Below are 123,904 nucleotides of genomic sequence, written 5' to 3' on the forward strand. Positions count from 1 at the left end.
TCAATTTACCTTTTCCGCACTGTTTGTCTCTTACTTAAACTGTAAGGTCTGAAACAAAGACTCTCACTAGGTGCGTGTGCAGTGCCTAGGGGCCCTGAACTCAACTTTAGGGGCTACTGCAACATAAAGAATGTGTTTACTACTCTGTTCTCTGCACAGGTGTGGAGAAGCAAACATTAAGGTGCTTATTGTTGCTAGATTAAGTAATGTTCACCATGCCATGTGTAGACTCTAGAGGGTGCATATATTTCTTAGTAAAGTCTGAATTTCCTGCACCATCCCTGCTCCTCTTAAAGCTTAGCTCAATTTGCATTGATTGAATGTGTTCATGCCTCCATTTTATGTGGAGAATTATATCCCGGCATGTACTTTAAGGAACGTCATATATGCTGTTCATGCTTAACCTGCAGTTTTTTCAAGTGTTCCTAACTTTATTTCAAAACCAACAAGGCAAATCATGCATGTGCATTGTTCAGGATGATGCTAATAACATCACTTCTCTAGCACATGTTATCCTCCACCTTCACTCTGCAAATTACACAGACAGAAAGGGCTTCAAAGCAAGCAGGGCTAGGCTCCGTTCCCTCTTTGAATGGAAACTCCCTGAGGGGAAAACCTAAAGTGAGGCTGGAACTGGTGACTCAGGAGGTGACACCCTTCCTTCAAACATGGTACTCTCCCAGTGCCACAGCATGGAGGCAGGGAGCCCTGTGTTGCAAGAGGTGCCATATTTAAGATGAGACCTAACAGAGAACCTGGACACTTGTGTACCATTTCAGTTTTCACAATAGACCTACCAGACTAGACCGGTGAAAAAAACCTGTAAGTATGCTCTGGCTCTGCTGACCTAAACCACCTTCCTTTGGTTTCAGCTGGGTTCATTCTTCTCTTCCTCTTTTAGTATTGTTGACCTAAACATATAAACTACCCCTCCCTGGGCTTCACTTCAGGAGTAGGCATTTGAACAACACAAACACCAATTACCATATCTGGGGGGAGGGATGGCTCAGTGGGTTGAGCATTGGCCTGCTAAACCCAGGGTTGTGAGTTCAATCCTTAAGAGGGCCATTTAGGGATCTTGGGCAAAAATAAGGGATGGTACTTGGTCCTCCTATGAAGGTAGGGGTCTGGGCGTAATGACCTTTCAAGGTCCCTTCTAGCTCTATGGGATAGGTATATCTCCACAGTATTGTAAGACCAGTACAAAGGCATATAACGAGGATGCTAAAATATTCTGGTTTTGTGGTGCTGTGGCCTGTTGATTAAAACAAGAAGTAAACCTCCACGGGCATAAATGGGTTCCACTGACTTCCCATAGAGCTACTCTGACTTGCACAAACTGAGGATCTCTCCTCCACACTCAAATGTAATTTAGCCTGCTGCCCAATGAACTTCTGTCCAGGTGCTTGCTTCCATAGCTTTTTCCTTCGGAACTTCCAGGATGAGTTTTCTGTCTGCTTCTCCATCTTCACATCATCCTCCCCCTTAATCCTGTTGTGGACAGTTCCCTTCAAGGCACCTTGTGAGGGGTGATGCCATGTGCACAAATGACAATTAAATACACTCATAGAAAACCTCAAGTATTGTAAGTAACAAGGGAAGAGCGAACTACCTTTCCCAGGGAGAGGCTGGAAATGTGACACGAGAGTTTTAAAAATTGGACAGTGCAAAAAGCTCATTGTCCCTTTAAGAAAGGGAGCAGCAGGGAAAGTGCAGGGAGCCTGCAGCCATGCGGAAATGTGCCCTGGCTTTATAGGAGTGCACACACTGATAGTGTCTGCTGGCCTGCAGAAGAGTAAAGAAATCCCTGACGTTATCCATGCCCGTGCCTTCTCCATTCTACACAGTAACACTTACAGATGTTTCCAGGCCCTCAGGGAGGGAATAAGAAGGGTGGTACTGTTTATCAGAAAAACTACTATTCAAACTAAGAAACAGACAAGTGTGAACATTAACTCAGCACAGTCCAGAGCTAAGTTTGCTGGGTTTCTATGTTTAGAAGGTGGCTTGTGCCTGAGGGCTGCTGTATAATTACTATAATCATATATTAATCCACATCTATGGTTTCTGCTTGTCAGCAGCTGTATGAAAATTACCTAGTTCAACCTAGCAGCATTCAGGACTTCTTCAAGCACTAGCAAAAGTCATTTTTAAATGACGCTAGAGCATCTACAACATTTGCAGGCTTCGTTAGCCAAGATAAAAATAGATGAGTAAGATTTTCCAATGTGGGACACAGACTTCTACATTCTAGTCTTGTAGAAAATGAATCCACAAGGCAGCCATTCACAGAATCTGAATGTTTCACTTTACTAAGTGCTTGTGTGATGTTCAATAGATATTCAAACTGAGGCTAAGTAGTGACCTTTTATGCATTTCTCTTAACACTGGCTTTATCACAAATTTCCAGCAAATCCAGTTGCCACAGTCCTGCTGTTTTGTTGTATAGCAGAAACAGCTCTTGCTAATCTGTGAGCATTAAGTATGGCAGAACTGTTTGATTAAGATGTTTATGTGTATTGCAGGGATGTGTGAGGATGTTATAAGATTATAAGATTGTTCCACGCAGAAAGAAAATCCAAGTTTGTGACTGGTTGAAAAATCAAGCGCCATGTCAATGTTTCTTCCACCTCCTTTGGACTTCATGAGTGCAGTTTGGTAAAAGCCCATCAGTTTGTCTTTGAACACCTCTTCTTCCAAGTATTCAACAACACATTCCAAATCTCCCCTCTAATCTCCTCAGTGGAATGTTTTGTTAAATAAAAATTGCATTTAAATTCAAGGCCATGTGAGGGTGTGAAGTATTTCTGATGAAGACATCATAACGTACGGTACTTATATGGTCCCCGTCACCACAGTGTCTGAGCACCTCACAAGCTTCAATGTATTTGCCCTCAACACCCCTACGAGGGAGGGTAGTGCTGTTATTGTCATTGTACGGATGAGGAACTGAGGCACAAAGATACTTGTCCAAATTGCATCAACCAGGGAATCGATGCTGGGTCACCTGCGTCCTAAACTACTGTTCTAGCACTGGACAGTCCTTCCTTCCATTCCACAAATATGTATCCTGAGATACGGAGGCTTCATGCTTCAGTGAAGATCAGGAATGACCTGAGATCAAACATCACATTTATTTATGTTCACTTCAACAAAAGGGGCAATATCACTTTAGGGCAAGATTGATGCTCACCCAACATGCCTGTGCAGGGGACTAAGAGGGTATAAATTAGCACCTTAATCCCCTGTGTGGGCTACCCAGATTGCCAGCGTCAGCGAGAAGGGAAGAGCAGGCATTGCAAGGCTCCTATGCCCTCCCTCCTCTATGTGGGCAGGAGTGGGAGTGGATGGGACCTTGACTCTGTCCTTCAGTGGCACTGGCTAGCAGATGTAGGAGGAAGTAATTTGCCATTGGCCAAAGGCAGCAGCGGGTTGTTTCCCCGCATCAGAGCAAGGGAGGGACCAGGGAACAAACCATGAATCTTGGAGTCCCCCAACTCATTACTTGGTCTGCTCATGGGGTACACAGGGTGGATTGTAAATTTACATTCCAGCTCTTCACATTCAACATGTGCCTATGTTCAACAGATGATATCACATTAGCTTCTGCATCCACAGAGTTAAATAACTCAGCATGATTCTGACTGACCTTATCAGTAAAGCAGCCAGAAACTTCTTCAGTGGGGGAAAATGTCTAATCTTCTTTCAGGCTGAGTCAAGCACATAAGCCAAGCCATTGCCCCACCCTTAAAAATTCCTCTGTCTTCATGGATGCTGTAGTGCAGAGCACACCTTCCTCAACAGCCTCAGACAGTTAGATAAACACCTCTACCATGTGAGGATGTGCATTTGTAACTAGAAAAAGAGCCATTACGATTAGCTGTTAAATATTCAGAGAATTTTAAACTAAGGTGGTTCGATTTTTCAGTGGTGCTGAAAGTCCATCACTTCATTGATCCAGTTTCGAGTTTCACTGTAACTTCACGGGGAACTGGAGAGTGTGTGTTACAGGTCCCCTCTGTGCTAACACACAGACAATAGGCACCTGTCACAGCTCCAGCTAGAAAGATAGCAGCTCCTGCTTTTAGTTCTGGAGGTCCCTGGTTTAATCCCCACAGTCTCAGCCAAGATGGCCTCTATCCCACAAGAACTCAGCATTTCTTAAGTCAGGTCACTTTGATTTACATACCTAACGTTAAGCATCCCTGTTTGAATATTTGCATCAGTGGCTTGAAGTAAGTTCCCCTCAAAGGTGTGGGTTATTTTTGTTTGGTTGGTTTTGTTTTGGAGTTTTGTTTTGTTTGTTTTTTTGAGGGGGGGGGGAAGGGAATTGTTCGTTTTTCATGAAAACTCTCCCAGGCAGGGACTACATTGTCCCACTGTATCTTCTTTTGTGGACCTAACTGCCATAAGGCTTTACTGAGGCCAATAGCTTAGCAGGATTAAAAACAAAAAAGTTAGACGTGCATATGAATATTTAAAACACTCACAGTTACATTATGACAGGTTTCAGAGTAACAGCCGTGTTAGTCTGTATTCGCAAAAAGAAAAGGAGGACTTGTGGCACCTTAGAGACTAACCAATTTATTTGAGCATGAGCTTTCGTGAGCTACAGCTCACTTCGTCGGATGCATACTGTGGAAACTGCAGAAGACATTATATACACAGAGACCATGAAACAATACCTCCTCCCACCCCACTCTCCTGCTGGTAATAGCTTATCTAAAGTGATCACTCTTCTTACAATGTGTATGATAATCAAGTTGGGCCATTTCCAGCACAAATCCAGGTTTTCTCACCTTCGCCCCCCCCCCCCCCCACACACACACACACAAACTCACTCTCCTGCTGGTAATAGCCCATCCAAAGTGACCACTCTCTTTACAATGTGTAAGATAATCAAGGTGGGCCATTTCCTGCACAAATCCAGGTTTTCTCACCCCCCCCTCCAAAAACCACACACACAAACTCACTCTCCTGCTGGTAATAGCTTATCCAAAGTGACCACTCTCCTTACAATGTGTATGAAAGTCAAGGTGGGCCATTTCCAGCACAAATCCAGGTTTTCTCACCCCCCCCCCCCCCAAAACACACACACACAAACTCACTCTCCTGTTGGTAATAGCTCATCCAAACTGACCACTCTCCTTACAATGTGTATGATAATCAAGGTGGGCCGTTTCCAGCATAAATCCAAGTTTAACCAGAATGTCTGGGGGGGGGGTAGGAAAAAACAAGGGGAAATACGCTACCTTGCATAATGACTTAGCCACTCCCAGTCTCTATTTAAGCCTATTTGTGCTGGAAATGGCCCACCTTGATTATCATACACATTGTAAAGAGAGTGGTCACTTTGGATGGGCTATTACCAGCAGGAGAGTGAGTTTGTGGGGGTGGGGGGAGGGTGAGAAAACCTGGATTTGTGCTGGAAATGGCCCAACTTGATTATCATACACATTGTAAGGAGAGTGATCACTTACACTTACAGAGTGGGGTGGGAGGAGGTATTGTTTCATGGTCTCTGTGTATATAATGTCTTCTGCAGTTTCCACAGTATGCGTCTGATGAAGTGAGCTGTAGCTCACGAAAGCTTATGCTCAAATAAATTGGTTAGTCTCTAAGGTGCCACAAGTACTCCTTTTCTTTTTACAGTTACATTAGGATACCTTTGTAAGCAGGGCATAAGGCATCCAGTAACTCTGGTTAGGGAATAACTGCCTGTGAAGCAACTGATACTGCTGAACATTTACAACAGGATACAGTGCCAGCTCTCAGTGTTTTATCACCCAGGGCAGGAAATGTTTTTGCCACCTCCCATTCCCCCATCCTAAAGTCAAAAAAAATGTCCAAGAGCAACCGAGTGGTGTAGTGCTCCGTACCTCTGGATGTTGATCTAGCACCCCTAGAAGTTTGCAGCCAGGATGACTGCCCAGATCACCCGCCCCTAAGGCTGGCCCTGACAGAATACTAAACAGACTTTGGTCTGATCTTGCACAGCAGTTGCTATGTTCCTGTCCTGTCCAAGGCTGAGCACTCTTTGGTACTAAACAACAGTTTTCTTTTACAGACCTCCCTCTTTTTTTCACACTAGTAGTGGGCAACTGTACAAATATCTTGCTCACAGAGTGAGCTGAATGAACAATGCTTTTCATTCCCCTTCTTAAATCAAACCCCGTGTAAGTAAGTGAGCAGATTCACCAGCCAGGGTAGTCAAAATAAATTCTAAACTCCCATGCTCAGTTCCACAATCCTTTCCTCAGGGTTGGTTTTATTAACACACAAGAGATGCAAAAAGGCTTAAATTAACAAAAATACACCAGGTAACAGAGGCCTGTCTCATTTTTCCACCTGCTAGGAAGGGAACATAAGAACGGCCATACTGGGTCAGACCAAAGTTCCATTTAACCCAGTATCCTGTCTTCTGAGAGTGGCCAAACCCAGATGCTTTGAGAATCACTGCCTTATAGTGATAGAATCAAAGAGCCTAATCTCTTTAGTTTATCAACATAAGAATTGCCATACTGGGTCAGAACAAAGGTCCATCTAGCCCAGTATCCTGTCTTCCGACAGCGGCCAAAGCCAGATGCTTCAGAGGCAATGAACAGAAACAAATAATAATAAAGTGATCCATCCCCTGTTGCCCATTCCCAGCTTCAAGCAAACAGATGCTAGGGACACCATTCCTGCCCATCCTGGCTAATAGCCACTGATGGGCCTATCCTCCATGAACTTATCTAGTTTTTGTTTAACCCTGTTATAGTCTTAGCCTTCACAACATCCTCTGGCAAAGAGTTCTACAGGTTGACTGTCCGTTGTGTGAAGAAATACTTCCTTTTGTTTGTTTTAAACCTGCTGCCTATTAATTTCATTTGGTGACCCGTAGATCTTGTATTATGAGAATGAGTAAATAACACTTCCTTATTTATTTTCTCCACACCAGTCATGATTTATAGACCTCTATCATATCCCCTCTTAGTCATCTCTTTTCCAAGCTGAAAAGTCCCAATCTTATTAATCTCTCCTCGTACGGAAGCCATTCCATACCCCTAATCATTTTTGTTGCCCTCTTCTGAACCTTTTCCAATTCTAATATATCTTTTTTGAGATGGGGGTGACCATATCTGCACACAGTGTTCAAGATGTGGGCATACCATGGATTTATATAGAGGCAATATGATATTTTCTGTCTTATTATCTATTCCTTTCTTAATGCTTCCCAACATTCTGTTTGCTTTTTTGGCTGCCACTTCACATTGCATGGATGTTTTCAGAGAACTATCCACAATGGTGCCAAAATCTCTTTCTTGAGTGGTAACAGCTAATTTAGACCCCATCATTGTATATATATAGTTGGGATTATGTTTTCCAATGTACATTACTTTGCATTTATCAACATTGAATTTCATCTGCCATTTTGTTGCCCAATCACCCTGTTTGGTGAGATCCCTTTGTAACTCTTCACAGTCTGCTTTGGACTTAACTATCTTGTAACATCTTGAGTAGTTTTGACTCACTCTTCCCCCCCTAGACAGCTCTTCACAGCTATCTCCTACACCTTCTGCCAGGTCCTTTAGAGCAGTAGTCCCAAACTGTGGGGCATGTCCCCCTAGGGAAGTGCAGAGGAATGTTCAGGGGGTACACGGCATGGGCTGGGCCAGGCCCCACAGGGGGTGGTGGGAGAACAGCTCCACCCTCAGCTGGAGATCCTCCACCCCTTGATCCACCCCCCAGCCCAGCTCTGCCCTCGTTCCCTCTGCACACACCCCGGCCAGCTCAGCCTCCAACCCCAACTTCCCCTCCCGCCATCCCCAGTTCAGCTCCAGCTCTGCCTTCAGCCCAAGCTCCTCCGTTGAGCGAACTATGCAGTAATGGGCAGGGGGCGGGGGAGGAAAGGGAACAGACAGATTCCATTACTGGTAAGAGGGCTCATGACAAGAAAAGTTTGGGCACCACTGCTTTAGGGACAGCTCATAAAGTCCTACCAGCCCCCTTCCTTTCCTTAGATCCCAAAAGTGCTTAATTTGTAAGGAAAGAGCTGTCAGGGCTACAACTATTTTGTTACATTCATCACTGATGCAGCAAGCCCAGAAGTGCTGGGGCGATGAACTGCCAAGCCTAGAGGTGCCGGGGCTCAGTCCTGGAAAGCCCTGGCACAAATTAAGCACTGGTTGCCAGCAGTCACATGATGTTTGGTCAGCTGAGTTCTTGCCATCACATGTCATGTCTGGAGACTACAACTCCTGGCAACCCCAGAAAGGCTGTGCCCTGTAACATGTGCTGGTTGTGATTTATGGGCCAGCACTCTGTTACACCCCAATATTACTGTGATGCTCTGTACCTTGGGGAAACACCCTGCATCCCCATGTTCATCCTTGTAATACGATTGTGTGGTATCCAATGCAAAGTTTGTCATGTTGGGTGTCTTTGGAAGGCTCATGATGCACTGAGCATTGTTTTTATAGTAATGTTATAGGTTGTAATTTCATGTATATAGTTATGAGGCTGAAAATGTGTCTTCATGGCTTAAAGCAAGCCCAGGCAAAACTCTCCAGGAGCAGAGGCCTAGGCAAACTCTCAAAGAGCAGAGGGGCAGTTCACACCTCATCAGGGCATGTATGGGAAAAACCCAGCCCAACCTCACAAGAACAAAGGACACTGGCCTAGGCAGCAACAAAGGATCTGTTGGTCTCTCAAGTGAGTCACCCCACACCTTCCCTTGGTCAGTCTGGGACTACAATGAGGTAATGCTCACCTGACTCTGAAGCGGAGGAGGGGTAAAGCCAAGAGGGACGAAAGGACATGATAAAAGGGAGAGACATTTGCCATGCTGTCTCTTCCACCTCCTCTACAGACACCACCACCAAGTGACTGAATCGCTGATCAAAGGGGAGAGCCTGGCTGAAGGGCAACCAGCCAGCCTGTGGTGAGAAGCATCTAAGTTTGTAAGGGCACTGAAAGTGTTAAGATCAACTTAGAATGTGTTTTGCTTTTATTTAATTTGACCAAATCTGTCTTGTTGTGCTTTGACTTATAATCACTTAAAATCTATCTTTTGTATTTAATAAATGTGTTTGTTTATTCTACCTGAAGCAGTGCATTTGGTTTGAAGCGTGTCAGAGACTCCCCTGGGGATAACAAGTCTGGTACATAGCAATTTCTCTGTTAAATTGATGAACTCATATAAGCGTGCAGCATCCAGCGGGCATAACTGGACACTGCAAGACAGAGGCTCCTAGGGTTGTGTCTGGGACTGGAGATATTGGCTAGAGTCATTCAGTTGCACAATCCAAGCAGCGGCTGGCTAAAAGTGCTCACTCACGTAGCTAGAAGCAGCTTACATGCCAGAGGCTGTGCGTGAACAGCCTGGGAGTGGGGGTTCTCACAGCAGAGCAGGTTAAGTCTGCCTCCCAGAGTCAAGGATTGGAGTGACCTAGCAGATCACCGGTCCAGATAACACCAGGGGAATGTCACAATTACCATCTAACTAGCAGGATTAAAGTGTGCTATTATTTTAATTACCCATGTGCCACAAGATTCAGCCTTCTTTGTGGTGCATGAAGAATTTTTTCCCCCAGCAGTTACCTCACTCAGCCACAGTTGTAGTTCTTGGTTACGCCTTCCATATGCAGCTGGGAATTTTGTTTGGAAGCATAAAAGTAAAAGTTTGGTGAAAAGAAGTCAACCTGGCACGGCCAGCCTTGGATGCTAAAGATAACTCTGAGCCAAATCCCACTCTCTGTGGTCACATGCATACTTTAGTGGGGCTAGTCACCCGTGTGAGGTGAGCAGACCCTGGCCCTGAGGCAGCAGCCCGGAGTGAAAACCAGCATACTATTTGTCATGCCAGCAGCTGAAGGTGAAAATGTAATGTTATGGCTCTGCTTAAATATAAAAGGGAGGAATTAAAAACTTCAGCCCTGAGCTTCAGTTCCACTTGGGCCCCTTTCCACCATGCTGACTGAGTAAAGGAAGCTCATAGGAGTGGAAATGATTCCTGGATTGCCAACCCCAAAAGTTCACAACTCATGAGTCAGACCCCAAAAGTTATGAGTCTGGCCCTAAAAAGCACTAGACTTAAAAATAAATTACACAGTGTTTTTTGATCTGCATTTCTATTGTTGAACTCCCCCGCCATTCCCCGTGCATGGGTTGCCAACGCTTCCAGATTTATAGACCAAGGTGATTCCAGCTCCTGCTGTCACTGGAAGACCCAATTAAAATCAAATTACACCAGTTTCTATAAAATGTTACCTCAGCCTCCAGAGCTTCCAGCTTTTTCCCAAACCAAACCATTCTAATTAGTTAACGCTGTGTGTTCCCTCTCAGCCCCACATCTGCCCATCCCCCCACCTATCACTTAACTGTGCACCCCTCACACTCAACAACTTTGCCCCCCACCCCAAGTTGTCCTAACCACACATCAGTTCTGCCCCCACCAGGCCTGCATGGGCCTTTCAACCGGCACAGCAATTAATCAGGAGTCCTCCCTGACTGGCATGGAGCCACCATAAGAGCTGTAAACTGTCCCTGCTCCTAGCCCCCAGCATAACGCAGGCAGGAAGTGGGTGTAGCCAAAGTGCATTGGACTAAAGTTGTTCTCTGCTTCCTGGGGGACATGGGAAGCAGTGCATAAGTTGGAGCAGTTCTAAGGCTTCTCTAATTTACACAAGGGACTGAGCAGAGCACCAGTTTCTCCAGAATACAGAGAGTGCAAAGGTAGATTAAAATGACTTTCCCTTTTCCCCCCATCTTGAATTTTGCCCCAAGCACTGGAATGGACTGACTGAAACATGGGATAATGGGTATTGCTGACAGAAGCAAATAATTTAAATGGCGGCCAGGTCTACCCTACAGGTCTACCCTACATTGGCCAGCCTAGCTATGTTGGGCAGGGGTGTAAAGCTGTGTGATCGCTGAGTGCCATAGCTGTGCCATCAGAAGCTCCTAGTGTATAGTCAGTTATGTTGGCAAAACTATCCTTTTATTAGTACAGCTTGTTTTGCTCAGGGATGTGGTGGAATAAGCTACGCCAGCAAAGTGCAGCTTTCCCAGTATAGCTGCATCCACACGAGAGCATAGTATACCAGGGTAGCTATGCCGGCAAAGAGCTCCTAATGTAAACATGGCCTTGGTGAAAAAAATCCACTCCCCATCCCCCACTGCACTCCCCTTTCCACCAGACACCTTATTGCCTCCTTTTGTGGTTTATCTCTGATGACCAGGAAAATTCATGGACATGGCTGTTACTATGCAACTGCTTTTTAAGGAGAGAGGCTACTGGCTGTAATCAAGGCCCTGTCTACACTGGCAAGTTTCTGCGCAGTAAAGCAGCTTTCTGCGGTGTAACTCCCAAGGTGCACACACTGCCAAGCCACTTCGTGCGCAGAAACTGCACAGTGTGGTGCTTTAAAAAAACCCGCCCCGACGAGAGGCGTAGAGCTTTCTGCGCCTGGGGTACAGCGCTGCAATGCCAGTGTAGACACCCTGGTCGATTACAACGCTGTGATTGGCCTCCGGGAGGTGTCCCACAATGCCTGTTCTCACCTCTCTGGTCATCAGTTTGAACTCTACTGCCCTGCCGTCAGGTGACCAACCGTCAGCCCCACCCCGTACGTTCCTTGGGAATTTTGAAAGTCCCCTTCCTGTTTGCTCGGCGATGCGTGCAGTGATCTCAGCACATCTCTCCAGGTGGCCATGCCTGCTCCACGCACCAGGCGATCCCGGCTTGGAGCAATGCCGAGCTGCTGGACCTCATCAGCATTTGGGGAGAGGAGGCTGTCCAGTCCCAGCTGCGCTCCAGCTGTAGGAATCATGATACCTACGGACAGATTTCACAATGCATGACAGAAAGGGGCAATGCCCAGGACACACTGCAGTGCAGGGTCAAAGTGAAGGAGCTGCGGAATGCCTACTACAAGGCACGGGAGGCAAACCACCGCTCCGGTGCTGCGCCCATGAGCTGCCAGTCCTACAAAGAGCTGGACGCAATACTTGGTGGTGGCCCCACTTCCACTGCGAAGGCCTCTGTGGATACTTCAGTGGCTTGTATGCCAGTCGAAAGTGAACCTAGGCAGGATGAGGAAATCTTGGATGAGGATGTGGAGTGGGACCCAGAGGCAGAGGATGACTTGGAGGTCAGAGATGCATGTAGCCAGGAGCGCTTTTCTATCCCGGAGGCACCTAGCCAGTCACAGCAGTCAGACGTTGGTGAAGCGCAAACAGGAGAGGAGGCCCCTGGTAAGTGGATTTGATTTTGGGAATCGCTGAAGCGAGTTCTTGGGGGCAGGAGGGTTGCAGAAAGCAGGCTTGTGTCTGTACGATGTGTGTACTACCACATGCCCAGTCTGAGGGGCAGAACAGGCTGTTGATTGACTCCCTCACTGCACGGGAATCTCCCTCAGAAATCTCCAGGAAACTCTCGTGGAGATCCTGGGCAATCCGCTGCTGCAGGTTCTTCAGCAGAACTGCTTTGTTTCTTGCCCCATTAACGGTAATTTTCCCGTGCCACTGTGCCGTCACCGGGCTGGGGTGGGGGAACCATTGCTGCATACAGGTGAGCTGCATAGGGGCCAGGGCAGAAGCCACAGTCTTGGAGAAGCCCTTCCCTTGATTCCCTGTTCACGCTCGGCAGCGAGATATCTTCCATAATGATCATATCCTGTGGAAAGTGTATGGAGAGGAATGATAATTAGGCCCCCCCTACGGTGCTGGCTCTCCCCAAGAGTCACATGCCCAGTGTACAGCAGGGTCCAGGAAGAGTAATTTACCCTGCCCCTCCGGCTACTCACCATTTTGGGGGTCTTGTGGCTCATGTGTGCAACTCTCATTCTAGTGCCCTTGTGCCACAGGGCTGGGGTGACTCATCACACAGTCCCATGAATGTGGCTTTCCTCATCTGAAAGTTCTGCAGCCACTGGGCTAGTCATCCCAGACATGCATCATGATGTGATCCCACCACTCAGTGCTTGTTTCCCAAGCCCAAAAACAGCGTGCCACTGTGGTCAGCACCTCTGTGAATGCCACAAGCAATCTCATGTCATAGCTACTACGCATGGTGAGATCAATGTCACACTCCTCTTGTCTTTGTAGTTTAAGGAATAACTCCACTGCCACTCGTGACATGTTGGTCAGAACCAGCAGCATACTGGTCAACACTTCGGGATCCATTCCTGCAGCCCGAAGAGGCAGGGCGTGCAGTATACAAACTGTTGAAAGATGGCACCAAATGCAGATGGAAGCAGGGCGATTGCTGGGATGAGAAGCAATGCATCATGGGGCATTGGGACAGGACCCAGGATGCCCCATGACCCCCTCCGCCTTCCCACAACTCTTAGCGGCAGAAGACAAAGAGGTTCTCTGTGGGATAACTGCCCAGAGTGTACCGCTCTGAATACCACTGCAAGTGCCGCAAGTGTGAACACGCTATTGTGCAGGCAGCTGACAGTGTGAGCACACAATAGTGGTTTCCCTTCAGCGCTCTCTGAGCGGCGCTGTAACTCCTTGCACTGTAACTTTGCCAGTGTAGACACGCCCCAAGTCTCTATTCTTCTCTTCCTTGCAACTCCTATGATCTGTTATGGTTATTCCAACCTTAGCTCCTATTTGCCAAAGCAATTAAGTAGCTTTTCTGCAGTTAATGGGATCATAAAGGATGCAGTGTCTATTCTGAAATACTTTACAGTTGTATGGGGAGATATGGCCAATGATAAAAGAATAAAATTGATGCTAGAAAGAGGGTGGCGGCAGAGGGGGAAATGTATCTATCAGAAAATAATGTACCATTTCCCTTGTTCTCCAAGATCTCAACACTAGTGTTCACATACAGGTCTCTTCCTCCCTATCAAGATTGCCATCTACACACACCAGACCCAACCCAGAGATTCAGCTCTTCCCTGCCCCAGGGACAGCTCAGATTTGTCCTTCACTTCATGTCACAATTGAAAAAGGCTCCTGCTGCTGGCATTAATCCCACTCTCCAGCCCTTCCTAGGCATGGGTTTCCCTTTCCCATACTCTCATGTGTGGCCATCCCACCCATCCTGTAGTCTTATGGTGAGCTGTCTGGCCCTGACCCTATTCAGCGATTTCCTGTTCCTCATCACCGCATAAATTCATCCACAAGGTTTTGAGTGATAAGAACCAGCCATTTCTATCAAATTTTTATTACTCTTTTCATGGAGCATCGTCTCCCCAGGGCTTCTGATAAATGGCCTGTTTGGCTCAAAGGAGAATTTATATTGTACAACGATATGTCTAAAAATCTTTCCTGGTAAGTGACTTGTTTTACAATGGACATGTGAATTTTGTGGAGAAATGTAACAATATTAAAGGCCGCATAGACAGGGACACCTATTCATAAGGTTGCCCAACATTTTCCAGTATAAGACTCTGTTTTCAGTTGCTTATAACTTTGCCACATTTTAAGTGTTTGGGCTGAAATTTTCCATGCTGGGTGTCTGCCTCAGGCTGTTCTTTGTTTGTTTTTGAAAGTTTCAGAAAAAATGGTTCAGCCATTTCCAAAAATGAGATTGGGAAAAATATGGTGCTTTCCCCATGTTAAAAAAAAATCTTACAGCTGTTTCATTGAGAAGCTCTAGCATTTCCACGCTTTGGCACAGGGGATTGATATATGGCAAGGGTGGGGGGTGCTGTGGTTACAGGGCGGTGTCCTGATGTTTCTGAGAAAAAAATGCCCAAGTTTGGCCAAATTTTAAGCCTTTCTTTGAGAAATCTCTTTGTGCATTCTCAGCAGAGACTTGTTCAAGTTTGGCACCTAAGTTCTCCAAAGATTCCTTGCAGGACTTTCCCTGCAATTGCTACTTCTAGCTGTTATAATGCCAGGCATCAGAAATGAAAGCATCCGACAAGGGAGGGACAGAAGCTGGAAGGGTGGGGAAGCAGATGAAGGCATGAGCTGGTGGAGTGGGGAGAGGGAGGAGCCAGGATATGGGGGTGGATAGGCATAGGGTAATATAGGCAGGAGTTGGAGTGGGAGAATGGCTAGGAGCAGAGAAGGAGAGGGGCATGGGGGAGTGGATAGGAGAAAAGCGGGGTGGGATGGGAGCCCTGGTCAGGCAGACACAATAAGAGACAACTGAAGGGTCTATAACTACTAGACACTCCCCTCCAGAACCTGGAACTGAACCAAGGAATCCAGAGTCTCTCCATTCCTGTGCTGGCAGCAAATAGCTGTGAACCCCCCTGGTGAAGTGTGTGTGTCTCATCCCCCTGTAGTGCCATGTCGACACAGAGGATAACAGCCTTCTACAAACTGGAACTGGGGAAACAATAACATGCCAAAAAATGCTGCTGCTGGGGCCAGAAGGGAATCCCAGTGGCAGAGAAGGAACCCAGCTGCTGCAGCAGCAGCCACAGCAAACCCCACCAGCAGCTGCAGAGCAGACACACACCCTCTTTCAGGTCCAGCAGCAGAAACAGCAATGGGGCCAGCTGGACACTCTGCCCACAAAGGAAGTGCACAGGATTGACTTTGTATGACACCCTGTACCTCAAAGTAGCACCCCGGAAGCTCCATATTCACGACTGTCATGTGGTTATGATATGTTTTGTACAATGCATGTTTGTGAGGTATCATTTTAAAAGTCTTAATCTGTTCAGCCTTAATATCCTGTTGGATTGTATGTACTAGCGCTGTATGTGAAGTTATGAATGTGTGTTACTGAAATATGTTGTGAAGTGGGGAACGCCCACAGCTGGCCTTTCATTAGCAACAAAGGAGCAGCTATCACTGGCCAACCAGGCCATGATGGCCCATCAAGAAGAATCAGCTCTCCCAAAGATTTCTCAGAGAGGGCATGTACACAGTGAGGGCTGCCTAACCAGCATGTCACAGCCAATGTTCCTTCTAATTTTTAACAGGCTGTGTGCGCAAAAAATTTCTTCTGTGCCGCCGCTGAAGGAAAAAAAAAAAAGCCACCGCCAAAGCCGGAGTGCGCGCAGTGTTTCGCTGTGTGCACGGGGTTTAAGATCTGTGCGCACAGCTTAGAGGGAACAGTGGTCACAGCGAGGCTCTTTCTGGAAGCTGTAAGAAAGCATAAAAGAAGGACACTGACATCATCACTTCGCCTCTCTCCTCCCCCATCTCAACACGTGGAAGATCGTCTAGAAGACAAAAACTTTGAACTGGGGAGATTGGTGCCAGGCTGGGAAGGGAAACCAACCTGTGTATTCGGAACTGTAAACTGCCTGGAACATCTAGTGGAGTGAGAAACTGCTTGATTCAAATCCTTCTTAGCTTATAGAATTTAGACTGAGAATTTATTTTTATTTCTTATGTATCCAACTCTGAGCTCTATGCCTGCTACTTATAATCACTTAAAATCTATGTTTCTGTAGTTAATAAATCTGTTTTATATATTATTTAAAATCTCAGCTCAGATTACAAAGGCTAGTGCATGTCTACTTTCCTTTAAAGAAGTGGTGAGCTAATTAAGGAGCTAGCACTATCCAAGGGAATCTTGAGCAGTGTAAGATGGTATATTTCTGGGGTGCAAGGCTGATGGCTGGGGGTGATTGGCTGGTGCCTCTCTCCGTATGACTCATGAGTGGCTCAGGGAGCATTCACGCAATTTTGCTGGATTTGAGTCTCCACATGCTGATGGCTGAGTGATCAAAGCACCTGGAGGGGTTTGCTGCTTGTTACTGGCATAGCATTGTGAGAGACATCCTAGGCTGGAGAGTTAAGGGGGCACAGCAGTCCCACAGTTCCAGGTTGTAACCCGGGGATCCTGTCACACTTTTCTCTGGGTTGTTTACTATTTGCAGGTCTGGGACAGGCAGGTCTAGGCTCACCCAAAAACTAAAAGGTCTTCCCCCAAGGTAAAGGGGGGGAGGAACCTTTAAGGTCAAGCCACAATTGCGTACTTGGGACAATGAAGAAGAAAACAGGAATGGGAGCAAAGTCAAAGGTTAAAAATCAAGGATCTGGAGGGGGACACCAAGCAGAAAACCCCAGATAGTGTCCATTGCTCCTCAGGGTGTCTAGGGAGTCAGTGGACATTGTCCAGAAGAACTCTGCCCAGAGACATGAACATACAAGGGACAGGAAACAGGCCTCACAGTCGCAGAGTACCCCCATCCAGCTTCCTTCTCCAGGGGTGATGTATGGTCATCTTGGCCAGCATCAGGAGGAGGTTGATGAGGAGGTCCCCTGACTTTGTGGGGCCATGGATGGGGTGTGCGTAGATCAGAAGATGCAGGGAGAATTGCAGCTAGAACCTCAGTAAGAGATTCTGAAGGAGCCAGAAGAGGGGCTGCAACCTGACACACCCTACATAGATATGCCTCACCGTCTCCCTCTGTGACTAAGTGGGAATGTTCTTAAGGTTTTCTCCAAATACTGTGTGGGTTCCTCAGTTTCCCCATATGCCTTTCTTAAGTATCTCAGTGGTGGGATAGGGATGTGCGATTAGAAAAGGAGTACTTGTGGCACCTTAGAGACTAACCAATTTATTTGAGCATGAGCTTTTGTGAGCTACAGCTCACTTCATCGGATGCAACGAAAGCTCATGCTCAAATAAATTGGTTAGTCTCTAAGGTGCCACAAGTACTCCTTTTCTTTTTGCGAATACAGACTAACACGGCTGTTACTCTGAAACCTGTCATCGTGGATGTGTGATTGTTGCAGAGCCCTAGAGGGCCAGTGTGATGCTGTCTGCACAGAGAATGGACAACACCCTGTCTCCTAGCAACTGATGGCCTGGGCCCCTCCTCCTCTGCAAGGTGCCAACTGAAGGTGTTGGAGAACAAAGAGATCTTTGTTTTCCTTCTGGCCCGGGAAAGAGGAGGGGCTGGAGAGTTTGTTTGGAGCTGGCTGGGGAAATGGAAGGAGGCCAGAACCGGGACTGGCTCCTTACCCCCAAGATGGACCTGACCGAGGGGTCCTGTTGTCTGTACCTACATGCTCTATTTTGGACTGTGTTCCTGTCATCTAATAAACCTTCTGTTTTACTGGCTGGCTGAGAGTCATGGTGAATCACAGGAAGTGGGGGGTGCCTGACCCTGTCTCCCCTAAACTTCGTGACATCCTCTCACCCCAAAAGGGCCAGGTATCAGTGTCAATTGAGGAAATTTTGGAACACATTGGTATTTTAAATAGTAATAAGTACCCAGGAGCTGATGGGATTCACCCACGTTCTGAAGGAACTCAAATATGAAATTGCAGAACTCCTTACTGTGGTTTGTAACATATCATTTAAATCAGCTTCCATACCAGATGACTGGAGGATGGCTAATGTGATGCCAATTTTTAAAAAAGACTGCAGGGGTGATCTTGGCAATTACAGGCTGGTAAACCTGACTTCAATACCAGACAAACTGGTTGAAATTAAAGAAAAGAACAGAATTGTCAGACATACAGATGAACATGATATGCTTGGGAAGAGTCAACACAGCTTTTGTAAAGGAAAATCATGCCTCACCGATGTGCTAGAATTCTTTCAAGGAATAAACAAACATATGGACAAGGGTGATCCAGTGGATGTAATGTACTTGGACTTTCAGAAAACCTTTGACAAGGTTCCCCACCAAAGGCTTTTAAACAAATTAAGTAGTCATGAAGTTCCTCTCATGGATCAGTAATTGGTTAAAAGACAGGAAACAAAGAGTAGGAATAAATGGTCAGTTTTCAAAATGGAGAGAGGTAAATAGTGGTGTCCCCTGGTGCTGTTATGCATATTAATAAATTATCTGGAAAAAAGGGATAAACGGTGAGATGGGAAAGTTTGCAGATGATACAAAATTATTCCACATAGTTAAATCCAAAGCAAACTGCAAAGAGTTACAAAGAGATCTCACAAAAGTGGGTGAGTGGGCAACAAAATGGCAGATGAAATTCAGTGTTGATAAATACAAAGTAATGCACATTGGAAATCAGAATCCCAACTATACATACAAAATGGTGGGGTCTAAATTAGCTGATACCACTCAAGAAAGAAATCTTGGAGACACTGTAAATAGTTCTCTGAAAACATCCACTCTGTATGCAGTGGCAGTAAAAAAGCTAACAGAATGTTAGGAACCATTAGGAAAGGAATGGATATTAGGACAGTAAATATCACAATGCCACTATATAAATCCATGGTATGCCCACACCTTGAATACTGTGTGTGCCATTCTGGTCTCCCCATCATTGATGGGGTATACAAACCCCACACAAGGATGGAAGGGGTTAAAGGACAATACTGAGCCCAGCTAATCTTGCCCCTCCAACCCAGTGGAGCATGCTCCAACTGGAGACAGGGTTGAAAAGGAAGCAACCCAGCTCAGAAGAGGGAGGCTAGGGAAGAATGCAGATCTACCCTGAAGTCTCCTGCCAAAAAGGACTGGAGAAGCCTCCCTGAAGGAAGAGGACTGTGTGTGGAGCCTTGCTGGGGCTGGCTGTTTGGTTTCCTTTTTCTTTTTTCTTTGTCTGGGACCAGAAGCTGAGGGAAAGAAGCAGTGGTAGGAAGCGACCCAGGGAAGGTAGCTCAGAGGGCCCCGCCCGGAGGCCAAACATTGCTGACCTTCCTAGGGCCCTGGGTCAGAACCTGCTGGAGTGGGCAGGTCTAGGCTCCCCTACCACTGCCCCACAACCAAGTGGATGCTAATTACTAGGCCCATTGACCCACCAACAACCCCATTACACCCTCTCAAAAAAACAGATATATTAGGGCATGTCTACACTTACCTCCGGAGCAATTGATACAGCAGGCGTCGATTTATCGCGTCCAGTGAAGACACGATAAATCGACCGCTGAGCACTCTCCTGTCGACTCTGGTACTCCACTGTAGTGATAGGTGCAGGCGGAGTGGATGGGGGGGACAGGAGGGGCACCAGCAGATGAATTACCGCAGTGAAGACACCGCGGGTAAGTTGATCTAAGTACGTCGACTTTAACTATGTTATTCCTGTAGCTGAAGTTGTGTAACTTAGATTGATCCCCCCCAACCTCCCCGCAGTATAGACCAGGCCTTACAAAAGGAAAAGGCACAGCGAAGGGCAACAAAAATACCTAGGGGTATGGAACAGGTTCCTTATGAGGAGAGATTAAAAAGACTGGGACTGTTCAGCTTGGAAAAGCGCTAAGAGGGAATATGACAGAGGTCTATAAAATCATGACTGGTGTGGAGAGAGTGAATAGGGAAGTGTTATTTACCCCTTCACATAACACAAGAACCAGAGGTCACCCAATGAAATCAATAGGCAGCAGATTTAAAACAAACAAAAGGAAGTACTTCCCACAACACAGTCAGTCTGTGGAACTCATTGCCAGGAGGTGTTGTGAAGGCCAAAACTATAACTGGGTTCAAAAAAGAATGAGATAAGTTCATGGAGGATAGGTCCATCAATGGCTTTTAGCCAAGATGGTCAGGGATGCAACCCCATGCTCTGGGTGTCCCTAATCCTCTGACTGCGAGACGCTGGGAGGACAACAGAGGATGGATCACTTGATAATTCATAAAATCATAGACGAATCATAGAAGATTAGGGTTGGAAGAGAGCTGAGGAGGTCATCCAGTCCAACGCGCTGCTCAAAGCAGGACCAACACCAACTAAATCATCCCAGCCAGGGCTTTGTCAAGCTGGGCCTTAAAAAACTCTAAGGATGGAGATGCCCTAATCAGTTATCATACTTAGTCTTGCCTAGAGTGCAGGGGACTGGACTAGATGATCTCTCGAGGTCCCTTCCAGTTCTATGATTCAGTTCATTCCCTTGGAAGTACCTGGCATTGGCCACTGTCAGAAGACAGGGTACTTGGCTAGATGAACCCCTGACCCACTATGACTGTTCTTATGGGACCCTGCCCCTGCTGCATGACCATATATGCTTGAGGTACATTTGAAGTCATGCCCAAGGAGGCAGAGGGGTATGCTCTTAAAAATGGCATCTCCTGTCCGATACCTGATAAAAGCACAGCTGGTTTTGTCCCAGTGCTGGACAGGGGACAAACCACCCCAAAAGAGGACTGTCAGGCTCAAAACCAGAGAGGTGGCCTCCCTAGGCACACACCCACGATTGCAGCTCCATGAAGGAAGCTGCCAGCTAATATCCCCAGCTGCCTATGGAACCAAAGAGGAGTACATACTGACCCACCAGGGTTCCTTGTCCTCCTGACATGGCAACAGATCCTGCCACTTGGTGTGAGGCAGGGGACTGCAGGAAGAGAAAGGAGGGTCTCATGGAGAAGGTAGTTGAATGCTGCCCTGGAGAACTGGATTCTATCTTCACCTCTGCCACAGAGTTCCGATGTGATGCTGGGCAAGGCACTTAAATTACACTTTTCAGAGGTGGTCACTAATTGTGTGTGCCTCCTTTTTTGGGTGCCTGACTTGAGACTCTCGGGACTGATTTGCAGAAGTGCTGAGCACTCACAGCTGCAACTGAAGTCAATGAGAGCTGTGCTTTGAACATAGAAAGTGCTGTGTAATGCTAAGTACTTGGAAAAATCAGGCCTTAGGTGTCTCAAATTGGCCCCCCAAAATTAGTGCACGCTTTTGACTTTATGTTCCCTGTGCCTCATTCCCCACCTGTAAAATGGGGATAATGATAATGATGCCACTTAACCGTACAGGGGTGTTGTGAAGACAAATTCATTAATGTTTGTGAAGCACTCAGGTACTGTAATGATGAGCATCATTGAAACATCCACAAAGAAATTAAGAATTGTGTATTCAGAGCAGGGTTTGGATTATGTGCAATAAATAAAGGCATAGGCCACACACTGCATGAGAAAGATTAAAAAAAAATATTGACTAGCTAAATGAAGGAGGGTCCTCTGGGAAAGAAAGAGTATGTGATCATGTAATTAAAGACTGTTTTGTAATGCATACACACAAAGGGGCTGAATTAGGTTGACCACGTAAATCCTGTTCACATTACAGCTCAGAAAGAGGGAGCTGGTTTCTATTCTTTCTTGTCTACCATCAACAGAACTGTTTAGTGAGTTTCCAACAGTTGCACACAAGTAAAACTCTGTAACAAGAATTTGCAGGTGTCACTGAGAGCCTGATGGAGCCTACAGACCCTTTACTACTGGTCCCAATGACAAAAGAATCCAGCTTGACTCATTACTCCAAAGCAACATTCACAGGCAACTAGAAAAGACGTAGTTTGCTTGTAAACCAAACACATTTGCTATGGAAATGATTAAGAGACCATAAACATGGTGCCTCTGTGACGTTCACTTTTCAGAGCAGAACCACATTTTAAATTGGCCATGCAGACATTAGTGGATATCTGGCTTTATGACAAGTTTTCCCCAGATTGACACAAGCAGAAAAAATTCTATCTATTTCCCTGACTCACCTGCTTCTAACTGCTGTTAATCACTCAAAGGACACTTCAAACAAATGAAATGACTTCCTAAGAACTCACAAGGGCATGGAGCCTAGTGAAAAAGCAGTCAGTTAGATTTTTGCTTGATGACTATGTTGGCTGGTGTTCAGCCATCTGTGTACAAAGAGCTTTTTCTTTGTAAATCATTAACTAAATGAATCATCCTAGAGAACATGCCTGCAGATGCATTGTATAGCCTTGCTCCAGAGCCCAGTCACAAGACTGTATCTTCCATTTACTCAGAGGATGCAAAGGGTCTGTACTCTTCTGTTGCTGGGAAATGTTACAAAACAGGAAGGTGCCTTTCAAAATGTGAGAAGGCAGAGCTTCCTGATGTGCCAGCTCAGTTCTGGGGAGGAGGTGTGGCCGCTGCTGCTAGATGCCAGCTTTCACTACACTCCAGAGCCAAAATCCTTCCTGTCAGCTCTGCCGGGTGGCTGCAGCTCAGAGATGTCTCTTATGCTGATATCCCAGGATCCCTATGGAAATTTGCTCTGGGCACCACAACACTTCCACTTTGGGGTATGGGACTTTGCATAGGGCTGTGCTCTGGCCAGGCCTGGGTTTTTGTAGCCCTACAGTTCTTTACTTTGGCTTCTTCTTTTCTACGATGGCTGAAATTAAAACTAATTTACAGGTCCAAATGCTACTCCATCCATCCATGCAGGCTCCCAGTGACTTCAGTGGGCTTTACATCAGGCCCTAAGCAGCCAGTGGTGTACAGCACTGGCTACTAATGAGCAATTAAGCAGAGAAAAGGGTATATAAAGCTTAGTACCTAAATCACATACTGTAGAGAGACTAGTAGTGGCTAGAGTGGTGGACTTGGAGTCAGGAGATCTGGGTTCTCTTCTCAGCTTTGCTGCTGGATGACCTTGGGCAAGTCACTTCCACTCTCTTTGCCTCAGTTTCCCCATCTGTAAAATCCTAGTGACCTTCATTGTAAAGTGCTTTCAGATCTACCTGCGCAAAGCACCATATAAGAGCTAGGTGTTATTATTAACAAGAGATTTGAAACAGTTAATCAACGTGAACTGTCAAAGTCAAGTGCTTTGTCACATATTCACCTTCCTTAGTGTGGGCAGCTGCTGCTGTTGCGGCACTGGGGGAGACATTCTCAGAATGTACACAAGAAAACACATGCAGAGTGCTATTCTCAGTGAAGATGCACAGACACAGTTGTGATGGCAGAAAAGCTGCGGTGTAGACACAAAACAAGCTGTGATCAGTTGTGGTGAACATGCTCCCGAAGTCAGGAATCTAGTTATAGTGCAATGGGGTCATAGAATGCACCTGTTCATGCCTGTCTCATCCCATACCCATTCCTGTTCTTCTGTCTCCCCTGAACCACTTCCCTTCCCTATTTCCCCCCCCCCAACACACACACACCTTTTCCTGTAGGGGTTAAAGCAAATCAAAACAGTTGGGGCATCTCCCCTGTTCTAGTGGTTGTATGCCACCATGTGTGTTGATATCATGCAGTGATGTGACATTGACATTACCTCATCTTTTGGGATGGGACATGGTATCAGGAAGAGAATGGGGACAAGAGAATAAATGTATCTAAAAGGAGCCTGTGACCCCAAGAGGAGCTGACAAGGTCATTGTTTCCCCCGAATTCTGGTGGGGCGCAGGATCTCCCTTTGACCCTGGAAGAGTGGGAGGGCTGGAAGCAGCAAGCTCTGCCCCTTTCATTCTCTCCCCAACAGGGAGGGAGATGGGATGCAGCAGGGGCAGGGCCGGCTCTAAGTATTTTGCTGCCCCAAGCAACTGCCCAAGCAGAACGCCGCCCCTAGAATTGTGCTGCCCCAAGCACCTGCTGGCTTTGCTGGTGCCTAGAGCCGGGTCCTGAGCAGGGGGAAAGAGCTTCCTGCAGAAGAGAGGAGGCCGATAGGGGACTCCTCACTGGATAATTCTTCTTCTCTCTTCCTGGGAGGAAAGTCTGCAACCACATTAACTCCCCAGATAGACAACAGCACCCCTGGCTACTCCTCCCACAGATCCTCAGTTTCAGGGTCTCACCAGTCAATGAAGAGGCAGGAAGAAGGGGAGTTGTAGGGGAGCTGAGCTCCCCCTGAGCCCAGGACTGGAAAAGGGCGGGGACGGGACTTTCCTACTGCACTGAGCAGAAAAAGGGTGCAGCTCTCCAACACACGCACACATGAATTATTATAGAAGCACCTGTACCAGGCTGTAAAAGCATGCAGTAAAGAGAAAGTCTTTACTGTGTGCTCAGCGTGATGGCTGTGCAGACCTCAAGGCACAAGCCTTTGTGAGGTTACTGGCTACCTGCCTATGTCTTGCTGTGATAATGCACAGATACAGGCCTCTCTGAATCTCCCTGGTCAGCGCCCATAGCTTCCCAGGCTGATGTCAAGGTCCGGGCCTTTGTGAGGTTACTGGCTTAACACCCTAGATTGCTCCTCTCATGTCAAGATAAAGTCCTTGCGAACTCACTAGCTCAGCATCTTTAGCCTGCTGAGAGCAAGAATGAATGTACATTGTGACACTCTGAGACCTCAAAGTAGCACCCTGGAACCCCCACATTCATCACTGATATGATTAGGATATGTTTTGTACAAAGTATTCCCTGTGAGGTATCATTTTAAAAGTCTTGATCTGCTGAACATTAATATCCTGTTGAATAGTATGTACTATAATTGTATGTGATGCTATGAAATATTGCTATATGTGTAACTGAAATATGTTGTGAGTAGGGTGACAAGACAGCAAATGTGAAAAATCAGGACGGGGGTGGGGGGTAATAGGAGCCTATATAAGAAAAAGACCCCAAAATCAGGACTGTCCCTATAAAATTGGGACATCTGGTCACCCTAGTTGTGAGGTTGGGAACAACCACAACCAGCCTTTCAATTACAACAAAGGAGTAGCCATCAATAGCCAGATGGTCATTAATGGCTCATCAACACACAATCCACTATCCCAGAGACATCTCAAAAAAGGCACGGACACAATGGAGACTGCTTGACCAATGGGCGCTGCCTGACCTCCACATCAGAGTAAGGATCTTTCTAGCAGCTGGAAGAAGATATAAAAGGCGATACAGTGACATCATCACTTGGCCTCTCTCCTCCTCCCTCCCTTCTCAACACCTGGAAGCACATCTGGAAGACAAAGGCTTTGAACTGGGGAAGTTTGGTCCCAAGCTGGAAGGTAGTCCCAGCCTGTGTATTGAGAATCTGTAACCTGCTTGTAACATCTGTTAGAGTGAGAAAAGCCGTTTGATTCAATTCTTGCTTAGACTTAAATTTTCAGATTTAGAATGTGTTTATTTTTTATGTTTTTAAGATAACTCTCTCTGACCTTTATGCCTACCACTTATAATCACTTAAAGTCTATCTTTCTGCAGTTAATAAATCTGTTTTATATTTTATCTAAAACAGTGTGTTTTGGTTGAAGTGCATGGGGAATCATCTTAAATTACAAAGACTGGTGCATGTCTACTTTCCTCTGAAGAAGTGGCAAACTAAGCAATGAACTTACACTGGCCAAGCTTCTGACCAGTGCAAGATGGTACAGTTCTGGGGTGCAAGGCTGAGAAACTGGGGGCAATTGGCTAGAGCCCCTCTACTAATGGTTCATGAGTGGCTGGAAGATCATGCATGTAACACAGTTGGGTATGCCCCTGCCTGTGGACGTCTGTGTAAGTGCATTGCCTATCAGAGGTTTGTAGCTTGACATCAGCATCACAGCGTGAGAGGCAGCCCAGGTTGGTGGGTTTGGAGGGCTCAACAGCCCCACAGTCCAGGATGTACCACGGGGACCCTGTCACATACATTCCGGGAGACTAAATGATGAATCAGGGTTCTTCTTAATTTCACCATGTGCCAGGCCATATCCACAGAGCAATCTCTGTACGTTTATAAATGATTCTGGAGAGACAATCATCATTGATCTAAGTGATGTATCATCCAGCAATAGCTGAGTTTCCCATGCTATTTGTGGTACTCCTTATACTTAGAATGAGAGACGCAGCAGATACCATGGGAAATTGAACTACTATGGAGGGTAAATGTTGATCCTTTCTAATGCTACTTACTTTACTAGAAACTTAAAGAAGCCTGGAAAAGCAGTATTGTCTTCTCAACTAAGCCAAAAGTGTTAACTCTCGGAAGTTTAGCTGCTCTGTTGTTTCTATGATGAAGGCATATGAAGGAAGGTGCAGGCCTTGAGGAGAGCTACTCTGCATAACATTTCCCTACAAACCATAGGAATTTCCCTGTGCTTATTCACACTCCAGCTCTGCGCATGAAAACCTCCCCTGAGGTGCAGTGTCTGTGGGAACTTAAGCACTAGGACTCTGCACAATGTTCTGTCCCTATGCACATGTGCAGAGATCTGTGCTATTTCCCCACTGACCATGGCACATCTGCAGGTAGGGAGGCCACTTCCCTCCCCTGCTGGCTCTGGTGGGAGTAGAGTGGAGCAAAGCCTGCACAGCTGGTAGAAGCATAAGTGGGAAACTCCACTTCAGGAGTGCCAGAAAACTGAATTTCAACTCATAGTGAGGTCTTCTCTCTCTGTAGAAGAAAATGATTTTACCTTCATTTCTTTTCTTACTGATGGCTCCAACTGAGGATGGAGTGGAGGTTAAGGATAATCTAGGCATGGCCCAATATCTAAACAAATACTTTGCCTCAGTCTTTAATAAGGCTAATGAGGATCTTAGGGATAATGGTAGCATGACAAATGGGAATGAGGATATGGAGGTAGATATTACCATATCTGAGGTAGAAGCAAAACTCGAACAGCTTAATGGGACTAAATCGGGAGGCCCAGATAATCCCCATCCAAGAATATTCAAGGAATTGGCACATGAAATTGCAAGCGCATTAGCAAGAATTTTTAATCAATCTGTAAACTCAGGGGTTGTACCGTATGACTGGAGAATTGCTAACATAGTTCCTGTTTTTAAGAAAGGAAAAAAAAGTGATCTGGGTAACTACAGGCCTGTTAGTTTGACATCTGTAGTATGCAAGGTCTTGGAAAAAATTTTGAAGGAGCAAGTAGTTAAGGACATTGAGGTCAATGGTAAATGGGACAAAATACAACATGGTTTTACAAAAGGTAGATTGTGCCAAACCAACCTGATCTCCTTCTTTGAGAAAGTAACAGACTTTTTAGACAAAAAAAAAAATCACAGTGGATCTAATTTACCTAGATTTTAGTAAGGCGTTTGATATGGTGCCACATGGGGAATTATTTGTTAAATTGGAAAAGATGGGGATCAATATGAAAACTGAAAGGTGGATAAGGAATTGGTTAAAAGGGAGACTACAGCGGGTCATACTGAAAGGTGAACTGTCAGACTGGAGGGAGGTTACCAGTGGAGTTCCTCAGGGATCAGTTTTGGGACCAATCTTATTTAATCTTTTTATTACTGACCTCGGCACAAAAAGTGGGAGTGTGCTAATAAAGTTTGTGGATGATACGAAGCTGGGAGGTATTGCCAATATAGAAAAAGACCAGGATATAATACAGGAGGATCTGAATGACCTTGTAAACTGGAGTAATAGTAATAGGATGAAATTTAATAATGAGAAGTGTAAGGTCATGCATTTAGGGATTAATAACAAGAATTTTAGTTATAAGATGGGGACACATCAATTAGAAGTAATGGAGGAGGAGAAGGACCTTGGAGTATTGGTTGACCACAGGATGACTATGAGCCGCCAATGTGATATAGCCGTGAAAAAAGCTAATGCGGTCTTGGAATGCATCAGGCGAGGTATTTGCAGTAGAGATGAGGAGGTTTTAGTTACACAAGGCACTGGTGAGACCTCATCTGGAATACTGAGTACAGTTCTGGTCTCCCATGTTTAAGAAGGATGAATTCATACTTGAACAGGTACAGAGAAGGATGGTCCAAGGAATGGAAAACATGTCTTATGAAAGGAGATTCAAGGAGCTTGGCTTGTTTAGCCTAACTAAAAGAAGGTTGAGAGGAGATATGATTGCTCTCTATAAATATATCAGAGGGATAAATACCGGAGAGGGAGAGGAATTATTTAAGCTCAGTACCAATGTGGACACAAGAACAAATGGATATAAACTGGCCATCAGGAAGTTTAGACTTGAAATTAGATGAAGGTTTCTAACCATCAGAGGAGTGAAGCTCTGGAACAGCCTTCCAAGGGAAGCAGTGGGGGCAAAAGACCTATCTGGCTTCAAGATTAAACTCGATAAGTTTATGGAGGAGATGGTATGATGGGATAACATGATTTTGGCAATTAATTGATCTTTAACTATTCATGGTAAATAGGCCCAATGGCCTGTGATGGGATGTTAGATGGGGTGGGATCTGAGTTACTACAGAGAATTCTTTCCTGGGTATCTGGCTGGTGAATCTTGCCCACATGCTCAGGGTTCAGGTAATCGCCATATTTGGGGTGGGGAAGGAATTTTCCTCCAGGGCAGATTGGAAGAGGCCCTGGGGGTTTTTCGCCTTCCTCTGTAGCATGGGTCACTTGCTGGAGGATTCTCTGCACCTTGAAGTCGTTAAACCATGATTTGAGGACTTCAATAGCTCAGACATAGGTGAGAGGTTTATTGCAGGAGTGGGTGGGTGAAATTCTGTGGCCTGCATTGTCCAGGAGGTCAGACTAGATGATCATAATGGTCCCTTCTGACCTTAATATCTATGAATCTATGATGTGTGTGGAGGGAATAATATGCACTTGCTGACTAAGCTGTTGGATGTGCACAAAGAAGATTAATAGACAGCAGAACCTCAATTTTATGAACACCAATCTTACGAACAACCACTTGTATGAACCACTTTCCCCAACAGAAAAAAATAATCACATAATCAAAGTGACAGCAATGAAGAACGAGTCGCCATCCCGTCATGTTCCAATGCAGTGGAAATGGCTTTGCAGCAGTTTGAAGGACAAGAAGAAAGCGACGGAGTGCACCAGACTGCAGCTTATGCCCTGTACCCACTGTAATTTTGAGATGTTCAATTTTATGACGTTCTGAACTTCTCCATCCCCAATTAATTCATAAACTAAGGGTTCTACTGTATGTCATGGAAGCATATTTGAATGTCTGTGCCTACAATTTAAAAGCATAAGCACAATTTTAGAGATTTAATGATTAAATATACATCCTAAGGTGGGTCACCCTAAGGACTACTACCTAAGTGTAATATTTAATTGAACAGTCCATTGCTATGGGGAACTTGACAAACAAAATTCTCTAATTTATATTATGCCAGCGGGGAGGGTAGTGGATATTCATACTGGGCCAACTTCTGCTCTCATTTACAATAGCACACAAGTCCTGAACAAATACATAAGCCCAGAATTTGGCTTTCCATCTATTGAATCACTCTATTAATTAGAGGGAAAAAATTGCTCCTGATTTGTAAATGAAAATGTTTCCATTTTGCTCCATTTCTAAATAGCAAGCAGCTCATGACTCATTTGGAAAGTTGTTTATTAACACATTATATTTAACATGCTTAGTACAGGATATGTTAATCAAACAGAAGCAGGCCAATTCCTGTCTATGTCTAATACCGGCTGAGGAAACACAGGCCTTCAATAAGATAAGGGATTCTGACTATGGCCCTGTCATCTTAAACAGAAGTGAACAAATCTGAGCATTCAGCTTGACTTTCTGTATCCTAGATGAAAGTCTGTAAGCAGAACACAGGGAGTTTAAACCAATAACATTTGCCATTAAATAAATCCAGGCTGGTAAAACCATTTTCTTTGAAAATGACCTCAGTACTATGCTGTTAACCCCACATTTTATGTACTGAATTCTAGTCTAGTGACTTCTTAGAACAAATCTTGGAGAAGGTAGATATATGGAATTACAGTGGAAAGTGATGGGATTTTAAGATCTCAGTGAAGTTATATTGTACACATAGTAGGCTAGACCACCCTGGGTTTAACTCAAAGAAAGTCAGTGGAGCTGCACTAGGGAGGAATTGAGCCCTCTACATACTGTTTAGGGTACACACTCACCTCCAGATGCACGAACATCACACCTATTTGTGATTAGGTATGTGGAAATTTTTTTATCTGAAAATGTGCAACCAAGTGAAACTTGGCTAATTTAGGATATGAACATAAAAGTAAATGCAATAGACTTTCATCCAAATCATTCTGAGGATTGCCAAATTTCGGTCAAAATTTTGAAGAAATGCCCTTTTTTGTTCTAGAAACTGACTTGCATAATTTAATGACAAATCTTTGTGAGAAAGGTCACATATTAAGTCTTCTGAGTCTAACTCCCTAAATCACGGTTTCACTAGGAATGTCACAGTGACAGGGTATGTGTGCAAGGACTTTGTAATACCAGAAATATAACATCCAAAACACAACAAATAAAATGTTTACCATACAAAAATAACTAAATTTCTTTAGAGTAGAGGCAGATAGGACACGGTTTTCTGTTGTTGGTTCTGTTTGGCTTTCTGGCAGGCCTTAGTCCTACAACTCTGTCCATCAGTCCAACCGGGATCCAAAAACAGCACCGGTCTAAAAAGATTACTTCTGTCATTGTCAGCACAAGGCTTCAGAGCTAACATTTACATGGTGAAAAGCTATCATTCACAATCTCCCAGAGTTATTGATTTAGGCTGTCTGCTGACCACTGAATTAGTTTACACTTGGTTCTCTTTTTCTTCATACTCAGAGAGGCTAGACATTTTTGCTCTTTAGAATGAATACGTAAGAGTCTGCTGTAGAACACTGGTAAATTCTGTTGCTCGAGATTCATGAAATACGTAGGATCCCTGATTACATGGCTTGATCTTCCAGCAGCTTTCAGTACCGTCAGCCATAAACAGATAATGAATGATATATAGGAGACAGAAGAAGGGCCAAACATTCCTTTCAGAGAGTCCACAGAGTTCTAACCAAGAACTGTAACAATGTGAAATCCCACAAGGTTCAATATAGTAATCCAGCCTCTTCAGCATATGTATTAGGCCACTTTACAAAACATGGGCCTCACCCTTGATTGAGACCATCAGTCTAATATAAAGCCTCAGGGTCAAACTCCTTGTTGCTCCTGGACACACACATTGTACCAGTGGGAAAGAACATTCCTCTGCCATCTTCAGCTTGTTAGGACAACACACTCCTTTTTCACAAGGACCTTAGCACTGTGATACACACCTTTGTCACCTCCAGGCTAGACTACAGCACACATCTGCAGCTGAAGATAAAACTTCACATAGAAACCGCAACTCATATAGCATACAGCTGCCCATTCGTTACTGAGCATAACTTAACCCATTGTATCAGTCCTCCATGACCTCCAATGTCTCCTTATCCATTTTAGGACTGAATTCAAGGCCCTAGTCTGAATTTGCACAGTGCTTTGCCCCACCCTAGCCAGGTATCTCAGAAGATAATAACCTGCAACTCACTAAAACCACTATATTCCATAGGGATGATGCAGGTAGACATTTCCAGAACAAGATTCACAGGTTCTAGGGGAAAAGCAAGGACAGCAATAGGACCCTGGCTATGGAATATTTTACTAGAGATTAAACTGAGACAGAGCCTGACAGCATATAGATGTAAATGCAAGACATACCAGTTTAGACTTTCCCCATCATCTTCCACTATCCCCTTTTATCAAAGTTATTCTTCCTCAAAAACTGATGGGTCACAGTCAGGGATTGTGTGCAGGCAGAGACGGGCATATTTAAATCCCCCCATCCTTCATTGCTAACCCTGATTAGTTTGGTTTAGTAACAGACATTCAAAGCCACATCAAACTAAGTCCGTGGGAATGTTAAATGAATTATGAATGGAGGGGCATCAGGTTACAACAATAATTTATTTTCTAAAAATTCTAAATGTTGCTATAAACAAACACCATAAGGATAGCACTGGGCTCCCCATTCTCCCTCCTGCTCTGTTGACCCTGTGAAATTGGGTTAAACCCATGGAGTTCCTCTATCTGCACTGTTTATACTAGCTTCTCCCTGGGGCTCCCTTTCTGTGTGGTCTGCAACCCACCTTACCCCATCTGTATCCCCAGAATCTTACCCACTCTGGAGTCATCTTCCAGTATCTTCTGAATTCTGGGTACCCAATGGAGCCCTCTCCTCACGTTCTACAGCTCCCTAAGCTTTAGTTACTCCAGCCAAAGGACTCTCCTTTCTGCGCCATCTGTAACCAATGGATCCTGGTTTCCAGTCACCCCTGTCTACTGAGTCCTTGTTACCTTCTTTAGGATAACCAAGATCATCTTTCTTAGTAAAACTCAAAAGTCAGGAGATTTGCAAAAAGCAGAGACCAGAAGCTTTTATTGATTGAAACTTCACTGCTTCTTTCCTCAGCAGGAGAACAATCATGGCAACAATAAAAAAAACAAAAAAGTACTTCCATTGCAAATAATATTAATTCTTCTTTCCTCTGTTTCTCTCATAGTGCAGTGTTTATTAATAAATAATAATAATAACAACAACATCCTTTCCTGCTTGTTTATTTCAAAGTGCAAAGTCAATTCGTATTCTCTTCTTTGTCATCTGAAAGAAGAAATATATAAGAAAGACCGATCTCAGAACACCCTGTGGAAAAGTGAACCAGAGACACAGTTGGTTCAAACTTTTTAAAATTTCAAAAATTTGTCATTTCAAAATTAGAAATTAACCCACCTGAAAAATAAAACAAAACAAAAAAAAAACCCAAGAAAATGTTTGATGAGATTTTCCCCTAGATTTTTGACCAATTATAAAGTCAGTCCGCTTTTTTAAAATTTAAAAATGTTTGAAAAGTAAAATTTAAAAAATAATAGTGTTGCAAACTTGTTCTCTTAATGAGCTCTCCCCAGAGGAAGGCTTCTTTGAAGTAATCAGCCAGGCGTGGCTGCCCAGATCACCCCCATAGAATAGATGTCATATAGAGGATTCCCCCTTGCACTCTCTCAAACTGACCTTCCTCTGAAGCCCATCTGGACTATCACCCAGGTGCAGTCACATATCTCCAGAGAACAGACCAATCTGAGAAGCCTGTAGGACACAAAGCTTCCCCACTCCTCCACAGACCCAATTTCAGAACCCCAGTCAGGAGAATACCAAGAAGGGGGTGCCCCTAGAGACACAGGACTGATCTTTAAATACCCAGCACCAAATTCACATCACTTTCCACCTAGGAGATCACCCATGAGCAGCTGCCCCATATTCCCAGCCACAGGAACAATCACAGATTCCACATCCGGTGTAATTTCCCCTTGCCTCCAGAGACCTTTCTGAGACAGCAACCCAGGAGTGGCCATCCATCCCAACCACCCCCACAGTTCTGGTCTCAGATGTCTATCTGGGGGGGGTCTGCCAGTCTCAGCAATGCTTTCCTCATCCCCTTTTCCCCACCGCAAAGCCCAGGAGGCCTTTCAATTACCAGCAGCACGTTCCTCCTCCTTGGTGACACTGCTGCTGCTGCTCTCTGGGTCCTCTCTTTCAGCTGGTGCAATCTGCAATTGGTGGTTCTGATATGAAGTCTGGTCTGGTGCTGGCATTGCCCTTTGTTTTTCAGTAAATACCACAGATCCTGATGTTGTCCCTTTGGGCAGCTGGAGGAAACAGGGAGTGGGCTGCATCATACCAGGGTTCTGAATATAGGGAGCCTGCTCTGTGGAGTAACGTCCTGCTGCAGTGCTGGAAAACTGCATTCGAGTGCAAAGCTGATTGGAGAATGGACGTCCCTGCATGTAGAATTCATTCCAGGGGACAGCCTGGTAGGCAGTGATACCTCCTGGAAAAAAAGCAGAGAAGTTAGAAGGGACAGATAGAGACAAGGAAAGCAGGATAATATGCTTTACTTACATAGCACCTTTCATTAGAGGATTTCAAAGTGATTTACCTGCAAAAACAGAGTAAGCTCGCCCTTGTCAGGGAGAGAGAGTCCAAACTAAAAATGCAGCATTTCTGGGACCACAGTAAGGCGTGTTCAATGCAAAACAACATTACAGGAATACAAAGCACTGTACTGCAGTAAGAGAAAGGTTAACTTTGTGCTTTGCAGCATAATAAGTGTTCTTATGCAGTGCACACTTTACAGGAGGGCAAAACTGAGGGGCAGAATGATTAAAATGTTATTCTAATCTGAAGAGTGGCTACATAAAAATGGCACTCTCTCATCCAAGAGGTCTGTTCCTCCAGTGTATTCAGTGACGTAAGTGACAAAAATAAGTTTTTACTGTTTGCATTCCTGTTTGCCCTGCAGAGCCAAGTCAGCTTGGAGAGACGGTGTTTGGCTTCTGTTCCCTCTTGTGCACCATCAACAGAAATGGTCCTAATTCTGCGAACACCTGTGCTTCACTATGTGCATGTGAATTCAATGGGACTGTTCACTTGCTTAAAATTAAACATGGGTGTAAATATTTTCACGGTCAGGGCTTAGGTTCCCATAATTTACAACTGTGCAAACCCACTGAAGGCAACGGGACTGTGCTGATACTTCTAAGGGCAGTATTTAGCCTGAAGAACCTTTATTATTTGTGATGATGCATGGGATGGTAAGAACCCAACCTAGCCCTCAGATCTGAGGCTGAGTTTGCAAGGCTGGCTGTTTGAAAAAGAAACATCTTGTTTTACTTGTAAATGGATCATGATATGGAAATTATTGGGACAAATTAAACACGGAGCCCAAAGATGCCATTTTTACAGTTACATTTCAGAGAACAATTACCTGAAGTAATTTAACCAGGGTCATAAATCTAGTCAGCAGCAGAGCCAGGGGGAAAAACAGTCCTGACTCCGTTGTCCATGCGCTATCCACCAGACCGCTCTACCTCTAAGCACCTCATTCCCCATGCCCCCAAACCATATACATACTTTTAAGATGGCTTCAGAAGGGGCCCAACAGGATAAGGAGCCTGTTTTCGGCATCTAGATACCAATCTATCTCTAGCCATCTATTTCAAACACTGTATTTTCTTAAAAGTACAGTATACTCCAAGATATGTGTCCCAAGAGCTCACAATATTTGGATCAAATTTAATAATCATTCAGTGAATTCAAAAAGAGAGAGTTGGGTAGTAAGGAGGTAGGGAGCTATAGTGTCACTTTCTATATACACGTTTCTCTTCCTTCTTTTCCCTTTCACGGTTATAGTTGAATTGCTGCACATTTTGGTCCTTTATTAAGCCAATTAGTAACCCGTGAGGGTTGAAGTGAATGGGATCCCGATAGATTTGGGGATACTCACCTGAGGTCCCAGCAGGCTGCTGTAACAGGATCTGTCCCCCTAGGTGGTGCTGTAAATACCCTCGTGAGGCACCTGCCGCTCCGTAGGTCACAACCCCACTATTGCCAGCCAAGGTGAAGAAAGCTGAATTGGATTCACTGGGTGTAGTAGGTGTAAGGCGGACACTGGGCAGCACATTGCTGGCAAGGGGGACTGGAAGATGGTGGAACTGGGAGAGCTGGTGCTGCGGGGGGTACTGGGGCAGCTGGTAGGTTCCAGGCTGGTTACTGTAGTGATAATATGGGGTCTCTAAATTGGCTGTGGGCTCCAGCTGTTCAGGGTAATTGCATGAGGTTGGTGAGCTGACACTGTGGAGTGCAAGGAGACAAACAGTTCACAGATTGGGAGGGGAGGAACCATTAAAGGAACATGTGCTGAAAATAATTATTAAACCCTCCCCTGGCTCCCAACTCCCAGCTGACACCTACCCTGGCTCCCCAACACCCAGGCACAAGGCAAAGGCAAAGGCAAGAGCAGATGAAAACATGCCAGCAGATGTGAAGTTGAAGCAATGGGGTGGTGTCTTTATACTCAAGTTCCCCACACTCCATGTACACTCCAATCCCCACTGTATCCTCCCTCAAGGATTCCCACTCTCTGCACTTCTGATCCCCCCTTTCTCACACACATCTTAATCCCAACTGCATTCTCTTAAAAGATCTCCCTTTCCTTATTCTTAGGCCCCCCTCCCACCATGCACACAGATAATCTCATCTGGATCCCCCTTCCTTTTCCTTTCCTCTCCTCTTAGCATCCCCCTCTTTGCATGAACACCCCTAATCCTAGCTCTCAGTCCTCTAGCATTCTCCAGTCCCTCTCAGTTTCCCCCACCCCAACCCCTCTAAAAGTTTGCTTTCCCAATCTCTCTTATGAAGAATGTCTCATTGCCCATACCCTTGACTCTGGAAGCTGTACGTGAGGACCTCCCTGGAGCTGCTTTCCTGACTGGATGGGCTACATTCACTGTTGGGAGTGTCCAGCATCAATGGAACAATATGATTGTTTGGGTTGAAGGTCATATTGAGAGGAAGGCTGGCCCTACGAATGGGTGGAGGGCTGGGAATTGTGGGGAAGCACTCCATCCTGCTGGAACCGAAGCTGCCCTGGGATAGTGCCTTTGTCTGACCTGCCTCACAACATGTCACCACTCCAGTTACCGAAGAAACTGTGAAGGAAAAAGCAAGAGAATGTGTCATACACAGGTCAAATGGAGAAAGCAGAGGGAGTGACAGAGCTGGGGAAATCAGGGCAGTGAGCATGGCAAGGCAGAGGCGTGAGATAAAGAGTGCAAGGGGATGGAGAAGATGGTGGCAGTAAAAAACAGCCAGACGGTAGAAAGACAGAGATAGTAAACAGAAGCACTATTGCACTTAGTTCTGTCTAGCACAATCCTCTTGGGGCTGAGCTACAGGAAACATACTTGTTGGTATCACTCTGGCTGGCGCAGAACGTTCACTTACACAAAATATATGCTACTAAACAGAGTTTTCTGGGACAGAAATTCTTGCTCCGAACGTTACTGACAACCTTGAACAGGCCAACATGCTGCTTATCAGTGCTATCAGAAACAGATTCTAGAACATTGCAAGGAAAGGGTGTTACCCACAGCCAGCTTGGAAAAGGCTCCAAACATAATGTTGTTTATATCACATTCTCTTTAGTTCCAGCTCTTCATTTCACTCCACAGCTGCAAGAATACACATTAATTCTTAGGGCTCAGTTATGCCTTTTAAACATAGCCCTGTTCTGGAGCAGTGGAGAACTCCTTGCACAGTCTCAACTCCATCCAACCCTTCCTCCATATCAGAAAGGCAAATATTATATGTCCAGACTGGATTCTCGAATGGCTCAAGTTGGTAGTTAGTTGTTAGATTACTTTTGCTGGAGCCTGCCACTTACTGAGACAACAACACGTTTATTTTCTTTCTCTGTGTTGTTTTCACAGAGCCTATTCTTTGGAAATCACTTTTGCCTTGTAATTGATTGACTTTGTCACTCACTTGTTCAATCTTTTCATTCAGTTCCGTTATTCTGGATTCCATCCTACTCAAGTTTCTATTTATCTCCTCCAACGTTTCTTTATATCTTCTAATGACGCCCAGTGGTGGCTCCACAGTTTTAACTTGATCCAATTTTGTTGGCAAGTCGTTTTCTTGGAGAAAAAGGCTGATGTAAAAATCAGCTGATTTATTTTTCTTTTAACTTGTTTTCTATTCTCGTTCACCAAAGAGTCAGCTCTGTTGATGCTTTATTTAAAAACACTGCATAGTTGTATTGTCAAAGTGTGGTTCTTTTCTGAAAAGAGACATTGTGAAAAATGGCATCTTCTTCCTGAACAGATCTGTTTCCTGGAGGCGTTCAGAGTCATATCTGCTGCCTTTGGTGGACAAAAATAGGTTTTCACTGCTTTTTGCTCCTGTGAGCCCTGCAGAACTAACACAGCTCAGAGAGAGGGTGCTGGAGTCTGTTTCAGTGTGTACATCCAGCAACTAAACAGTTAACTGTGTTCCAATCATTACATGTGCACACTGCACTGAAGTCACTGGGCTTGCACAGGTGTCACTGAAGCCTGATTTGATTAGGGTGACCAAATAGCAAGTGTGAAAAATCGGGACGGAGATGGGGGGTAATAGGTGCCTATATAAGAATAAGCCCCAAATATTGGAACTGTCCCTATAAAATCAGGATATCTGGCCACTCTAGATTTGATGACAGCTCAATGTATACACACAGTAGGTCCAATGGTGATCGTAGTTGGGACTTTTCTGTATTTGTTCTTTGGTTTTAGGGTCCCTGAGAATGGAACACCAATGAGTGATTGGGCAGGAATTCCCCCTTCCTTTTCCCCCACACACAAAATGTGAAGAATTTGGGTAAGCCCTTGTATATTTTAAGCTATTTTGTGAATATTGCACTTTCTGAGGGAAATCTATACCCAGGGACTGTGTTCAGGAGTACAGATTTCTGAGAGGAGAAGTACTCAGGAAGGCTAGATAACTTGGCTACAGTTGGATGGAAGGTGGGTAGGGGAAATGGTTGGGCTCAGTTCAGACACTATAGCAGAGGTTTCCTCTCCTGAAAGCATGGTGTGTCTGTGAAACCCCTATGGATCCTGTAGTTCATCCACAGACAATATATAGGTATAGCTGAATATTTTGTTTGCTTGTTTTCTTTCAATAAATGGCCATTTTTCAACATCCTGGACTTTGAGCTTATTTAACCAAGTGCAGGACTCATCAGTTGTGTCACAGCATCATTCTGGGAAGCAATGGATTATTCAAATGCTATGACAATGTTTGTACTGCTGCAACAAAATGTGCAAATACTGGAATCAACTGACAGAATTAAAGACACGTTGGTTAAAAAGTTCATAGAATCTATTCATAAACAGTTTTAGTTTCTGGACTGCTTCTCACAGACAGATTTAGGTGACAGAAGTGAAGTACTATATTATAGTATTGGTAATGTGTTTTATTTTAGTACTTTATTCTTCGCTTATGTGCCTGTTTATGAAAATTAAGTAAACTTATAAATGCATTTTTATTGAGGTCTTATGCATCATCAAATATTTTGGCACTGAAAAAATACTATTTAATCTTTAATAATCTACTTTTTCTAGTTGTCTGGGTTCAGTTATGCTCCAAATTCATTAGAAAACCATTTCCACAGAGCACCCAATTTTTGTTGATCTCTCAGTCATCCCCTTAATATAGGTGTCACTGCATTTAGCATGGTACAGTGGGTTATAACTAAGTATATGAAATTAATGAAAAGGATAATTTAGGCTAAATATCAGGAAAACACTTGCTAAAAGTCAGATCTATTAGTATGGATTACTCTCCCTAGAGAAGTGATGAAAATGTCATCTGAAGTAAATGCTGGGAAATGTACCTTAGGGAAAAATTCTGACCCCATAAGATGTACTGGCCCCTGAGACATGAAATATTCAATCAAACAAATCTTTTCTCTCTGGTTGCTATGATTCTCGGAAGACTAGCTGCAGCTCAGGTAGAAAACTGGTCCAAGAGCACACCCTACTGACTTCCAATGTTATTGTAACAGAAATTAAATAACCTTCACCCTCATCCAACTTCTGCCCCTCTGGACCAAGCACAATTCTGGTCCTCGGGCTGTCAGTGCACAATGACCCAGTGAAGTCTGAGGCCAACAGCAGTAGTAGTAACTCTTCAGGGGACCTGAAGGTATGGATGGGGTGGAACAATGGCAAGGCTGCGGCTCTGTCCCTATTCTGGTCAAGACAGCAATGTGTAAAATAGTCTAGAAGGGGCTGTTCTGGCCTATACTCCCTGGGCACTCAGAGTGGCATGGAGACTGGCTCACATTCAGCTACAAAAGCTGCTGTTAATGTGACTCACCTCCTCACACACTCTCCTCTATTGTGGGCTGGGCTCTAGCTGAAAAGCTTCAGTTTAGACCTATGTGTAGGGTGCATGCCTGCCACAGGAGCACAAACAAGCAGAACAAACCCGACATGATCATTCAGGGAAACAACACTAATGGCACCAGTATCTAACATCTAGCAAACTGGGATTAAAGGAAGTGAGGCTGATCATGTCTGGCCTTACAGATGTCAGACCTGGGTAAGGAATTTGTAATGATTTCGAACTTTGACCCCATCCTCAGTGCTGAGAAGCTGCACAACATAGTGGGTAATTTCATTAGAGGGCATGTGCAGGGATGTATTAAATCCATTTCACAGTTTCTGCTTTGGGTGGAGACCTGCGTGACTTTCCTTAGGCTGTGTTCAGAATCCTGAAGGCAGCAGTAACCCCACCAAGCAATGCCAGACAGAAACACAAATTCTTACTGAGATACAACCATGAATGGCTTTCACCTGATGAGCAGACGAGCGGCGCAGGATGCCCACTGAGCATGCTGGGATAGTTCCCAACTGTGGTATCCATGTTGAGCATGGCAGACTGGTCATGAATGATGTCAGGCAGTGGAGGCATAGGCAGGAGAGATGGCCTGGAAGAAGTAGTAAAATATATAAGCAAGGATGGAAGGAACAGAGGCAGAGTGAGACGAGCGCTGACCTGGAAATACCCACTCTTCTAACTCTTCCCCTTCTTTCCTCAGGAAACTCTCACTCCAAATTCCTGTTATCGTCCTCACTCTGCAAGACCTTAACTTCTAGCTCCCTCGGTCTCTGAAAGATCTTCCCTTCCACCCACTCTCCTGGAGGATCCTCCTCCCCCTGGAAAGCCTTTGCATACTCCCACTTCACCCTCGCACAAACCCCTTTCCCCTAAAGACTCCAACTTCCATTTCTCCAATGAACCCCATTTTCTGTGAGGAAAACATGAATGGGTGAGGGAAGAGAGGGAAATATCCCCCTGTGGACCCAGCAGCACTTAAACTATGAGGAGAATAAGGTGCAAGAGGGACTTTAGCCAACATGCTCACAGACGTTGAGGATGGAAAAAATCTACTAGATCACTCTTATCTCATCCCCTCCTCCCTGCACATTGTAAGCAATGGAGATTCCACCATTTTCCTTTGAAGACTATCGCACAGGCTAATAAATCACTTGGGGCATTATCCATTAAACTCTATTCCAAATCCAAGTCAGGTTTTGAAATGGGAGAGGGCGCACAAGTCTCTCACCAGTTGGCATGATGCAAAAGCTGCAGCTACCCATAAGGTTCCTGGCACCAATGAAATGGAGCAGGGGAGAGGGTAGGAACTCTCACTCTTAAGTGGTTGGTAACAAATAGAAAAGGGGGGGGGTGTCCCCTCACCCATAAGTGCTTGCTCCTGAAGGAACGGACAGAGTTGTTGATGATGTGCATTTCTTGCTCCCTTTCACAGTCAGTTTCTCCAATTTTCGCCACTTTGCTCTGCGATTCTGAAACCAGACCTGATAAATGGAGAGAAAGAAGCACTCAGTGAGGAGACCATCTGCATCCCTTCCTCCTAAGCCCTTTGGGACACAGACCGAAATCAACAGAGATCATGTCCACAGTCAATCCTGAGAAACAGAAATCAGCAAGAAGCCTCTCCCCTGCACCTCATCCCCTGCAAATGTCCAGATGGCCCATCCCAAGAGACAGAGTGAGAAAGAGAGAGACAAATCTATAGAAAGCCTCCCTAATCTCCTGGCTCCTCCCTAATGCCCTCAGGAGAGGGAGACATATCAGCAGGAAGATCACCCCCAGTTCCCATTTACCCTCATTCCTCTTCAAACAGCCCCAAGAGAAAGACAAGGAGGCTGAGCAAGGAGTCCACTGTCATCTGCATCCCTTCCTCACAATCTCCGGCCTCACATTAAGGGTCAGGAAGAGAGAAGAAGTCAACGGAGGCTCCCTTGCCATTTTCTTTTGTCACTGTCCCTCCCTGTGAGTTACCTTCCTGCCCCTTACATCGCTGGCTGCTGCAGTCTCCCTCCCTTTCCAAATGAACTCTTCTTCTCTCCCTCCATACCTCCTGGCTCTCTTTCTCCTTTTCTCTTGTTCTTCTGATGCAGTGCCATTAACCACAAGGGACTCACCATGATGCGCTGTGGTGTTACACCAACGGCAGCAGCGATCTCTCGCCTCTTCTCATTGTCAGGATAATGGTCTTCCTGGAACATCCTCTCCAATTCCTCTAGCTGCTCTGGAAAGGAGGTATTGTTGAAAGAGAGAGAGCGAGGAAGAGAAAAATGAAGCAGAGAGCAGGAGAGTGTGTGTGACATGAGAGTGAAAGAAAGAAACCGACGGGGGGAAAAAAGAAAGAAACTTGATTTTCAAAATACTTGATAAATAAATAAATAAAAATGATATAAAAAGGTGTCTTCAAAACAGAAATATATTACCACATAAAACAAAAATCTTCTTCCACACCAGAACAATTGTATGCACTTAGCAACTTTCCAGGTTAATTTAATTGGAGATATTCCTGAATATTTAACAATGGAGAGCTGACTGTACAAACAACAGTCAGGGCTGTCCAGTGTCTCCTAGTTGCACCCCAATACTATTCAATATGCACTCAGTAACATTAGTACCCTAGTCTACAAATATCATTATCTGCCAGGTGGCTCCCAGTATCTTCCAATTCCTACCTGCACTGTAGAAGGTGCGTGTTTTCTTTCGGACAGGTGGCAGAGCTCCCTGCTCTTCTGGGTTCTCTGGTGGCACTTTTTTCTCCTTGGCCACATCCTGACCACCTCCAGATTCCTGGAATGATGACACCCTGTAGGACTGCTGACCTGCAGTGCTGGCTGCCGCACACCGGGCTGATCTGCGAGTAGCATGGCCAAGATTCAGATTCACATCCTGAAGCTGTGCCAGGCTGTAAAAGTCCCCGGGAGCAACACTGGATATCTTTGGGGAGCACATTCCACTGCTGTCACTGATTTTTTGTTTCTTGGTCTCCTTTTCTGTGCTATCAGGGTAATACCCCTCAGCTCTTTCCTGTGACTGATCTGGGATCTCCTGGGTAAACTCAGCTCCGGGGACTTGGGGCACAGTGTTCATGTTGCCAAAGAAAGCTGGCAGTGACCCACACATTGTGGCATAGTTGAGCTGGCAGTCCAGAGCTGGTGGGTGCAGGGTGGGTGACCCAGACACATGCACCATGCAGTAGTTTCCACCTCCATCTTCCTCCTTTACAGAGTCAGCACCATCTCTTGTTTCCAGGATGCTCCCAGGCTGGCAGTCTAGGGCTGGTGGGTGCAGGCTGGGTGAGCCTCCCACCTGCACCATGCAGTAGTTTTCATCTTCCTCCTCTTCCTTTAAGGGATTAGCACCACATCCTGCTTCAAGGATACTCTCAGACTCATCTTTTACAATCACGGTGTTGAAAGTAGATAGCAAGCTGTTCCCTGGGCCATGTGCCACATCCGCAATGAAGCGTTTAGTGCTCAGCGGTGATGCCTCCCCTACTTGTTCTTGCTGCTCCTCCTCACCTACTACAAAGCAAATGCACATAGTAATGTTAGGAGAAGGCAGTCCCTGGATAGGAAAGCTCATGGGAAGAGGGAAGATGTTTCAGTGAGAAAGCTCTGCCTTCTGCAGGGGTCTCACTTACAGGAGCATCATGAGAAGGGTAATCACCAGCTCTCTTTCCCAAAATTATAAGGGCCTGGAGCCCTGTACTTCAGGGATGGTAGATGTAAACAAGGGACCCATATTAACAATAGGGGTTTGGGAGAAAGATGGACCCTTATGGTACCCAGGGAACTGAACAGTCCCCACTGGGTCCTGCTGCTGTCAAGGAAGGGAGACAGGGAATGGTTATGACAGACCAAATGGAATATAGCATTGGTCCACTTCTAGATGAAGAGCCGTAACTGGAAGAGATTTTGGTGGACAGGGGATTGTTCTAGCAATAGAACTTCAAATAGCTGGTTAACCAAAGATCCTTGGGTGAGGAGTGTTGTGTTCTTTTGCTTCACCTTCAGCCAGGTGCTCCCAGCACCTCCCTAAAAGTTTTGTGCCTTGGTGTAACCACAAGCATAAGGACATGGGAGTTTTCTAAGGTTATTTTGAACATAAGATGTCAAATAACCTGACTGCACAGCTTAGTCAGGGCTGGCAAACAGCCAGAATCAGGGCTGTAGGGACCTAGCCAACCAGGTTGAGAAAGGAAAAAGGAAAGCAAAGGGGTGAGGAGCACATGGACACAGGCAAAACAGTCCCTTTAGAATCCAAGAGAAAGGGTAACGTGTTTTTATGCCTTACCGTCACAAGCCTGTATTGCTGCAGGTCCACTAGCCAGTCATTTCTACAAGACTTAAGATGCCAGTGCACACTGAGACATTTAGGCCCAGATCTATAAAGGTATGTAGGGCTCTGAAGTCAATGGAAGTTCAGAGCCTAAATGCCTTTGTGGATCTGGGCTTTACTTTAGAGGCATGTAGTAACCAATGAGGGCCAGACACTGTGCCCATCAAGGTCAACAGCAAAGCTCCTGTGGATTTCACGGAGTGCCCAACTGGGCCCTTGGTTTGTAAACCATCCCCAAAATGTCGGTTAAGCATTTCGTTTCCCCCCTTTACTTCACTGTTATGAGCAACCCTTTCAGGTACGGGCGGGCAGCGCCGACGCTGGCTGGCGAGGTGCAGGGTCCACCGGCTCCCGCCGCAAAGTGCTGCCACCCAGGGGCTGATCCCAGGAGGCCAGAGCAGGGAGTTGCAGCAGGCACCTGCCTCGTGAGGAACACGGGGGGCCCTTGGCAATTGCAGGGGTAGAACTAAAGCCAAGGAGCAATTACTCTTCCCCACCCCTGTTCCCAGCCCCTGGAGGTAACTCTGCCCTGCCCCTGGGATTGCTCGAGCCCCCCTGGGCGGTGGCCGCACCCCGGCCTGGGAGCGGGGTGGTGTCCCCGGGGAGCGCTGCAGGAGGGGACGGCGCGCAGCGGGGCAGGTTATGGGCTTGTTAGTGCCCGCGGGGGCTGCGCTCATTAGGGCCATTGCCGGGCGCCTCCCCCGGAGCCATTAAGCTTACCCGAGCCCCGCAGCGGCTGCTCCCCCGCCCCCGCCATCCTGCGTGCGGGCTTCGCCGCGCCAGCCAGCCGGGGTGTGGTGGGGCCGCGGGGCGCCGCGTTAACGTCCCGCCGGCGGCTGCAGCGGGCGCGAAACCCGCGCCCCAGGCAGGCGGCGGCGCCGGGAGGCTCATCACACCCACCTGGGGCGGCGAGGGACGCGCACAGCCCGCGCCGCGGGGAGGGAGAGAGCCAGACGCCCCTCCAGTGAGAAAGAGACACCGGGCCCTCAAAGGGGCCAAGGAGGGACAGACCAACTCCCGCCCCCCCATCCCCAATGGGGGGCCCAAGGCGAGAGCGACCAACCTGAGTCCCCAAAGGGAGAGCGGCCAACCCCCTTCCCACGTCCCCGAAGACAGGGCAGGGCAAGGCAAGGCAAAAGCGACTGCTCTGGGTCCCTGAAGAGGCCCCCCGGGGAGACAGGTTGCTGGCCTGGCTGGATTTACACCTTATGCACCCCTAGGATTTACAGCGTCTTCTGCACCCCACCCCCCCAGCTGACCTTCGTGTTGCACGCAGTTTGAGAGAGCGAAGGTGCCCCGAGAATGCTGGTGCCCCAAGGCACGTGCCTACTGTGCCGAAATGGAAATCCAGCCCTGGTTGCTGGGTCCCAGAAAAGAGACAGGGGGTGAGGAGGAGAGCCTGAGACCCCCCATAGATGAGATTAGGCTGATCATTCAGTTGGCATGGCAAATTGTCCAGCGTTGCCAAGATGCTACAGTACATCTGGCTCCTGTGTCGAGGGCAGGTTCCGGAGCGGCGTGGCTTGCCCTATGGGTTTTCTCTTCGAGTTCTTGGCCTTTTTCTGATTCTGCATGAAGCTGTGACATCCCATGAGTCTGGCTTGCCAGAACCGTAACTAGGCATTTTAGTGCCTAAGGTGAGCAAGCAGTAGAGGAGATGCATGGGGGAGAGGGGTCACATGGTCCCTCCTCCCCCAGATTTCAAGGGTTTCCAACTTGGGGCCTGGCCCCCATCAGGAGCTGGCAGATTGGAAGCTGGTGGGAGCCACTCGGGCCTCTGGCTCCCTGGGCTGTGGGAGCCAGGGCAATGGCTGGCTGCCCGGCAGCCTTTCCTGGCCTGCTACCTAAGCCGGGCCACCTCTGCACGGCTGGGTGCTCCCTAGGCAGGGTGGGTGGCACAGCTCTAAGCTGTGCTCCTGACATGCTCTTTCCCCTCCCCTGGAGCTGGCCCCTGTCTGCAGAGTCCGGCTGCCATAAAACGCTTCCCCAAGGAGCTTGCTCACAACTGCCGTGGCTCCAGAAAACCTCTGTACAAAATGCAAGACAGAAATCTGTGGGGCATGTGACCCCACATGCCCTGCCCCCAACTCTGCCTCATTTTTCTGCCCCTGTGGCCTTGCACCCTGAGCTGGGCAGCTGACCCACTTGCCCCGCCCTGGTTAGAGCCATGTTTCTTGCCCCCATCTTTTACCAAGGTTTTCCAGTTTTATTTCCTTTGTTTTTAGTTGGACTCTTAGACTATTTCTGGTAGCCTGGTGAAGTGTTTCTTGTACTTTATTTCTGTAGAAGACAATTGATTATGAAGTTGTTCCTCCTTGGCTTTCTGGTTCGTCTTCTACCTTCTAGTTTTGCTTTCCAGTTTGAGCACTTATTTTATATTTGATAGAAGCCTGCTTGTATTTTACAAAAATGATTGGGGCAAAATAGAAACTTCACCCTAGCAGACTCTGTACAAGTCTATAGCATCTAGCTCAGGGGTGGGCAAACTACAGCATGAGGGATCGCCACCCCAGTGACGCCATGGGCCCTGCGCTGCTGCTGGAAGTAGCCAGCACCACATCCCTGGGGAAGTGAGGGGCAAACAGCTCAGTGCCTGCCCCTTGCCTGCAGGCACCGCCCCCCCAGCTCCCATTGGCTGGAAACGGGGAACCGCAGCCAATGGGCGCTTCGGGGGAGGTTCCTGCCAGGGAGGGCTGCGTGCGGAGCCTTTTACCCCCTCCCCCCCCCACCAGGGCCCACAGGGACATGATCCTGGCCGTTTCTGGGAGCAGCGTGGCACAGATCAGGGCCAGGGCAGGCAGGGAGCCTGTCTTTGCCCCGCTGTGTGCCACTGCCACCCTGGAGCTGCTCCAGGTAAGTGGTGCCGGGCCGGAGCCTGCACCCCGAACCCCTCCTGCACCCCAACCCCCTGCCCTGAGCCCCCTGCCTCACCCCTCCTGCACCCCAACCTCCTGTCCGGAGCCCCCTCCTGCACCCCAACACCCTGCCCTGAGCCCCCTTGTACACCCTGCACCCCAACGCCCTGCCCTGAGCCCCTTCCTGCACACTGAACCCCCTCCCACACTCTGCACTCCCTCCCACACCCCTGCCCCAGCCCTACATTCATGGCACTGCATGCAATTTCCCCACCTAGATGTGGCCCTTGGGCCAAAAAGTATGCCCACCCCTGGTCTAGCTTGTTGTGTGTTTTTCTTTTTTCTGTGTTCAGTTTCTGAGAACTTTTTGTTTCTTTTGGCATCTGTCTTTTTAGGGTTTGATACTGTATGTTGCTGTAGACGCTATTCTTTTTTGAATATGGTTGTTTGTTTGCATCATTGGTTTTGATGTTAAAAGAGCATAATATATTAAAATTTGGCCCCAAACTAAAGGGCCAGTCAGAATGGCTGTATTTTAAAAAACAAACATTCCCAAGCATAAATGTTTAAAATCCAAACATTACAGCTCTTGAGCCTGAAATTGACACTCAATACAAACAGAAATGAAATGGATTTCCCTGCCAGTCATCATATGTTGTAAGGCAAAAAGTAAGCAAGAAAGTATGATAAGATAAATCAGCTTGTTGGTAATGCAGTATAGGAATGGGGTGGGGTTAGGGGTTCCATTCACTCTTTCCCTGCACTTTGTGTAATTGCTTATGAGTGCAAAGTAGGTATATGATGCCACTATTCTGATTTGGTGGTATTTGAACCCACTTCACACCTGTGTCAATGTCTACACAAAATGCTGGGCAACAGTGAATTGGGCCCTGAGTGTGTATATCTGGCTTCTGTCTGGTTTTGGTGCTCTGTGGAAGGAGTGCACAGTAGTTTGCTTTGATTGAGATGGCACCAGAAGCTGAGACCTCTCTAGAACTTTTACAAGCAAGATTGTAACCACTCAGTAATGTGGCTGGGTCTAAACATGCTTCATGTCTGCACACATGGTGAATACCTGTTTAGTAAGCATGGTGCCTCTAATGGTCTTTTGCCACTGCCAGAAACCTAAGATGGATCATCTTTCTTATAACCAGTCTTCCTATAAGTGGCTCTGCACTTAATTTTTTGCAGTGTGGACAAGAGCACTCCCACTGTGTCTGGATTACTAGTTAGGACAGTCCATCTCTCCCCCAGCAATCCCAGAGTGCATTGTCGTATGTGTTCTTTCTGTCTCTCGGTTTTCTATGGCATCTATCACTGTAGTATTTAATGCCTTGATGCAGCAAGTACGAAGGTGTGAGTAGTCCCATTGTGTTAAATGAATGTAGGATTGAGCAAAAAGAAAAGGAATACTTGTGGCACCTTAGAGACTAACAAATTTATTTGAGCATAAGCTTTCGTGAGCTACAGCTCACTTCATTGGATGCATTCAGTGGAAAATACAGCGCGGAGATTTATATACACAGAGAACATGAAACAATGGGTGTTATCATGCACACTGTAAGGAGAGTGATCACTTAAGATGAGCTAATACCAGCAGGAGAGTGCGGGGGAGGGGGGGGGGAGAAAACCTTTTGTAGTGATAATCAAGGTGGGCCATTTCCAGCAGTTGACAAGAACGTCTGAGGAACAGTTGGCGGGGGAGAATAAACATGGGGAAATAGTTTTACTTTGTAATGACCCATCCATCCCAGTCGCTATTCAAGCCTGAGTTAATTGTGTCCAGTTTGCAAATTAATTCCAATTCAGCAGTCTCTCATTGGAGTCTGGTTTTGAAGTCTTTTTGTTGAAGAATTGCAACTTTTAGGTCTGTAACTGAGTGACCAGAGAGATTGAAGTGTTCTCCGACTGGTTTATGAATGTTATAATTCTTGACATCTGATTTGTGTCCATTTATTCTTTTACGTAGAGACTGTCCAGTTTGACCAATGTACATAGCAGAGGGGCATTGCTGGCACGTGATGGCATATATCACATTGGTGGATGTGCAGGTGAACGAGCCTCTGAGATTGAGAGCACAGTTAGGCAGCATGGTAAAGAGGTGGATGTTCAAATGTGGTTTAGCCACAGCTGAGACAAGTTGGCTAGCGTGTGGACACAGCTCAAACGGCATCTGTTGTAACTGAATTAGCTGAGCATTGCAAACAAAATCCATTTTGACTATTAGCATGAACAGGGTTTAACAGAGGAGAATCCTCCTTGCTTTGCTCTGTGGCTGTTTTTGGGAATGTTCCTGTATGGAGTAGTGCTGTATTTATTTGTTGACCTGTAGGTAGTAGTGTTTTGTTCCTTTTACTATAGCAAGGAATGTTACTTTTGGTATTTGATTTTTGGGTGGCAGTTTCAGGCCTTTTCAGGATCTCTTTAAAATGTCTCAGGTTTTTATTCTAAAGAGAATGTGGGTAACACTTCTGTAGAAACTGATTTTTTTTCCCTGTGGAGGGTCAGCAACTTCTCTGTTGAAGGGAGTTGACCTGCATTGCTGCTGCCCATCCCACACAAAACGAAATAGCTGCAGTCTGAAGCAGTGTCACCTATATTTCCGTGTGATATCTGTGAGTAAAAGGTGTGAAACGCTCAGTTACTTTAGCTGCTGCTTCTCCTCTTTGCCTGCTGTGAGACTGTTCCTAGAGCCCTGGACATTCCCCAGTGTCTTTATTCAGTCAAGTTTAGGGGAATTTATTACATCCCATGCATAACAGATCTTACCATAAGGGCATTTTTATGCTATTCCCTTTTTTCCCTGCTTACTTTCTTTCCATTACTCCTCGTTACAGTCCTTTATATCACCCTGAATGTTTCCTCTTCCTCCACGATGTTGATCTCCTTCAAATACTTGCGCTTGGCTATGATATCTTCACTGTAATCTAGGGTTGCCAGGTGTCCAGTTTTCCACTGGAATGCCTGGTCGAAAAGGGACCCTGGTGGCTCCAATCAGTACTGCCGACTGTGCCATTAAAAGTCCGGTCAGTGGTGCAGTGGGGGCCCAGTGCTAAGGCAGGCTCCCTGCCTTCCCTAGCTCCGCTTGGCTCCTGGAAGTGGCTGCCAAGTCCCTGCAGCCCCTAGATGCGTGGGCAGCTAGGGAGGCTTCACGCGCTGCTCTTGCCCTGAGGGCCAGCTCCACAGCTCCCATTGGCTGGGAATCATGACCAATGGGAGCTGCAGGGGCAGCGCCTGTAGGCACGAGGGCAGCACGCGGAGCTGCCCTGGTTGCCCACGCATCTAGGGGTTGCAGGGACCTGGTGGCTGCTTCCTGAGAGCCAGGGCAAGCGCTGCCAGGACCCTGCACCCCAACCCTCTGCCCCAGCCCAGAGTCCCCTCCTGCACCTAAACTCCCTCCTGGAGCCTGCACCCTCCCAACACCCTGCCCCAGCCCTAAGCCCGCTCCTGCACCCCAAACCCTTCATCCCTGGCCCCACCCCAGAGCCTGCACCCCCAGCCAGAGTCCTCACCCCCCCACTCCCCTGCCCCAGCCCGGAACCCTTTCCTGAACCCCTCATTTCTGGCCCCACCCAGAACCCATACCCCCAGCCAGAGACCACACCCTAATCCCCTGCCAGTGAGTGAGGGTAGGGGAGAGCGAGTGACCGAGGGAGGGGAGATGGAGTGAGCAGAGATGGGGGCTCGGAGAAGGGGCAGGGCCTCGGGGAATGGGGCAGGATGGGGCTGTTTGGTTTTGTCTGATTAGAAAATTGGCAACCCTACTGTCATCTTTTAGCCAAAACACAGACTTTAGGTCCCAGTCTTGCAATGTGCTCCACATGGGTGCAGATGCCTGTCTGCATAGAGCTGATTGCAGGATCAGGGCCTTAATTTTTCATCTCATCTCATAGAGTGACTCTCCCTAGGCTTTTGCTCATTTGCATTGATTATCTTTGAATCAATGCAAATGATTGATCAACCTCACCAAAAAACTCACACAGATACAGACAGACATCAAGTGGAGACAGATGGACATCATACCAAATGGACGAAGGTAAAAAATCCATTGCAATCGACAAACTACTGACTATGGTGAGAGACTGTGCCACGCGCTCTCAAAGAAACTGAGGAACCACCTGATCAGCATCGTGTACAGCAGACAGGAAAAGATCAAGAACGAGCTCTCAAAACTGGAGACACATATACAAAACCAACCTTTCACACAAACTTCCATATGGCTGGACTTTACAAAAACGAGATAAGCCATTTACAATGCACACTTTACTTCTCTACAGAGGAAAAAGGACAGTAAACTATCTAAACTCCTACATGCCACAAGGGGCTACAACAGTGGTACCCTTAACTCACCCAGCAATATTGTTAATCTATCCAACCACACACTTATCCCGGCAGAAGAGTCTGTCCTATCTCAGGGACTCTCTGCCCCACCACCCTCACTAACATGATACAGTTCTGTGGGATCTGGAAGCCTACTTTCACCACCTCTGACTCAAGGAATATTTTCAACACACCACTGAACACTTCGCTGACCCACAGGAACCCTCCTACCAACACTACAAGAAAAAGAATTCTGCGTGGACTCCTCCTGACTGTCAAAATGACAGACTGGACTTTCATAGAGTGCTTCCGCAGCCGTGCACAGGCTGAAATTGTGAACAAACAGCATCACTTGCCCCATAATCTCAGCTGTACAAAACGCAACACCATCCACAGCCTCAGAAACAACTCTGACATAATTAAAGGGGCTGACAAAGGAGGTGCTGTAGTCATAATGAACAGGTTGGATTGTGAACAGGAGGCTGCCAGGCAACTCTCCAACACCACATTCTACAAGCCACTATCCTCCGATCCCACTGAGGAGTACCAAAAGAAACTACACCATCTGCTCAAGAAACTCCCTGCTATAGCACAGGAACAGATCTACACAGACACACCCCTAGAGCCCCCACCAGGGGTATTCTATCTGCTACTCAAGATCTATAAACCTGGAAACCCTGGATGCCCCATCAGTTTAGGAATTGGAACTCTTACAGCAGGATTATCTGGCTATTTGGACTCTCTCCTCAGACCCTATGCTACCAGCACTCCTAGCTATATTCGAGAAACCACCAACTTCCTGAGGAAACTACAATGCATTGGTGATCTTCCTGAAAACACCATCCCGGCCACCATGGATGTAGAGGTTCTTTACACCAATGTTCCACACGAGGATGGACTGCAATATCCATGGACGAGGATGGACTATCAGGAACAATATCCCTGATGAGGCCACAGCACACCTTCGTGGCTGAACTTTGTGTCTTTGTCCTCACCCACAACCATTTCAGATTTGGGGACAACTTATATCTTCAAGTTGGCGGCACTGCTATGGGTACCCGCATGGCCCCACAGTATGCCAACATTTTTATGGCTGACTTAGAACAACGCTTCCTCAGCTCTCGTACCCTAGCGCCCCTGCTCTACATGCGCTACATTGATGACATCTTCATCATATGGACCCATGGGAAGGAGGCCCTTGAAAAATTCCACCCGGATTTCAACAATTTCCATCCCACCATCAACCTCAGCCTGGACCAGTCCACACAAGAGATCCACTTCCTGGACACTACAGTGCAAATAAGTGATGGTCACCTAAACACCACCCTATACTGGAAACCTACTGACCACTATACTTACCTACATGCCTCCAGCTTCCATCCAGGACACATTACACGATCCATTGTCTACAGCCAAGCCCTAAGATATAACTGCATTTGCTCCAATCCCTCAGGCAGAGACAAACACCTACAGGATCTTTATCAAGGGTTCTTAAAACTTCAATACACACCTGGAGAAGTGAGGAAACAGATTGAAAGAGTGAGATGGGTACCCAGAAGTCACCTACTACAGGACAGGCCCAACAAGTAAAATAACAGAACACCACTGGCCATCACGTACAGACCCCAGCTAAAACTTCTCCAGCACATCACCAACAAACCACAACCTATCCTGGAAAATGATCCCTCACTCTCACAGACCTTGGGAGGCAGGCAGACAGCCCCGCAACCTGAAGCAAATACTCACCAGCAACTACACACCATACCATAGAAACACTAACCCAAGAACCAATCCCTGTAACAAACCCCATTGCCTACTCTGTCCCTATATCTACTCTTGCAATTTTCCCTCTCTTGGTATTGACACCTCCACATCAATTATTGGGAGTGGACTATATCCACCCTGATTGAATTGGCCCTGTCAGCATTGGTTCTCCACTTGTAAGGTAACTCCCTTCTCTTCATGTGTCAGTATATTTATTGCTGCATCTGTAATTTTCACTCCATGCATCTGAAGAAGTGGGGTTTTTACCCACAAAAGCTTATGCGCAAATAAATCTGTTAGTCTTTAAGATGCCACCAGACTCCAGTTTTTTTTTTTTTAATTGCACTGCTAACTCTGCTCTGTTTCTCTAGTACTGAGACAACCACACCTGGACTACTGTATTCTGGTGTGTATAACTAGACTTTCTTTTAGTGTATATGGCAGTAGGTGGCATGGTTTATTTTGTTGGCTGGGCTGTTTAATTGGATTGGTTATTTCTTTGTATATGGAGTAAGGTGGTGGAGATAAAAGGAGAGCCCTGAAAAAGTGGCCTCTGTTTCAATTTATAGACATGCCAACTTGTCCTCAGTATGGTGGCGAAAGGTCTGTGATACCCTTGTACTCTCGTGGGGAAGTCGAGATCCTTACCCACCCTAGGAACCCAGAGGGATCGGTAAGGAGCTACATGATGAGAGAGTGATGTAGGCTCATTGGTGATTGGGGTCTCTGATTCCTATTGATGAACATGGGAAAACGGGGTGGGCTGAGGCTCTCTCATAGATCCAGTTTGCCCATATGTCTCACTAGTATTGTTTAAGATCATTCCTCAGTATGATAGGGAACTGGCTGGCAGTAACCCTGCCCTTTCTGTTCATGTTGTTCGATGTAAACTTGGTGATGAATCAAATTCTTGCTATCCATCATTTGCTTGTGGATGAGGCCCTGACTTTGCTTCTATAACTAAGATTGGGCTGAATGATCCAGCAAGCCTTATGTTAGCACCTCTACAGGTGTTTTTGGTTTTTTGCATGCGCTGACATGGTTAGGAAAGAAGCTGTAATAGTCTGCAACTGATTTTAGATGTACAAAACCAATTGGTGTAGAAATGGAACAACAAACACAAGTGCCCAATCTCTCTTAATACTAGAACAAGGGAACATTCAACCAATTTGAAGGGCAGTAAATGTAATATAAATAAAAAGAAACACTCTTTAATCCAGTGCACAGTAAGCCTACAGAACTCAATGCCATAATAGAATTAAGACTGAGTTTAGCAGGCTACCAAAAACAAACGTACAAAAAAACCAACCCAGATTGGGATTTATATAGTTAATGAGAACAGTTTCAATTGTGAAAATTTTTTAAACTTTATTTTTTTAGAAGGGGTAAGCCTCATGCTTAGAGGTTTATGCCATTCTTTACCTACTAGAGGTAACAAAAGAACTGTCCCTATGAAGAGATTTGTTTCACAGTTTCTTGTTGCAGGGTTTCTTATATCTTTCTCTGAAGTATCTGGTACTAATCACGATCAGACAGGGTACTACACTAGATGGATCATAAGTTAAGTTGAAATCGCTGTGACGTGCAGGCTGCACGATTGAATCTCGGACTGCCTCGAGAGTTCTCATGCAGGCTTATTCTCTTGAGTGACTTCAAAGATTATGCACTCCGTAAAGGTGACTCAGGAACACGTGACATCCATGAGTTTGTCCCAGAGGATTTCATATGTACCATGTAGGCATGAAGTTTGGAATCTTGTATTTGGGACTATGATAGAAATTCAGGTGGGTGGCTGAGGATTACCTTTGTTAGTCTGTCATTACCTCCGGTTTGAAGGTAGGACTCACCTTTACCCCCTTTCCGGGAGCTGCTTTCAGCTGTTAAAAGTGGACCCAGGCTCAGTTTTAGGCCTCTCTAAGGAGGCCCTGTGTAGTCAGCAGACCAGTCTTTTGCATGGCTAGCAGGACATCATAACCATCCTGTCCTTCAGCCTCAGTGGGGTGGATACGAAGTGTCCTCTCTCAGGAGGTCATCCTCCCAGGTCACCTTGGTATACAGATGACTGGTGACAGATGATGCATGTGGTATGGAGGTTACAGGGGCAGTCGTCTCTTTCCGAGTATAATCGCTCCACATAGTGTTCGATGTCATGGCTGCTGTGGAAGTGACGAAAGATGTCAATGCAGAATAAAAAAGCTAATGGTGTGGGAGGGTAGTCGTATATGAAAAAAAATAGTTTTAGTTTTTGGGGGTGAGGGGAGTGTTCAAATGTTGGCAGTTGTTACAGGCACAGAGCTTGTGTTCCTATGAAAAGATAGACTAACTGAAACAGAACAGGTAAATTTGTATACCCTAACTGGAGAAGTGCATAAGTTTATTAGGTCCCCAAAAAAAAAATCCAGCTCAAATGACTGGCATAAATAGGCTGGAACAAACTATGCCACATACAATATAAATGGGAAATCAAAAGGATATTACAAAGATCCAGAGATACAAAGGTCAATAATTCTTCAAATACATTCGAAGCAAGAAGGCTACAGGTGTTGCTTTCGTACTTTCTTGTGTTTAAATTCTCAACCTTGATGTTGTCTTAGCATAATTACATGCAAAAACCCTCCTTTGTTTAATACGGAAGGAAAAATATTTTAAAGTTGAAGCAATGTTCTACAGTGGACACATTCTGCACATAAGCTTCACTTAAAACCCGATGACTGCACAGAAATGGAACGACAACAAACTGCAGTTACATGTTTTGCTTAAAAATATCTATGGTTTATAGATTTCCTTTATGTTTTATAATTGTGCAAAATGTTGCATCACATCTGCTATAATAGATTAGGCATACGCCATGCAGTTCCACTTTCCTGCCGTTCAAGAACAACTAAATTTAATTACAGAGCATATGCCAACATGTAAAACAAAACCTTGGTCAAGAGTTTCAAAAGTAACTAGAGATTATGGGACACTGTTTTCCAAAGGCAGGTGACCAGAACTTCCTGAAAATCAGGCTCCTTCAAGGTATCTCAGGTTGAGTGCCCAAAAATCACTAATCGTTTTAAAAAAAATTTGCCAAAAGGTCTGAAAAACATTTTAGAGGGAAAAATTTCTTTCCCCATGCTCACCTAACTCAAATGGATTTTTCTCATACTGTCTAAAACTTATCTTTTGCTGAGACTTTGGTTTAAACTCAGCTGGTATAAAAGTGCAGAACTTCTTTGAAGTCAATGGAATTGTACCCACTTACATCAACAGAAAATTTGGCCCATTATATATTATCTTAAATGGAAAATATGTGGAAATTAAAACCACTTAAAGAACCCTCAGAAGAGGTTGAAATGAAAAGTTCTCCTTGACCTTAACTACAGAGTTCTTTACACGTCTATAGTACCCTTCTTCTCAGGAACTCAAAGCGCTTTACAAATATGAATGAATTTAGCCTCACAACATCCCGTGAGGTAGGTATTATTCCCGTTTTACAGATGGGGAAACTGAGGCAGAGTTCTGAAGTGACTTGCCCAAGGTCACACATCTTGTCAGTGGCAAAATCAGGCATAGATTTCCAAGAGTCCTGAGTCCCAGTCCTCTGCTCTCATATGTTCCCTCCCTACTACTACAAAGCAAGCAATATATGCAGCTTCTTTTCTTCCTTGGTCTCACCAGGACTACAGAGGCAGTAGAAGTGAATATATTTACTCCTGGCTGAATTCCTGCTTTCTTTAGTAGCAGCACTTTGTCTGACAGTACTAAGTGCTCATTTTTTATTTTGGAAGAGTTGTTTCTTCCAGAATGTGGTGTAGAGAGGGTTTCTTAAGTCAGGTTTCTCCATACCAGAAAGACTGTACAGGGTGCAACAGGAAGTGGAGAGTCCTATTTCTTACAGAAGACCTGCTGTTTGGCATTCTTCACACGCTGTTCCTCCTTCAGGTTCATCTGGCGTGCATGTTTGCTGGAGATCATTTCCACATGCTCTGAGGGAAACCAGCCTCTCTCTCCATCTGAGAGTTTCACTCCTTCCATCCAACCTGCAGGGGTGGAGGCAGACACAGAGAACATGAGACAAACTGACTGAGATTTCCCTTTCCCACCTCAAAAAAGCCCCATCCCAACTGAGCAAACTAGAGCAACACACCAGCCAAAAAGAGATCCCCTTGCTGTCTTCAAGCCACATGGTCTATTTGTTTAATGGTCTAATTGAGACCCCCAGATAATAGGTAGGCAAGGGAGAATCTTCTTCCAGTCCCATAGGCAGGGGCAAGATACTTTCTGAGAAGACAGCCTCTCTCTCCATCCTTTATATAGCCTAATGGCCCTGAAATCAAAGAGACATCCTAATACAACTCAGTTCTCACCCCCCTTCTCCAAGAAGATCACGGCTTGTTCCACTCACCGTCATTGCTGTTCTGCATGACCATGATGATATCTGCTTTCTCCAGAGCCAGCTCGTCATTCTCCCGAGCTTTGTACGTCCGTATGCACTGAACTTGAGGTGAGTCTGAGAGAGAGAGGGGTGGAGAGTGTGAGCAGGCTGGAGGAGTGAGAGGGATTGCAAGTGTTGGGTAACGCATTCTTCCCAAGGGAGGAAGAATGTGAGGGTTGGGCACAACACCTGAGGGGTGAGGGAGACCCATTTAGGGTGAGGCCCAGCATCTGAAAAGTGGGGAGGTGGAAGAGCGCCCATGTCAGGGGTGACACCTGTGATGAGTGTCTGAGGCTGTGGAGGGGATGGGGAAGGTAGAGACTGAGGGGCATCATCTGGAGATATGGGGAAGAAAAATAAGAGTCAAGTTTGACATTTGTAAAATAAGTAAAGGGGAGAGTGAATGCTCCTCTTCAGATTCACTCCTGCATCCATGTTACCCTTGTATCTTCCTCCTCACTGGGACACCACTCTGCCCATTAAGCAAGACTTCCCACCCAGCCCTGTAGCGCCTGAGCAGTCTCACCAGGGCTTTCTAAGAGATCTGGTTCTCCTCGTGGTGGCGCCAGAGCAGAGATCCACCGCAGCTTCTCACTGCTGGAAAACACCAAAATACAGATGCTGGTGAGACAAGAATGGAGCAGCCAGGAGAATGGGGGGTGGGGGGGTTGTTTGTGTAGGGGTGGACTGGAGAAAAGAAGTGCCTGCCACCACCTCTTGGGGAAGTGAAAGAGGAAGCTAAATAGGGGAAGTGAAGGATTAGTGAGAATCTGAGGCTAAATGAAGGAGGGAAGAGAAAGGGGTTGAAAAACTGATTTCCCACATTTTGGTAAATGGTAAACAATTTGGTATCCCAATTTTTGATATCCCAGACACGGTGTTAGGAACTTGAGATATCTGCCTGGGTAGTTGTTCAATGGGGTAATTGAGAAGAGGGTATGGAACAGGACAAGGGTACAGGACAGTATGGAGAAAGATGGCTCAGTGGATGGGATTAAGGGGTCAATATGACCACGCATTGGGATAATTGGAAAGCGTGGTGGGAGGCTTGCAACTTCCTTGTAAGAGAGTGTCCTCTGGGTCTCAGAAGCAGCAGGGGATGTTGGGCATTTAGGCAGCTGAGAGGGTTACAGGGTTTTGGCAGCTGCAACCATATGTATAATTGGCATTAGGATTCAGTGGGAACAATCTCTGGTTCTTACTGTGTCTCTGTGCGAAAGAGGAATTCCACTCTTTTCCCCTGGTTGTTCTTAAGGAGAAAAAGGCGGAAAACATTTTTGTTTGTCCCGTGCAGCTTCACCTCACACTTCTCCCCACGTACATCTGAAAATGCAGCATGATCAAACACGACAAAGCGCCCACCCCTAAAGGGAAAGAGGGGGAATTAGAGAAACTGTATGTTAGCTTTAAAAGTGACGTACACAGGATAAAACATTGGGGTTTGGACCCTTTCTTGCTGCTTTGATAGGTCAAGAAGGCTTAAAAGGGGGGGGGTTCCACCTTAAACCTATAAAGTCTCATCTTCTCTGCTTTTGCTAGAGGTCTTCTTGGAAGACCAGAGAATTGGAACAGGATTTTTCTTAGCCCTCAATGGAAGGGGCAGGATTGTTTGAATCTATCACAAGCCATTTTTCTCACAAGTGTTCGTCAGAAGCTGGTTAAATATTTTACAACTTAAAAGAGAGAGTCTGGACTAAAGAATCCCTTCCTCAACTACTCAGATTTCAGGTTCTTGTCATGCTATATTCCCACTGGTTCTCTGGTCATCCATACAGTCCTTAAGCTAAAACAGATTGGGGGAGAAATGAGTTAGCCTTGAACAAAACTAGACTGAATTAAGTTATGCTGTGAAGCATAAAGGTGTGTGGGGTGGGGGGGGGTGCAAAGGGGAGGAAGGTATGTAGAACTACATAAGAATGCTGTAATTAAGAGTTTGGAAGTGAAGGTGCTGCATGATGAAGCTTGCAGGCTGTTCATGAGATGTGAGACTGCTAAACTGAGCAGTCTAGCTGACAAAGGTTGCCATCTGCTGGCTGGAATCTGATGGGGGAAGGGACACTGCCTCACCAACATCCCCACCCCTTTCTGGACCCAAGATTAGAGGTCAGTGAGAGGTGCAGTCTGGGACACTCACTCCCTGGGCCTGGACAGGAGCAGGCGGTCATTGAAGAGGTGCAGATAGATGGGGCGGGTGTTGAGTTTCCACTTGGGGCTCAGAGTGTTGTTGTCCAACGCCATCAGCTCACCACACTTCACCAGCCGCCTTGACTGTGAGACCAGTGGGAATATCTGTGAGACAGGGAAGAATGCCATGATTAGATACCCATGGAAGTTGGTGCATTAGGGCTGGAGTTATGCCTTCAAACAGGGTTCCAGGTAAAGACAAGGTTTGAGATTGCTCTCATCTCCCCTGTTGTAGGTGGGCAAGTTGTGACCTGAGTCCGCTTCTTCCAACTCCAGGATGAGGTAGATGAATTGGGTAGATTCAGCTCTTGTTTACTCCCCTGCATTATGCCAGGGATGACACCAGAACCAGCTCTCGCTCCCCTTCTTGTACAGGAGTGAGGTGCTGGGCTGATGTACAAGAGTGGGTCAGGTTACTGAACAACCCAGGGGGAGCGTCTCACCTTGTACTGCAACTCTATTTTCTGTGTGCTCTATACTAGTTCACCAGTGCTCCTCACGTATTGGAAAATACATGGTGCGGTGGGAGACGACGGATTAAGTGTGCAGTGATGGGTTAGTGGTGTTGGGTCAGGGTAGTAAGAAGGGCTGAAGTAGAAATTGGGAGTGGGGCAGGTTCTCACCTTGCACTCAAAATCAATCTTTTGGCTTAGGTAGATCAACTCCTCAGTGCTCTTCATGCGCTGGACATTTTCGTTGCAGTCCTTTATGAGCTGCAGAGAGGAAGGAGGAAAAGGTTGTTGGGAGTTGCCCACTGGGAGTGGGTAGATGTAGATGGCACAACCCTCAGGGTTCTTTCTCCCAGAACCTTATTTTCCAAAGAGAGGATGCTGTGTTTGCTTGGCCAAATGGTTAGTTTTATTCACTGTGGAGGTTTAGTCCCTGATTTTGAGCTTTGCTCTGAGTGAGGAGTGCTGTCATCATTTCTCGATTACTGCAACCTCCTTGTGTCTGGTTTTGACAAATCCAGCCTTGTCTTGCTCAGAGCCGTTAAGAATGTTGCTGCAAAGAACACTCTCCTAGCCTGTTGCTTTGACCATGACACTCCTCACTTTGCCTCGCTGTACTGGCTCTCCCTTCTGTATCACATCCAACCGAAGCTACTTGTCTTCTACATTATGACAGGTTTCAGAGGAACAGCCGTGTTAGTCTGTATTCGCAAAAAGAAAAGGAGTACTTGTGGCACCTTAGAGACTAACCAATTTATTTGAGCATGAGCTTTCGTGAGCCACAGCTCACTTCATCAGATGTTTACCGTGGAAACTGCAGCAGAGTTTATATACACACAGAAATCATGAAACAATACCTCCTCCCACCCCACTGTCCTGCTGGTAATAGCTTATCTAAAGTGATCAACAGGTGGGCCATTTCCAGCACAAATCCAGGTTTTCTCACCCTCCACCCCCCCACACAAATTCACTCTCCTGCTGGTGCTAGCCCATCCAAAGTGACAACTCTTTACATAATCAAGTCGGGCTATTTCCTGCATAGATCAAGGTTTTCTCACATCCCCCCCACCCCCATACACACACAAACTCACTCTCCTGCTGGTAATAGCTCATCTAAACTGACCACTCTCCAGGTTTAAATCCAAGTTAAACCAGAACATCTGGGGGGGGGGGGTAGGAAAAAACAAGAGGAAACAGGCTACCTTGCAAGGTAGCCTGTTTCCTCTTGTTTTTTCCTACCCCCCCCCCAGATGTTCTGGTTTAACTTGGATTTAAACCTGGAGAGTGGTCAGTTTAGATGAGCTATTACCAGCAGGAGAGTGAGTTTGTGTGTGTATGGGGGTGGGGGGGATGTGAGAAAACCTTGATCTATGCAGGAAATAGCCCGACTTGATTATGTAAAGAGTTGTCACTTTGGATGGGCTAGCACCAGCAGGAGAGTGAATTTGTGTGGGGGGGTGGAGGGTGAGAAAACCTGGGTTTGTGCTGGAAATGGCCCACCTGTTGATCACTTTAGATAAGCTATTACCAGCAGGACAGTGGGGTGGGAGGAGGTATTGTTTCATGATTTCTGTGTGTATATAAAGTCTGCTGCAGTTTCCACGGTAAACATCTGATGAAGTGAGCTGTGGCTCACGAAAGCTCATGCTCAAATAAATTGGTTAGTCTCTAAGGTGCCACAAGTACTCCTTTTCTTTTTGTCTTCTACATTAAAAGCCTTTCACAGCCTCTCCCCACCCTAGCTAGCATCATGATACTACCTATCATTCAGTATCAAAGGGTCAACTCCTTCCTCCGATTGGCTGTCAGCCTCCATTGTCCACTTGTGAAATTTTCGAACAAACACGTTTAGGCACTCCTGTAAACATTTTGGTGGCGCTCCTGTAAACATTTGCAAAAGTAACTCATTATCCACCTTCAAATTCCGCCTTTGCTGGTATTTCCTACAAGAAAATCCGCAATGGTTAGGCTGCTGGTATATTAAGATCACAGCCTATCATGCTGACCACGATTGTTTCCTTGTGCTCCCATCTGTTGTCTCCTGTCTTATGCTTAGTTCCAGCCCCAAATAGCTTAGTCTATCTATTTGCCCTGTGTTTGTACAGCACCTGGCACAAAGGGCTCCTAGGTGCTACAATAATATCAGGATATCTGGGAAGCAGTAGATGCATCAAAATACTGTTTCCTGTTGGGAACTGGGTCAAGTCACTGGTCATTTGGGAGCAATACTTACTACAGGCAGGTTTCAGAGTAGCAGCCGTGTTAGTCTGTATCCGCAAAAAGAGCAGGAGGACTTGTGGCACCTTAGAGATTAACCAATTTATTTGAGCATAAGCTTTTGTGAGCTACAGCTCACTTCATCTGATGCAGTGAGCTGTAGCTCACGAAAGCTTATGCTCAAATAAATTGGTTAGTCTCTAAGGTGCCACAAGTACTTTTTTTTTTTTTTTTTTTACTACAGGCAGTATCTCAAGCATTCAGGAAGCTGGGGGTTATTAGATAATATTTAACCACAGACCTCACCTTTGCGTGGGCCTGACCCACCTCCTGCTCCACTAAATCTGTTCACTATCCCCACATGAGGAGGATGCTCTTTAGCCTTAAATATAGGGCTGTCTAAGGTGGTTGAAACCCAGCAGCTGCTAATAGTGCATGGCAATGTGGATTTACAGAAGAAAGGAGCAACACTCCAACGGGCAGGACTAGCTCAAGTACAATCTAGGACCCACTTTGCTGCAAAGTGCAGGATTCAGTGTGTGACATTCTTCCCCACACCCAATGGTCCCAAATTCCTATGTTCTAGCTGCTGTGCTGTGGGAGACTCAATTCCATGAGACTTGAGCAAGGGTGGGATTGCATAGGAGGGAGTGCACACCATGTAAAAAACTGATCTGAGTGGTTGCAGGGGTGGAGCATACCTGCCATGAAGGGTGTGACATCATGATTCCTCAAATGATTGCCCTATTTATCATATTTATTACCATAGTGCATTGTGACTAACCGAGAATGGAACCCCATTGTGCCAGGCACGGTACCAACACAAAGTAGTAGACAGTCCTGCCCCTGAGAGCTCCAGTCTAAATAGACAAAAGGTAGGGGAAAGGGATACAGCATACGGATTGATGATTGTGCAAGTGGTATGTTAGTGTCATGATATGGGTGCGCGGGGATAGATATGGTAGTTTCCTGCAATATCCTTGAAAAACCTTATTGAATGATGCAGCTTTGGAGTTCGTTGCATTAAAGATGCAAAGTTTATGGATTATTGTAGAATTGTATGTAACTTTTCTAGGGGGGAGATGTGACCCCCATAAACCCTGCGAAGTGTCATAAGCTTCAAAGCTTTAAACGTTATGCCAGACAAGAAGGAACCTTTGGGACAAACAAAATTGAGTGGTTTTTCTAGGAAATACTTGGGAGGAGGTGAATGCAAATTTCCAACACTGGACCCAACCTTCTGCCGTGAGGAGAAACCCATTGTCTGCTGATTACCTATCCTTGGAATAGGAAGATCACAGCTCCAAGCTGCAGAAAGGAAGGATTTATCGTTCAGAACAAGCTCCCCCATTAATTTAACAGCTATTATTAACTTGTAACCACAGGAAAACCCCTTGGTGGGGTTCGAAAGACTGATCAGCCCCAGTTGGAGTTGGGTGGGGGTGGGAATCTCTGGTAAGCTTTTTACCATGCGGGTATGTTCCTTTAGTGTTTTTAATGTTTTCTCTGTAATGTTTTCACCTTAAGAAATATGCTTGTTTAGAAAGGGCTGTGTGGTAGCTTGTAACTGTAGGCAATTAGGCTGCTTATAGCCTCTGAAGAGAAAGCAAAGCAGGCCTGCTGAGGCACTCTGACTTGCAGAACTCAGTGCTGGCAAAAAGTGGTCAGGAGGGAGAGAGCCGCAGGTCTCTACCTGAGAGAGCTGATGGCTGGGGAGCTGGAAGCCTGAGACAGGATGCCCTGGCTGGAGCCACACGGGGGAAATACAGGTGCAGTTGCCCTGAACTGTGATGGAGACTTCTGTTTAAACACATTGAGGTAAATGAAAGATGAAGGGAATGAACAGCCAATCAGCACATGGGAGAGAATGCCTAGAGTGAAAACTAAAGAAAGTAGTGTGACATTATCAGTGCCCATCAGCCCCTGCTTACACTTCAAGAGCATGTGGCATTAGCACATGAGCAGTAAGATCATGTGAGCATTTCAGTCTGTCCCTGAAGGGAGTCCCGTGCTGTGGGAGTCCCTCCAGCTGTTTGGTTCACTGTCTAAAGCAGCACTGGCAGCTTGGCAATCACACTGCTAGTGGAGAATGGTCTGGTGCTCCTTACCTTCTCCAGTGCATCATAAGCCTGTGTGGCCTGTACTTCTTCATCCGACTCGGGCGGGGTTCTCTTCAGTATATTCTGCAGAACAACCGCAAAAAGTGTCTCAGAACGGAGGCTGAGAAAATGGACCCCAAGGACAAAAGAGCATGGGGGCATGTAGATATGGGGGAGCCAGGTGTAGGGAAACAGGATGAGCAATAGCAAGGGAGAAATGGGCAGAGGGCCAAGACAGGAGGGGAGCATGAGGGGATCAGGATAACCAGCAAGCACAGGAATCTGCATGCATCTCCTATCTTTGCAAGTGTACTACTAGACTCAAATATCACATGCAATAACTTCTATAGGGGGAAATGAACGCTAGTCATGGCACAAAACAGCTGAGGAACAACAACATGGTTCTTATTTGTTCAATACTTCTTTCTATTTGTGCAACAGTAGGGCACATTAAGCACACTATATTAGGACTCTGTATACTACATTGGCTCCTGTTTGCTTCCAAGTGCAGGTCAAGATATTTTTAAAGCTTTGGCTGTGCATTAAAAACTCCTAAACTCTAGAAGGGGAGCATCTAAGCATTTATAACCTAGCCAGCGTTGGTGTCAGAGAAACTACCAAAGATTATCACAACCACACTCTGCAGGCCACTGAACAGGCAAACTTCTCTCCTGTTCCCCTCAGCTCCTCTTTCTTTCCCTGTCTAGCCTCGGACAGGATTCCTGTGCAGTGACCTGTGTCGGAGCGTGCAGTGAGGGAGGCGTTAAGAGTATGTGCTGGGGACTGCGGGTCCTGTGGCCACAGCGCTGGTACCTGGAGGAGGAGTTTGAGTCGGGTGATGCGTTGGAAGGGGAGAATGAGGAAGGATTTGAGGGAGAGGCGCTGACACACAGTGGCACTTTCCAGTCTCTCCAGGACTTGCTGGAACCTTGCATTCTCAGTCCTGCCAGAGAGAGAGAGAGAGAGAGAGAGAGAAATCTAGGCGTTGTACGGAATAACAAAGTGGTGGTGCCTTCCACGAGTGGAGGGGCAGGATCACAGTCTGATTCAACCAAGCAGCAGAGCCCTCATTACCTTGGAAGTGGCTCTTTCCCTGCAAGAGAAACAATCTCTCTCTCTCAATGGGGTTGAACCCTTCTGCTGGGGAAGAGGTAGTGTGCAGGCTGGCCCTTTGGGAACTGGGTCTCTCAGCAGGGTGGCAGTGAGGAAGTAGTATTGAGGTGGCATCACAGCGACCTATTTCCTTCCTCAGATGAATGGCCATGCTGGGTCAGACCAGTGGTCCAACAGGCCCGGTATCCTGTCTCTGACAGTGGCCAATACAAGAGCTGTAGGGTGTGTGTACAGAGTAGGCCAGCTGGAATGATCCACCCCGCCTTCCCCTCCTGGCTTCTGGTGGTCAGAAGTTTAAGTTGCCCCAAGCATGGAGTTACATCCCTGACCATCTTGGCTAATACCCATTGATGGACCTATCCTCCATGAACTTTTCTAATTCTTTTTTTTAACCCAGTTATTCTTTTGGCCCTCACAATATGCCATGGCAATGAGTTGCATAGGTTAACTGTGTGTGGTGTGGAAAAGTACTTCCTCTTGTTTGTATTAAATTTGTTGACCATTAATTTCATCAGCTGATCCCTAGTTGTTATATTGTGGGAAAGGGTAAATAACACTTCTCTGTTCACTTTTCCCACACCATTCATTTTACAGACTTGTATTGTATCCCCCTTATGCTTCTCTTTTCTAAGCTGATCGGCCCTAATCTTTTTAGTCTCTCCTAGTATGGAAGCTGTTCCATACCCTTGGTGATCTTTGTTGCCCTTTTCTGAACCTTTTTCACATCCACTCTATCCTTTTTGAGATGGGGTAACCAGAACTGAACTCAGTATTGAAGGTGTGGGTGTACCATAGATTTATATCGTGGCATTATGAGATTCTGTCTTGTTTTCTATTCCTTTCTTAATAGTTCCTAACATTGTTAGCTTTTTGACTGCTGCTGCACACTGAGCTGAAGTTTTCAGAGAGCTATCCATGGTGACTCAAAGATCGATCTTGAGTGGTAACAGCTAATTTAGAACCCATCATTAGATATGTGTAGCTGGGATAATATTTTCCATTGTGAATTACTTTGCACTTGTCAATGTTGAACCTCATGTGACATTTTGTTGCCCAGTCACCCAGTTTGGTGAGCTCCCTGGGTAACTCTTCCCAGTCAGCTTTGGACTTAACTATCTTGAATAATTTTGTATCATCTGCAAACTTTGCCACTTCCTTGTTCACTCCCTTTTCCAGTGGGCAAGAGAAGCTGTTCCCTGGTGAGACAGAGCCCTTTGGAACAGGGAGATGCCTCCCTATAGGGGGAATAGCTACGTTCCAATTCCCCCCTCAATGGGTTAGGGCCCTTCCCTAGACGCAGAGGCAATGCCTGTGTGATCTTCCTCCCTCCTTTTCCTAGAGCACAGGTAGCATCCTGGAGGCCCTCTCCGTTTGGAATTGAGCCTTTCCTGGTGGGAGGATGGGAGGGATCAGTACCAAGGCAGCCTCCCTCAGTATTAGGTGGCAGTGAGAGGAAGTACAAGGGGTGGCCCTTCTCCAGGAGAAGAAGGGAGGCAGTATGTGTGCAGTTTCCATGAGGACTGGGTTCTTGTATGGAAATAGCAGGGGGAGAGTTGTTACTGAGGCATCCTCGTTCCACATTGGGGTCCCTCCCCATAAAGGGTCGGTATCCAAGTGACCTACAGCTCTGATTTGTTCTCTCCTGCAGGGGATGTTGTGGCACTGGAGGCATGAGCTGCTCCACTCTACCCTCCACAGCCATGTTGAACTGAATCCTCCAGTAGGATGGGGTGGCATGAACCTGCAATTACTTGTTTCTGCCTTCTCCAACAAGGGGTTCTGATACTTGGTAGAATCAGATGCTGATTAGTCTTTCCCTTCCCGTGGCTGTTAAACCAGAGGAGCCTGGCACTTCCCAGCCCTGCCCTCCCCTCCCAATGGATGGTTTCTGTAACACTGAAGGAAGCCTCCGACTGCTCTCATACACCCACACTTGTGGACGGGGCATGACTACCTGGGGACAGCCTGCAACCGCTCAGCTCTATCCTGGCTAATAAAGGGCACTTATGAGGTGCAGCAAGGAGAACAGGGGGTGAGGTGGGAACAAAGCAGAGTTCTTACAGGAGCCTCTGGAAAATCTGGTCCTGGTAGGTCTGATTTGTCACGTAGGGCAGATACACCTTGCGGAATTCAGGAGCATGTCTCAGAGCCACATCACACACGTTGAAGGTGAACATGTTCTCCTCAAACTTTTCCTCCAGGTCGAAGAGGAAACTGTAATGCCCCATATGTCGCCATGAAAGGAGAGAAACACTGTTACTAATGTGCTGTGGTTAGTGTTATTTATTATTTACATTACCATAGCACCTAGGAACCACAGTCATAGGTCAGGACCCCACGGTGCTCAGTGTTGTACAAACACAGAACAAAAAGATGGTGCCTACCTCAAGGAGCTAAAACTCTGACTATAAGACAAGAGACAGCAGATGGATACAGACAGACTGGGAGAGTACAAGCAAAGTGAAAAGGTCCTTTTGTCTCTGTCAGTCACCAGTCTCCTTCGCTTGCTGTGCTATGTGTAAGGCCCACACACTAATCACAAGGTTCCTCTCCACTTTTGGGGGACAGCAGAGGTCTGGGTGGTGGTGGTGGTTTGGTTTTCAGTGTGAAAGAGAGCTGAGGAATACCCAAATACATCTTCATTAAGTCAAAAGGGATTTCAGCTACTGTGAAGTCCTGTTTACTGCTGCTTAAGGCACATTCATAAGGATCTGAGACAAAAACAAAACAAAACAAAAACAACCTAGCCCTGTAGTGGAAATGGAAAAAGTGGCAGAGAACCAAAGGACATGTAATCAGTCAAGCCTTACAGGAGAGAAATAAAGGTTCTGAGATACAGAATGTACATCAACCAAAATGTCTGGCATGTGGTGGCACTGGTTCTGGTTCAGCCTTACGGCTGGTGCTGGATTTAGCCAGGTTGGGATCTGCCAGATGCTGGCTCTAGTTTTCTTAAATTGGGTCAGGTGGATGATGGGTTATGTCTGCGTGGTGCTAGATTTGGGCTGAAGTCTCCTTCCTGGTAATTCTCCTTTGGTTCAGGCCAGGTTTGGTGGGGCCTGTAGTCTGGTTGGTGGCGTTTTAGAGTCTTTGCACCACAATTTCTAAATGCACCACACTGAATGAACACAACTACCTGACTCTCTCTCTCACCCAAAGAAGGAAAGAGGTTCGTTCCAGGGTAGGGTAGATGTCCTTCTGAGGAAGGGATGTGTGTCCCAGGATTGAATGGATATGTGGAGTAGGGGTGAGAGGGCTATTGACAGGTCTGATCTTTGTTTTCCATCATTGGGCTGTATCTGCACTTCACAGATGCTGGTGGTCTCTGAAGTGAAGGACCAGGACTCACCTGGCACTGACATCACGCACTTCCTGCAGACGGGAGAAAAGCCACTGGCGCTCCTGATTGCTGAGGAGTGCCTGGAGTTCTGATGAGCGCTGGAAGTGATCCACTGCCACATTTAAACTGCGCAAGTATGAGGCCTCTGACATGATCAACTCGAACTTGGCCTGTAGAGGAAGGGACACAGTGTTAGCATAGCGGGCATGTCTGTGAGGGATGTAAATGAGGTGGCACTGAAGGACAATGACGGGGCAAAGGTCAGTAACTTTCCTGGCTTCCAGTGTAGGTAGTGTGTAGTTGCTGATTCCTAATGGGAAAAAAGCCAAGCTCTCTCTAACCAGGCAGTATAAAGAGATGGTGCTTTAATGATGGTGAGAGGCCTGGGGCTAGGCAGGCTGGCAGAGATAGATGGGACATCAGTCTATTCCAGTGGTTCTTAAACTTCTGTATTGGTGACTCCTTTCACACAGCAAACCTCTGAGTGGGACCCCCCCCCCATAAATTTAAAAACACTTTTTTTATATATATTTAACACTATTATAAATGCTGGAGGTGAAACGGGGGTTGGTGGTGGAGGCTGACAGCTGGCAACCCTCCATGCAATAATCTCATGACCCCTCTGAGAGGTCACAACCCCCAGTTTGAGAACCCCATATCTATTCTTTCTGTGGTGCAATTTGAAGCTATTCATCAACTTTGACTTGAAATTGTAGTGTCTATTTTTTGCTTTTTTTTAAACAGAAATAATCACAACACCCCTGTGTCCTATTCTTTCTCCAGAGATTCATCCTTCCTGGACTTTTCTTTATTTAGCACACCCCCAGATTGCCCTTTCTCATGAGTTGTCTGATCTCCACAGTTCTACCTCTTATTCCTCCATCAGGGTCCTCAAATTTCCCCCAAGTCCTCATTTTCTCCTCCTTCCCTGGATCCTCTTGTCCCACTGCTTTCCCTTCAATTCCTCTTGATTCCCCTTGTCCTTCCCATCCCATTTCTCTGAATCTGCCTGCCCAGTGTCCTCCAGTTCCCTCATAGTCTCTTTTACACACAATGGCCAACTTTTGATCCTTGCATTCTTTTTCAGAGGAATTCTAGTCTGGGCCTTGATTAATGTAGTCTCTTAGGGTCCTCCAACTTCTTCCACTCTTGGTCTATTTTAGTAGCAGGGGACTAGACCCAGGAGGTCCCGTCCAGGCTTATGTGGGGGAAGCAAAAGTGGATGGGAATCTGGGAGGCAGTGACCATGAGTTGGTTGAGTTCAGGATCCTGACACAGGGAAGAAAGGTAAGCAGCAGGATACGGACCCTGGACTTCAGGAAAGCAGACTTCGACTCCCTCAGGGAACGGATGGGTAGGATCCCCTGGGGGACTAACATGAAGGGGAAAGGAGTCCAGGAGAGCTGGCTGTATTTCAAGGAATCCCTGTTGAGGTTACAGGGACAAACCATCCCGATGAGTCGAAAGAATAGTAAATATGGCAGGCGACCACTTGGCTTAACGGTGAAATCCTAGCGGATTTTAAACATAAAAAAGAAGCTCACAAGAAGTGGAAGGTTGGACATATGACCAGGGAAGAGTATAAAAATATTGCTCGGGCATGTAGGAATGAAATCAGGAGGGCCAAATAGCACCTGGAGCTGCAGCTAGCAAGAGATGTCAAGAGTAACAAGAAGGGTTTCTTCAGGTATGTTGGCAACAAGAAGAAAGCCAAGGAAAGTGTGGGCCCCTTACTGAATGAGGGAGGCAACCTAGTGACAGAGGATGTGGAAAAAGCTAATGTGCTCAATGCTTTTTTTGCCTCTGTCTTCACGAACAAGGACAGCTCCCAGACTGCTGCGCTGGGCATCACAACATGGGGAGTAGATGGCCAGCCCTCTGTGGAGAAAAAGGTGGTTAGGGACTATTTAGAAAAGCTGGACGTGCACAAGTCCATGGGACCGGACGAGTTGCATCCGAGAGTGCTAAAGGAATTGGCGGCTGTGATTGCAGAGCCATTGGCCATTATCTTTGAAAACTCATGGCAAACGGGGGAAGTCCCAGATGACTGGAAAAAGGCTAATGTAGTGCCAATCTTTAAAAAAGGGAAGAAGGAGGATCCTGAGAACTACAGGCCAGTCAGCCTCACCTCAGTCCCCGGAAAAATCTTGGAGCAGGTCCTCAAGGAATCAATCCTGAAGCACTTACATGAGAGGAAAGTGATCAGGAACAGTCAGCATGGATTCACCAAGGGAAGGTCATGCCTGACTAATCTAATCACCTTCTATGATGAGATTACTGGTTCTGTGGATGAAGGGAAAGCAGTGGATGTATTGTTTCTTGACTTTAGCAAAGCTTTTGACACGGTCTCCCACAGTATTCTTGTCAGCAAGTTAAAGAAGTATGGGCTGGATGAATGCACTATAAGGTGGGTAGAAAGTTGGCTAGATTGTCGGGCTCAACGGGTAGTGATCAATGGCTCCATGTCTAGTTGGCAGCCGGTGTCAAGTGGAGTGCCCCAGGGGTCGGTCCTGGGGCCGGTTTTGTTCAATATCTTCATAAATGATCTGGAGGATGGTGTGGATTGCACTCTCAGCAAATTTGCGGATGATACTAAACTGGGAGGAGTGGTAGATACGCTGGAGGGCAGGGATAGGATACAGAGGGACCTAGACAAATTGGAGGATTGGGCCAAAAGAAATCTGATGAGGTTCAATAAGGATAAGTGCAGGGTCCTGCACTTAGGACGGAAGAACCCAATGCACAGCTACAGACTAGGGACCGAATAGCTAGGCAGCAGTTCTGCGGAAAAGGACCTAGGTGTGACAGTGGATGAGAAGCTGGATATGAGTCAGCAGTGTGCCCTTGTTGCCAAGAAGGCCAATGGCATTTTGGGATGTATAAGTAGGGGCATAGCGAGCAGATCGAGGGACGTGATCGTTCCCCTCTATTCGACATTGGTGAGGCCTCATCTGGTGTACTGTGTCCAGTTTTGGGCCCCACACTACAAGAAGGATGTGGATAAATTGGAGAGAGTCCAACGAAGGGCAACAAAAATGATTAGGGGTCTGGAACACATGACTTATGAGGAGAGGCTGAGGGAACTGGGATTGTTTAGTCTGCAGAAGAGAAGAATGAGGGGGGATTTCAGAATTTCACATGACTTCAGAAGCTGCTTTCAACTACCTGAGAGGTGGTTCCAGAGAGGATGGTTCTAGACTATTCTCAGTGGTAGAAGAGGACAGGACAAGGAGTAATGGTCTCAAGTTGCAGTGGGGGAGGTTTAGGTTGGATATTAGGAAAAACTTTTTCACTAGGAGGGTGGTGAAACCCTGGAATGCGTTACCTAGGGAGGTGGTAGAATCTCCTTCCTTAGAAGTTTTTAAGGTCAGGCTTGACAAAGCCCTGGCTGGGATGATTTAATTGGGGATTGGTCCTGCTTTGAGCAGGGGGTTGGACTAGATGACCTCCTGAGGTCCCTTCCAACCCTGATATTCTATGATTCTATGTCCCTAATGCTTCCTCCTATTGTACCTTTCTCCACAAGGCTTCTTAATTCCTCCAAATTTGCTTTCATAACATGTACTGCTGGGTTCCATGACCCCATTCCTTACCCTTGCACGCCTTTCCCTTACTATGCTGGATTCAATTCACTCATAATCACAGGTAGCAAGTTTCCCTTTAACCTGGATACACATTGCTGATCATTTCTCTTCCTATTCACCCATCTGCATTCCTGTATCATGCATTCATGCTCTCTGATTTGTCCATCAGTCTATGCTGTCCCACCTGTCCAATCCCCATCCATCTGCCTACAGCATCCATCCATTACCTCCTGCAGTTTCTGATCATCTCGGGACATGTTCAGCAGCATTCTGCTTCCTCGGATCATGGGGATGTCCTGCCAGAGGGACGCGGTGGACGAGACCGAGAGACGTTGTAGATACGAGTCCTGAGGAGACAGCACTTTCCTCCGTAGCCTCAGGGAGCTTGGAGAGCTCGGAGAGCTCGGTTCGAAGTCCTCAGCCAAAGAATCCGCTCTCTTCTGGCTCTGGATTGCCTTGTTCAGAGCCACGTCGCTGTATTCCTGATAGAGTAACCTTGCTGTGGAGAGAGGCCAGAAATTCAGATTCATTCGAAAGCAGTGACTGCGGAACTCCCTGTGTGGAGAGGACTCCATTATTGTCTCAATACAATCAGTCTAAGACAAATGGACATGTTAGAGCCTATAGTGTTTATAATGCACCGATCACCAGCACAGCTCTCCACATCTCTAACCACATTGCATGCTGATGGTTACATGGCTCTCACTGATACTCCCACCTAATTTCCTGTATCCCTCTCTTTCCAGCGCTCCGCAGGGGGGATAATGACTGGGGTTTTCTAGAACAATTAGATGGGAGGTACTTACAGGAGTTGATCAGTTTGGAGTGTCGGCGCTTGAGATTCTCCAGTGTGTCTGCAGATTTCTTCTCCCTGTCCAGGGAGAGGAGAAGATTTGGGGAGCAAGAGGACAGGAGAAAATAAGACCTGCTGAACTGGATGTAGCTTATCCAGATCTCAGTAATTAATCTGGAACAGCTGGGACTTCTCTCTCCATCAAGTTCAAAGTCTGCATTCCTTATTTCTACTGCAAAGGACCATTGTCAGGATGATGGATATTCAGAAGTAAAGGGACATTAATTCCCCTCTTGCCCCTTGGGGAAGGGAATCCCATTGCATGGGCAGCCTGGGATGAAGCTTAGGCAGGGGTCATTATCTCAGAGAACATTTTGCTCTGTTGTCTGTTTCTTGGGCCCCTAAGGAATTACTGGAAAGTTCTGGGCTGCTGTACCTCAGGTGGAAGGGATTAGAAGCCAATGGGAGACTCACCGAAGTATAACTGTATCTGAGCTGGTTGGCTGGTCCTTGTGTGCTCCCTCCTCTGAAAGGACAAGAGAGGTTATCCCATTTTCTTCCAATGAGACAGCAAGTGCACGCGCACAAGAGAGATTCCAAGTAGCCAACTGTAAGGATATGATGCAATGCGGATATCACATCCTAAACCCTATGTAGAGGCAGCAGTCTAGGACTGGGACCAGTGCTTTTTGGGCTTTGCAGCTTCGTGGTCTTTAACAATACTTGGCACTTACTTAACACTTCATACCTATCATTTAGACAATACTTGTTTTTCATACACACATCTTTCCAAGCCACTAAATGGAAAGAGGTCAGGGTTTTCAAAAGTGACAATGACTTTGGTGCCCAATCTGACATGCCTGAAAGGGGCCTGATTTTCAGGGTGTGGATGGCTCGCTCAGCATTTTCTAGAAATTGGGGCCCCTTTAAAGTGCCTCAAGTTGGGCATCCACCACCTGAGTCACCCAAAGTCATTTCTGAAAATCGGAGCCTTATTCTTGGAGATGTTCAGACCCCAAAGCTCCAATTGACTTCATAGCTGTAAGTACTCAACACCTCTGAAAATTACCCTATACATGTGTTGGGAGCACTGTGATCTAGTGAATTAGGCATGGGACTAGATGTCATTGGGTTCATTGTGATTCTGATACTGACACTAGGTCACTGGTGACTTTGGGAAGTCCCTCTCTCTCTTTTTCTGAAACAGGGTTCCATTTGTAGAATGGGGAAAATATTTACCTCCTTTGATGGAGGGTGTTGGGAGAGGCCTAACTAAATCTGAGGAAAGAACTATATATCTAGCAAAGGATTATTAAAACCAGCTGGTGGCAGACATGAGAACAGAGCCCAGGGGGGCGGGGAATGGGACCACCGTTATCACTAACTTCTTCCGCTTCGGGGCCAAAAATGTATAAATATAAAATAAAAATAAGTGCAATATTTTGAACCAAAGTGGCTTCAATGTAAAAACACTTCCAGTATCCCAAAATGCCAATACTTATGCAGTGTGAAAAAATGTAAAAGGAGTTGAAGCAAAAATAAGCCGAAAGTGTCACTAATTTCACCCAGCTCAATATGTGTATTTATAAAAGGGCATAGAGATCTCATCCTCTCACATACACACTAAGTACAATATTGGCTAGGTGCATTGTGGAGGATTTATGCCTTTGTCTAAAGAATTCGTCATTGGTTTCCACCAAAGACAGGGCACTGGATCTGACAGATTTGCATTCTGATGCAGTATCTGAAATTCTATGTTCTTATGAAATATTTCTCCAAGGGTAGCATAGGGTCAGAATGAGACCTGAAGGTTTCTGAATCAAACTGAACAGCTCTCAAGTCGGTCACTAAAGAGGTGGCACCAAACAGGCCAGGAGATCCAAAAATCTCACTGGCCATAGAGCTATCTCACTGTCAATCGTTAAGCGTGTGCACTTTTTGTTGTTGCTTGAAAGTTGGTTATCACTTCATCTGCAGACATGGAACAGCCTTGTGGTGGCAGCAGAGGCCTCTACCCTTCATAGGCTAATGGCTTACTGTGAAAGGGTTAATACCAGTGGGGCCACTGCATGGCTGAGAAAAGGACTAGAACTCTGAATAAGGACGGAGTGCAGCTACACAGCATTTTGGAGCGAGCCTCCCAGCCCAGGTCAGCAGACATAGGCTAGCTCCTGCTAATGCTCTAAAAATAGCTGCATAGACAGAGCTTTAAAGTTGCAGCTTAGGGTGGGCTTCAGAGCCCATCTCCCTAAGCTTCAGAGCCCGAGCTCCAGCCCAAGCCACAACTTCACAGAGCTATCTATACACCTATTTTTAGAGCCCTAGTGTGAGCCCTGGTAACACAAGTCTGTTGGCTGGCGCCGGGAAGCTTGCTCCAAAATGCTGTGTAGACATACCCCCGGGAGTTCAGTGGGCAGGCAAGGCAGGAGAGAAGGGAAGCTGTAGGAGCAGGCTGGGAAGGGGGTGAGAAAAGATGCTGGGCAAGTAGTTGAGGAGGGACTAATTTAGTGAAATGGGAGCTGGGTGTGCTGTTGGTAGCTATTATTAGTATTGGTCAGACTGGTGAGCGGTGATGGGGATAGCGGTCCAAAGCAGGCAAACAGCCTCGCTTGATGTAATAGCTTTTTCTCTGGAAACCCCAATAATTCAGGTCAATTTTAGTGACAAGAGGGTATATTTCCACAGGGCGGGACTGAGGGGCATTAGCAGAGCTATGAGGGGAGACCAGGACTGGAATAGCAAGGGGACTGCAGGGCAGGATAGAGGGGCTTTGGCAAAGTTGTGTGTGGATAGTTTTGGAAGTGGGTCTCTAGCTATTCTCTGGCTATAGGTATTTTCACTCCCTTACTCCTCCATCTTTTGCTTTATGCTGAGATTTGGTATCTTAGGAGCAGAGGGGTCTCACCTTGTAAGTTGTCTGGCAGTACTGACATCTTCCTCAGGCCCTGCCGGTGCCAGTCTTTGCTTTTTGCTCTGTGTTTGATCCTGTTCTCCTGACTCCCTGAATTGAGTCCCAGCTCCTTCATGTCCACCCTGACGACTTGTTTATCTGGCCAACTTGGTGACTTCTCCAAGGGTGCGTGTCTGGCCACCTCCTCTTTTCGCTGGGCCGCAAGGTGAAGCGGTTCTCCCTGCCCTTCCGTCTTTTGCTTGCATGTCCTAGCGTCCTCTGCTTTCTCTATCATCGTTGCAGGGGCTGTTGTGTTCTTCGTATCCACGCTGGTGGGGCCTGCCTGTGCCTGGTCCCACTGGGGCTCCTCAAAGACTGCCTCCTGTTGGTACAGTGTTCTGATGGTTGGTGGCGATGGAGGGCTGAACTGCAGGAAGTGGAGTGGGTTGGAGAAAGCTAGTAGTGGGGGTGGCTGTGCTGAATTTCTACTCTGAGAGTCTGTGGATGTTCCCCACCCTCCCAAGGAGGGCCTGGAGGTGCAGTCAGGTGTGGACTTTCCACAGTTTGTAGCCAGGTGCTGACCCATTGCTCCAGGGCTGCTGTTAGAGTGGCCCATGGGTGCCTCATTCTCCAAAGTGGGAAAATCTGAGCTCTCTGCCAATGAAGTGATGCCTGAGTCACTGGTGTCCACCACATCCGGTGTAAGTGAGATGACCGGATCCAACTGGGCACCAGACACTCCCCCGTGGGTCATCTGCATTAGGAGGGGGTTCTCTTCTCCATCTTCCACAGCAGGGGCAGGGACCAGAGCATGAGCAAGGCTGTCAGCATCAGACACAGAGGCTGGAGCCTGGCTAGAGCAGCTGGAATTGGGGGCAGTGGCCAGTAATTGACTAAAGTCTGGTACACAGTTTAGAGGTGGGTTGGAGTTAGACACAGGAGGCAGAGGCTGGTCAATATCAGGTGCAGGGTCTGGAAGCTGGTTGGAGTCAGGCACAAGGAATCGAGACTGGAGAAGCTGGTCAGCATCCGGTGCAGGAGCCAGAGGTGAGCCGGGTGCAGGCGCCAGAGGGTAGGCGAGCTGGTCAGCATCAGGTGCAGGCGCCAGAGGATAGGTGAGCTGGTCGGCGTCAGGCACAGGAGCCAGGGGTGAGCCGGGCGCAGGAGCCGGAGGATAGGTGAGCTGGTCGGCGTCAGGCACAGGAGCCAGGGGTGAGCCGGGCGCAGGAGCCGGAGGATAGGTGAGCGGGTCGGCGTCAGGCGCAGGAGCCAGGGGTGAGCCGGGCGCAGGAGCCGGAGGATAGGTGAGCTGGTCGGCGTCAGGCACAGGAGCCAGGGGTGAGCCGGGCGCAGGAGCCGGAGGATAGGTGAGCTGGTCGGCGTCAGGCACAGGAGCCAGGGGTGAGCCGGGCGCAGGAGCCGGAGGATAGGTGAGCTGGTCGGCGTCAGGCGCAGGAGCCAGGGGTGAGTTGGGCGCTGGAGCCGGAGGATAGGTGAGCTGGTCGGCGTCAGGCGCAGGAGCCAGGGGTGAGCCGGGCGCTGGAGCCGGAGGATAGGTGAGCTGGTCGGCGTCAGGCGCAGGAGCCAGGGGTGAGCCGGGCGCTGGAGCCAGAGGGTGGGTGAGCTGGTCGGCGTCAGGCGCAGGAGTCAGGGGTGAGCCAGGAGCAGGTACCGGAGGGTGGGTGAAGTGGGTGGCATCAGGCACAGGGGGCAAAGGTGAGCTGGGCGCAGGAGCCAGACTGTGGGCGAGCTGAGTGGCATCAGGCACAGGAGCCAGGGGTGAGTCAGACGCAGGCGCCGAAGGGTGGTTGAGCTGGGTGGCGTCAGGCACAGGAGCCAGGGGTGAGTTGGGCACAGGCGGGTGGTTGAGCTGGTCAGCATCAGGCACAGGGGCCAGGGGCGAGCTGGAGTCAGGCTCAGGAGGAGGAGGCTGCGTGTGCTGCTCCAAGGCAAAGACTACCACTTCTTCTGGGGGCTGCGGTACAGCCTTAAGGACACTTCCTGTTCCTGGAACTTCCACCTCTAAACTCAAATGTGACTCATCGAGTAAAGGGTTTTGTTGTGCTGTGTGAACCATGTTTGCTTTCATTTCCTTTCCCTGAAAAACAAAACTTCTCGTTGGGGGCTTTTGGTGCCTCTGGACTTTCTCCAGGTAATTTGGGGGACCGAGAGCCATGTCTGGTGCTTGGGATGACTCCAGGTGCATTGTAGCTGGAGCTGCAGGGGTAGAGCCTACTTCATCTCTGTCCTTGGGCAAGCTCTGCCTTAGAGGGGGACTTCTGAAAGCCTTGGAGATGCAAGGTTGGGCACTAGGCTCTTCATTAAGGCCCTTCTCAGGTGTAAGCAACCCATGGGGAGTCTGAACACCCTCTGGGCTGGTGGACACTGATGCTCCTTCACTAGAAGCTGCCTCCTGCAGATAAGAAGTCTGGCTGGATGTGTCCTGTACAGAGACTGGTGCTTTGTCCAGGTCAGTACATCCTGCAGGGCTCACATGGGATCTTTCATCAGCATCCTCCTGAGATGGGCTACCTGCTGATGGTGCTGAGTTGAGCTCTGATGGCGAGGCTGGAGTGAAATCATAATGACTGGGAAACACTGGGTTTTCTGCAACAGGATGAGGATCTGCGGGACCAAAAGAGCCAAAGTTCCTGGCACCAGAAGAAGGGTCCACAGCCCTGGAAGAGTCTGGGTTCCCTGCACCAGATGAGGTTACTTCTCTGCATAATAGAAATATGGCTCCATCATCATGAAAGCTCTGGACTGTCCTTCCATCTCCGTCACTATGGCCATCCTCCCCATTACTGGTTCTGTTATCCTGACAGGTTTCTTCACAACCTTGGCCATTGAAAGAAATGGAGCTGGAAGGGTCCGACACTCCCATGTCTCCCCAGTGCTCAGAGATGTGGCAAGTGGGGGAGTGCATCATGGAGCTCCCACCCACTGGCTTCTGACTTTTGGACATTATCACAGCAGGTGGCTGAGCTCTTACACTTGCTCCTCCAATGCAGGCCTCCAGTACTATGCAGGACAGTACATCCTCACCGGGATGCTGATCTTTGGGGAATGATTCCTGGGGCAGAGAGGCCAGCCCTGTTCCCTCAGTCGAGGAAACGCTCTTCCCCTCATCACAGGGGTCCCAGGTTTGCTTGGAGAGAGAAGGTGATGCCGGATTGAGTGCTGGTGGTGGAGCCTCGAGCTCCGCCTCTTCCCTCCCTGGCTCTCGTTCCAGCTCATCCCACCTCTTTTCCTTCTGATCTTCCCTGTCCCATACTGGCTCCTCCTGCACTGGTTTTGCTTCCTTCTCTAGCGTCTCCCATTCTGACTCCTCCTGTTCCAGCTCTGGCTGCTTCTGTTCCGACTGCTCCTCCCCTTCTGGCTCCTCCCCCCATTCTAGCTGCTTGTGCTGCCACTCCTCCTGCTCTGTTTTTTTTGCAGCATTTGGTATGTGGAAGACACACACTCTTGGAGATTCAGTGCTGCCTTCTGCTCTTCCATCATCTGCTCCTTTCTCCTCCTCCAGAAGGAGGTTTATAGAACCAGGTGGACTTTGCCTAGCAGCCACTTCTGTTTTCTGGTCTGTGACCAAGGCATTGTTCCCTCTCTCATGGGATGACAGAACCATCTTTCTGTCTGCATTTCTTCCTGTTAGCCATGAATTTCCTTGGCTGTCATCCGATAAGGGATAGGGTGAGTGATGTGAAGAGGAAGAGTCTCTATCCTCTCCCCCACCCTGTAAGCCTCCTACTTTTTCATCATTATCTACAGAAGGCATGGGATTCATCCTGCCTGCTGCATCCATTCCAGGAGATGGCTCCTCATCAGTCCCTGCCACTGCTTCAGTACGTGGTCGGAGCTCTCTGATGGTCCCATTTGCTACATCCAACCCCTGCAAGGAGGAATCCCCAATAGTGTCATCATGCAAAGTCTCAGTCTTGCAATGAACCTCTGAAACTTCTTTACACACCAGGAAGTGTTTAGTGACTGGTTCCCTCTGGCTGGGAACAGTGTCTGTCATTGAGGTTTCCTTATGCTGCGCCTGGGGGACAGCAGTATGACATGTCAGGGACTGTTTCTGATCCTGAGGAAATTCAATATAAAGGGCTGGAGACTGTACCTGCGGGTTTTTGTCATGAGTGGCTGTCGCCTGGGGGACTGTGTTGGGAAAGAGAGAATACTGATTTCTTTCAGGATGAGCTAACTTTCCCTGTTCAGAGTTCAAGGAATGATCCCATCTCTCTTCTTCCAAAGATATCTCTTGTACTGCAGGACCTTTCTCTCCCTCTGAGAGTCCTCTCTGGTACCTTAGATCTTGCTCCCCTTGTTCCAGTCCTAACGGAACAGAGTTAGAGGATTTGCCACACATCTCTGCTGATTCCCCAACAGAGAGATGCCTCAGAGGATCCTGGGCAATGGAGACCTGTGCTCCTTCTGCAGAGCCAGGCAGCTCAGTGTTCATCTCTACAGACTCAGTGGTGGCATAATGTTCCCTTTTGGCTGGTGTAGGATCAGGGTTTTCCTCACTAGGGCTGCTGGTTTCTGGGGGAAGGGGGTCTCCCCTATTGGCTTCTTCAGATTCCATCAGTGCAACATCCTGTAAATGAGAACACAAATATTTTATATTATAAAATGGCTAGGTTGGAAACTGAGAGTGGATTGACCCAAGGAGCTTTGAGGAGAGAAGCTAATGTCTCTGGGAAAAGAAGTGAAATACATACCCAATGAGTGGGAGGGAGTCAGAAAACAGTGATGGTAGATGACAAATTAGATTCTTTGTAACATGATAAAGCAACAAATCAAACTGGTGTGATATTGGGCTGCAGCTCGAGAGGCTGGTCTAAAACAATTAATCTAATTCAGCCTCACCTACACCAGAAAATCCTGCTGACATCAGTAGGGGGAGCATGTGTGAAAAACAAGGAAGATTCTAGCCTACTGCCTTTACCTGTCTGGGCCATGTCCTGTCTCTGTCCGCCCTGAGATGGTTCTCTCTTCCCAGACTCAGCAGTTTCCCATACTCCTACTAGCCTTGGAATGTTTTCTCTAATATTTCAGCCTCTCCTCTAATAAAAGCAATGGAAGATAGACCTGCTTTTACACTGCTGCATGCATCATGTGTTAAGTACCATACCATCATGCCAAAGCCACGGTACAATCCCCTCTGCATCTCAGTCCTTTCAGGGCTATTACCAAACAAATCTGTAACAACCTCCTTCCCCAGCTTGTCTTTCAGCTGTCAAACCCTCCAGACAGCCAATGAGCAGTCCTGACATTCTTCGCTACAGCCATCATCCCATATCCCTTCAAGTAAAAAACCTATTTCACCTCTGTGCCCGATCCTGCCTCTAGAGTCATCAGATAACACCTCCCAGTGAAAAAAATCACCATAGCAGTCCTTCTAGCAGCAAGGAACTGGGATTTCTTCCTCGCCCACCCCAAATCCGATAAGCAAATGTATGACCCTTCCCTCCCTGCATATTGCCAGACCCTTCTGAATCAAAGGTCAGGAAACTGAATTCACAATGCCAGTGCAGGGAAAGAAGGGTGCACAGGATGGTTCAGGGCTGGGCCCTCTCTATGTAAAAAGAGAGAGATATCAGGGGGAGTGGGGATGTGCATGAAGAGTGAGAATCATGTTAGAAGTCTGTACCGAGGCTATAGCTGGCATTATTGGTGTGCGCGAGTGGGACATGAGTGTATAGGGAAAGGGAAGTCTCTCATAACAGAATCAGGTTATTTCATGGGGGTAGGGGTGGCAGCAGGGTCAAAGGAAATCCGTGTTCCCATACAGGAATGGAAGGTAGGAAGGGCTTTTCTACACTCTCAAGGGGAAGTGGGTTGGCTAAAAGAGGTGTGGAGAGATGGTAGCTAAGCATGGTGATACCCAGATAGTATCTGGAACAAAGGTGTTTAAATCCCTCACAACTGTACTGTAATATAGCACTGACACATTGTTTCTCTGCATGTGATTTGGCGGGGAGGGGATGACTTCTACACTCTCTCTGCCTGTGGGTTTAGTGGATCAGAGATCCTGGCTGTCTGGATCAAACTCTCCTGCTCAGCATCTTGGGCGTGGATGTTCTTCAGTTGATGTCAACAACATGACTAGGTTCAGGGGTGGCCTCTTTGGCAAAAATGCAGTCCTACTCCTCATAGTAGTTGTAGACCATGCAAGTTCTCCCTAAGGTCTTATTATTGTCCTTCACATTTCTATAACCCTACAGGAGCTTCTTTCTTTGTTGATTGGATTGTAGGCAGGGGTGGCTAAGGGGCCATGGCACATCCACTTTTCGCCACAGGCCTGCCCCCTGTCCCTCTTCTTCCCCATGAGGCCCTGCCGCCTGGCCTGGGTAAGAGCAGTCTGGGGAGCCCAAGAATAGCCCCCAGCCCAGGTCCATGCCCAGGGCAGATGGAGGGGCTGTGGCTCCCCACAGCTGCCTGGGTGGCTCTTACCGTGGCCCGGCTTCAGCTTTTCGGACTCCAAGGCCCCAGGCCAGAAGCCAGAGCCAGGTTAGGCTAAGAACTGCGTAAGCAGCTGCGGGGAGCTGCAGACCCTCCACCTGCCCTGGCCAGGGAACCTTGGGGGCGGGGACATGGGCCAGGGGCTGCTCCCGGGGGCCCCATCCCAGGCAGGTAGAAGGGCCCAGGCTCCCTGACGAGACTCCATCTTCCAGCTTTGCGAGGGGGGCGGGTGGGGGGGTTGCACACATGCTTTAAGGAAAAATCTGTTGCCCCTGGTCCCAGGAGCACCCCCTTCTCCTTAATTTGTTCAGATAGCCACTTTTAGATCTGGGCATTCTGCTTACTTGGGCCTGGACACACACCTCTCCACAGAGGGCAAGGAAGTCCAGGACCTCACCACAGGACAATACAGAAGCATAGATCATGGGTGGAGACCCACATCTCCCTTTCCTGATCAGGATTTTTCCAGGCTGCACAGCTTTATGCTGTTATTCAGACTTCCAGAATACTCTGTCATCTAAACTTTGCTTTCTCTCTGAAGACTGTGAACAACATAATTTCCAGCAGTTATATGTTACCACACAGCCCTTTATAAGCAAGCACATTTATTCTTGAGGTGAAAGCATTACAGTGAAAACATAAAACACAATAGAAGTTCTTATGCACGTGCTAAAAACTTACCTGAGGTCAATCAATCAGTCTTACGTGGTCTCAGTTAGCCAAAGTCCTCCTGACCCTTCCCAGGAAGGATTGGGGCCACCTTGGACAAGAGGTCCCAACTCTTTATTGGATCAGAAAGACAGCCCTGAGTCAGTTTAAACTCAGGATATTTATCCAAAAGTCCTTTCTTTGTCTGTCAGTCTCTGCAGAATCCAGTCTGAACCAGTACCCGAGCTTCTTCAGGTGCTGGCACTTCTCTGGAGGTGTTGCAACCTGAAAGAATTTGCCTAATCTCACACTACCATTTGCCCCACACACACACACACTTTCTCTCTCTCTTTCTCTTTAGTTCCTGGAGGAGCTGTGGGTCACCCTCCCCCATGGAATTACATAAAACCCCTGGCTCCCAATTATACATACATTTAAATCAATAAGGTCTCCCAAGAATATGGCAGGAAACAGCCATATCTGTCACAGCTTCTACCCCTACTTTGGTTGTGGGAAAATTCATCCTGAGTATCAGTGAACTTGCTTCTAAAGTGGATTTACTAATGCAGGACCAGATGCTAGATAATTAAAAACAAACTTACGTGTGGATGCAAAGCAATTTATTCCCAAGAAACCCAAGTTAACCTGCAACAAGTTTCAAGTATAGATGAGCCCCTAAATGAAACAGGAACAGGGCACTCCAGAATAAGAGTGTCCCACGTGCAGTTAATCAGGAATGACTCCAAGTGTAGACAAACCCTAAGATTCTCACTCTCCTTAAATTAGAAAAGCTCTAACTTTCTCCGCCCTCTTTACCTTGATGCAACAGGCCCCCAGATTCTTTCCTCCAAAATACACACACACAAACACGGTGTATGGAACACATGGTGCTATCTATCTGTTCCAGTTCCCCCACCCTGAGACATGGCAGCTGCGCTGAGGCAGAGTGGAGTTTGCACATGCACCCACCCGTACTGTTGAAACACACCACCTGGCTGAGAAAGCCCTGCTCCACCCTTAAAATGTCTCTGTGTCAGAGCTGAGCTAACACAGACTGCTCGTTGAGATGGCTGGTCTATTTGCCCTTCCTTTGCAGTGGAGCAGCAACCTGAGACATGAAAATCTCCCTTCTAGTAGGAGCTTTTGAGCCTACTTCACTCTCCCTTTGCTCTCCGGTCCCTCCCCCTTCTCAAACCAAGCCCAGTTCCAGGAGTTCATTAGCTCAGGGTGTGGTCTTGTGTTTACTGCTTCACATTCCATTCTCTGCTTCCAGCGCTTCTCAGACACCTAACACCACTCCAGAGTCCTGAGGAGCGTGGGGGATAGACAGACCGAAACCTTCACAGGTCACCAGGGCCAGTGGTTCTCCTACAGCAGATATGCTAGTTTTAAATGTCCCACTAAGAGCTGTGCACATCTTTTGTAATGAAACACAAAGGAAAGAAAAACTAGTCTGCTTTTGTAAGAAAATGAACCTCTGAGCCAGTCACATGTACCTTTTGTTAAGGGCTTCTAAGAGAATCAGGCTGGGCCACACTGACTCAGGGTCTGCCTTTCTACCTCTACACCCTACCATTTCCCTCCCCCAGGCCCTCATTTCCTATCCCCTGTTCTCCTACCTGCACACCCACATACTTGCCTGGTGCCATGCCTAGGGAGTGGCCTATGGCCCCTTGCCTGTCCCCATGTCAGGCTTGCCGACTGTGCTCTACCAAGCTGTCTCAAGGGAATGGGGCTGGCTGGCCTGCCACCCAATCTTCAGAAGCAACTGGACTAAGTTGCTGATCTCACTGCACCACTGCCCTGTCTCACGGCATGATGCAGTACAGACCCTGTATTGGCAATGGGGCCAGCAACTCATTACCACTACTTCCTTGATTCGCCCAGTAGAGGACAGTGCTAGCCCCTAGAGATACATAGAGGGGAGGAGAGTGACAGAAAATGGCATCAGGGAAGAGGTAGGTATCCGCAGCTTGTTGAGAAACAGAACTGGGTGGGGTTTGAAGGGAGCAACTGATGACAGGAATTTCTCTAGTCATGACCGTGTCTCCTTGACCCAATCTGTAACAGAATGTGCGGTCATCACTCGCATTTATCTCGCTAGTTTGTGTACAGCCACTCCTGCTAGAGTGGCTTCCTTTGGGTGAATGTCAGTCTTGCATTTGGAAATCAAAGCAGTTCTTCCAGAAACCGGTGTCCTCCTGGTATATGTACATAAAACACAGAACTTTCCATCGGGTCAGAAATAGAATGTACTGCCAGCTACACTGCTATTAATATTACTGACTTTTCTACACAGAGTGGACTGGAAATTTGGCACTGTCCCAAAACACACACGTGGGGGGAGGGGGGGGGTCAAAAAACTTATGAAACTGATGTTATCTGCTCCCCTAGAAAGTAAAACCCGAAAAAGGGAAGTGGAGCTATTTGCTACTGAAAATTGATTAAAAAGGAGTGGCCCTCCCTAGCAGAGAAGCACAGATCATGCCAAGGTACTCGGCTTACAGTAGCACCTCACTACTTTGCCCTAGAGGATGGCAGACTCATGGTGATGTACTGAACTTTTTAATGATCTGGTCACTCACTAATTTGAAAAAGCAACATTTACACTTTGTTCTTGTTATCTGACCAGTTCGGTTTGGTTTAAATGATGCTACACTGTAGCATTTAAAAAAAAAAAAATCATGACATCTCGGCACTATGGAACTCCACTACACCATCTGCTACTGAATCTTTGCTGAGTAGTGGGCAGTGACCATGTGTTGCACTTCCTGGAGGCACAGCAAAGACAACATAGTTCTGGAGCAGCGGGGACGAAAGGGCCTTTAAGTCACCTTTGCATCCTTCCTGGGTTGTATCAGGTGCCAATGCAGCCCTCAGCCAAGAGCTGCTGTGTTTGATACCAGTCCCTTCTTCTAGGGCCTGACTATAAGATGCTCCAGAGCAGCCCAATAATCCACATAGTGATGTATGTCATGGGAATTCCCCATCTCCTCTTTGTGCTCCTGACACGCCCCTTTGAGCTCCACTCTCCATCCACTGCATGATGTTAGCGTTTGCAAGGAGATTTACATAGGGTCACTTACTGTGGCTGCAGTCAGTTCCTGCACTGGGACAAGTCTCTCCCTGGTGGCAGCAGTGTTTTATGGCCCTTATACACTGGCACAAAGGCAAACGGGCCAGAGCAAGAACCAGAATCCCGCAGGTTAGCAAAGTGCGCAATAGCAAGGGTCTATTTTTGTAAAACATAGGTTTACCTAAAGCAAACGTGGGTTGTGAGATACAAATTCCATTAAAATGCCCCAGTAAAGTAAAACACTTTAAAGATTGGCCTTGTCTGCACTGAACCACTGTGACCCGTTACTGAGTGCAGGGGTCAATGATCACTTTAGCTGCAATGGTACTGAGCACAGTTAAGCTGCAAGTGTAGATAAGGGCAAACAACAGTCAACAACGTCTCAGGTAATGGTTAGCTGAAATAGAGCTGAATACAGATTGTCCTCTGTACTCGCAGCTTAACTGTCCTCAGTATTGGGTCAGCTGAGCAAGACACTGGGTAACAGTATTGCTGACCCCACAGGTTAAAAAATCAGGAGTCAGTCCCCAAAATATCATGAGATTTTTAAAAAAAAATTAATACAAGATTATGTTTATTTGCCCTCTTGTTTTTGAGGCTTTAAAGTTCATAAATTTCAAGCTTTTCTCTACAACCATGAGGGCTCAAAACTTTTTTTTTTTTTTAAATAAAGATGACAATCTCACGTAATCACCTGGCTCTAGGAGCTGGGGCTTTAATACAAACAGCAAATAGCATGAGACGTGTGATAAAAATCAAAAGAGTTGGCAACACTGCAAAGGAGGATTCCTTCTCTGAAAAGTATTTCTCTAAGGCTGGCTGGGGAAGGGTTGTACTAACCACTACATTCTCTTTCACCATTTTATTATTGTCTGGATAGCTCTCATCTCTAGTTTGCAGTTTTAAATTGCTTGCACCTTCCCTATACTAAAAATTAAACCATTCACTAACTCAGTTTGCAAAATCATTTAGATCTGGCCTACTGTGCTACACGTACTAGTAACCAACAGGTGGCAGACAATTTTGTGATCACAGTCAATGCTAACAACGCTCAACAATCAGATCCATCATGCACAAACTATTTGCTGAATCCTGTCAGGCCCATTTGCTTATGGTCCAATCCTGCAAAGATGCTCAGCAACCTCAACTCCCATTGCCATCAATGTGAGTAAAAGGCACTCGGCACTTCACAGGATCAGGTCTGTATATTGTTAGATTTCAATTTGACACTGGAGCCTAAGTAAACATACTAGTGTGTAAATTCTGCAAATAAATCCCTCCAGTTCTTATGCATCTCTCTGAATAGGACAGTGAATACTTTAGACTATGAAGCATGTGCAAGCTAGAAAGCAGGCATGAGCCAACAAGGTTGAAGCATTAATTTTATGTTATAGTCATTTAAACACCACTAGTTATGCTCTCCTCATCAAATTTACGTTTTAAGTGTGCTGCTATCTCTTGAGCCATTGGAAAATATGAAGCTTGATATTTTGATCCCATATGCAGTCACTTTTAAAGGAGTTGAGCTATTCACAGAATGTGCCTTCTGTCCATCAGCGCTACCAGTCATTTGCAAAGAAGAGTATCACATACACTCTGTGATGATCAAAGGAAGGAACCAGAGCCAATGAAAACACAGGAATCCTCCCTAAAGGGACATAACCTATAACGTGGGTTAACCCTAGTTGTAGGGAAGCTCCGAGTAGACAAATTTGAAGCCTGAATGGCTCCTTGAGATATTGGCTGAGTGATTAAAAAGTCCACATTACTCTTTGCCAACCTTTATAGGCACAGGCCCCAATTCTTGATTGGCTTACAGCCTCCTTACCCCATTCCAGTGGCGTAATGACCCTATAAATTAGGCAGAATCGACTCCCAGGGACTACCCTCGAGCAAGGGGGTTCACAATGGACAGCACAGAGCTAATGGAATGGCTCTTCACCACCCCTCCTCTTAGCCCCCAATGTAGGGGGCATGCTGGGGGAAGGAAGGGTGTGATCAAATGCTCTGTCCTCTGGCTGTCTTTGGCTAGCAGAGGGCTCACAGTGGGCCTTGCAGTCAGAACATAAGCTAAAGCAGCTTTGAGGCCGCTGTAATTTATGCCAGGGGCTTGGCCAAAAATATGGAAGTTCACGCAGGGTGCTTTAGACCACCTCTGTTTCCTCTACCCCATTCCTGTGCCAAATGGAGAAGCAGGGTCTATGTGCCTAAACACTCTGGTGCTCACTACTTCAGTGTGCTGGCTGGAAGTCAGGGTGTGGGGCAGTTAAAATCGCTGAACATTCATCATGACTCACATTGTAGTCTGTGGCAGATACAGTTTCCCTTGCCTGCCTTACAACATCATCTCATCACAAACAAATTTCAACACAAGATGCAGGAGATATAAAGGATTCAACAGAGCTGCAGCCAGGATGCAGGAGATATAAAGGATTAAACAGAGCTGCAGCCAGGAGTGAACAACAGCATATGCTGGGGCTTGCAAACTTTCTCTGGAGTACAGGCACCAGCAGAGTGAAATTTACCAACCTTGACTCATTTTCACTGTTAGTGCTTGGAGCAATTTGAGTAGCAATGAAACTGCAAAACCATTTCCTCCATGTGTTCAATAAGCTCCTCTGGAACATCCAGCTCCTGCAGGCCGCCGCCCCCCTCCCCCTCCCCTCACCCCTTCCCCCCCCACACACAGAGCTGCTGTCATCCCCCATTGAATTCCTCCACAAAAATCAGTGAGACTTGGCAGACTGAGCTCAGTAAAGCAGTCCAGAACATGCTAGAGGCAGCCGCAGCAGAGAACTGAGGTGGGTATGTTTCTGAGCATCTTGGAAAGAGAGGGAAACTGCCCAGGGGAAAAATGGGAGAGGGTGCAGAAAAAGGAGGAAGAAAGTGGAAAGAACCCACTATCCTATCTGGGGATTGGGAGGGCAGGGGGGAGAGAGCGAGAGAGACTGTGGCCAGGGGTGGTTCCCTCCGCACAGTAGATAAGGGGAATTGAAAAAAAGCAGAGAGGAGCTATCACAGCAACTGGGCAGGGAGGGACGGAGAAGAGACTCTCTCTTGCAGCATTAAGGGGAGAGGAGGAAGAGAAGAGACAAAAAGAGTCTCTCCCTTACAGTAGTGGAGAGGGGAGAAGATGGCCCCCACCTCCTGATAAGAAATCAGCCCATCTTTTGTAGGAGCCATGGGAAGAGAGGAGAGGACAGGAGTCCCCTCCTCACAGTTGTGACTGAGGTAGGGAGCAGAAGAAATAATGAAAGAAGCTCCTCCCAGTCCTCCCTCACAGCCTGGGCCAGTCCGAGACCAAATGGTACCCCAGGCAAGGAGCGTCTTCAGTGCCCCCGGACATTACATTTTTGAATACCTTATTTTTATTGCATTTGTAGCCCATTTCACAACTTTGATGCAAGATTTGCATGCATGATTTATCCCTGTCATATTAGATGATAAATTTGCATGCTAGGATCTGTAAATCTGTATTTATTTATGCCATATATAAGCAAATTAAAAAACTGGTTTCTTCCTAAGCTTATAGAAACTTTTAAATTTTAAGAATAACTGAAATGTACTAACATCAAGAAATTGAACTGTGCACCAACATTGGGTGGACCAGTATTAAACAGTGTTACAGTAGATGACAGCCTTAGAATGTTAACCCTAGTCCTTTAGTTCAAAAGGTCACTTTTCTTGCCTTTGCCCTCACGAAATGAAGCACAGCTTCAGAGAGATCCAAAGACTGGCCAACATCATTTTCAAGCAATCAAATAGCAAGCAATGAGAGTCTTTTGTCGGCCATCATCAATTGAAGATATGTTTTAATAAGCCTGAGCTTCGAAAAGCTCACCACTCGTGACTGTGATGGGCAGCATGAGCAGAATCCTCAAAGATCTCCACATATTAGGAAAAGTGTCCTTCAGTTCTGCATCCTGAATGAATTGGATAACTTGGAGTGGAGAGTGCTTCCCATGTTGCAAAATGTGACGGATGTTGTCCAATTCAACATAGAGGTCTTTATCATTGACATCTGAACATTCCCCATGTGTCAGAGTCCAGTGAAGGTCCATACAATTGTTTGAGAGTATTTTCCTATCTGCTGACAGCTTACTAAGGTCATACAACCCCTTCCCCTCCCCCGTCTTTTTGTGGTGCTTCATTTGTCCAAACCTTCCTTCGATGGATACTTGAGCAGTGTCAACAAGCGCTGAGCTTCCCATCACCTCATCTTTGCCCTCATAACAAACTATCCCTTCTTCTAATGAATACAAGTTCCCTTGAAGACAGGGTCAACTGTGAAGTCTTACGCCATTTCTTTAGCAGCAGTGATGGCATCTTCAAATCTGTTGTCTCTGTAGATCACAATGAAATCAAGGCAGCTTCTCATCAAACTAGTAATGGTTGTGATGTGCATTGACTGAGTTTGTAATGCCTTGATTACAATGTTTACTTGGAACAGGATATCGTGCCAAATCACAATTGAGACCAGATATTTGAAGTCAATGATCTGGTTTGCTAGGCTTTGTGCCTCATGTCGGATTCTGGCCTCAGCTTTACTTGACTACGCCAGTTCCACCAGGGCATCGTTAACTTCAGTCACTTGGTACCTCACTGGCCTTACGCTGTCAACGCAGCTCTCCCAGTGAGCGTCACTTAGCAGCTTCATGGTCAGATTTGTAACATTGTCCCTGAGGATAATGGATGCTGAAAATGGGAGGTATATAGCCTTTGCAGTACTCCAAAGATGACACTACATCTGGCACAACCAGGTTGAGGGAATGGCAGCCACAAGACACAAAGAAAGATCTTGGATTCAGCGCAGGGATCCTTGCCTGCACACCACTGTTTCTTCCTTTCATGTCAGTGCCATTGTCATAGCCTTGACCGCAGCAGTCCTAAAGCTTCATTTTATTCTCATTCAAAACATTCATAAACAGTTCTGTTAGGCCTTTTCCAGTAAAGTCATCCACAGACCAGAAACAGATGAAGTGGTCTTTTACTTGGTTACAGCCATTCTTGTCGTCAACAAATCTTACTGTAGATGGCATCTTTTCACTGTGACTAATGTCAGGAGTGCTGTCCCTTATTATGGTGTAGTACTTCGCTTTGCCAAGCCACATTATTACGTTATCAAGCACCTTCCTTGCCATAAGGTCAGTCAATTCATTTTGAATTGTTTTGCTGCAGGAATGGTCCATAGCTTCTGTACAAAGTACTTGACATAGGTACTCATGCATGACATCATTGTATTTCTCAAGGAGCTCTACCAAACTGAGGAAATTACCATTATGTTCAGTGAACAACTTATCCAACGAGCCCTAGAAAGCCAAATTATTCTTTACAAGGAAGAGGGTAATTGAGATCAGATGCTTGAGCATGTTCCTCCAGTGCTGGGTTTCTACATTAATAATGCACTGGTTTTCTGTATCTATGCATTTATTCAGGTTGAGCCTGGACTCGACTTCCATCCATTTGGAGTAGGCCGTAAAATGGCCGGGTGACTTTTCATGTTGTTTCAGAGCATCAGCTAAATTATGCCAGTAATTATGCCCGGAGAGCGCAAGCAACGATTTATCATTCTCGTCAAATATTTTGCAACAAAACCAGAATACTTTGTCAGTTGATTTCAAATAAACTAACCAATGTTGATTCACTTTCTCACCATTCTCGAACACTCTTTCGCAGTGCGACTTTGAGAAGTGTCGCTTCTGCTCATTTACTGGAAATATCATATCCTTGGTTTTGCCTGGCCCATTAAAAATTGTACAATAATATCGGCAGAGTTTAGGATTGCTGGCCATAAAGCAGAATCTGATGTATCGATTTGTGGTGTGCAATTTTTCTCATTGCTGTTTCTGTCATCATGTGAGGCTGATTCTTCTTTATCATTACTCTCCTTTTCATATGGAGTCATTTTCATGTGAGACACATTCTTCTTCATCACTTTTCTTTATGCCACTAGGAAACCTGGATTATTCTCCATCACTTTCCTCACATTTCCATTCCTTACCTTAGTAATAGGACTTCCATTGTTTATGCTTCGCTCCTCAATTTCTTTTGCACTGGGGACAATTGCTACTGCCTAAAGCCCGGTATATATTGTTAGGTTTCAGATATTTTCCCATCCAATTTTCCCCTTGCTGCAAACTAGATTGCAACTGAACTCTTCACTTCCTATATTGAGCTCCTGAAGGCTTCTTCAGGGGCATCTTTTATTTTCTACAGGGGAAAACAGACAGTATTAGGGAAAGCAAAAGTCTATTTTCACAGTCTTAGAAAACCATCAAACATTACATGTTAAGCTTGGCAAAAGAAGTAACAGTATTTCTTTTATATTGTTGTGTAGATAGGAGTTTGATAGATATCTCTGGCATCTCACTAAATATGTCCGTTATTAGTCACCATTTACATTCTTCAAGTCTTAAAACATAAGTATACTTTCACAATTACACAATAAAACAAGGTTCACAATGTCGCAGCTGGGCACTCACTTCACTTCATTCTTATACTCACTGATTGACTGGAGATGCCCCGCCCCTTATGTATCCATGAGGGCCTGGCTGACAACTTTCTAGGAAGTTCAAGGAAAATGTAGTTCTCAGAAAGTCTGGAAGGTTCCATGAGATTCTACAAAGGTCCAGAACATTCTAGCTGGTACATGAAAAATGAATCCACATATGGAATACCTGAAACATTTTACTTCAAACATTGTATTTTCCCTTTTGTTGCAAACAACAAAAACAGCACCCTGAGCCCAGTGTCCCCCAAGCCCAGCACCCCAGGCAGTTGCTTGGGTTGCCGTCCCCTAAATCTGGCCCTGCATCACAGCAGATAGGGAGGAGACAGAGGGAGGACAGTGTATGGGCAAAGCTCCCCCTCATTCCCAGTAATTGGGGCAGAGAGTTCTAAAGGCACCTATGAGCCTAAGGCTGAGCCAAAAGAACTAAAGATCCAGGGGCATTGTGCTGGGAGCCAGTAGGGAGTGCTCTGGGCTTCTCCACATGGTGCTGTGCATCTTTTGCCTCTGCTGCCGAGTAACAGGCTTAGTCCTCGGGCTAGTAGGTGTCTGCTAATTAAGCACCAAGAACAGCAAATTCAGACCTGAACCTGAGCATGCCATGACCATGTTAGAGCTGAATATGATCATAAGCCATCTGATTTAAGCATCAAGAAACTTACTCATATATTGTAGGCCCTTTAGAATGATTCTCCAATGCCAGAGATATAGCATCCACATTTTGCACCTGGCATTATTAGTAGCAGTAGTACAGTAGTGTACAACTGAGATCAGGGCCCCAGTTGCGTGAGGTGCTGAACTAACAGTAGTCACAGGCAGTCCCTGCCCTGAGAAGCTTACAGCCTCATTAGATGAGACAAACCAAGTGTGGAAAAATTATTCCCATTTTACAGCTGGGGAACTGAGGCAGAAAAATCACCTCACATCACCAGATCACACAATCAGTCTGTGCCAGAGTCTGAATTTGAGCTGAGATCTCCTGAGTCCCAGTCAGTGCTTAACAACCAGACAAGCCTTCCTCTAACATTCCTCACAAAAACCCTCCACTGATAACACTCAGGAAGGAATGGTCATGCAGCTCCTTATGGTGCTCCAGAATCCAGCAGTAAGCAATCAAAGTGACAAATGAAAAAAGGCAACCAAAATGAATGAACAAAGGAAAGTTGTGAAACAAACAACAGCATATGGATGGCAATGCATTGGAAAGATGTCTTTGCGTAATCACAGAGTGCTATAACCACAGAGATGATGCCTCATTCATGCGGTTTTAAAAGCATACAGTTATTCTATTTTCATGGGCGGCGGCTATCATAGGCAGGGGGAGGCATGTTTCCGCAAACAGCCTAGCATGGCCCCACCCACGCTCCGCCCCCAAGCCAGGCTCCTCCTGCAGTTCCCAACACTCTGCCCTAGGCTCGCTGGGGCTGCCTGGCCTGCCTCCCACAGGGACTCGGGGTGGCTGGTGCTGGGGCCATGCTGCCTGCCAGGCGCTCAGACTACACCGCCTGGCACACCGGGGCTGGGGGCGCTGCGGCTTTTGGAGCTATATAACTCCTTAGCATATTTGGCTATACCACAGTGATCATACTGTTAACCCAGTTGTTCAGTGAGGGTACTTCCTCAGTAATCTCCTATTTAACCAACCACTCACGTTCCTCTGCTATTTTATTTCTCAGGGCTAATAAGATTTTACATGGTAGCTGCATTTTGGTGGCTCACTGTGGTGAACATTGCTGGGATGTGTTACAGCAGGGTTTTACCCCCCTTTGTTTTGCGGACCCCTAGGTGTCTGCAGACTATGTCTACAGATTTCCAGAGGCGTTTGGACGTCCATTCAAATTTTTGTAGGGATCTGCAAATGAAAAAAGGTTGAAAACCACTGTGTTATAGTGTACAGGCTTATACCATTCCAGCCTACTAAATGTCTCATTGGTTTTCCTCTGCAACCTCTTCTGTATACAAGTTACCTACCTGTTTGAATAACTACTATTGAAACCAAGATTTTCGAAAATGGGTGCCTGAAGTTAGGCTCCTAAATCCACAGTGAGGCACCTAAATAAGTGGCTTTCAAATGCAATTTAGTATTGCCAACCCCACGTGTTCAAAAATCATGAGCCAGCCCCCCCAAAAGCATGAGATTATCTTAAATTTATGAGATTTTAAAAAATGATAAACTGGAGGCTGTTTTTCTTTGCTTTCTGGTTTGAACCTTTTAGATTACACTCAGATCCCATATTCAAGCATTTCTGTGCAACCATGAGGGTTAGAAATTTTTAATGAAAGCTGAGATTCTCACATAATCACTCAGCTGCAGGAGCTGTGGCTTTAAGACCACCACCAAATATTGTGATGCTTGTGAGAAAAATCCCAAGCTGTGGCAACACTGCAATTGTTCAATCAGGCCATACTCATTTAGGTGCCTAGGAATGGATTTAGGAACTTAACTTTAGGCAGTCCATACCATTATTACTACCTCAGTAACATTTCCCCTTGCAATATGCAGGCCTGAAAATTTATGCTTTGCCACAGTGTTGTTTCCCTCAGCATAAGAAGCTTAGCTTTTGATTTTAGCACAGAATTGTGTATCCATGAGGGCCTGGCTGACAACTTTCTAGGAAGTTCAAGGAAAATGTAGTTCTCAGAAAGTCTGGAAGGTTCCATGAGATTCTACAAAGGTCCAGAACATTCTAGCTGGTACATGAAAAATGAATCCACATATGGAATACCTGAAACATTTTACTTCAAACATTGTATTTTCCCTTTTGTTGCAAAACTAATCTTTTTGCAAACTAATCTTTTTGCATGGACTTGCTGCAATAGTTCTGTAGTCAGTTCCTGCTTCTATTTTGAATGTGCTTTTTTGTTCATTCATTTCCACTGTCACAGATCAATCTATTGTAGAACTTCGCTGTTTAAATTAATGGATCAAGGGACGTCAGAGAACTCTCTCCCCACCTCCTCCCCGATTGTAGTCTTATGAATATATTTTGCGTTTGTATTGCTTTGCTAGTTGTGCTGGGCAAGACATGCTTCTGTCAAATGCCTGCTTGCACTGCATGCATGCCCACCACTCCTTGCACTGGACACTCGTTTCCATTTTGCTCTGACTGCCACAAACAAATCTTGACTCTGTTGCTTGTTGTTTACCTTTGGTGCTTATCTTCATGCCTTGACCTTATTTTGTTGTGTACAGAGCAGCACCATAGAGATGCATGATATTTTGCAGGGAGACAGACAGATGACAGCTCCTTTTCACTAGCTCTGAAAACATCCAGCAGACAACTCGGCTGTCACGTTATTCTCCCACATAATCACAGTCTAAGGCTGCCTTTTAGGGTCCTGACCCACTCTTGTGACTGGGTACTGCACACGTCATGCTGATGAAATTGGCTTGTCTGGCCTTGTTGTTCCTAGATAAGCCAACTTCATGGCCCCAGTGTGTATCCAGATTTCTTGTCCTCATTCCCTGCAGCTGTGGAGGATTAGAGAAGTGGAAACAAGTAACATTGTTTGCTGTGCAGAGAGGAGAGGAGAAGGTGAATCAGAGGGGGATCTCTGAGAATGTGTAAACTTCCTAAGGGAAATCCTCTAGGCACAGGGAGGATCCTTTAAGCTGACTGATGTCAAGGTGCCTTGAGAGGACCCAATGGCAAGGATCCTGAGTGCAGTGTTGACCCAGACTTCCACAGAGAGCACCTAGCATTTCTAGCTTTCTCTTCAGCTCATCACACTGGTACTGGATGGCTTCACAGGTGAAATGGCATCTGCCTGTGCCGTGAGGAAGCCCTCTGAGGCTCACTAGGAGGGTAGGATACCTGTCCTCTGAACCATTCCTTTCCCCAGAGCCTCCTTTCCCTGAATTGTATCATGATGTACAGCCCCAGTTTGGTTCTGTCCTGTACTGCGGCCTCCACACATTGCTGTCCCCCAAGTCCAAACCCCTGGTATGTATGTTCCTAACAGATTTCACCTCCTCCCCCTGGCCTCTCCTAGCCTGCATCTGAATCCTGACACTCCCTCCTTCATCAAATGGTTTCTGAAGGAAAATGGAAAGTTATCTATCTGAAAACTTTCCACCACATTTTCCCCCTACAATTTTTTAACAGCTCTCAAGACTGAAATACTTACTGTAAGCATGGATATGTCTAACATGGAATGTGCACAGAGGAGGTGGGGACACATGGTGGCAGTGGACGGGGCAGAGTTATTATTACTAGTTATTTATATACCACTAGCGCGCACAGGATCAAAACTCCATTGTGCTAGGCATCATGCAAACACAGAGCGAGAGACTGCCCCTGCCCCAAAGAGCTTACAATATAGTTTCAGACACAAAGCAACAAGTGAATAAAAACAAACAATGCAAGGCAATATCTATATATACACATTGTGTTTGAATGTTACTATACATTATATATATAATACACACACATTACTTGGTGTTTTCTTGTTTTTCAAATTATTTCGATACTTGCCTTTTTATTTAAAGTAAAGTCCCCTTTACAGTACATATCTAAACATCTTAATTTTATATTAACAAAACAGATTTGATTTGATTATTGATGGAAGATGTAACAGTAGCTATTGGAGTCAGGAACACCCTGCCACCTTGTGGCAGCCATGAACAATGGCAACATCCAACATGACAGGTTTCAGAGGAGCAGCTGTGTTAATCTGTATTCGCAAAAAGAAAAGGAGTACTTGTGGCACCTTAGAGACTAACCAATTTATTTGAGCATGAGCTTTCGTGAGCTACAGCTCACTTCATCGGATGCAACATCCAACATGCTGTACAGCTGCCTGGAACCTAGACTAAGCTCTTGTATCCTGGGTCATCTTGTAAAGTTTGTGTTATTACCTCAGCACTTTTGAGACTTAGATTATCACCCGCCCGGGCAGGAACCAGCTCTGAGCAGAACCCTCAGGAGGCCTGGGCAGAACACTTCCTTCTTTGACCTGGACCAGATCCCATACGCAGAGGCGGCAGGTTTGTATAATTTTTGGTTGTGCCCAGAATGGGTCCAAGTCCAGCCCCACCACACGTGCCTTGTAAACTGATATATATATATATTTAAATAATGTAAAAATGTGAGGGCTCTGGGGTGGGGCTGGTGATGAGGGGTTTGGGGTGCGGGAGGGGCTCAGGCAGAGGGTTGGGGTGCGGTGGTGAGGGCTGTGGGGTGGGGCCGAGGATGAGGGGTTCACAGTGTAGGAAGGGAATCAGGGCTGGGGGAGAGGGTTTGGGTGCGGGGGGTGAGGGCTTTGGCTGGGGGTGCAGGCTTTGGGGTGGGGCAGGACGGAGATAGGGATGAGGAGCTTGGGGTGGAGGCAGGCTGCCCCTGGGGCTGGGCCAGAGAGGAGGACTCCCCCCAGCCCTCTCCCCACTGGCAGCACACTCACCTCGCACAACTGTCACTGCATGGGCTCCTAGGCTCCCACTCACGTCCAGGAAGCCCCCCCGCCATGGTGGGTGCCGGGGTGGGAGCTGCCCTCATGTGTGTGCCTCCTCCCCTGCTGCTGCCCCTCACTGTAGCCTCACTGGGGGCAGAGGGTGGGGCTGCCCCTTGCCCAGCGTGGCACACGAGCAGTGACTGCAGGTGGTGGGGGGGGGGCTCAGTGCTGGTGGAGGGTCCTGCCAGTAAAGGGAAGGGTCTGAGGCGGAAGGGCAGGGGCAGGGTCAGCCTGCCCTGGCACTAGGGGATGGGGGGCACTAGGACCCTGAGGCGGCAGTTGATGCCGGGAGCAGAGTTGCAGGTGGCAGCTGCCTGCTTGAGACATGGATGCTCTGGGGAATGGGGGGGGGGGGGGAGCACACGGGGGCAGCAAGTGGGGCCGGGGGAGAGACCCGGTCCTGAACATTGGTGGAGCTGGAACACCAGGTCCTGAATATTGCTGGAGCCCTAGCACCACGGGCCCATATAACTTGCCACCCCTGCCCATACTCCTTTTGGCGGCCAGGCTGCTAATCTCGCCTTCCATGATACATTCAAATCCAGACAAAACTTCCTGGAACTGGGCTGTTGCCCTTCTTCCTGTGAAATCATTCAGCTGCAATTCCCTAACCCTTGAGAGGCCTCCTCTCCTGACCTGATCCAGCTCTGGAAACATCCTGGCTGAGGCTGACCAAATCCAATTTAGACGCAACCACAAAGGCATGGTTACCGACTCTCCTTCCCTAATCTGATCCAGTTCTGAGGCACCCTCAGTAACTAAGTAGCAGATGCTTCCACCCATCCTCCACATCCAGTTCAAAATATACCCTCCATTGTCTGTGTCCTCTGTTTGACACAGTCAGGTTCCCATTCACCCTTTAGTGACCAGGTCACCAAATACTTCTCCCTGGCTGAATCCATCTGGGATACATCATCAGGGAGATAGTTTATAGCCACCTCCTCTGGCTCAATCCAGCTCCATCGTGCCCTCTGAAGACCAGGTTGCTGATGTCTCTTCACCGGTTCCATCCATATGCCATACACTTTCCACTGATGACCTCTACACACCTTCTTACCCAGGCCTCTTCCAGCTCCAAAACACCCTCTAAGAACCAAGTCACAGAAACCTGCTTTCTCTCCTGATCCAGTTCAAAACCTTGTCCAGCTCCAGAGCCAACACCTTCCTCCCCTGACCCTAGGCAGCTCTGATGCACTGTCTAGAGCAGGGGTCACAGACCCTGCTCTTCTCTGCGCCTATTCAACTCTAATACATCCTCCAGTGTTATGGTCACACACCCTCCTCCCATGTTCTGGCTGAGCTCAGAACCATCCTTCAGCACTGGTGTCACAGGCGCTGCTGCCCCAACCCGATCCAGCTTCTGTCTCCCCTCTAGTAATTCCCCTATAGTTGTATTTGCATAAAAATATTTAAAACTTAACAGGTGAATTAGGTGGGGAGGGAGAAGTGTTTTTATTGAAGACTAATTCAGGGGGTCCTCAAGGGGATCGCAAGGTGGTTACATGGGGATCGCAAGCTGTCAATTCCATGGGGCTGACAGCTGCCAAGCCCTCATTAAATTAAATTACCCCCCCCCATTTTTATTTTATAAGGGGCAGGGGGTGTCACACTCAGAGGCTTGCTGTGTGAAAGGGGTCACCAATACAAAAAGTTTGAAAACCACTGGACCAATTCAACTACACGAGCAGGAGAGCCAGAAGCTCCTGTGAGCTGAAAAGACCAGTTCAGACAGGTTATCACAGATTTGCACCCACACAACTCAATCTGTAAAACAAGTTAAGAGCCCTACATCCACAGAACAGAACACTGTTACCTCGCAACTTTGGCATGATGAGTGTCAGATACAGCACAACCAGGTCACAACCCCTCCTTACATGATCCAGCTTCAATGCACCCCTGGTGGATTAAACAACATCCTCCTCAGCCTGAATACACAGACCAGAATCCCATTTTTCAGGTCCTGCTAATACCCCCACTCCCCATCCCCAGCACAGAAACTGAGGGACAAACTGACTTGGACACACATTTGTGCCCCAACTGCATATTCTGGGCCCACCCCCCAGCATCACTTGAGGCCGCAGCATAAGCCTTCATGAAATTTAGGGAATGGTAATGGACAATGTATTGGACAACGGACAACAGATAGGAGTTTGCAATGCAATATTCCAGCAAAAATGGCCTGTGTAATTCTGATAACAGATAGCTCTTTAACCTAGCAGGAAAAGGCATAACAAGATCCGATGGCTGGACACTGAAGCTGAAGCTTAACAAATTCAGCCAAGAAATTTGTAACAGTGAGGGTAATTAACCTTTGGAACAATTTATCTGTGGATGTGGTAGATTTTCCATCACTTTAAGTCTTTAAATTGAGACTGGATGTATTTCTAACAGAAAGTTCAAACAGAAGTTAGGGTTTGCTATCTAAATTATTAGATGAGGTTCTTTAGCCTGTGATATACAGGAGGTCACACTTGATCCATTCTGGCCTCAGAATCTATTAATTTTGGGCTGCATAAGCAGAGGCTTCACATCCTGGTGTAGGGAGGCAATGCTCCCTCACTACATAGCTCAGACATGGGCATAAGTACATCTGTATCACTGAATTCATTTCTGGGTACCTCATTAGCCGAAAGAAAATAGGGAGTTCAGAGAAGAGCTACAACAATGAAAGTGCCCAGGGAGGCTGGAGGGATTGACTTCTGAGAAGACACTATTACATTATCTAAACATGTTTAATTTAACTAAACAGTCACTAGGTGGTGGGCATGATAACATGGAATTGGGAGAATAACTCAAAACAATTTATTTGCTTCATTTTGCTAATTTTTGCTAGTTGTCAACAGGCCACGGTCTTTTTCAGATTTGTTCACCATACAAAGTTTGAGCCATTTTGATTAGATACATAAGTCACCACGTAAATTTTGGTTCCCTGATGGGATGTCTGGTGTGAATACTCACAAGTCTAAATTCAAAAATCACTTTCCATAAATATTTTACAATCTTTCTTAAACCGTGCCTTGCTAGGATAACCATGCAAAAGTGAACACAAAAGAGGCATGAACACAAATGGAGAACGTTCATTTTAATTTTTTTCAGATTAATATTTGTAAAAAACTTTTTGCCACGTGCATGCACCGCTAGATAACAATCTAGAAGTCTTTGAAAAGAGTGAACCCGAAGGACAGAGAGGACTTATTAGGGCAGTGCAAGAAACTATGACTCAGAATAGTGGGATGAAATTAGGAAAGGCCTGAATATCAGGAATAACTTTCTGTCATTGAGATTGATTAGGCTGTGAAATAGCTTCCCAAAGAAAGTTCAGAAGCTCCATTGCTTGGGGCAGTTAACACATGACTGGACTGTTTTTGAACTACTAACATGAAATATAGGGGACAATCCCATGTTAGCAGAGTGATGGACTGGATCTGGACAAGCCTCTGAACTAGCAGGGCTTGTCCATCCATAAGGATGAGGAGTATTTTTCTCCTGAAATGCAGCTTCAACTTCATGGACTGGGTCATGTGTGTCTCTTCCCTGAGACCTTACTCAGTTCCAATACACTGAATGGAGTATAGATCATACATATACTTTTCCCCTGAATCAGTCCAGCTCACGTTCACCCTCCAGGAATGGGATCGGAGATCCTCCCCTCGTCCACTCCATCTCCAATAGATTATCCAATTAACAAGTCACCAGCTCCGTCTCTTCTGACGCTCTCCAGCTCCAAAACATGGTTAAGGACCATATCACAGAAACCTCTTCTCTGGCGCAATCCAGGTCTGCAATATCCTAAGGAACTGGCATACAGCCGCCTCCTCCCCTGACTATATCCACCTCCAATATAACCTCTGGAACAGTCACAAATGCCTCCTCCTCACAACCAGTACTTCTCAACAAATCTCTCCTTCCCACTCCCAATCCAGTATTCTCTATGGGGCCCACAGTAGCCTCCTTCCCAGCTCTGATCCAGCTCCCATATAACCTCTGGGTCTGTGACAGAAGCGCAACAGGAAGTGAGAGTGTTATGGGGAAGAGTTGCAGTGGGGGAGGTTTAGATTGGATATTAGGAAAAACTTTTTCACTAGGAGGGCGGTGAAACACTGGAATGCGTTACCTAGGGAGGTGGTAGAATCTCCTTCCTTAGAGGTTTTTAAGGTCAGGCTTGACAAAGCCCTGGCTGGGATGATTTAACTGGGAATTGGTCCTGCTTCGAGCAGGGGGTTGGACTAGATGACCTTCAGGGGTCCCTTCCAACCCTGATATTCTATGATTCTAAGAGCAGACAGTGCAGTGAGAAATACAGATGTTAAGGCTTTTAGGTAGGTGGTTGTGACCCCCACTGTCTTTACTTGTCAGATTAAGTTTGCTGGGGGAGGCACTGGAGGCAGAGATTGGGAGAGCAAGAGGAGAAGTGTCATATTCAGGTACCCTGCACCCCACTCTCCTGACTTCCAGCAAACTCCTTCCCTTCTCCTATATGTCGTAAAAGTCATAAGACTCAGCAAATAAACTGAGGAAGAAAAAGTGTCTAGAGTTCAGACAGTCCAGAGCCCCCAGTCACTGTCCTCAATGACTTCCTCTGGACGAGAGTTAGCAGACACCATGGTGACCCACCTCTGAGGGCAGAGTGGGGGCTCTATTAAACTCTGCTGTGAACTGAAACCAGGACTAAACCTAGACCTCAGGCCCTAATTATTGTCGGGGGAGGTTAGGAGATTTACCCCCTGGGCATTAAACCCAGGCTTTCTGCTTCCTGTACTTAGGAGCGCTCTAACCACAGCAGGTTGAACAGAACTCCTGATTACTTTGCTCACAGGGCTCCACCCACTGGGATTTGAACCAGGCCCCTTTGTTACTGTCCCTAGGGATGCAGATCTGCTAATCACTGAACCCAGAACTCCCAGGGTGCCCTCTCCTGAGAGGTCTGTTTCCAGTGAAGACTGAATCCAGACTCTGTGGATACTGTCCCCAGGGAGATATCCATGTTAAGAATTAAACTCAGCCCCCGATGGCTATGCTTGAGGGAGGGAAATATGCCTAGAACCAGGCCCCTGTTTATTATCCCTCAGGAGGGAATACTCCTTGGAGATTTCACTCTGTATCCTAAAATGCTGGGCTGATCTCCTCTCTTTCCTGGCTGCTTTGGTGAAGTTAACTGTCAGACACCATTACATTCTTGATTAACTCCTCTGACACGGCTCAGCTGGAATTCCTATACAAGGCCTCATGTCTCTCCCTCCCCAATTCCCCCAGGAATGTGGCAATAAAGCAAAGTTTTCCCTCCCATAGTACTGCTAAGAGAAACAGAATCCAGTTCTCTTACCTGCTGGGTGTCACATCCTTGATTTTTGGGCCAGTGCTTTGCTTTGAGCCCAGTTCCGGTAGCTGCTCCTGCTGTCTGTCGCTCCTGCAATTGGAATCAGGTTTAAGTTTTTCTGTCTTCCCTGAGGCTTGAGGTATTTCATTTGTGTCTAACTTTTCAGGTGAGTAGGGCACACCTACTCTAGCTGGGAGAGACAGGAAGCAAGGAAAGCTACCGGCTGATTGGTCTTCTCTGCAGTGCAGAGTCTAGTAAGGAAATACAGAACTCACAATCACAGACCAAGTTAAGAGAGGAGAGAGAGAAAGCTGAGCACAAAGAAAAGTGAAAGAATAATACAGGTAGACAAGAGGGGATGAAAGGAGAGACAGGAAGGAAGGTTACAGCCTTAGATTATTTACCCATTAAGAAGTCACCACGCTTTTAAAAACTAAAAAATCTGAGTCTGGGATTTTTCCGGTGGCAAAGCTAGTGCTTGGGCCAGTAGTGTTTAGAAACGTAAAGTTGAATCACAACTGGTTTGCTTTTTTATTTCACCTTAAAAACCTAAGCAAATCCAGTATTGCCAGCCTCAACCATTCAACAATGAGGTCCTAAGAAATAATGGCTTAAAAATCATGAGGGTTTTTTATTTTTAAATAAGAAATGTGGTGTGGCGGGGGGGAGAGAGGTGTTATTTGTGCTTTCTGGCTTCTGAGCCTTAAGGGCCCACTTGATATTCTCATGCCAAGCCTCAAGTCCCAACAGCTGGACCTCAAGAGAAAATACCAAATCTTGTGTGAGTTGGCAACACTGCAGATGACAGAAATAAAAGGAACAAGCACCAGGGCTCCACTTCTGCAGCAGGAGACAGTGGGGAATTTAACGACTACCACTGGGATTTTCAACGAAGTCTAAGGGTGTTAGGCACCCAAAGCCCATAGAAATTCAGTGGGGTTTGGAACTCTTAACTGTCTTCCGCTCCTTTGAAACTCCCAGCCCACAACAAGCACACATACACAGACGCACGCATAACATGAGTCAGTTAAATATCCTGAGGAATCATCTCATGAATCCTTCCCCATATCCCTGTGCATAGGGGTAGGATGAGGGTGGACAGGAATCAGATACATGTGGAGGGAATGCGGAGGCTATCCCTCTCTGCCAGACAGGTTGCAGCTAGAGCTGGGTGAAATATTTTGACCAAAACGTTTTTCAGCAAAATATGCAGATTCAGCCCCACTGAAACTTTAAATGAGTTAGTGTTGACTTTTTCAAATTGTTTCAGTAAAAAACAAAACCTAAACGAATGGGAAAAAAAAACAATCAAAATGGTTTAACTTCTTCAGATTGAAATGTTTTGATTTTTCAATTCAAAATGCCCTTTTGTTTCAAAGTTTCCTTTTTTTACAGGTAAAGTGTGCTCAAAAATCAGTGACATGTTTTGTTTGACAAACGAGATTTTTTTCAACTTTCTGATTCACCAAAAATTTCTAACCAACTCAATTTTTTTTCTGAATTGTCAGTGAACCAAAAAAATCTGTTATCCACCCAGTTCTAGCTGTAGACCTAGAGAGATTCTGTAGGAAGTTCCTTCACTTGAGACAGAAAACGATTGGCGTGTGAGAATACAATGAAAAATAAAAAGGGGGGGAAAGGGTTGGAAACCCAAGCAATAGAGGAGATGAGATGGCACAGGGTGAGGAGGTAACAGGGGAAAATGAGATAATATAGATCCCAACTGCCCTTCGTTCCATCCCCTTGTATAATGTCCCTCTCACAATTGACGTCCTGGGATCAGAAGAGAAAACAGAGGGGATACTGGTACATATCATGTATGGATTCACCAAGGGAAGGTTCAGCATGGATTCACCAAGGGAAGGTCATGCCTGACTAATCTAATCGCCTTCTATGATGAGATTACTGGTTCTGTGGATGAAGGGAAAGCAATGGATGTATTGTATCTTGACTTTAGCAAAGCTTTTGACACGGTCTCCCACAGTATTCTTGTCAGCAAGTTAAAGAAGTACGGGCTGGTTGAATGCACTATAAGGTGGGTAGAAAGTTGGCTAGATTGTCGGGCTCAATGGGTAGTGATCAATGGCTCCATGTCTAGTTGGCAGCCGGTGTCAAGTGGAGTGCCCCAGGGGTCGGTCCTGGGGCCGGTTTTGTTCAATATCTTCATAAATGATCTGGAGGATGGTGTGGATTGCACTCTCAGCAAATTTGCGGATGATACTAAACTGGGAGGAGTGGTAGACGGAAGAACCCAATGCACAGCCACAGACTAGGGACCGAATGGCTAGGCAGCAGTCCTGCGGAAAAGGACCTAGGGGTGACAGTGGACGAGAAGCTGGGTCAGCAGTGTGCAGTGTGCAGTGTGCAGTGTGCAGTGTGCTCTTGTTGCCAAGAAGGCCAATGGCATTTTGGGATGTATAAGTAGGGGCATAGCGAGCAGATCGAGGGACATGATCGTCCCCCTCTATTCGACATTGGTGAGGCCTCATCTGGAGTACTGTGTCCAGTTTTGGGCCCCACACTACAAGAAGGATGTGGATAAATTGGAAAGAGTCCAACGAAGGGCAACAAAAATGATTGGGGTCTGGAACACATGACTTATGAGGAGAGGCTGAGGGAACTGGGATTGTTTAGTCTGCGGAAGAGAAGAATGAGGGGGGGATTTGATAGCTGCTTTCAACTACCTGAGAGGTGGTTCCAGAGAGGATGGTTCTAGACTATTCTCAGTGGTGGAAGAGGACAGGACAAGGAGTAATGGTCTCAAGTTGCAGTGGGGGAGGTTTAGGTTGGATATTAGGAAAAACTTTTTCACTAGGAGGGTGGTGAAACACTGTAATGCGTTGCCTAGGGAGGTGGTGGAATCTCCTTCCTTAGAAGTTTTTAAGGTCAGGCTTGACAAAGCCCTGGCTGGGATGATTTAATTGGGGATGGGTCCTGCTTTTGAGCAGGGGGTTGGACTAGATGACCTCCTGAGGTCCCTTCCAACCCTGATATTCTATGATTCTATATCATTACATCCATCCTGCTGGTGCTTCTTTCATTGAGATCACCCTGATTCTATACAAGTGAAAAACGGCAGCCTTCAGTACAAGCTTAACTGATGACGATGAGGATGTGATTTCAAAAGGAGTTTGCCTGAGCGAGGGTCTCAGGAGCTGGTGCATTGTGATTATATTTCTATCTGGCAGATAGGCAGCCACAGGCAGGATATAAAGCATAGTAAAAGGGCATGTTAACATTTTGGCCCATCATTCTAGTGGAATCAGCTTATGTTTTTAAAATAAAGTCCAGAGGCTTATTTCCCATGTAACAGTTGTGCCACTTATCAGCCACGTTTTCAGGAGGGTTCAGCGCAGTCCTAATCCAAAACTCATTGAAGCCAATCCAAGTCTTGCCACTGATTTCCATAGGTTTTGGACCAGGCCCAGATTTTGTGTGTATCAGTTGTGGGGCTCCCAAACTTGAAGTATTGTGTGTCTGATTTGCACAAGGTACTGAGTACCCACAGCTGCCATTGACTTATTGCTGTGAAAGGAGGCAGTGTTGCCTAGTGGATATAGCACTGGACTGGGCCTCTGGGTGCTATTCATGGTTTGGCCACTGGTGTGCTGGGTGACTCTGGACAAATCACTTCCCTTGTCTGTGCTTCAGTTTCCCCAGCTGTAAATTGGAGATAATGATATTGACTTCCTTTGTATAGTGCTTTGAGAACTACTGATGAAAAGTGCTATATAAGCGCTATTGTTAAATGACTAATATCCAAAATGGAAAATCATGACAGTTTTCATAGGAAATATCACTGATGTGGAAGAATTAAGTGCCACTTCTATATCTCGTGTGTGTGTGTGTGTATAAAACTGAGGATGCAGCGTATAGAAGTGACACTGAACTTTACCAGACTGTAGATTTTATAATAATCTTACAACAGGGAAGGTCAGGAGTCACCTGACAATATAATAAAAGCAAAAAAAAAAAAAAAAAAAAGGAGCAGCACAGGAGGGTGAAGCAAAGATGAAACTAAAAACAAAGAGCAATTACAGATTATTGGGACTCAAATCACTTTTTGTGTAGCGAATGAGCTTTTAAACACAATTTTTAATTTTGCCCATTATGCATAAAGATATATTATCCATTAGAAGCCACTAGGCTAAATTAATCTCTGATGAAATTGACCTAGTTTCATTTATGATGTCTAAGAGTTCGAGCAACTCCTTTTGTGACATTTGAAATATCTGGGTTTTTCATCTCATTTCCAAACAATTAGGGTTGTTTTTTTTTTTCAGTTTATTCAACACATATTGCTACACCAAGTAGAATTTGCTTTATGTTTGCAATCAGTCCAGTACAACGAGTGCTCAGTGTCACGAACAGTGTTTGGAGTGATGAGAAAAGTTAAATTGAGTACAAATGCCATCCATGCTGCCCTTTTGCTCAGTGAACGTTAGCACTTGCTCAACGTTTCATGAAAAAAAAATCCACTCTAATAAGAAAAAAGAAAAGGAGTACTTGTGGCACCTTAGAGACTAACCAATTTATTTGAGCATGAGCTTTCGTGAGCTACAGCTCACTTCATCGGATCACTTCATCCGATGAAGTGAGCTGTAGCTCACGAAAGCTCATGCTCAAATAAATTGGTTAGTCTTTAAGGTGCCACAAGTACTCCTTTTCTTTTTGCGAATACAGACTAACACGGCTGTTACTCTGAAACCTCTAATAAGAAAGGTACACACGTTATTGTTTAGTCAGCAACGAGCAGGAGTGACAGAAGCACATGTTTAGAAAATAAAAAAGTACTTTAATCTTTTATATTAGATTTTTATGACCCTAGAACTATCACCCCCAAAGTGTGGGGTTTTTTGTTTTGGAAATATGGTCACCTTATCTCTAGGGAAAACTCAGTTTCAACTCTCTGATTAGATGATGGAGGTTGAAGTAAACTATCTGACCTGCAACTCAATGAAGTATTAAAAAAACAAAGTTTCTATTTTGCACTACGCTCTAAACAACACAGAGATAAGGGGCCTGAATATGATCAAACCAACACCAGTTTTACACTGATGAAATTCCATTGTCTTTAACAGATTCATTCTGGACTTCCACCAACATAAGGAAGATCAGGATAAGGCCTGAAGTATTTCAGGTATAGAAGAGTAATTATTTGTTGCTCTTTGCTTGTGTGTATAGCGAAAAGGAACTAAAAATGCTTTTCTCGTGATAACTCCTAATGTAATTCTCTCTTTCACTGCACAGATGGTTGCTTGGAGTTGCTCAGATGAACAGAGGACTTTATCTGGTAAAGGGCCTTTATATTACATTTTAGACCTTTGCTCATTCAGACTGCAAGGAGAGCATGAAGATAGGTTTGGAATTAGGCTAGTCCTTCTGGGGAAGCAATTCTGCTTGTTAGATTAAGTTGTTTTCTGTCTCAGTGAATTACTGTTTTCTGATTGGCTCCTTCCTGATTCTTTGTCAATACTCTCTCACTGAGTCTGGAAAGCGATGAGGGCTGCGCGCACGGATTCGGTTACAAGTGACGACACTTATAATGAGGTTGCAGTGACCTCGGCATGCTGGCTTAGCATGGCATGTCCAGGTGAAGCCTTAGAATTCCTCCCTGGCCTCAGAGCGCTGGAGACCCCAGACACTGGAACATGTTTGTTTATGAGGCACGTCTACTTTTAATTTTGTTAGCAGGTTCATCAGCAAATTAGAAATTATGACAGGTGTTTAACAGCCTTTGGAAAAGGATAACATGGGGAGGTAACAGTACAGCAGGGTGCAAAGACTACAGTTAGCTCTGATTAATATTGGGGGAGATTTTCAAAAGCACAATTGGGGGTTAGATCCACAAAGGAAACAGGCTCAGCATTGCAGTGCCTAACTTTTAGGCACTGCACAGGGAGAATTAGGCACCTATGACTAGGTCAATGAGACAGAGGGCATGGCTAAACTTGCAGATGTAAAGTGCTTTGAGTTAAACCTGCCTTTGGAGAGTGCAGGGGGGAAAGCTCTGCAGTCTGTCCACACTGACAGCTTCAAGTGCACTAGCGTGGCCACATTTGTGGCACTTGCAGCGGCATTGGGCGCTATCCCAGCATGCAAGTGACTGCAGCGTGCTTTTCAAATGGGGTGGGGTGGAGTGTGACAGGGAGTGTGTTGTGTGTATGTGGGGGGAGAGAGGGTGGGTTGGGTGGCTGAGAGCATGTCAGCATGCTGTCTTGTAAGTTCAGACAGCAGCAGACCCCGTCCTCCCCCCACCTCTCTCTCTCTCACACAGCATTCCACACTAACAGTTGTTGGTCTCGGAGCAGATAAACAGCCGGCTGCCAGAAACGGAGCTTTCAAAGGGCATACCCGCATTTGTACAGCGAGTTCAAAACAATGACAAGAGTGGCCACTTGACTTAAGGGGATTATAGGATGTCTCCGGAGGCTGATCAGAGCGCAGTAAAGCAACACCTCATCCACACTGGCACTGTGGACGCAGCAAACGTTATTCCATTCGCCGAGGTGGAGTACCAGCAGCGCTGTAGCCGCGGAGTAAGAGCGCTCTATGTGCCTTGCCAGTGTGGACGGGGAGTGAGCTAGGGTATCCTGGGCTCTTTTATTGCGCTGTAACGCGCAAATGTAGCCAAGCCCAGAGAGGATGACTCTATAACCCTGTGGCTGGGCACTCAGATGGGAGACCTGGGTTCAAGACCCTGCTTCACATCAAGGAAAGGAAGGATTTGAATCTGCATATTGAGCACATGTTTTCAGAGAACTATCCACCATGACTGCAAGATCTCTTTCTTGAGTAGTAACAGCTAATTTAAATGCCATCATTTTTTATATATAGTTGGGATTATGGTTTCCAATATGCATTAGTTTGCATTTATCAAAATTGAATTTCATCTGCTATTTTGTTGCCCAGTCACCCAGTTTTGTGAAATCCCTTTGTAACTCTTCACCCTCTACTTTGTCACCTCACTGTTTACCCATTTTTCCAGATCATTTATGAATATGTTAGTCTGTACCAGTCCCAGTACAGACCCCTGGGGAACACTGCGATTTACCACTCTCCATTGTGAAAGCTGACCATTTTGTTCCTACCCTTTGTTTCCTGTCTTTTAACCAGTTATGATTAAGGCTGCGTGTCTGTCATGGAGGTCAAGGAAGTCATGGATTCCATGACCTCTGTGACTTCTGCAGTGGCCAGTGATGGCTCAAGGTCTGTCCCAGGCTCCCACCGGCATGTCCCTGCAGCTCCTAGGGGTGGGGCGGCCAGGGGGCTCCATGCTGTCCACGCCCACAGGCGCCGTCCCCACAGCTCCCGTTGGTAGCCAGCCAGCCCCAACAACCCTTTCCTCCCCCCAGCACCAGCCGGGGTCCTGGGCCACCTCCCTAGCATCCGCAGGCCCGCCCCTCCCCCCCGAGACCACCCCTGCCCAGCACCCATAGCCCCCACCTAAAGTTTTAGTTAGGATTATATAGTAAACATCATGGACGGGTCACAGGCCATGAATTTTTGTTTACTGCCCGTGACCTGGTCATGACTTTTACTAAAAATGCCCATGACTAAAACGTAGCCTTAGTTATGATCCATGAGAGGACCTTCCCTCATCCCATGACTACATAATTTCCTTAAGGGCCTTTGATGTGGGACCTTGTCAAGTCTTTCTGAAAATCCAAGTACACTATGTCAACTGGATCATCCTTATCTACATACTTCTGGTCATCCTTAGAGAATGCTAATAGATTTGTAAAGGAGAGTCATGCCTCACCAAAGCCATATGGACTCTTCCCCCAATATTTGACAAAGGTGGTCAGATTCACAAGGTAAAGTCTAGTGATGAGTGCACTCTGCACATCTGGAGGACAGACAGTCTGATCAGGATGGAGTCCGTCAAGGGATTGAGACTGTTCTTGCAACATATCTAGCAGAGCTGCAGGAAGGCAGCAGGCATTTGCCTGCAGTTGTGTCTGTGGCCACAAGATGCTGCTGGGGTGCAACACCTCTCCCGGTGGATCAAAGCCAGGAGAGGGCACTGCAGCTAGGAGACAGCAGTAGCGGTGGTAAGAGGAAGACTGCAGCAGCAACAGGACCAGCACCACCAGGGGGTGAGGTGGGGAAGGCTTCCCCAGCACAAATCACACTAACTGAACAGTCCCTTCACCCCCAACAGCCCCTCACTGCAAGAGACCCCTATCCTCTCAGCAGTCCCAGCACCTCCTCCTCCAGGAGTTCTAGTACCCCCCTACCTTCCCATCCAGCTGACCCCCTACCCTAGAATCCTTTTCACCACAGCATGCACTTGCTCCCCACCAGCAGCCCCAGCACCTTCTACTCTCCCAGAAGTTCCCTGAAGCTTCAGCACCACCTACCTGGTGTGCCAGCGATATCAGCAGTCCCAGTAGGCACTGGCCTACCTACACCCCACATCAGCTTCCCACTCAGCATCTTCCCCTCCCGCCAAACACCCAGACAATTGTCCCAGCCAGAGCTTTGTGCAGCTCCATGGCCCACCTGCACCACTGCTTTGAACAAGGTATTCCGCCTATCAGCTTGAGTTTCTGGCTATATATAAACAAAATGGGGAAAAATGCCAATTAGCTCATTTCATAATTTGCATAAAGTGTCACCCACAGAAGAAAACTGCCGAAACTGGGCAGATCTGATTGTTATTTGCTGTTCGTTTATGGTGGTGCCAAGACATGCCAGGTACTTCCAAACATCTCAGAAAGTACAGCCTGTGCTCGAAACAGCTCTCTAGCTACAGAGGGATCCAAAGTCTGCGGAAAAAGACCAGCTCAACATTACAAATACACAGACACCCAGAGAACTCACAGTCCTAGACTTTACTGGTATTCTAGGACACTAACTACTTCTACTGGGGAAAATGATCTTAATCTGAATGCATCTTGAAAGTTCCAAACCTTAAAGTAACTTAGAGTTTAAATATAAGACACCGAAATTGATAATACCCAAAATTAAAAACAAAAAAACCTATTTGTCAGCCCCTCCCCCGCAATGGCTTCCTTATAACAAAAAGAAAACCTACTGAATAAACACTTTAAAAACAGAATAATAAAAGTTATGCTACCTACCCCAGAACAACAGTTACTAAGCTCAGAGTGACATGTCTCACTGTTATCTACAGGATTTTCAAATCTTGGGCCTCAAAGTACAAAGTACTTAATTATTCTTACAAAGAATTACCCCCAAAATAATGTCAAAAGGCATACTTAATACTCCTACCTGGTTTGCAAACTAGCCCTTCCTCCCATTGGAGGACACTCACTAGGCCCTGCCCCTCTCAGGCAGATGGCCTGAATCGGGGTCTCTGAGAAATGTACCTGAGCCCCCAATTCACATTCAGATGCCAACAATGAAGAGTGGCAGGGGGGAGGTCTTTGTACTGGCCAACATCTAAATGCAAAAATTATATATTTTTTAAAACGTGCACAAGTGATTTTAGGCCTCGCCCAGACGGCTGATTCAGCCGTTGGTGTAGCTGTAGTAGTGTAAGCCTTCATGGCGTCAGGCAAAGCTGCTATTTGCACCAGTGGAGCTTACCCCAGAGTTTCAAGAAGCAGCAGCGTCCAGATGTGCAAATACTGGCATAGCTTGTTTACACCAATGGCTGCAAGCGTGCAAATTCCCAGTCTAGACAAGATCATAGAGTGATTGCCAGTGGCACAGGTGTTCTCAACCCATTGGTGAGTTCATGGTGGGTCCTCTGTCATATTACTGAAACCCAAACCAAAGAAGAGAAGCTGGAAACTCCCATTAATAAATGCTGTCATTCCTAATTCTAGCTCCCAGTGAATTAATGTACTGCCTCCTCCACCACACATACATACACACGGCTGGATTAAGGCAACCAGGGGTCCAATTATGGCCTTACCTTATTCACTGCCCCTCCCCTTGGAATAGCACTGCAAGGGGACCCTCTTCCCCACCTGCAGAGACAGGAGCAGTGGCATAGGACCACTTTCTTCCCCAAAGATTGGCAGCAGCCTCCCTTCTCCCCATCTTTAAGGAGCAGTGGGAATAGACCCTACAGAGAGGGAGGAGCAGCAGCAGAGGCTCCCTTGGCAGACAAAAGAAATCCATAGTAGTGGCTGCGTGTGAGGAAGGGCTTGGCCTGCTGCGCTTTTCTCCTCCTGCCTGGTTCTGAGGGCAAAGAACTCAACATGCCATTGAGACAATTGGGGAAATTCACCCTTCACAGAGCTGATTTTTCAGGCTGTTGACACACTCAGGCAGACGTTCCTGCATTGGTTACACTGAGGTCATGTCTTCAAGCTTTTCTTCGCTACCACAAGAGCTGGAAATGTATTTTAACAAAGCAAACCCACAAAGGGTGAGATACTGATGTAGTCACGTAATACCAGGAACTGTTGTCCTAGGTACTGGCCAATAGTGCTTAGGCCTAAATCCATCCCTGCCCTCCCTTCCTCATATACAAACCACCTGTCAACAAATTAATCTACCACCCTACAGAGATACACAGAAATGCCTCAGCTAATCATTTTTGAAACACACAAATTCTCAATTTTTATTTTGAAAGAGTAATAAATGAGGACAACCCAAGGGAAGAATCAAGAACATGTAAACCAAACCAGGGCATGAAAGATTGAGAAGCGAGGAAAAGTTTCCAGAGGCACTTAGGACCTGTACCAATGGATACAGTGAAGTCACTGGAAAGGGAGAGCATCCAGTATTTTGCAAATTTGTTCAATGATATCCTCAAGAAAAGGAAAATACCAGATGAATGGCGTAAAAGCTCTGCGGTGCCTATTTTTAAACATAAAGCAGATATTACACTGTGAGCTAATTATTACCCAGTTAAGCTGCCATCACATGCTATGAAAGTATTGGAGAAGATCATTGTAAAGCATCTGCGTATAATGGTTGAAATGTGAAAGGGTCAGTGTGAATTTGAGTTTGCACTATGCATCCTCATGGAGAAATTCAGAGAAGGGCTGTCAAGTGATTAAAAACATAATCATGATTAATTGCACTGTTAATAATAGAATACTATTTGTTTAAATATTTTCAGATGTTTTCTACATTTTCACATAAATTGATTTCAATTACAACATAGAATACGAAGTGTACAGTGCTCACTTTATATTTATTGCTATTACAAATATATGCACTGTAAAACAAAAGATGGTATTTTTCAATTAACCTAATATAAATATTGTAGCGCAATCTCTTTATCATGAAAGTGGAACTTACAAATGTAGAATTATGTACAAAAAATAACTGCATTCAAAAACAAAACATTGTAAAACTTTAGAGCCTACAAGTCCACTCAGTCCTACTTCTTGTTCAGCCAATCGCTCAGACAAACAAGTTTGTTTACATTTACCGGCGATAATGCTGCCCGCTTCTTATTTACAATGTCACTGTTGTAGCTGACATCGCAAGATGTTTACATGCCAGACACACTAAAGATTCATATGTCCTTTCATGCTTCAACCACTATTTCAGAAGACATGCATCCATTCTGATGACAGGTTCTGCTTGATAACAATCTAAAGCAGAGCGGACCGATGCATGTTCATTTTCATTATCTGAGTCAGATGCCACCAGCAGAAGGTTGATTTTCTTTTTTGGTGGTTCGGATTCTGTAGTTTCCACACTGGAGTATTGCTCTTTTAAGGCTTCTGAAGCATGCTCCATACCTCTTCCCTCTCAGATTTTGGAAGGCACTTCAAATGCTTAAACCTTGGGTCAAGTGCTGTAGCTGTCTTTAGAAGTCTCACATTGGTACCTTCTTTGTGTTCTGTCAAATCTGCAGCGAAATTGTTCTTAAAATGAACATGTGCTGAGTCATCATCCAAGACTACTATAACACGAAATATTTGGCAGAATGCAGGTAAAATAGAGCTAGAGACATACAATTCTCCCCCGAGGAGTTCAGTCACAAATTTAATTAACTCATGTCCTCTGGAATGGAGGCCGAATCATGAAGGGGCTTACGAATGCTTAGCGTATCTGGCATGTAAATACCTTGCCATGTTGACTACAAAAGTCCCATGTGAATGCCTGTTCCTCACTTTCTGGTGACACTGTAAATAAGAAGTGGGCAGCATTATTTCCCATAAATGTAAACAAACTTGTTTGTCTTAGCAATTGGCTGAATGAGAAGTAGGCCTGAGTGGACTTGTAGGCTCTAAAGTTTTGTATTGTTTTGTTTTTGAGTGCAGTTATGTAACAACAAATTAATATTTGTAAGTTGCACTTTCATGACAAAGAGATTGCATTACAGTACTTCTATAAGGTGAATTGAAAAATACTCATTTTTACAGTGCAAATATTTGTAATAAAGATATAAAGTGAGCAGTGTGCACTTTGTATTCTGTGTTGTAATAGAAATCAATATATTTGAAAATGTAGAAAAAATTAAAATATTTAATAAATTTCAATTGGTATTCTATTGTTTAACAGTGCAATTAAAACTGAATAATTTTTAATAGAGATTAATATTTTTGAGTTAATCGCATGAGTTAACTGTGATTAATCGACAGCTCTAGTTCAGATTAAAAAAAGATACTGCAACTGGGTATGGTTTTTGTGGATCTGGAAAAGGTCATTATCGTGTACCAAGAAAATTAGGTTAGTGGAGTTTGTGGCAAAGAGGTGTGCTGGAAAGATATGTCCATCTTTCCAGGATATGTACGATAGAGTGAATATTGTAGTCAAAATTAAATGGGACTACAGTAAAGAATTTCCAGTACACACTGGCCCTCATCAGAAGTCAGTGTTGAGCCTTTTTTGTCATGGATGTGATCAATGAGAATATACAAAGGGAGCTCACTTGGAACATGCCGTTTGCACATATTCCTGTGTTAGCAGCAGAAGATTGAGAGACCCTGCCAGCCAATTCTGAACAGAAGCAACATAATTTTGAGCAGGCTGGATTTATAGTGGATGTTGGTAAAAGAAACCTAAGATAACTGAGGGTGGAGGGCTCACCATAAAGGATATCACAGCCAGAGGGGTCAGAAGAGTGAAAATTTAAATACCTAAGATCGATGGTTGCTAATGATGGTGCCCTCCTGAATGATGCCTGGCATCGTACTAAAGCTGCTTAGTACACATGGTGGGAGTTGACCACACTTCTACATGACAAAAAGATGCCAATATTATTAAAAGGCATAGCATATAAAACTATAATTCAACCTATCTTAATTAATGCAAAAAAAGAGACTTGACCAGCTGCAAGAAAGGAAATCAGTATGCGGTCCACCATGGTAATGAAGATGTTGAAATCGTCAGATGGTTGGACAGTCCACAATAGGAAACAAAACAAGGTTATAAGGAGTTTAATGTGGGTTTACTCCATTTGACAATAAGTGTAGTGAGACTAGGTTACATCAGCATGGGCATATCCAGCTGAGACTGTAAAAAAAATAGAACAGCTGAGCCATTATATTCTATTTTATTTCTAAATTATAAAAGTAAACATATTTACACAGCAAAAGACAGAGAAATCAATTCCTTTCTTTCCAACTAGCCTAATAAGAGTTTTTCAAAAAGAAGAAACACTACTGAACAAAAAAAGAGCTACAGTTACACAAACTATGATTCTCAGAGTAAATGCCCAAATCTGGAAGATATATGCTACTATCAAGATGACTCATCTCTCTCTCTCACCAAACAGTAGAGAGGAAATAGCAATGAGGGGATTCACACTGAAAAAGGATTTCCCCAATAATGGCAAAGTTTTAGTTTTATTGGGTATGCAAATTAGCACCTGCTCCCATTGGAGGACATGGAATAAGCCACACACCCTTTTAGGCAAAGCAGCTGGATGGTAGTCATGGAAAATAATCAGAATCAGAGACAAACTTTTCCAAACTATATGGGCTGGTAGGAAATGATGTGCAGCTGGGTCTTCACACCTGCGATCGTCTTCAGACAGATTTTTTTTTTTAAATGTGCATGAATGTTTTTAGGCTTGGCCTAGACTGGTGATTCACCGTATTACAGCCATTACTCAGCCTCTAGCTGTAGAGGCTGTGTTTGACCCCACCCCACAGAAAGGCAGGAGCATTATCACAAGGGCCCTTAGTACTTACCAAAAATCCATCCCAGTAACTGCTTATGTGGAAGCACTTAGCTGGCTCCACTGTTCTCCTTCTGCCTCACACAAAGTCCATGACTGGGTTGCTGTGGGCAATGCTCTGAGAGCAAAGAAATTCACATACCATTAAGACAACTCAGGAAATTAACCCCTCACAGAGTTTTTATTTCAGGCAGTCTGTAGAGTCATCATTCCATTAATTACACCAATATCTCCCAGAGTTTCTTTACAGCTGTAAGTGCCAAAAACTTACATTACAAAAGAGTGAATAATAAGATACTAAGGACCTCTCTCCCCACATACCTCCCCAACAGAGACTAATTTAAAGAAACAGAACCACAACACAAGAAAACATTAACATAACAATTCTTTTCTTTCAAGCTCACCAAATAAGGGTCTTCTACAAAAGCAGAAACCCCTGTTGAACAAATACTAAAAGAGCTGCAGTTACACAAATTACACTGCCCAGTGTGACTGCCCAAACCTGGATGATATCTCCTAAGGTCAGGGTGACTCAACTCCATTTCTCCCTCTCTCTCTCTCTCTCCCCCACCCCCCAACAGTAATTCAAACTGATGGATAACACTAGAAATTAAATAACTGTGTGATTCATTCTTAACCAGTATTTCCCCAAAAATAATGTCAAAAGGCCTATTTAATAGTCCCCTGTGGTATGCAAATTAGCACTTGCTCCAATTGGAGGACACTGAATAAGCCACAGCTCCTCCCAAACACAGGTGGTTGGTGGGATGCTTTGGAGACATGGTACTGAATCTCCAAAATCAGAGACAAACTTTACCAAAGTATGAGGAATGGAAGGGAACCATTTGCAACTGGGGTCTTCTTACTTGCATTCATTCATGGATAAAGGACCTTTTAATTGGACAAGAGTTCAGGCCTGGCCTAGGCTGGTGATTCTCTGGATTACAATCACTGCTGTAGCTGTAGAAGTACAGATGCTAGTGTTAACAGGAACAGCTGCATTTTGCTCTTCAAGATTTCAAAAAGGCATAAACTCCTCCAGTGCAAATAGTGTCTTTTCCTTTCTCAGCTCCACTGAAAGCTGAGCATCAGTGGAAGCAACTGAGCAAATCCAAAACTTTAGAGATTTAATGTACTCCCCAAAAACAGACTTGGCCAGATAAAGGCAATTCTGGGCCCTGTAGTGGCCCAGCCCCATTCCTTGGCCTTCACACTCTGGCTGTACCCTCACAAAGAACAGAACTGGAAGGAAACCACCCCCCTTTTCCCAACCAGAAAGGCAGTAGTGGCATGGGGCAAATTTCTGTCCCAAGGAGCGGGAACAGACCCCACTGCGCCCCACTTCATCCTTTCAGGAATAGCAGGAATGGTTGCAGGGGTCCTCTCAGACTCCATCCTGCAAAGGGACAGGAGCAGTATCACAGAGAGCCCCTGTGATGAAGTGGGACTGTTCTTAATGTTTTCTCTGAATATTGTGGGGGTGCCTTGGTTTCCCCTATGCAGTTCTTAAGTATCTAGGTGGTGGGATAAGGGTGTATCGGCGTTGCAGAGCCCTGGAGGGCAGGTGTGTCGGGGGGCTTGGGGATGCCTGGCTACTACTCCAGCTGCTCCCAGGTCCTGCTATAGCCCCATTTGGGTCAGGAATCTGTTCCTTAATGCGGTCATCTTCCTCCAGCTGCACAATTAACTGTGCTTTGGTGAACTTTCCAACGCTCAACCCTCTGTTTTTGCACAGGGTTACAATGACCTTCTTAAGGAGATGGTGATAGGCCATTACTCTGCTATTCCCAAGTTGTTGTGGGCTTGAGGCCTGTGTGCTCTTAGCTCCCCATGGTTTCCAGGGAGAACCCCTAGTGTGCCAGGCCTTCTCGAGGACACCACCTCTTTGCCAGGGTCGAGCTGCAGACTCCTCCGCCCTGGGACCGCTTGCTGCAATCCCCAGGGGAACCCTGTTACTGCAAAAGTCCTTCTCTCTCCCAGGGCCAAGCCGCAGGCTCCTCCACCCCGAGACTGCTCACCGCAGTCCCTAGGGGGACCCCATTACTGCACAGTCCTTCTCGCTGGTCACACACTCCCAGGGGTTAACCGCCCCCCAAAACCACTCCTCTCTGAGCCTTCAGCACATCTGGTCCTCGTCAATCCCCCTTCGTTTTACTGCTCCCCAGTCACTTACTGCAGGAAGTGCCATCCATGGGGTGCAGTACATCCCACCACTGCCACCAGTTGTCACAGAGTCCCTGGGCAATGCTCAGGAACTGCTCCCTACGAAGCCAGTCAGGATGAGGAATGGAAGGGAACCATTTGCACCTGGGGGTCTTCATACTTGCATTCATTCATGAATCGATAGACGAAGGAGCTTTTAACTGGACAAAAGATTTCAGGCCTGGACTAGGGTGGTGATTCTCTGGGTTACAGCCACTGCTGTAGCTGTAGAAATGCAAATGCTAGGGTTAACAGGCACAGCTGCTATTTCAGAGGTTTTCAAAGTGGGTCACGACCCCTTTTCAATGGGGTCACCAGGGCAGGTATTAGACTTGCTCGGGCTCGGGGCCGAAGCCTGAGCCCCACCGCCTGGGTCCAAAGCCCAAAGGCTGCAGCCCTGGGTGGCAGAGCTCAGGCTTTGGTTTCATCCCTGGGCAGCGTGGCTGAAGCGCATGGGCTTTGGCTTTGGCCCTGCCCAGGGTGGCAGGGCTCAGGCTTTGGTCCCCCGCCCAGGGCAGCAGGGCTCAGGCTTCCCCCTCCCTGGGGTCATGTAGTAATTTTTGTTGTCAGAAGAGGGTGGCGGTGCAATGAAGTCTGAGAACCACTCTGCTATTTGCACCTCAAGGTTTTAAAAAAAATGCATCGATTCCCCCCATTGCAAATAGTGTCTTTTCCTCTCTCAGCTCCACTGAAGGCTCAGCAGCAATGGTGGCAACTGAGCAAATCCACAGTGTTAGAGATTTAATGTACTCCTCCCCAAACACAGACTTGGCCAGATAAAGACAATTCTGGGTCCTGTAGTGGTCCATCCCCATTCTTTGGCCTTCACACTCTGGTTGTACCCCTACAAAGAACAGAACTGGAAGGAAACCACCCCCCTTTTCCCCCACCAGAAAGGCAGTAGTGGCATGGGGCAAATTTCTGTCCCAAGGAGCAGCAACAGATCCCGCCCCACCCTACCTCACCCTTTTAGGAGCAGCAGGAATGGTCGCAGGGGTCCTCTCTCAGATCCCATCCTGCAGAGAGACAGGAGCAGGATAACAGGGACCCCTACTACTTAACCACAAATCCATCCCAGTGGCTGCCTGGGCTGAAGGACTTACCCTGCTCTGCTCTTCTCCAGGTGGGCTGGTGTTGACGGGGGGGTGGGGGGGCAAAGAAATTAACGTACCACTGAGACAATTGAGGAAATTCACCCCACACAGAGCTGTTGTACCAGGCAGTCTGCAGACTTGTCAGCATCAGCTACACCAGGGTCACGTTTTCAAAGCTTTCTTTAGATCCATGAGCTCTAGAAACTTTCTTTTAAAAGAAAAGAAAAAAACGAGCTAGCAATGGCCTTTCTGGCCACCTACAGCCCACCTACCACAGTGAATTCATTTGCTCCTTAGAAGTCAAAACTCAGCATTATTTGGGTGCCTCCAGACACGTCTTCAGAGGTTGATGGCTGCCTCTACTTCTTTAGCTTGTGCACTAGCCCAGACCTTACCTGGTACTTTTCTTCCCAACTCCACTACCTCACTCCCCACCAAACAACAATCGGAAAGACCTTAGAGATAAAACTCCTAGGCTTTAGTCAGATTCAAGTCTGGTAACCAAGGAGCAGCAAATCAGAGAGCAGATTATACTACTTCCATAATTCACAGGTATAAATTAAACTGAACAGCAGAAACAGAAAAATCAGCAATAACCATCTTTCAAACCAGCCAAAGGAAGATGCCTGACACGAATCCCCAGCCCAATCCCGGCAGAAAAAGCCCTTTAAAAACATTAAAGGAGCTTTTGTAATTACACAAACTATCCTTCCCAGCGTAACTGCACCCAAAATAGAAGATATATGCTAATATCAAGGAAACTTTCTTTCACGCTTACCAACAGTATTTTAAACCCTAAAGATAATGGTAGAGATACAATAGCAATGACCAGATTTATACTTAACAAGACTTTCCTCAGATATAATGGCAGACATGCATCCTTACTGAGCCTATTTGATATGCAAATTAGCACCTGCTCCCATTGGAGGACACAGAATAAGCCATACCCCCTTTTATGCAAAGCAACTTGATAGCAGCCATGGACTATAATCAGAATCAGAGACAAGTTTTCCCAAACTATATGGGCTGGAAGGGGATGGTTTACGGCTGGGGTCTTCAAACTTGCCATCATCTTCAGGAAGAAAAAAAAGGAGAGAAGGCAAAGAAGGTGGGCCAGGACTTGATTCTTCTCCAGACTCTTGGAGACCTGAGGAAGGGACAGTATCTCAGGGAGGAGGGGCAGTGATCAGGTTAAGGTTGGATGAAAAACTGTTTGTTTTTAACTTTATGTTATTAAAACCAGACCCCAGGAAGGGCTGTTATTGAGGAACCAAAAGGGGAAACTGAGGCAGGCCACTGCAGAGCGACCCGTGGCCACTTATATAAATCAGCCCACCAGTATCCATCATCCCATGGGTTCCGCTCTGGGCTCCCCAAATCCTGTTTGTTACACTACTGGTGGTGGGGCCACCCCTGTTTGCCAGGTTGTCTCTAATTCCAACCATATTTGCCAGCCTTTGTGGGGGGGAGTAATTCCCCCATCAATGATTACCACAGGCAGATTGACTTCTAGCACTGTTGCCAGCTACCTAGTGGGTAGGGACAAACTCAAACAAACATTAAAGGGGCCACCACTGGTAAATTGCTTCAAAGGAGACCCATGGGAGCCCAGAGTAACAAACTTCAGACACCCAACTAAACTGATACACTCTCCAAACTGCCTCTCCAGCCTGTGCCCCAGATTAATTCTCTCTCCTCCCCTTTGTGGGGGTGACTGATACCTGCCTGCTGTGGGATCTTGTGCCTAGGAGTCTCTGTCCTTGTAGGCCATGTGGTGGGCAGGGCTTCTCCTCTCAAGGGACAAACCAGTCAGCCTGAAAGACTGGCGTGAATGTGCTGTAGCTGCTCTCAGATCCAGGCCTAAAACCCCTTCTCTCCAGTCTCCCAGTGTTTGGTTGCCAGCTGACTCTATGGATATGTCTATACTGCCATTGGAGATTTGATTGCAGCAATGTAAGCATACCTGTGCAAGCTTTAATTTAGTTAGCACAGCTAAAAATAGCAATGAAGATGCAGCAACATGGGCTTCAGTGCATGCTGTCCAAGTTTGCCCGGTCCCCCTGAGTATGTACGCTCATTGCTAGCCTGATGCAAGGTTCTTGGAGGGGAGAAGTGGAATAAGACTGAGATAAACCAGCTGGTGCTATCATACCATTCCCAGTCTCATTGTGTTGTCTAAGCAAGAAAAAACCTCTGAAGAATACGAAGGGGCTTCATCTCAGGTTTCTGAATAGTCCTAGTGCCTGGAGCCTCAGGACTTATCCTTTTCTTATGATTCTTTAACCAACAAATAGGGGCAGAAAACTTTCCCTGCTTTGCAGCCTCATATTCATTATTACATATATTCCAGTAGCAATAGCGGCCCCAACTTTAAAAGAAGTAACACATGGGCTTATGTCTGGGTCTCCTAGAATCTGACTCTAGCTTTGGAAATAGTAAAAGGAACTGGGGGCTTGATGAAGAACTCTTACAAGGGAGTGTCCTTTAGAAATTTCTCCCCATAACACTGGCAATCTCTGGTTAAGATTAAGGTGCTGGTGTCAGGGGAGCAGAGTACAGTAATCCAAATGTCCCCATCTGCTTACAAATGTGAATGGGGGAAAAAGGGCACCTATTTGGCCTTCATCCTATGTCTCTTACTATTCTTCCAAAATTAATAGTCTTAGTCCTTTTAATATCTCCTCATATGAGACCTTATTTTCCAGTCACCACTCTGATGCACCTAATCAGTCCTGCTGTCCCTCTCCATTACATTT

General features: G+C 46.3%; 3 protein-coding genes across 4 annotated transcripts; all 3 read right to left on the reverse strand.

Moving 5' to 3' along the window:
• Window positions 1-32,793: 32,793 nt before the first annotated feature.
• LOC125630356 (homeobox protein NOBOX-like) lies at window positions 32,794-36,733 on the reverse strand. Of its 2 annotated transcripts, XM_075120955.1 has the most exons (4): window positions 36,466-36,733; window positions 35,533-35,879; window positions 33,724-34,077; window positions 32,794-32,852 (listed from the first exon to the last, which is right to left on the reverse strand). In XM_075120955.1, the coding sequence occupies exons 1-4, from the start codon at window positions 36,651-36,653 to the stop codon at window positions 32,827-32,829; spliced, it is 915 nt and encodes a 304-aa protein (XP_074977056.1). In that variant the 5' UTR covers window positions 36,654-36,733; the 3' UTR covers window positions 32,794-32,826. The 2 variants fall into 2 exon arrangements, 1 of the variants encoding a protein (XP_074977056.1); XR_007354643.2 differs by lacking the exons at window positions 35,533-35,879; window positions 36,466-36,733 and adding an exon at window positions 34,186-34,377.
• Window positions 36,734-39,982: 3,249 nt separating this feature from the next.
• LOC142071076 (uncharacterized) lies at window positions 39,983-45,060 on the reverse strand. The gene is made up of 6 exons (XM_075125379.1): window positions 45,024-45,060; window positions 42,638-43,486; window positions 42,083-42,189; window positions 41,334-41,452; window positions 40,427-40,560; window positions 39,983-40,026 (listed from the first exon to the last, which is right to left on the reverse strand). The coding sequence occupies exons 1-6, from the start codon at window positions 45,058-45,060 to the stop codon at window positions 39,983-39,985; spliced, it is 1,290 nt and encodes a 429-aa protein (XP_074981480.1).
• A 9,524-nt stretch (window positions 45,061-54,584) lies between these two features.
• On the reverse strand, window positions 54,585-103,943 carry LOC125623890 (uncharacterized). Its single transcript, XM_048823949.2, has 15 exons — window positions 103,797-103,943; window positions 76,344-80,922; window positions 73,913-73,964; window positions 73,452-73,516; window positions 72,873-73,144; window positions 69,071-69,231; window positions 67,783-67,935; window positions 65,422-65,551; window positions 64,618-64,692; window positions 60,467-60,556; window positions 59,794-59,948; window positions 58,862-59,023; window positions 58,186-58,256; window positions 57,630-57,734; window positions 54,585-57,264 (listed from the first exon to the last, which is right to left on the reverse strand). Exons 2-15 carry the CDS (start codon window positions 80,908-80,910, stop codon window positions 57,110-57,112), a joined length of 6,213 nt encoding a protein of 2,070 aa, XP_048679906.2. The 5' UTR covers window positions 80,911-80,922; window positions 103,797-103,943; the 3' UTR covers window positions 54,585-57,109.
• Between the last annotated feature and the right edge of the window lie 19,961 nt (window positions 103,944-123,904).

The sequence above is a fragment of the Caretta caretta genome, chromosome 1 (assembly GCF_965140235.1).
Source record: "Caretta caretta isolate rCarCar2 chromosome 1, rCarCar1.hap1, whole genome shotgun sequence".
Taxonomy (NCBI): Eukaryota; Metazoa; Chordata; order Testudines; family Cheloniidae; genus Caretta; species Caretta caretta.

Coding starts and splice junctions, on each gene's coding strand:
- LOC125630356 (XM_075120955.1), bottom strand. CDS start 36,653: ATGGAGTGCTTCCCCACAATTCCCAGCCCTCCACCCATTCGTAGGGCC. Junction 35,880..36,465: donor TACAGCTTCCAGAGTCAAGG/GTATGGGCAATG, acceptor TGCACTCCACAG/TGTCAGCTCACCAACCTCAT. Junction 32,853..33,723: donor GGAGGAGGAACGTGCTGCTG/GTAATTGAAAGG, acceptor TTCTTCTTTCAG/ATGACAAAGAAGAGAATACG.
- LOC142071076 (XM_075125379.1), bottom strand. CDS start 45,060: ATGGCGGGGGCGGGGGAGCAGCCGCTGCGGGGCTCGG. Junction 43,487..45,023: donor GCAGCCGCTGCGGGGCTCGG/GTAAGCTTAATG, acceptor TTTGCTTTGTAG/TAGGTGAGGAGGAGCAGCAA. Junction 42,190..42,637: donor ACGCACCTTCTACAGTGCAG/GTAGGAATTGGA, acceptor CCTCCTTTCCAG/AGCAGCTAGAGGAATTGGAG.
- LOC125623890 (XM_048823949.2), bottom strand. CDS start 80,910: ATGGAATCTGAAGAAGCCAATAGGGGAGACCCCCTTCCCCCAGAAACC. Junction 73,965..76,343: donor ACTGCCAGACAACTTACAAG/GTGAGACCCCTC, acceptor TTGTCCTTTCAG/AGGAGGGAGCACACAAGGAC. Junction 64,693..65,421: donor GACTCAAACTCCTCCTCCAG/GTACCAGCGCTG, acceptor GTTGTTCTGCAG/AATATACTGAAGAGAACCCC.